At 38.0% G+C, this 144,179-nt stretch overlaps 1 protein-coding gene across 3 annotated transcripts; it reads left to right on the top strand.

Moving 5' to 3' along the window:
* The first annotated feature begins 43,381 nt into the window (after positions 1 to 43,381).
* On the top strand, positions 43,382 to 88,466 carry Vgll3 (vestigial like family member 3). Of its 3 annotated transcripts, none has more exons than XM_048422690.3 (4): positions 43,382 to 43,905; positions 55,588 to 55,870; positions 64,554 to 65,081; positions 82,828 to 88,466. In XM_048422690.3, exons 1-4 carry the CDS (start codon positions 43,780 to 43,782, stop codon positions 82,869 to 82,871), a joined length of 981 nt encoding a protein of 326 aa, XP_048278647.3. In that variant the 5' UTR covers positions 43,382 to 43,779; the 3' UTR covers positions 82,872 to 88,466. The 3 variants fall into 3 exon arrangements, with proteins under 3 accessions (XP_048278647.3, XP_048278646.3, XP_048278648.3); XM_048422689.3 differs by having other exon boundaries at positions 55,585 to 55,870; XM_048422691.3 differs by having other exon boundaries at positions 43,384 to 43,905; positions 55,753 to 55,870.
* The last annotated feature ends 55,713 nt before the right edge of the window (positions 88,467 to 144,179 follow it).

The following is a 144,179-nucleotide window of genomic DNA, read 5'->3' as shown; positions in this document are numbered from 1 at the left end:
AGCTCATTACTTTTTTGGCTTCTATCAGAACTTCATAGGGGATAGCAAAATCCTGAGCCAAGAAATTTAGCTACGGACGAGGTCAACTACAGAAGGGTGTGGTAGTCAGTGTTTAAGTCATTATATTTCACACGTGAAATGGCTAACACTCCAAGGTGAAGAAAAAGTGTGCCTGTATGCTGATGGTTTTCCCATAACATGGGCTTGTCGTTTTCCCATGGGTTCAAAGAAAGAAAGGGTGGGGAAGGAGAGAGAGAGAGAGAGAGAGAGAGAGAGAGAGAGAGAGAGAGAGAAGAAAAATGTTCACATAATAAAAAAATGAAATCTGGATGTGTCTAAAACATACAGAATCAATCATAAATCATATCAGGAAATCAAAAAATAGTGAAATGAACATACCTTTCGTAGCATGAGTGAAATCTTTCAAGTGACATAGAATATTGAAAAAGAAGGACTGGCTTTCACAACAGCCATGAAAGCAGTCCCTTCATATTATTGTAAGATCTTGGTCCAAAGCATTTTGATCTTATTAAAATTATGAAATTTGACAGAAATATTTTCCTAAAATAGTCAAATAATAAAATGTTGGCAGAGCCTAAAGGTGATTTTAGCTATCGTTTCTAGAATGTGTCCAATATTCCATGCATCACGCCAAGTGCTTTCACACGATTACTGTTGTATCACTGGCCCATTGTGTTTGCAAAGTGTTTATTAAACCATGGACTCAACAAGCGTTGCACAGTATTTCATCTGCATAAGTTACAGTTAAGCTCCGGGACAACATAAGAGACAAAGCAAAGTACCTTTGTGCAATTTGCCTTTCTAGAAAATGCTGCAACCTTCTTATTACTCATTAAACAATGGAGAAAGCAAAAAGCTATTAGTGCTGTTTCACATTGTAACACCTGAGATTTCTAGGTCTGTAGACACAAGGAAACCAACAGATGTTGGACATTGAGATTTTGGGCTACTCTTACCAGGTCATTGTTTAGTTTGAGGAGAAAGGTGGATTTGTGAGTGGTGAGTTAGGCAAATGTGGACAATCAAAAGTTATCGCTAATTTCATTCCTGATTATTCAAAGTCTAGGAGAGAAAGAAGAAAAGGAAGAAAATGAAGATTAAGGAGGAGAAGGCGGAGAAGAACCAGTGATTGATGATATCTACTTGTAATCTCAATACAGGGGAAAGCAAGGCAGGATAATTGCTGTGAGTTTGAGACTAGCCTGATTTAGAGTAAGACCCTGTCTTAAAACAAAACAAAAAATGCAAATTAATAGCAAACATTGATTTGATATAGGTAAGCCAATGATATTTTCCATTAAAATATATTTATTTTCATAATTTGAAAATAAATTTTTGTATACATTTCTAATAAAAAATTAAAAGTATAATCAGTCTTTAAAATTTTTCAGTTCATTTAGTGATTGATCTCACAAAAATGAATGTATGATTCTTTCTTAATTTTGATTGGTCTTTATGACCTTGGTCTTTTGCATGATATTTGCAATGTTGAAAAATACATTTTCAAAAAGTTTTCAATATTAAAAAACATTACCATAAACTCATTAAATTGTAAAAATGTATTGCAGTCAAATGGAAAAAAATTAGCCATATTTCATGGAAAGAAGAATTACTTGGAAAAGAATATACACAAACACTGCATTTTTAGTAAAATTGAGTCCATGTGCAATACCATTTTCCAAAATATAGAAACTGAACCATCTTTTCTGGACACAAATTAAACACAGAAGAGGAAAATAGTTCCTACTCTACCCTATTTCTCTTTATGGTTTATATAAAACTAATTTTAAAGTCTTTTTATTTTATTGTAATTGCTTACTGACATTAAATAGAAGCATATTTCTGCCTCAAGTGTTGTTGATAGTTTTAAAATAACACTTATATAAAACATATTAATGTAATCGATTTTTGGAAACCATTTTTTATGGTTTGGCATTGGACTTGTAATTGAAGTATGCATTTATTCTTAACTAAAATAAAAATGATGACGTGTAAGCACTGAACTTAGAAAGAGCTTTGTTATATGTGGTAACTGTCTTGAAATCTGATCAAAGATTCACCCGTACTTTGTCCATCACAGGCCTTCACTGAGCACTGCACCTTCTCAATCTTTCTTTTCCATCACCATGAAGAAAAGAGGGAGTAAAAAATGAAAGTGTGCCTGCACGGTTCTACATTTTTTTTCTATTTAAGACACATAGCTATGTAAATTCAAACTTACAAAACCTGTAGAGAAAACAAAACAAACACTTGTGAGTAGACTTAATGACTTCCACAAGAAAGACCTTTGAGCTCACTGAATTTATACTCACAGGTATAGAAAATAATTCCCTCCAAAAGAAAGACGAGTGAGGAATTAAAAGAATATTAATTAAAATAAAATTTTAGTCATAGTCAATAGTTTATTTGATTCATTCTTAAGATTTTTATGAGGAATCTCCATGTTTTAATCCCAGACTAGGATCCCAGAAACGGAAGCGATGGAGAGCCAGAAGGGAAGCTACAGGTATGAGACTGTAGCAGGAATGATAAAAACCCAGAGACAGATACTGATTCAAGCTGAAGCCCAGAAAAGCTAAACTGCCAGGCCAGTAGAAAAGTCTTCCTCTTTCAAGACTGGACTCCTGCAGACTGAGGCCTGATTCTGATTCTCTGTCTCCTCCCATTTTATATTCCCGCTTAGTGCTAGGATTAAAGGCATGTGACTCCCTAGTACTGGAATTAAAGGTGTGAGTCACCACCACCTGGATCCATTTCTGCTTCGACCTTGCGCAGCCCAGTGTGGCCTTGAACTCACAGAGGTCTGTCTGACTCTGCCTCCCAAATCCTGGGATCAAAGGTGTGTAACACCACTGCCTGGCCTCTAGTGGCTTAGTTTTACACTCTGATCTTCAGGCATTAAATCATAAATAAAATATCACTATATGAGACGCAGCCATTGGCAGTTTTCCTTCTGCATTACAGGGCAATTGGCACAGAAAATAAGACTTTAGAGTTTCTACTTGGAGGAAAACTGAAGATTTAGAAGAAAAAAGAAGATAGATAAAGAGATTTTAGAAGCAGAGGAGAATCTGAAAAGAGAATGAGATAGCACTATTTTCTTGAAACAAAGTTTAGCATGGACAGGATCTCTGCTGTATACAGGAAGTTCTACTGTACTTGAGGAAGATGGGAAGCCATTATGAAGGAAGAGCTGAGGACTTAAATTTTATTTAGACCTTTTCTGATAGGGGGAGGGTCTTGTGACTACTAGTGAAACATTATATCAAAACTGCTTGATGTTAATTGACGGCTTGGTTCTCCCGGGGCAATTCTAGAGACTGTGTGCTGAGACTATTTGCCTGTATTGGTTTCAGGAAAAGTTCACCTATGTGTGTCACCTGTGATTAGATTTTGTGGCATTTCACAGCCTAGAAGAATGACAAGGTGACTCAGAGAATCAATAAGGTTAGATCCTAATTAGCAGTCTCCAAACAGGATTCACCAGAGAGGGAATGAACAGCCTGAGGAAGTATTACTGGTTTCTCAGGTTCTGCCACATTTCAAAGTCAGAGGAAAGACAGGTAGGGCTCAGGATCTATCAAGGAAGCTTTTCTCTCCCAAATGAAGTCTTGCTTGTTGACTTAGGAAAGCCCAGCTTGATTTTCCTCAGCAAGACCTGAATTCTTTCACTACTAAGACAGGGAAAGATGGCTGCCTCTATTTCACTTTCTACCTCACCAAACCTCCCCATCAGGAAGGACTAACGGGTGTTCTTGGCCAAGAGAGAGATAAGACAATACAACTATTAAAGCTGTAGAAGAAAACAGATCTAAGGAATCTTGTAGAACTGATTTTCAACAGAGACTAGCATGAAAGTAATATTTACATCATTTGTTTTTTTACACATCTAAATCCCCATGGTAGACAATTGTTTTAGGCTTCTATGGCTGTGATAAAACACATGACCAAAAGCAATTTGGGAAGGAAAGGCGTTTCATCTTACAACTCTCAGGTCACACTCCACTACTGAGGGAAGTCAGAGCACGAACTCAAGAAAGGAATCTGAAGGCAGGAATTGATGCAGGTGACATGGTGGAATGCTGCTTACTGACTTGATTTCCAAAGCTTGCTCAGTATGATTTCTTATACAATCCTGGACCACCTGCCCACAACTGATACCACCCACACTGGCCTAGAGTCTTGCTCATCAATTACTAATTAAGAAAATACATCGGGCATTGTTCACAAGCCAATTCAGTGGGAACATTTTCTCAGTTTAGGTTCCCTCTTATCAAATGACAGTAGCTTGTATCATATTGGCATAAACTAGCCAGTGCAACAATTTTATTAGATGATAAGCTAACAAAAGAATTAAAGTTAAGAAATTAAATGGAGAAACATTCTACAACATCTCAAACACCCTGGACTACAACAAACTTTAGCTTCGACCGTAGGCAAACCATGTTGCTTGGAAACCCAAGCAAAGAGGTTGCTGAGCAACCTAAGATCCACCAGCTGCCCTTGTGAAGAAGCTGAGATTGGTGACCACAGCATGAGCAAAACAGACCACTGGCAATGGGTCTGAGAGAATTAAAAAAAAAAAACAACATACATGGGACTAAGTAACTGGGATTTTGTTTCTTTAAGACAGCTGCATATAATCTGAAGCCCTGACATTTTTTAATTTAGTATCAAAATCCTTAGTCTTTTTTGGCGCTGCACACATGTACCTTATAGTTTCTTGCCTCTCGTCAGAAACTTCTGATTATATGAACCTTTAAAAATCAAGTTTGTGTTGTGCCTAAATCTGTTTTATTCAGCTTATAATTAACTTACAAGCTTATGGTGTTGTTAGTATACACGAAAGCTTCCTAGCAATGTTACATTAAAAATGAATAATCCCAGATGTATCATGTCAGATTATTTATCACATATGGTAGTGTTGCCACTTAGCCTGTAACATCCCTCATTTACAGTAGCTTACCTGGTCCTCAGGACCACAGCTTTCATTAACATTTAGTCTCTGATATTTGGGAAGTGCAGTTGGATCCCTAATAACTATGAGAAAGCCTTAGTTTTTCAGAAGAACAATAAAACACAACTCTTGTATCCCCACAATCTGTGCTATTTCATTGTCCTCTGAACACGCAGGCTTCCCATGTTCAAGCTGTACTGTGTTACTGAAACTTCATTCCCATTTTCTTGATCTAATGAGTGCCCAGACACACTTGAAACCCATAGTAAGCTATTCTTTCAGGAAAGATTGCCTGAGTTCCTTCAGAGAAACACAAGTCAACATTATTAGGAGCACAAAGGTCTTGCTCTCATTCTAAGAAGAAATTCAGCAAATTTCCAAAGACTATTTTGCAGTTCAAGCACCGATGCAGTATTTTGTTATACAGATACATGGAACTCCTTGTGATTTTATGAAAAATGGTCAAGAATATTAGGGAAAGAGGGGGGAGGATCTTAAATATATTATCACATATTAATCATACATAATAATGGGTTTTATTGTGATATTTTAATACATTAATTTAATATTAAATACATTAATATTAATGTATTTAAACATATTTATCCTCATTACCCTCTCTTTTCCCTCTCCTATTCTGACTAATAATCTCCCTCTTTCTAGTTAGCTCTCTTTTGATTTCATATTGTGCATGCACACTTGTGTATCCCAATATCCCAATGTACTGTAGTGGATTTCATTAGGGTAGTTGCAGGAGTACAAGTAAGGATTTGTTTACAGGAGCATGGGCATTTTAACAGTGGCTACAACACTGAGGCTTGTTTTACATCCATCGACATTAAATACTCAAGAAGAGGTTGGGGCTCATGATTTCCCTCAGTCCTTCCAAGAAAGCCAGTGCAACAGCCATGTCAAGCCCAAGTTAATGTTTTACTATGCTCCACCATTTCTTTTTCCTCTTCTCCCACTCTTTCCACCCCTTCTTCCTGCTTAGCCTTTAGTGGGGTTAGGAAGGAATGATAGAGATGTTCCGTTTAAGGCTATGCAGTTGCCATTTATACTTAGTACATTGACTAATTATGACAATGCAAGTTCCATAGGCCACTGCAAAATGAAGCCTCTCTAACGAAAGCTAACACCAGTGCTAATACATGGATGTAAATGTAATTTTTTAGAAGGCAATTTTATATATACATCACTTCTATTTAGCAAAAAACCAAAATAGTAGCTTCCCCTCTAGTGCCTAGGACCTCTACAGCCATTGGTTTTGGGTGGGAATTTTAGTACCCACCATTAATTAATTCCTCCTGGATAAAGCATCAGATCACATCGGCAGGCAGTTACCATCACACCAGATTTATCACTATTGGGTTCTTTTCTATTAATGGTTGGTATTGTTGGACACGGCGCCCCTCAATACAATACCTTCTAATATTACAGAGGCCTAGCCAGAAGTCTGAAAGCCTTCTTCCAGATGGATTTCTCATGTTTTACAGACCAATGTGTGCTTTCTTCAGGAATAGGGTCTTAGCACCTATTTGTGGTGGGCAAACACAGTAAGGGCAATTGCCATATTGTTTGGAAGGATCTTCTGAGACTCCTAATCTGTTCCTGGCACTGAGATTTTAATTTACTAACCTATGACTTCTGAAAGCAGATTTATCCACTTACACAGATTATCTCTGTTCAATCACCTTTACCCAGGTCCCCTTATTAGCTTGACACTTCCTTTTGCTTTCAAATAGATCATTAATTTTAGTTAACCTTCCTACTTCCTCTACTCCTCTATGCCTTCTGTCCATACCAACTTTCCCCTGAATTTGGGTTTCCTCACTTAGCATAATATTTTCCCATCCTATCCATTTTCTACAAATATCATACTTTCATTTTGCACTCCATCAGAATAAAACTCTATGTGTATACACAGTACATTTACATAACAAACATTTGGGCTGATTCTATGTCCTTGGTGTTATGAATAGAGCAGCAATAAATATGAACAATCAAGTGCATCTATGCTCAAATGGAGAATTCTTTGGTCATATGACTTACGGTCTTATAGTTGGGTCATATAGAATTTCTATTTTTAGTTTGCTAGAAACCACTGAATTTACTTCTATAGTAGGTATACCAATTTACCATCCACCAAAGAATGAAAAGTATTACCCTTTTTCCAACTCCTCTCCAAAATTTATTGTCATTTACATTCTTTTATTCATTTATTATTTTATTTATTATAGGGCACTTTATTTTCTTTAAAATATTTTAATTGAAATAGAATTAGACTGCACTTTTCACTACCTTTCTTCATTCTAGCTGCCCCTACCCCCCAGTACCTTGACTCCAAACCCTCCTAATTTTTCCAAAGTTGGTATCCTCATTTTTTGGTTATTTTTGTTTTATATACTATATTATTGCATTCATAAATAAATACAACTTTCAGAGTTTCTCTGCCTTTGTTGTTTGTGTGCATGCGGTTTTAGGGCTGATCACTCTGGACAACCAGCAAGGGGGCCTAGTAGAGGCCTATTCTCTTTCTAACAATCTAGTTGTCTGTAGTTCTCTACCTAGGGGTTAGAGCTCACAAAATTTTCCACCTTCCCTGTTAATATTTCCAGTGTTATTGCCATTGTTCCAGTCTCTTGATGCATCCCCTTCTAGGTGAGACTGGTTCACTGTAGACTTCTGGTATTCTTGCTATGATAATTGTTCTGTCCCCTATTCCATGATACCTCCTGGGGAATAGATGCAGGACCTATGATTATACTCGTATTCAATGGGGCTCAGCTTCCTATGTTTCTCTAATCTCTGCCTCATCTTTCTTTGCTGAACAAGAAATTTTTCAATTTCATGAAGTTCCCTTTGATGATTATTGGCCTTAAATCCTGAGCAATTCTGACACTGTTCAGACATCCTCACCTATGCTCATATAATAATTTTTTTCCTATTTTTGCCTCCAGCAATTTTAGAGTTTCAAGTTTAACATTAAGGACTTTAATCCATTTGGAGCTGATATTCATACAGAATGAGAGGTAAGAGTCTGTTTGAATCTTCTATGTGTAGATGCCCACATTTTCAAACTCTGTAGTACAATTTGAAGTCAAGAATGGTGATATTTCCAGCATTGTTCATTATACTCAGTATTGATTTGGATAACTGAAGTATTTTATGGTTTCCCATACAATTTAAGATTTTTTTTTCCTATTTCATGAAGAATGACTTTGGAGTCTTGGTTGGTGTTGAAATGTATCTTCACATTGCTTTTGTTATGGCAATCATGCTCACAACATTAATTCTTCCACTCTCCCAAAGGAGCAGGTCCTAGCAATTAATCAGATAGACTGATCTTTTCTCTTTTGGTTAGTTTTGGTTTAAAGTTTATTTGTCCAATTATTAGAATATCAACATCTGTCTGTTTCACAGTTCCATGTACTTGAAATACATTTTCCTAGCCTTTCATTCTTATTTAATGACTGCCTTTCATGGTTAGGTACACTTCTCTAAGGTAGCAGAAAGGTGTAACTCACTTTTAAATCCAGTCTTCTGTCTGTCCTTGCTTGGAAATCAAGACTACTAATATTCAGTCTTGATTCTGTAAGTGCTCAGTGAATAAAGTCTCTTACTGCTAAGCCTGATGGTGACCTGTGTGTAATCACTTGAATCCACACAATAAAAGGAAAAACTGACTACTGCAAATTATTTTTGACATACTCTGTGGTCACATGCACATGCATACAAAACATGCACACACATACACACACGCACAGTTACACCAAATAATTGTTTATTAATATTGAGAATTACTGTTGAAAGGTGTGTACAAATCCTGTCAGTTTGTAGAGTTTATACTGTTTGTGTTTTCCTAACTGCCATTTGTTTAACTACTGGTCTAGTATCTTTTATCTCCCCACATCTTCTAATGCCTCTTTGATGTGTTTAGCATTCTTTTCAGTACAAAGAATTTCTCTGCTTTTTTTTATAGGACTTCCTTAGTGGTAATAAATTCTCTTAGCCTGCTTTTATCCTGAAGTGTTTTTATTTCTTCATTAATTATGACATATAGTTTTGCTGGGTATAATAGTCTGGGATGGCACCTTTGTTCTTTTACAACTTGAAGTACAGCATTCCATTTTTTTTCGACTTTTCAAAGTTCTGTTGGGAAATCACCTGTTGTTTTGAAAGGCCTGCTTTCACATGGGCCTTGATCTTTCTAAAATTCCTTTCCAGGGGGAGGATGTAAACAAATTCCACCCCTCCTCCTAAAGCCCCAGTAAAAAAAAAATAACCAAGGCATGATTTTAATAAACTTCACTCTGGGGGTTCCCCAACAAACTTCTTGTTTAAGAAGTTTATTGATATTTCTTACATAGCATAGGTGAGGGAATACTTACAGATTTGGTACTATACCTTCTCACAAAAGACTACACCTGGAAAGTCTTTACCCAGTAGAGCAGGGATAATGGATTCAGATGCCTCTCTCCCCTAGTCTTCCCTGACCTACATACACTGGACTTTTCCCCAGGCCACATACAATTAACATAGAGTTGTATGCAACAGATGGGAGGGATCTTGTAAATACTCAGGTGAGAATCTTATGACCATTTTCACCTGTCCATGAGGCATCAAAAATAGGCAAAAAGCCCAACTGGGATAGTCCTTTTGCAAGGGAGGTCAGCTGAATTCCCCAGATTGGAGATTGTTTGGCTCAGATGACAGTCCCTCACAATGCTTGCTGTTTGTATTTTACAGTTTTCTCTCTCTGCGTGGTGTTTTTGTTGTTGTTGTTGTATATTTTTAGTTTTGAATGTAACACGTCATTGGTTATTTCTTTTCTATTCCTTTCTATTTGGTGTTCTAGACAACTTTTATATGTAGACAAGTCTCTCTTTCATTATATTTGGAAATACTTCTGTTTGTACTGAAAATATGTTCCAGGCTTTTCCATACAGTACTTCTATGTCAACATCCCTAGACTTAGTCTTTGTATCCTGTCCCAAAGACTTTGTGTGTACCATTCACACATTTAAGTTTATTATTGTCTTTAGTTGAATATTCCAATCCCTCTTCTTTGTCTTCAAACACTGACAGTCTGCCCTCCGTGGGATCTATTCTATTTGTGTGGATTTGGGCTGAACTTTTTATTTGGCCTGTTGAATTGGTCATTTCTAGTATCATTTCAGTTGTTTTCTTCAATATTTATCTTTTAAATTCCATTTTCATTAATTTTCTTGGTTAATTTAGCTGCTTATGTTCTCTCACAATTCATTTCAGTTTATTCACATGCTCATTTGTTTTATTGAACACATTTATAATTATTCTTTTAAATCTTTTGTCTGGAATTCATTACTATGGACCACTGCTCTAGGAATGTTATCTTGGTTTTCTTGTAATTTGTGTTTTCATTGTTGTTATTGGGACTTATATATCAGATCATAGGTTGATTTTTTTTTTGTTTGTGTTTTGGGAGATTTTTCTGTTGCTATTTATTCTGCCTTCATTTTTTTAGTAGAAGTGTTAGCCATGTTTGAAGATGTGGTAGGGATTAAGTTGTGTAGTGTTAAGGTTGAGGTTTCATTTTTGTCTATTAGGTTAGTGATCATAGCACCAGGGTCTATCCCAGAAGCCCCATGAGAATAAGCCATACAACTTATAACCATAGTCCCTATCAAGTGAAAATACAGTGAAAATAGATAAATAATCAACAAGAAACAATGACCCCTTTTGAGCTGGGATGATGACTCAGCAGTTAAGATCACTGGATATTTTTCCAGAGGAGTGGTGGTATGGGAGGTCCTTTTGTCTATGTGTTATTTTCATTGGTTAATGAATAAAAAAACTGCTTTGGCCTATAGTTAAGCAGAACTTAGCTAGGTGGGGAAAGCTAAACTGAATGCTGGGGAAAAGAAGGCAGAGTCAGTGACAAGTCATGTAGCCCTGCTGGAGACAGATACTGGAACTTTACTTGGTAAGCCACAGCCCCATGGTAATACACATATTAATAGAGATGGGTTAAATTAAGATATAAGAGTTAGCCAGAAATACACTTAAGCTATTTGGAGTAACTTCCAAAACTCTAGAAATGGTAGAGAGATCTCGCTTCCTGTACAGTCACCCAAAGTTCTTCCATTCCTTTGGGGCATCCATCTTCAGCCCATAGGCCCATAGTATCCAGCAGACTTTTCCATGAAGCAGGAAATTTTAAAGACAGTTTAGTCACTTTCTTCTTTGTCCTGTAGAATGTCTCTCAGACTCTTTCATGAAGCAGGAACCCTGAAGAACCATCTCACCTTTAGGCAAGTTTAGCAGTCATCTCTCTGAGTACTGAATGTTCAGTTTATGCATCAGTTCAGACAAGAGCAGTTTCTTGACCAAATAGTATCAAACTCCATAAGGAGCCTCTTCGATGCCTGTCTTCTTCTTGAAGTAGCTGGTGCTCTCAGGAACAGACGTTTCTCTTTGTCATGAAAAGTGCTAAGTTATTAAAACATCTTAAATGTCATATTCTGTAGTCTTTGAAAGATATGAAGAATGCCTATCCATCTGAAATATATCTATGCACATCTAGAAAATCTAACTAATATTATTACAAACTTGACTATTATAGATGATTATCTATTAACCTATATTTCTTAATTATATTACATTTGTAAATGAACTACACAAACACAACACCTTACTCAAGATTAGAAATGCGTATTTCTACATATATTTTTATATATTATATATATATAACAAAATCGACCTTAAATTTGTATCAATAAATCAAGATTTATACCAATGTAAACTATTCATATCTATATCTTATCACCCTTTAAATGTAAAAGAACATTTATAAACATTTATATTTGGGAATATGGGCACATTATTTCTCTCCAAACTGCTCCGTGCTGAATGAGGGCACTATTAATCAGGTCTTTTATGGTGTATCCTATGTGCTAGGTTCATCTCAGTCACCAGTTGAGTAAAGTAATTTTCTGAAGGTGTTCATGGTGACCTGTAAGGAGGCTGTGGTCTAGCATACCATATTTGTCTAGAAGCAATCCACAGGGTTTCGACTTCTGTGAAAGCAAAAAAAGAACCTCTTTTCCAAAGCATCATATCCTTAGACCCAAATTCTGAAGTCAAGATACCTTTTTATGATATCCATGCTGGATTAGCTTAGCCCATACAATGAAATGTCTCTCTGTACTTAGTTATTTTACAGTCAAAAACTCAAAGAAAACAGAACAATACACATAATCTAGACTCTCTGTGAATTTTCCACTTTTATGTGGCTTATTTTTTTTAAGTCTATGACTATCTGTACTCTGTCTTTTTAAAGGCTTTACCCACATTTTAAAAGCATTAACTTTATTTTTTGAGTCTCTATACTCTTTGTCTTTTCTCTTTCTAGCCTATGTACATTTATTCAACAGTGTGACCCATTTAGAGGTCTTTTATGTTAGAATCTGTCCTATTGTAAATCTGTATTCTTTACTGTCCAAGAACACTTTTGCTTTGCGCTTTTAAAATGCTAAGCTCTTAAGAATCTAAGCTGCAACAATCCCAGGTCAAATACAGATACTGCCTGCTTGCCCTGCCCAGTCCAGAATGGCAGAGCCACTTGTGCCTCTGAGCCATGCTCACTGCACCGCTAGCATGGCAGAGTTGTTTGTGTCTCTGAGTCACTTGTGCCTCTTAGCTGTGGTGTGCAATGCCCCCCTTTTAGGCACACCATAGCACTTTACTCACAAACCCCATCTAAATGCTCTGTCTCCCGCAAGAGACAGAGGTTGTGCTAGGAGCATAACCCAGGAAGCCAGCATTTTAAATCTATGTGGCTTATTTTTTATGGCTGCGGAGTCAGGAAATTCTCTCTGTGGCATGCCACCAGCAAACAGCAAAAAGCTGTGTTAAACTCTCTCTCTCTCTCTCTCTCTCTCTTTCTCTCTCTCTCCTTTTTAAGCCCTCTCAGGTTTTTAAGTGGATTTAGTCCATCATGTTGGGCGCCAATCTGTAATAGGGTGCGGGGCCCCTTGTTCTGTCCTGTCCGACTAGCTTACACCCAAAATAATCACACAGAAATTATATTAATTTAATTACTTCTTGACCCATAAACTCTAGCATCTTACTGGCTAACTCTCACATCTTGATTCAACCCATTTCTAATAATCTGTATGTCACCATGAAGTTGTGGCTTACCGGGAAAGATTCAGCATGTCTGACCTGGCATCTCCATGGTGGCTCTCCCTCTCTGCTTTCTTCCTCCCAGGATTCAGTTCTGTCTCCACGCCTACATAAGTTCTGCCCTATCACCAGGCCCAAAGTAGTTTCTTTATTAACCAATGAAAGCAACACAAATACAGAAGGACCTCCTACACCAGAGGTAAATATATGCGATCAGATAATACAGAGCACTCACATCTCTCAAGAGTCAAAGCAACAGGAATTCTAAAAACCAGGACATGCTGTGTTGTTTTAATAGAGAGGAAGAGTTAGTAATGAATAAAAGTAAATACTGATCAGTATAGGATAAGAGAAAATTGGAGCTAAATTTTGATGCTAAGGTTGCGTATTATTTACGAAAATGATCTAGAAAGAGAAGAGTTGGGAGCAGACTAGATGGAAAAATGGACTGGCCTGATTGTGACTTTCATCTGGACTCTCTTACATTCCTTCTTGGATCTTAAAAGTGCTTTTGCCACTTGGCAGTCTTTAGTGGTGGGTAGTTACATTCTTCCCTCTTGGTCTTTTGGATCAGAAATTCTCAGCCTGTAGGTCAGGACTTCTCTGAGGTCAAACAACCTTTTCACAGGGGTTGGCTAAGACCACCAAGAAATATCAGAAATTTATATTATGATTCATAACAATAGTAAAATTAAAGTTATAAAGTAGCAAGGAAAATAATTTTTTTTCTTTTTTTCTTTTTGTATTTGGTTTTTCAAGACAGGTTTCTCTGTGTAACAGCCCTAGCTGTACTGGAACTAGCTCCTGTAGACCAGACTGGCCTCAAATTCACAGAGATCCACTTACCTCTGCCTACTGAGTGCTGGGATTAAAGGTGTGCACCACTACTGCCTAGTAAGAAAAATAATTTTATGGTAGGGAGTCACCACAACATGAGAAATTGTATTAAAGGCTCATAGCATTAGGAAGATTGAAAATCATTGTTTTGGATGATGGGATTAAGCAATGTTTCACTGGTGGAGTCTCTGATCTGAGATCGGGTCATATAGCTGTGAATTCCTTATTGGGTTCCTATGCTAATGCTAGTTCCACAATGCTACAGTTCTTGCCAGTGTCTGTAACTGTCTCCATGCATGTTTTGGTTCATACTATATTGTCAGCCCCCTGAACACTACCTGAACATCTTGTTTAAAATTTCTTTTCTGCAATCCTCTAGTATTCTGTTTTGTCATAGTTCTACAGATAAACCAATAACATTTGCTCTGAGTTTCCTGAGAATGATTCACAGAGACCTAGGTCTACCAAGCCACCACTGCAGCAGCAATCTTTTTCAGATTGTGTCTTGCTTCTTTGTCCATTACCAAAGTCAAGAACCCAGCACCAAGGGTCAATGCTTTTCTCCAGCCTTCTCCTGTTATTGCTGCTGCTGCCCTGCATATGCTCCCCTTTCCAAACCCTTTACAGTGTTCATTGCCTTTTTGGTAGCTTTTTCCTCCCTGATGTTCCCAGATTACTTTCTGGAGAAAATACTGGCTGATAGTGCCTGAGTGCCATCCACAACCTTAGGTTCCTGAGCAGGTTTTGGTCTAAGTGATTCTATCCCAAAGGAGATAGAATTGTTTTTCAAGTGTGAATGGATGAGAAATAGTTTGTAAAGTTGAGTAAAATTATAATCTTGGAAAGAAAAATAAAAAAGTAGAAAAATAAAAGACTGATAGTGATGATGGGCAGCATTACACATGGAAGAAAGATTGTATTTTTTAGATGGTGAACACTGGGGTGCTGCCAACATTGACGTATAAAGAATAACCTTTGTAGCCTAGCCATATGCTGGTTTTTCTTCCAAATCAGGTAGCATTTTAGACTAGAAGAGTATATTTTTAATAGTCCAGTTTACTTGATAGTAATTAGTAAGTTGTGAGAAATGGATAAATGGGAACAGAGTCTGAATTAAGTGCTAGTCTGTTTTTCACTGATATTATCAGTTTAGTAGCTTTCTTATGGTATACTTTGAAAGTTTGCACAAAAAAAAATACTGTAGAGATAGCTGATTGCTACGAGAAGTTGAAAGGGGGAATTGAGTGTAACTGGAAGAAAGTAAAAAAGGGGGTTTCATTTTTCTCTACATCTTTACAAAAGCATATTTTAATAAAAATCACAATAATAGAAATGTTTAATGTTTTGATTGTTTATTAACTATGTTGCCCATAGTTGTGCGTTTAGTAGTCATAAAACCCTAAAAAGTTAGCTATTAACGAGTTAATTCATCGAAGTGGGGAGAAAACTGTTAAGTTCTGAGCCCTGAGCCGCTCAGCTAATGAACAGGCTTTGAACTTCACTATATCTGATTCAAACACTGCTGAGGACCACATCGGAGCACGGTCCCACCAGCTTGGACCATGTGCTTACTGTCAGGACGCTGGGGACGTGATCCAAGGTGGATGAGGAAGAACACTGGTGCTAAGTCAAACAAAGCTGGTGTGTGGGGAGCAGAAACCCCTCAGGGAGGGATGTGGAGGATTTTAATCCTCTCTAAGACTCACTTAAGACTCAATGCTGGGTAGAGAGATAAGGGAAGCCGGGAGCAATCGGTTACTCTTCCTGAAACTGGGACAGTCACGTTTTCCCGGAGTAATCACAGTGAAAGGATGACTGAGTGCATCACACCTGAAGGAAACATATTTGACATATGGTCCACCTTCAAATAGCTTCCTTGGAGTCTCTGAAGTTCTTATTCAAACTCTCTATAGGATTCATTGAGTCTGTTTCTGTGCCTAAGCTGCCTTTTCCATGAAACTTGAGAATTATTTAAAGTCACTTCGCAATTCCATTAAAAGAAATGGAAGTTTGAATTAATAGGTACAAAAGAAATCCTAGGACTAGCATTCCATACATTAGACTTACTCACATGGTAGTTAAAAAAGAAATCCCTGTTAGCATTCCATACATTAGACTTATTCACCTGGTGCTGACAGGGTTATCTAGAGATCTCTAGATGGGAGAAAGTTTTCACTGAAGCAAAATAGCAAATACAGTGCAAATCTTTAATAATGCCCTAAAGCAAATTCCACCTTGGGCATGCTTCTTTCACTGTGTGTGTGTGAGCGGGTGGGGGAGTATCTATCTTATTGACCAGAGGTAGTAAAATCTATATTTAGAAATTATTTGCACATCGTAGAAGGATCAAAACAGGTAACTAATAGACAATTATTTGCAGTAACACTGGAACTTAAACAGTCAATGTCACTAAATCATATTCATGTCAATTCAGAGCCCACACAGTGCCTAAAAAGACACAGCCATTGAGAAGTTCAGAAATATTTTTGCGGTTGCACACATCCAGTGCTGACCTTTCTAGATCAGACTCCTGGAATGCTACTGATATATTCAAACTACATTATTATGGGACTTGGTATTGTTCACAACCTACTTTAAGAAGCTTGGATCTAGGATATCCAAGCCTTTGATATTTATCTCATCTAGTGAGAAAATGGGCTTGTGATAGGGAAAAATATGGTGAATATATTTATTTTATTGAAAATATTTTTTTCATACAATATACTTAAATCATCTGTTCTCTCCCCCTACACCTCCTAGTTCCTTGCTACCTCCCCTCTTATTTTGATCTACACCATTTTTGTCTTTCTTTAGGGGGAGAAAAGAGCCATCGGGAATAATTACAAATTAAAATAAGATAAATCAACACTAAGTAAATCAGATTTTGACAAAACAACCAAACTAGAAAAAGGGCTAAAAAAAAAAAAAAAACACAAGAAGAGCATATAGAGGCCAAGGCATGCACATTTGAACACTCTACAATTGCTGCTTGGGTAGCCAAGAGCCTGAGACAAGATAGACCAGGGATATAAGGGCAAAGCCAAATACTACCGTTCTACTAGCAGAATGCAGTAACAAAATGACACCTTAAGACGTGTTGTTATAATCAAAGGCCCCTGCCTTGCTCAGTCATCATCAGAGAAGCTTTTCCCTGCAGTAGATGGGAACAAATACAGAGACCCTCAGACAATGGACAAAAAGTGAAACATTGGAACATTCAAGCATAAAAGGGATATCTCCATCAAATCCTTCTCCTCAGGGCTCCAGGAACTCTTCAGAAGACAAGGCATAAAGAGTGTAAGAAGATGGGGGATACCAAGAAAACAAGGCCTTCAAGGGACTGGTGAACAGAAGACCTGGCAGATACGGAGGCAGCATGTACAGTGCGTGCATGGGTTTCCACCAACTGGAGCCGTAAAGCTGAAAAAAGTACGCTCATACACCCATTCTGAAGTCAAGAACTGTATTCAACTCATAGCCAACTGCAAATTAAGAATTTTTTTTTTTTGAGGGTGTCCCTTGGTGAAACAGACCACACTCGAGGGTAGTCTCATGGCCAGTAGTACATGGTCAGCAAACATCCAAACTCAACAGCATCTTTGGATGTTTTCTTATTTATAGTGTTAGGTTAGGGCATTTTGTTTTGTTTTTCTTTTTTACATATCCTTTGCTTATATGTTTAGGCTTAAAGTTTTAGGTTTTTATGAATATGGGCTTAAAGTGTTCATTCTGGTAGAGACTTAGAAGAGGCAAAGGAACTATGAACAGAATCAGTGTTGATAATTTTTTGGAAAGAATAAAAGTTATCATGGGTCTCTGAGAATTTAAGATGATAGAACTAGAGTATAAAATATAGATGCGAGTCAGGCAAATGATGAAGCAAGGGATGTATCCAGATGATTGGAATAAAGTGCTCATTCAGTGGGAATAATGGAAAGTGTAATGATGCATCATTCAGGAACCAACTGAAATCACCTTGCTCATGAGGGTTTGAATAGAAATGTGATGTAAGTGGAGGGTTCCTTTTGCATCTCAAATATCTTAGTGTAGGCTGAAGAATTGTATATAGAAACCTATGAGACTACGTATCTATCCCTGTACAGTGAGTCTGTGGGGTCAAGTTGTACGACTTACAGACTTTGTTTTGGAGCAGATGGCCTCCAAAGAAAGCTCGGGGAAGATAATAGCAAAGAAAACAGGCAAGATCTTAGAAAAGGAGACAAAACCAAGAAACAAACAGGCAAGTAAAAGATAGGTCAAGGGACTAAAGAAATTCAAGACTGTCTGCTTCAAATGCTGCATAACATTGACTAGGAAGAGTTTTCAGGGTTTATTAGTCAGCTTTTTCTAGGTTACAGACTTGAGCCCATGTTCTATAAAGGAGTATGAGTTCATTTCTGCCTCCAGTTAAACCAAGAATGATTGGACTGTGGCTTGGTTCAGCATGTCATGTATTTAAGGCTGGACATTTTTTTTTATTGATTTTTATTGAGCTCTACATTTTTCTCTGCTTTCCTGTCTGCCTCCCCCTTCCCCTTTCAACCCTCTCCCAAGATCTGGATCTTTCATTTCATTTCTTTTTGCTTTGGGTTTCTTCCCAACATAGTATTTTTATTAATTATTTGGGAATTTCATAAAATGTACCCTTCTTATTTCTCTCATCCTTGTGCTTTCCCCAAATAAAAATAAGCAGCTACGGCAAAACACCAACTCTAATTTATGTTTTCCATATACTCACTGAAGAATGGTTAAATACCCCATGGTCAGCCTCTTAAAGAAAAATGAGTCCTTCCCAATTCCCATCCTGACCAGAAGCCATCAGCTGTGAAGACCCTTCAGCATCTCTACCACATTTTTTAAGGATTCTCATGAATAGCTTCCTGTCTGGACTCTTTCTCTGTTTCTTTTTCCTTTTATTTTTTTCTTATTTTGGGGGGGTTTGTGGAAGAGGTTGTCACAGAAGAATGTCTTTCATTCTCAATTATGAGTCTGCAGTCATCAATACCACAGCAAAAGAAGTTTCCTTGCCCATAGCAGCCAGCAGCAGCAGGGATCATGAATTTCTACATGGACAGCACCAATGATGGACATCAACAGGATGTCAGACATTAACATGGCTTCTGGCAGCAGCACAGATGCTGGACGATTTCCGAGGAGGCTTAATTCAGAAAATGAACCATTCTTCATCTCAGATATCTTGTTTTTGCAGAGGAGTCAGTGTAGTCATGCTTGTGGTTGGAGAACATGTCCAGGGCTAGACCTGCCCAAGCTTCATGCTGCCCTTGGGACCAGCTTCCCTGAAAGTACCTAGGGCATGACCATAATGTTAGCAACCCCATGCTCTCCTTCTCCTCCCAACCAGACAAGTAGTGTAAGTGGCATGCTGCTTCATGACCTCTGTGGGCTGAGTAGAGGCACTTCTAGTGGCCGTGACACTAGGGTAAGGTGAGTCTGGTGGTGACCAGAGCCTACCAACATCCCAGAGATGGCAGCTACTTGAGAATGCATGCTCCTTTTTCCTATGCACCCATATCATGCTCCTATTCAGGCCACCACTGCATTTCTACTTCTTCTTCTTTCCTCTGTGGGTACCTCTCTGTTCTTTCATCTTTTCCAGTTCCATTAAAACACTTTTTTAGAAGCATTTTCCCATAAGAGCTGCCTTTTAAAGAAGTTGTTCTGAAGGTAATATGAGCTCTGTAGGCTCATCCTCTACCTTCGAGTCTCCTCAGGCTTCTTGGAGAGGCCCTATGGCTGGTGCTGGTGGTAGCCACCATCTTGAATCTCTGTTCCTGAATCTTTCGTTTCTGACTTCTAGGGGGATGCTCTATATCATGGCCAAAGGAAAAGTATGAAGAAGAATCATTTTCTTGTTATTGCTTTAAAATTGATGTGTTAATTTTATAAAATAATGTTTTAATTATATCCATATTAGAATATTACGTGTATGCACTTTTATCACCGTCAACCCTCCCATCGCTCTCTTTTTCCTCCCCTCTCCTCATTGGTTCGCTCCTTTTCCCCAAATATTCCACTTTTTATTTCATAGCTTCTTTCTTTTCAATGTAGTTTCTGTATGTAGTAAAAATTCTTGTTAGCCATTCGACTCTGGTTTATTTAACTTAACATGAGGATCTCTTGTCTATATACTTAATTTAAAAAAAAATTGTAATTACTAGCCCCAGTTCCTTCTCCGTCCATTTCTCCCACTTCCCCCATCCTACCCCTCATCCACTCCACAGAGAAGGTAAGGCCTCCCTTGGGGAGTCAACAAAGTCTAGCATACCAAGATGAGGCATGACCCAGTCAGTTCATGCACCCAGGATAAATCCTGGTCCCACTGCCAGACAGACCCCTACCCCCACCCCACAACAGATCATGCTACATAACTGTCACCCACATTCATAGGGTTCAGTCACTTGCAAGTTCCCCAGCTGTCAGTCCAGAGTCTGTGAACTCCCACTAGCTCGGGTCAGCAGTGATGTCTGAGTTTTCTGTCTCATCAGGTCCCACAGCCGTTTATCCTCAAAGCAATCTCACAGAGGTCCACATTTGTTAAAAACTGATTAGCCTAGTAGCTCAGATTACTTATTAACTCTCATAACTTATATTAGCCCATTATTCTTGTCTATGTTAGCCACATGGCTCAGTACCTTATTTGGTGAGGCAGTCACATCTTGCTTCTTCTTTGGCTGGGTCACGACTGCTGAAAAGAACTTTCCTTTTCCTAGAATTCTCATTGCCCTGCCTCTACTTCCTGCCTGGTCACCCTGCCTATACTTCCTGCCTGGTCACTGGTCAATCAGCATTTATTTAAAATATAACTGGCAGGGTACAGGCTGTTGTCCCATTGCACAGCAGTCTCTGTAGTATTCCTAATAATGATTTTGACCCTTGCTGCTCATATTGTCCCTCCTCACTCTCTTCAGCTAAGCTTCAGGAGCTCAACCCAGTACTTTACTGTATATCACTTCATCTGTGTTCGTTAACATAATGATCTCTAATCCCATCCAATTTCCTAAAAATGACCTATTTTTTAGTCTTTGCAGATGAATAATTGCATTGTATATCGGTGCTAATCTTAAAAACATAGCCATCCATTGTGTAATGTGTACCATTTTTTATTATCCAACCATCAGTAGATGAACATCTAGACTGTTTCCAGCTCCCATCGATTGTTAAGAGAGCAACACTGAAGATGGATGTGCAGATGTCATCTGTAGTAGCTTGCAGAATGCTTTGGGTATATGCTCAAGAGAGACATAATCAGGCCATATTCTAGACCTATATTTCGCTTTTCAGGAAGCTCTACACTGATTTCCATAGTGGCTATGTCTGTTTGCACTCTCACTAGCAGGGAATGTTCCTCTTTCCCCATCTCTACGCAAGCACTTGTTACTATGTGCTTTTTTTTTTTATCTTAACGACTCCAGTAAGGGTACAAAGAAATCTCAAGATAGTTTTGATTTGCGTTTCCCTGATTATGCAAGGAAATTTAACATTTTAAAAATGGTTCTGAGCCATTATTATTCAGCTTTTAGGAAAAGTAAAAATTTGAAAATTCCAGGTAAAACAATGGAGCAGTTGGAAACAATTATTTTGAGTGAGGTAACCATCGGCTTACCCAATGTTTCTCTTTCTGCTGCCTGCTGATCCAGATGTAGAACTTTCAGCTACCTTTCTATCACCATGTCTGCAGTGTGACACCATGCTTCCTGCTATGATGATAGGGGACTAAACCACTGAACTGTAAGCCAACCCCAATTAGATGTTTTCCTTTATTGATGCAGGACAATTGCCTGTATTCTGTCAATCATATTTTAATAAAACGCTGATTGGCCAGGCAGGCAGTATAGGCGGGAAAACCAGACAGGAAGTAGAGGTGATGCAATGAGAACAGGAGAATTCTGGGAAGCAGGAAAGCTCCCTCGCCACTCCTGCACAGACCACTGAAGAGGCAACATGTAAGCTGTCACACTGAGAAAGGTACTGAGCCCATGTGGCTAACATAGATAAGGATAATGGAGTAATATATGTAATAAGAGTTAACAAGAAGCCTGACCTAACGGGCCAATCAGTTTATAACCTTATGGAGTCCTGTGTGTAATTTTTCCTTGGGACTTGCCGGCTGTGCGGTACCGGGCGGGAATAGATACCCCAACAAGCCGGCCGTCAGGCTGCACTTTATAAGAGATATCATGGTCCCAGAAGTACAATAGCAACTAAGGCAGCTAAACATTCAAGAGTTTATGGACAGCATAAACTGTAATTGATGCTTTTTTTTCTTTTTTTTTTTTAATGATACAAAGTTAGGTATGTGGAGAAGAGGGATAGATCTGTGAGGAGTAAAGAGAATAGCAAAGAAGATAAAATGTACTGCAAGAAATTCTCAAAGAACTAAAAAAAAGGGAGGGGGAATTCTATTCATCCATTGCTGGGTTCCTAGAGCCACAATGAGCATGGCTTTGCCCATAGGTTACTCTATAGTAGGCTGCCTTGCTTTTGCTTGGTTTGTATCCAGTAGAGGTATAACTAGGTCATAAAGGAGGGAAGATCTACTAGTGCCCAATGTATGGCTGACTGGTGAACCCAAAAACACACAGAACTGAGGCCAGGTATACAAGGGAACACGTGAGGGACCCCGCAAAAAAATTGTACCACAGGTGGAGAGGTAAGTAATGAGCACTCAGAAATAAATAGCAGATATAAAAAAGGAAAGAGAAGGCAGGGGGGAAAAAAGGAGCAAAACTGTAAATATTTGTAAATATGGGACAAGGAAATAAGATTCAAGTACCTGTACAGTCACTTAAGTGTATTTTGATAGCTAGAGGAGCTAAAATGAAGCAGAAACAAGGGCAGAGATTTCTAGAATTTGTGAATATTATATTCCCGCCCCCACCTTGGCGGTTTATCTGCATCTTCGGGGATCTCCAGGGCTTGGGGAGGCCAAAGTAAGGCCTCACCTTTGTCCCTGCAGGCAGAGGTGCTGGGGCCACCAAGCCATAGACTCTATTGCTCCTGAACTGGGTGAAAAGAATGAAGGGAGTATGGCGTATGACCTAGTAATGACCTTGGTCACTGCTGAGATTGTGGCAGTCCACCCAAGCACACACTCTGGCCAGGTGAGTCTGACCCACTCTGTGCAGTGGAATCAGGAAAGGCAGGAGACAACGAAATTTAAAGGGCTATACCTACCACAGTCCGTGCCCAAAGTCGGTCAATGGAAATGCCTAGAGGCTAATTGACCCATGAGCCAAGGAACCTATACTGGATAAATCTATAACTTTGGACCAGAGGAGAGGAGTTAGGAATTCCTCTAAATTTGTGATTGCAAGATTTAAAATATAAAAGCAAGGAAAGTAACAATTGTCATGACTATACCCGCTTAAGCTTGTGGTCTCACTAATCGGTTACAGAGCCGCTACAATGGCAAGCATCTGGGAACCTGAGCTAAATTTGTCAGCCACCTCTAACGCTGGCCTGTAGTAGGACCACTGATTGTGACCTGTGACCTGCCCAGGCAGAGCAGGCAATGAGGTACTGACTGCCTTGTCCCAACTCCCCAGGCAGAATGGTCAAGCACCTGTTGGAGGGAGCATGGCTTACACCCCACAGCATGACCAAATTTCAAGTCCAGATCCCTGTTTCCAAGCCTGACAGCCAAGTTGCAAAAAAGTAGCCTCAGGGAACTTGAGCTTCAGGTGAGACAAGTGTCATGAAAATATCAATGAGTAAGCTAAGTCTGTTAAGTATATTTCTTAAGACGAGCCTCTCCGTCGATGCAACTAATAACAATCAGACCAAATTAGACTGATTAAAGGATGCCCGTGTTTAATGCAGCACTCCCGCGTGGCCCAGGAAAGCATGGAAAGGAAAAGAGAACAGGGGAGACCACGTGAAATCTGGAGACCACAGTGTTCCTTTTCTGTGCCGCAGCCTAAATAGACTGTGGGGGTGGGGTGCTTGAAATTCCTGTTCCATTGGCGCTCCAAGGATGGGTGTCAGATGCTAGGGTGACGTTTTCACCCAAAAAAAGTCTGAGAGCTAGGCAGACTTGCATTAAACTCTTATTTTGAAACAGTAGCTTGCTTAGCACAGAAGAGCTGTATGGAATCTAGGAGATATTTTGGCAGAGAACTGACTATTGATCAATGTTTCTTATACTAAGGAACAGATTAATCGATAATTTTAAAATAGTAATTTTTGGGTGATTGCATTTGCTCAATTTAAAGGCCAGATTAATAATCTTTTCTCAGCTGGTCATTGCTGCAATTCGCACAACAATATATTTTCTTTATGTTATTGCAAATGATCCCTTAAAGGATGTTATGCTAAATTTTACAGATGGCTCTTCCAATGCATGAGCTGCATATATTATTGTTAATGGTAAAAAGTAATTGTGGAGCATGCACATGGCTCCTTGAAATCAACTTCAAAAATCAAAAACAGGAGGATTATATCCTCAAGAACCACACAGTGCCTTAAGTCACACACCTTTTAGAAATCTGCCGTGGACAAAATGTCATGATGGCACTACGACAAACTTTGCCAAGGCGAAGTGGAAAAGGCCTTGAGCTGGATTATAAAAAAAAAAAAAAACAAAAAATAAAAGCGACTCTGTATTAATTTGGGTTCAAGGATGTGTTTGTGATTTTTTTGCACATGAAGAAAGTAAAGCTGGATGAGATGACTGCAGATAGAGTAAAGGAGTGGCAGTCCCGATGACATCATCGCTGCTAATGTCCCCACGGAGGAGTGGTCCCACTTTCTTCCTGCCGCTGATGTTCTGTACTGTAGGACAATGGGCTGCTTCCAGACACTTGGGACCCACACAGCCACGGAGGCCCGGCCCGGCTGCGATGGCCTCGATAATTACAACTTGCTGCCGCCTGAATCCTGTTTACCTTGGAGCTAGAGTAGAAACACAGATTGAACATTTGACTGTTTTTGGAGACAGAACTCAGATTGACAACAAGGTATTCAGTCTGCTGTTGAAATGTTAAGAGGAACCGGGAACTGAGATCTCAATTTTTCCCTCAGGGGCAAAAAGATTCATTTCAAGGAGTGACTAAAGCCCCTCTTCAGATATGAGGAGGGTAGCCCGAGGGTTTTTTGCTGCTGGGACAACTGCTTAAAAACGGCATTGCGTTTGAACTCTTACCCGGTACAAAAATCTTTTCTTGTATTTTAGTTAGAATGAATTTAAGAGAATTGTGAATTGCTAAGTTGTGGTATTGACTTGTTAAATTTTGTTATGGTATTGACCTGTTAATGCTTTAGTTCACTATAAGATGTTAATGATTAGAGAATGATTAGAACCTGTCTAAGAAAAGTTTGACACTAGTAATAAATTCTTTATTTTTACTTGTTTGATAAGAGAAATTTAAAGTTTGATACAGCTGAATATTCTAGACCGTTCAAAAGTGGGCATCCCCAACCCTGGTGATCTTACACATCTTTAATAAGAAGATATATTAGCCATTGAAGTATGCACAGCACAAGGTATTATCTGCTTGCTTACCATTAGCTAATTACTGATAAACTTTCTTGACAGAAACATGGCTCAAAGACACAGAGTCCAGTACTTTCTCCCTTAACATTTTGTTTATAGAGGTCGGCAGTTAGACATGGGTTTTGATCCCTTTTCCCCCACATGCCTAAAGCATGGACTTGCATGGTTAGAATGCATGTTTCGAAGACTGGTAAGTCTGGGAACTGGAATGCTGTAGGAAGTCTTACAGTCAGGAGTTACCTGCCCACTGGGGCGTTGCCTCTTATACTATCTATGCCGATGTAGAGCATGTGTTCAGCCTCTTTTCCGGCTGTGGGATTTGGTTACTGATCTCCATTTCAGCAGGTGATTCTGATTTGTGAGTCTACCCCTAAATAAATAACCATCTATTTCTCACTTCTGAGCTACTGTAGGATTTCTTTTAAGTACTCATTGAAGAAGGACTCTTCTTCCCAAGGCAGATGTGACCATCTGTTCAACCCAAGGCAGACATGATCATCTGTCCTGTTGCAGAAGCACAGGCTTTATTAGGATTAATAAAAAAAAAGAGAGGAATTGTGGAGGCCCCAAAAGACCTATTTCCACATTGACCAAAAGTCAGAGAGTTGGGATTTGTTTCTAGTTCTTTCAAGGCTATTGTGCTTCTACCTTAGACAAAGGTCCCACCTAGTTGTATATCAGAGAGTTCTGTTCTCTTAAGGTTATTTTCAACAGGTGTGGCTAATTGCCAGACCTTGTGCTCCTGGGAGAGAAAAGTAGTTTGTTCCTAACTCAAACAAAAGTCTAAGGATCCTAAGTTGTATACACATACATACATACATACATACATACATATATATATATATATATACCAAAAGTCAGAGAGTTGGGATTTCTTTATAGTTCTTTCTGAATTTAACAGAGAAATATGGCAAAATGGGAAGGGTTGTAAGAAGGAGAAGGAAGTAGGAAATGGTGTAATTTTAGCCAAGGTTCGATATTAAAAGAAAAAAATACTAAGAATCATCTACATATATCTCTTCCTTCCTAAATATGAGAAAGCTTAAACTTTGTCTGAAGCTACTATAAAATATCTAATTGCATACAAGCAGTAAGCTATAGATGAAAGAAAATTTTTGTCTGTTTCTTTAGTCTTCAGGTTTTTCATTCGAAAATCAAGAATGTTTACTATTAGAGCATTCTGTGCTCACAGTTTATGAACTAACACCTTCCTCAGAGTTTTGTTAGTCTCAATTATTCTAACATTCTGACAACATGAAAAATACACTTTTTAAAATTGCCTCCAGACAGCTACAGTTCTGCAACAATGAGATTTATATAGACTCCTTTACCCAGACAAATAGAGCATGTTTATACATCGAGAGAATTCTTTAATATCAGATAATGACTTGCTAACTATTACATGAAAGGCTGAATAAAGATATTCAGCTCATATATACATATATGTATCATATTTAGTGAGATCAATCTACATCTATCTATCTATTTATCTATCTATCTATCATCTATCTATCATCAATATCTGTCTATCTAGCATTCAACTATCAAATAATGTCTCTCTGTGAAATGTTTTTGCTACACTTTATGACACAGAGTACATGAAATATACTGATTCCTTCTTATATTCTAATCATGTCAATAGTCTTTCTAATTCTTATAAAGGTACAGGTGACATAACCATGCAAGATTCTATCACTGTAATGGTATGTAAATGTCAAAAGAGAATCAAGATTGAATTCTAACTTTCAAATTTGTAACCTAATCTAAAGATGCAGATTTTGGGAAAATCACTCTAAGGCACTTCCGTAATTATTCAAAGAAGATTGCACTGGCAGAAAATTCAGCATTAACATTCAGATTCCATAATGTGACTCTTCCCAATGTTAGAGCAAAAATGTGTCCCAAGGCTATCTGCACAATTCCAGAAAAACTATGAGTTGAAAACACACTTTCATAGAACATGAAGAAAGTCTTAGTCTCTCAAGATTAAATATGAGTGCTTTAGGGACGAGATAAAAGAAAGAAGGAAGAAAGGGATGGGGTGGAAGGGGATGAAACAAGAAAGAAAAGATAATTGGTAACAAATATAGTAACCATGCAAAACTCTCTTAAATCCCTCGCAACTCAGTTAAGAGAATTCACTACTTAAACACAATGATTATAAAGCCAAGAGTAACCTAGGAAATGACTACAAATATGAAGTTTGAGAATGTGATATGCATTGTCTTAAAAGGCATGTCTAAGATGTACCTGAGTGTCTATCTCAGCCTGTGCATTGCCATATACTGAGCCCTTACACACTGTGCAAACACATACCATATCTATCTATCTATCTATCTATCTATCTATCTATCTATCTATCTATCTATCTATCATCTATCTATCTATCTATCTATCTATCTATCTATCTATATTCATATATATATTCATGTATATATATATGAATGAGATAGTGATTGATCACACAAAAAAAACATTAAATGAGAGTGTGGTTCCATGCCTTCATGTAGAACTGTGAGTAGAGGCATTTTTTTTTTTTAGTTTTTGAAATTTTCTTTCCTGCCCCACCTCTTTCTATATATATTTTCTATTAATATACAGAACAGCATTCATTTTTCAGTTTTATTCTACCTAAGTGTATGCCAGCTTATTTTTGGAAACTTGGCAAAATAGATTATTTGATGAATATGGAGATTATACAATACGAGAAACCAGACTGCAGTTATTGAAAACAAAATTTAAGACATAAGGCAGCATGTATTTTGTGGAGCTATGGTCTTGTCTCTGCCCAGGGACAGCAACATTGCCCAGGAATGACTTCTTGGTTTAGTCATGAGCTAGTTTTTCCATTGTACATTTATTCCATAGCTAATAAAACAGGGCAGCTTCACTTTTTTTTTAATGTTCTGCCAATGAACATACTGCTAAGAACAATAAGTATGAAATGCTTTTTTTTTTTCCAGAAGGAATTAGTTCTTACAATGAAGTTTAGCCAAGTTAGGCCAATTAAGCTTACACTGAAAGCTTCAGTTGAGTACAGTGTAACATAGATGCTCTTGATGAGTTCCTGAGAAGACAGCTATTTCAGAAATTCATGCCTAGTCTGGGGAGATGGCTCAGTAGATAAATTACCTCTTATATGAGCATGAGGATCTGAGTTTGGGTCTCCAGAATTCATGTGAATGCTGATTGGGTGCTGTGACCTGATGGTAACCCTAGAGTGAAGAAGGCAGAGACAGGAGATTACTAGCCATCCAGCTAGTTCAACAAGGCACTGGTTTTCACTCAAAGACCCCACCTGAATACATAAGATTGAGAGAGAAATTAAAGAAGACATCTGACATCAACCTCAGACCTCAACATGCAAGTGCAAACACATGCAGCAACATACATAAAAATATGCATGCATACAAGTTACACACACACACACACACACACACACACACACACACACACACACACACACTAGATACTACAACATATACATTGACCTCAGACCTCAGACCTCAGTCTGCTTTTAGAATCCGGAGAAGTCTATAGATGGAATGCAATCCAGTCAAACTTTTTAAAATTTTACTTTTAGAGTTATTTATTTTATTGTTTTATGTGGGTGACTGCTTTATCTGCATGTGCACATATGTACTATGTATGTTCCTGGTACCCATGGAGGTCTTTGTGGAGTTACAGACCATTGTGAGCTACCATGTGGGTGCTGGAAATCAAATCTGGGTCATCTGCAAGAGTAACAAATGTTCTTAACCACAGGGCCAATACCCCAGCCCCTGTCAAACTCTTAATTTCAGCCTTATGCATTTAAACTTACAGATGTGTCTTTCTGTTTATAATTATCCATGAACCAATTCACTCAATTATGTGTTCAAGAAATACATATTTGGGTTCCATCATTTATGAATGCTATAGTCTTGGATAAGTTTCTAAATTCTTTTTTTTTTACTTCAATGTTCTCACACATAAAATGCAAGTGATGCCTCTGCCTATCTCATAAGAGTTGCTAGAATTGAGCAAATTAACATATGCAGTGTTTTAAAGTCTGGGAATAAGGTACAACCTCAGTAAGTAATACCCTTCTTTTAACTGACTGGGCTGTGGACCAAGAATTGAATGTGTGGTGATGAAAAAGGTAGGACTTACTTCATGGTATCTTGAAACATAGTGGTAGCATTATTTCAAGACAGTTCCATGTGGGTCACCCATATTCCTGCATGCCTGATAAACACTGCACTGATAATGGTAGTCCAACTTTTTCAGGCAACAGTAAGGTTCACGTAGAAAGTAATCTTCAAAGATAGTGCCATCTTTTACTACAATGAATGGGTATGCTTACTATCACATGTATCACACTTGTATACATTTGTAGCACAATTAATAAAAACCCAGAGACAGATATTGAGGTTCAAGTTGAAGATCAGAAAACCAAAGGAGGATCCAAGTCACTAGAGAGTTCTTACTTCTACTAAGGCTCAGACAAACAAAGGGATGATTCTATGCACAGTGTGACTGAAGACTGTAAGGCTCTCTAGCAAACCTCAGGCTGCAATGAGCGCTTGTCTCCTCCTACCTTATATGCCTCTCTCTGTCCAGCCATATCACTTCTGTCTCCACTTCCCTAGTGCTAGGATTAAAGGTGTGTGACTCTCCAAGTGCTGGGAGCGCCTTTGTGTGAGTTCTATTTCTCTTTTTAGACAGATTCAATCTTGCATAGAGCATGGTGGCCTTGCATCCTGAGATTAAAGGTATGTACCCTGGCCTGTAGTTGCTTAGCTCTGCACTCTGATCTTCAGGCAAATTTTATTTGTTAAAAAACAAGTAAAATATCACTATATCTACTTTTTCACACACATATTTAAAAGTACATATGACAGTAGTGTCTTCCCCAGGAAGAGTGTGTATGCAGGCTTGCTTGCAACTTCTATCAATGCACTGTGGTTTCCTGAATTTGGGATTCCTCTTTTGCAATGTATCCTATTGTCTGAGCAGATGTTACATTTTGGTATCTTAGGAGTCTCATCTCTTGTGTCTTTCCTTCAAGAGATGACTATGAAATCTGTGTCCTTTTCAAATGCTGCACTGTAGAGAAGTAAAATGAATATGGCAACATCATCTCCACCCTACTTAATGAGCTAAATTTTTATTACTTAATATTAAGCCTTTCATTCCCATCCTTCTATTGGGACAAATGACAACATTACAACTAGCTTTTCTACATGTTTGATAAGTGTTTATAATAGAATAATATTAGCTCTTTGAGTATTATGTACAATGTATCTTGAAAATAATTACCCCTCTTTCCCAACCCTATCTAGATCTATTCCGGCTTAACTACCCACCAACTTTGTTTCTTCTTTTTGTTTTGTAAACCTAGTAAGTTCAATTTGTGCTATCCATATGTTCTTAGATGAAGGGCCTGCCATTGCAGCAGGAGTGACCTACCAGGGGCCATACTCTTAAAGAAAACTGACACTCCCTTTCCAAATGCTTGTGTGTTTATCTCTCTTATTTTCTGAGCTGAGTAACTACACATCGAGTACAAAGACCTCATTAAGCTATCACAATGGCCATGCCATTTTGATCCTTTCCTTCTGAGCATCCTGTCAGTTTTTAATGGCATGTAAAGTATAGCAATATGCATGGAATTTGGTACTTCACATCTTGTCAAATAAAGGAACTAAAATAACCTTAATTTCTCATGATTTAAGCTCTAGAGAGGACAATTCCTCTGGGCCTTCATATTACCTAGTGAGAATTATAAGTCACCAGGAAGGGGCTTGTTGTATTCGCCTGTGCTGTCCTCTCTTCATTCCATCTCACCTTGTTGCTTCTCCTCCACTGAGGCCTTCCAGGCTTCAAACAGGCCTTCCCCCCCCAACCCCTCAGGGCAAAGTGGCAGCTGGAAGCTGGAGAATAAAACACCAAATTCCCAGTTTCCAAGCTTAAAAGAACAATAAAGAAGGCTACTTGAAGAGCAGGTTTTCTTTGCCATTTCTTTTTTTTTCCACCCTAAAGAGATAAGAATTCTCTGGGGCCTGAAGATCTGTATCTCCTATGAGAGAGTTGGACCAGAAGTAGAACCTTGGTGCTAAAGAGAGTCTCCTCCTGGGCTTCCTCTTGAGAGAGTAAGATTCTCCGAGGTGAACAGAAGCATTAGAAGCTCTGTCTCTGTCTCTGTCTCTGTCTCTCTCTCTCTGTCTCTCTTTCTGTCTCTCTCTCTGTCTGTCTGTCTCTCTCTGTCTCTCTGTCTCTCTCTCTGTCTCTGTCTCTCTCTCTCTTTCTCTCTGAACCAGGGTTTCTCTGCTTAGCAGCCCTAGCTGTCCTGGAACTAGCTCTTAGTAGACCAGGCTGACCTGGAATTTACCCAGATCTACCTACATCTGCCTCCCGAGTGCTGGGATTAATGACTTGTGCCACCACCGCCCAGCAGAAGCTCTTTCTAAAACTGATAGGAGTTCTATACCCTGGATCCTGAGTGAGAGCAACCTACGAAGAAGACCTATGAGCAAGGAAAACCTACAATGTCTTGGTTAACGCTATATCTTTAAGTTTAGTCAAGTAAATTGAGAAAATTTTGAGTTGACTGAGTTAATTAGTACTTTGCTAAAATTACTTTTCATGTCTTCAGGAAGTATAGACTTTAAAATAGAGAATATATAAATGTGAATATCTTCTTTTAAGGACACAGATTAACATTATTCTGACAACTGATCATTTGCCAATTCTATAGAAGACATTAATTTAAATATCTATATTTAAGTTACCATCTTATTTGGCCTCATGATAGTTTATCAAGTGGCATGAGCAAAAACTTTAGAATAAATGATTTGATCCTGCATTATGATTCTAAATGTAAGTAAAGGACATTACAGTCCAGTGATTCTCAAAATTCTCAAAATTCTCAAATTTTGAGTGATTCTCAAAAATAGTGCGCATGATGAACACGTGGAAAACTTTCTCAAATGCAGATGCATATTAGTCAAATTTGGTCTGAGATTATCTACTTTTTTAATGATTAATTTATTTTTACCTTTTTGCGAATTGGTGTTTTTCATGCATGTATGTCATGTATGTCTGTGTGAGGGTGTCACAGCCCTTAGAGCTTGAGTTACAGACAATTGTGAGCTGCCATTTGGGTGTTGGGAAATGATTCCAGGTCCTCTGGATGAATAGTCAGTGTTCTTAACCGCTGAGTCATCAGTCCTAAGATCATCTATTTCTTACATACAGGATCACAATCCTGGAGTACCACAGACCAAACTTTGAGTAGGATTGCTTTATTTAATGATTTCTGCATATTTGTGGACCTTCAAGTAACAATTAATATTTAATAGCACATCTCACATTGCCAAAGAATAGCTTCCCCATTTCTTTTCTCCCATCTGTTCCCACTAAGTTTCTCATATTCTCAGCCTATCTGCAGCGTTATGATCTGATTATCAATATCTGAAATTACTCTTCGGTTTTTGAAAATACATTGGTTATTATCCACACAGAACATGGTGTGCATCCAGGAAAAAATATAAACAAACAGTTCAGTCTTTAGGAATTTATAAAATTTAAATTCCGTGGAGCTGGCATCAACATGCCATTATTTCAGTTATCCATTTTTAAGAAAAAATGAAATTTGTATTTGAATACTCTAAGTGAAAGTACTAGGCAAATGTTGAAGAAGGAGAAGTACTGTACTTTACTACTTATCCGAAGCAAAATGAGTTATTACTGTGTGTCTCTTTGGAATTTCAAGAGGTTATATTATAGGGTATTGCCTTGTCCCACTGGTAAAGTCCCTTGTCATCTAGAGTATTCAACACCACTGCAGACTTTAGAGTTGACTTTGTCTGTTGAGAAGAAAAGACAAAGTTATAGATAAGAACTTGTGGGTTCTTGTACCGCAGACAAAATGACTTGGATCAGCCTCAGTTACACACCAGTTTTTCTTTCCTTCCTTAGAAGAAATATTTGTATAGGATAGGAGATGTGCTGTGAAAACAGATTTCCTGTGTGGATAATGGTGAACAAATCATTTTCTGAGTGGATAATGATGAAAAATTATATAGTGCCTCTATTTTGTAATCTGTATAATGGCGATAATTATTGCTTTCATTTAATGAGACACTGTGTAGAGGAAATGAGTTAACAAAGCACTTACCTGGATTATTGTAGGTATGTTAAGGGTTAATTATGATTCATTTTAAGCTTCATTATTAATGCTTTCACTTTGTTCCCTATTCCTGCTCATATTGATGTGACAGTCAGATAAGCAAATGCATTTGCCCTTTATTGTGACCAGCATGAACTTGAGTTTGCAATCAACAAGATGTTACTATCTGAATGATGAACTACTATCATTCACATATACTTTCTACAATTCTAGTAAATGTGCTTTCTTTATGTTGTGCTCTGAACTGCTTTTTATTAAAGAGGTTACTGTCATAGCTGCCTAGGGAATAGCAAAATTCAGAATAATTACTCCAAATATCCTAATGCTAACATTGTTCTAGAGAAAAAAATGTATCTATCTAATGTCCTATAAAATTTCCTTACCAAAGACTAAAATTATTCTGAATCTAATTCATGTAAAGTTAACATAGAAACTGCTTGGCATCCATGCTATTATTTGGCTAAAAGATTGAGGCAAGAGCATCATACAACCATTTATGGATTAACAATTCCACAGATTAGACATCATAGTAAATTCAAATGAAACTTGGCAGGTTTACAGTCTTTACCTACGTGTAGTGCTGTGTGAGTCACCAACAAAGTATCTAACTCTACTTTTTCCCTCATGGAATTTTCCTTTTCATAAGGGAGGCAGTTATCATACTTGAAATGATCAGAGCAACATAAAGAAAAAAACCATTAATTTCATACAATTAATCATCTAAATATAAGGTGCAGGCAATAGAGCCTACAATGATAAAGAGGAAGTCTATTTTCCAAGGTTAAAACTCACTGCTACAGAACGTGCAACTTCTAATGGGCTCCTGGAAGTAGGCAGGGTTCTGAACTTCTACCAAGTACCCAAAGGCAGCACCAGAATGGTGCTAAAGTTTCCTTTTTGTGTCCTATCTTTAACTGAGGATGAAAAGAGTGGCTGGGGTGAAATTAGAATCTGAAGATGCATACACACTTCCTCTTATAAAACAAACACAACACAAGAAAATCTGGAAATTGCTAGGAATGTTATTTGATTTCCATAAAAACTATTGAATTGCAGAGTAAATGTAGGAAGTCTTCTCTAAATACAAAGTTTGTTTTGTGCTTATTTAACATTTTTTAAAAGAGTGTGATTTTTCTCTCTGTTCTATCCCGACATCTTCTGTGCAAAGGCAGAGTGCAGCTCCCATGTCAGCTTGTCCAATGGCCTACTAAGAATCTTTTTGGGTAGTTTTTCTCTCTGTTTTCTCTTCTGAATGACAGCAGCATAGACCATTGGCTTCATTTATTCTAAAATATTTAAATCAAATTATAAAACTAATGTATTCAAAATGAGAAATAAATTCAAACCAGATCCCCCTGGCTGTTGCGATTTATTAGTTCAATTGGTTTTTGTCTGTGGTTAGTTAGCCTGGTGGCTTAGAACATAGTGTTAATGATGCCAAGATCAAGGGTTTAATCCTCCCTGGCCTACTTAGCCTTGTTCCATTCCACAGGCAGAACCAGGCTCATTCCCCGCTCAGGCTTCATGTGAATACATCTACTTATTAGAGACAGCATAAAGAATGTCACTGAATTATTCAAGATTTGTTATTACTACCAAAGGGACAAGCAACAATCTCAAGGTGGGCATGGAACTAAATATTTGTTACATAGTGAAGAAGTGATTGTTTGAACTAATCTTTGTTCACATGTAAGTTTTGACAGCATATGGAAAAAGGAAGATATCTAAATATTCATTAGATGGATTTGTAATTTTAAATGTTTTTAATTGTGAAACTGTTTAATCAGGTTAATCCACAAGGCCAATCTCTTATTCTTTGCTTGCCTTCTCATACACAGGCTTAGTTGTGTCCGATATTCATTTATCTCAGATACTATTCTCCATCTTGAACTCTTCTAAATATCTGCAAAGCTTATCAGACAAAAAGGGCTGTGAAATCATTCAACTCTAATAAAATTTCCATATATATATATATATATATATATATATATATATATTTACACTTAACAGAGATGATAAATTGTGTTTTATGAAGCTGCTTCAGTAATAAACAGAGGTACAACAGAAGGATGGGCATAAACTTTGGCTGAATACTCAAACATGTCAGTGGCAGTGTGCTATATGCTTCTGTTGGGCCAACCAGAAATATTTAAAGATTAACTTCTCAGTTAACAAGTAAAACAATAAAAATGAAAATCACCTTTATTAATTAATAAGGATTAATTAATGAGGAAATTCAACTTTAGCATGGGACTTCAAGTAAGAACTGCTACCTGTGTTGTACTTTTTCAGAATTTCAGGAGGCCTCAAGAAGAAAAAGGAATTTCAGTGTGTTAAAGTCATCAGGCAAAACACACTAGCCCAACTTAGAATACAAATGGAATCTTTTCAGGAAGGCTTGTCTCAGAAACGCTAGCATAAATGTTCTAAAATGTTACAGGCTGAAATATTAAATTTTACTAGGAGGCAGAGACCAGAATAATGCCGAGCACAGCAGGTGGACCATACTGATTTTTACATCTTCTAAACACTGGAATGTCATTCAGATCATTGGTCTGTGTGGTTGACTTATGAATTTTCAACATTCCAGAACATTTTAAAAACCTTGAAAATTACCTTTAAAATAGGTTTTAGGTGTTCTAGTATAGATCTTAGTTTAGACTTTTGCATATTCCAGAAATTTCTAAGATAGACTTGTGACAGGAAAATACCATGATATTTTGATGTTCAGTCTCAATTAGATTTTACTCTATTAGTTTTGGTAACATTGCACATTAATCCACACTGAGGCTTTCATAATATTACTACGACCACTAAGTTCTAAGAGGGTATTGGAAATGACAAGAAATACTGTATTTAATAGCATTAAAATTTATAGATTTATAACCATCAAAGATTGAAATAAAGGACCTGAATTCCCCTTTAGTTCTCTTACATCGTCCTTTGATCTTACAAATCTGTGTGATTTTGTAATTTGCATATTTAAATAGCAAATGGTTTCTTAACAAGAATAAATACTTCAACTAGTCATCAACTCAACAGGACATTTCTTTTCAATACTAGCTGTTATATGGTGTGCTGTACTTGTGGGAATATAGTAAATGCATATTCAGTTTGCAGAATGTAAGGAAAGTTTCAATGTTAATTTAAAACAAATGTGGAATAAAAATCCAAAATAAAATAGTAATATGCAAAAGAAATTAAAATAGTAATTTAGAATATGCCTTCATTTGTTTTAACTATTAATTTGTGAAACCATCTGAAATACATCCTCACAAGTCATCAACCAGGAGAAACATCCTAGACATGAAGAGCATTTTTAAATGATGTGAGTGGAAAAGTGATTGTAAGATGACTGAAATCTCGTGAGAAAGAATGAAACACTAAGGAAGCCATTGTGTGAAGTTTAAAAGCACTGAATAACAGAAAACTGACGAAGACTAGCTAACGTGAGAAAACAGAGTAAGATAGCACACTGTCATGGAGGTACATGAGGGGAAGAGAAACAGAAGGATAGATTACTTTTCGATACCAATATTCATGAATGTAGATGGGGTTCAAACAGTGAACTCTGTGTTTTTCAATGTGTGTCAGTTACATATTTGGTAGTGAGATGTTATAGAAGAGTAAATGGAAATAGAGAAAAAGAAAACTGAACTTGACGGATACGAGCACAGTGAAGACAGATCCAAACCTTGAAAAAGAGCAGAAATAATGGAGAATTGTCTTAGCTGCGGAACATTACTGAGAACACTTGAAGCATGTGCTATGAAAGACAATGGACTAAATAGTCTTATTGCTTTACATACAAATTTTTATTTTTCTGCTATTACGATTTCACCACTCTTAGACTTCCCCTTACTAAACCTTTTCATATTGTGCCTATCCATGGCCATCCCTTCAAGCATCTCCTGCCCCATGAAATTTTTATATTATTCTCCCATTGCTGCTATAACCAATTACTATGTACAAAGTAACATCAAATAATGCATGCTTTTATTTTTTATTTCAGTGGTTAGAAGTCCAGAGTTTCTGTTTCCCATTGGTGTCAGAATGTCTTCATTCTTTCTGGAGCTTCTGGAGGAGTCCATTTCTTTGCCTTTTCAGATTCTGCAGAATGCTTATAATCTTTGGTTCTTGCCTTCAAAGTCAGTAACTGTGTGTAGAGTGTTTTTTTTTCCCTAGTTTTCATGAATATAATGTTAACTCCTATGTCCTGCCTTCTTCTTTTGAGACCCCTGGTAATTATATGGGTTCTACACAGATGGTCAGGGTTATCTTATTTTAGAATCTACTCATAAGCAAGATAATTTTTCTACAATCTTGGTTTCCCTTTGCTGTATAAAATAACATACTCTAGTTTGGCATGGCATTGGGAACCCTGGAGACCAAGGCAAGAGGAGCTCATGTTTCAAACCAGTGTGAAGTATCAAGTAAGGCAGGGCTGGTTGTCATTACTAAGACAAAATGTCCCCCTATCCTTTATGCTAATTTATCCCAAAAGATATTGGGGAAATCCATGATAACTTGCCTCTCCTCCTCACATTTGTTTGGGGATATGTCTTAATACGATTCAGCTAAAAAAATTCCTAGAAATTTAATAAAGCTTAAAAGTGTATAAACCTCAAATAAGAAAATTTGGAGACATTCATAGTCATTTATCTTTATGAGAACTGCAGTGGTTGGGATATGGAAAGGCTGGGAAGATTCAGATAGCTGGGATGGGATGCTACATTAGAACTCAAGGAGAAGCATGCGTAGTAATGCCCACAGAAGGTGAGAAAACAGAAAAGTAAACTATGCAGAACATGATTAGCTAGGAGTCTATATGATCACACTCTATCCTGTGTTTTTCATCTAATTATGACAGCTGCAAATAATAGAGATGAAAATCTGTGCCCCAGAGATCATGCTGAATTCTCATTTCTGAATAACTCGGTATACTACATGCCTTTGGCCTGAGCTTGTCAAAAGCCTAATTTAGGTGTATTTATCCCTTCATGTGTTTGCATGAATTAACATGTCTGAATATGTGTGGTTACCTGTTGTGTATACAGCCACATAAACTGTGTGTGTTTTATTTATTCAGGTGCTTCACTGTACAATGGTGGAAAGCAGTTGACCCAAGCACTCAGAGTTCTCGGCCTCTTTCAGTGTCAGTTCTTCTCCCAGACCCTAGAAGATTTGCATCAGACCACAGGCTTGTCAATCTATGAAAGAAATCGCTATTAACCAACAACACTTTGAATTTCTTAACAGGAGTCACCCTATTCATTTATTTTTTATTTATTTTACTAACAAGCCAGTGAAGACTACCAGTTTTGCTTAACTTATTTCTCTTTCTTACTTCCTGATCCATTTTTCATCTAGATTCTAATTCTGGACATAATTGACTTTTATACTAATTTTCTCTGCTATCACTAGAAAATAGAAATAAAATATCACTAAAGAGTTATTTCCTTGTACGAATATTTGGCAAACACATCCAGCAATGGCCTTTTTTAGTACCAAAAAAGTATCCTTTCCCGTGGTGAATATTTATAGCACAGTCTTGAGTCCGTGTTCTATTGCTGTGAAGAGACACAATGACCATGGCAACTCTTAAAAAAGAAAGTATTTAATTGGGAGCTTACAGTTTCTGAGGTTTAGTCCATTATCATCAAGGTGGGGAGCACGAAACCATGAAGGCAGGCATGGTGCTGGAGCGGTAGCTGAGATCTACATTCGGATGTGCAGGCAAATAGAGCTACCGGACCCAGCATGGACTTTATATCTCAAAGCCCAATCCCAGTGACATACTTTCTCCCAAAAAGCAACTTCTCTTAATCCTTCTAATTCTTTCAAAGAATTCCCCTCCCTGCTAACTTAACATTCAAGCCACCACACATACTAAAGCACACAGAAGGCATAGCAGTTTGAAATATATTCTGGTTTTATATTATTAGTAAACACACAAGCTTAACACCTTTAAATTTTCATTTTGGGGTAAATGAGTCAATCGGTTTCAGTAGTTGCCCTGTAGAAGAAACAGATATTTAGCATATCACTTTGCAAAAACTAATTAACTAAGGTACACCATGGCATTGAAGTAGAAGCCGGAGCTGTTCAGATTGCTGGGCAGGATGTCTGACCTTGAGGGAAAGATTGCTCTTGAAGGCAAGCTTCTTGCTTTACTTCAGTCACTTGGTCCTCTTGGTCTCAAAATTTCTCACAATATAAGGACTTTCTCATTTTTCACATGAGAGAAAACTTGAATAATCTGAAACAATTCTCCACATTATAATCTTCACTGATCCCATGTGCCCTCTGATCTCTCTCTAATGTATAAATTATTCTGAAGTTTCTTTTTCTGTCTTAAATACCTTATATAATAGATGCTTATTAAGCCAACCATTGCATTTTTGGGATCCATGTGTTCTTGCACTGAAGCAGCTGTGGCTGTGATGGGGAGACATTAAAACTGTTCAGCTTTGACTATTTTAAGATATGAATCCTTTGAGAACTAAGAAGAGTTAGCAAGTGTGGAAGAAGGGGGTGGATGGTTGTTGATTGCTGAAGAGAAATGGTAGCAGGAGACACCAAGCTCTTTCTTCACCCCTCCCCCACTTTAAGGTTATAACACAATTGCATTTTCCTTCCCCTCCCCTCCCTCCAATATCTCCCAATATGCCCTTCCCAGTCTCTTTCAAATTCATGGCCTCTTCTTGCCACTAATTGCTATCTCATGAACACACACACACACACACACACACACACACACACACCCCTATCTATTTATCTATCTATCTATCTATCTATCTATCTAGTCCTAAATAATCTGCTGCTCAGTCCATAGAACTTCAGTTGTTTGTATGTTTTCAAGACTAACCGTTTAGTACTGGACAACCAATCTGTATACCTTTCTCTGAGGAAGACCATCTCTCCTGCCTTCCACTTTCTTCTGTTTCGTATGATTCTTTGTGTAAGGTTGAAGCCTCATAGCCTCCTGGAGTTTTCTTGTCCATTTTGGCATATCCACTAGTCACCCATGCCCACTCCTGCCCAGGCAGTCATATTGGTGAGACTTTATGGGTGCAAACTCTCTGATCTTTGCACTCTTACAGTCTTTCCGCTCCATCTTTTGAAATGTTCCCTGAACTATAGTTGTAGGAGTGTTTTGTACCCTTTGTTCTTGGAGAAGAATCTACAACCCTTACTATACTAAACCAGTGTAATCCCTATCAGCAATCTAAAAATCTTTGTCCTTATATACACAGTTAAGTACAGTCTTTATCCCTCATCTAGGAAATTTTGCCACACAAGGAAACGTGTAGTAAGAGGCCACAGTTCATTTCCCGGCTCCCCTGGCCAGAAATAATCAGACAAAGACTATATTATTTTCAATACTCTTTGGCCAATAGCTTAAGCATATTGCTAACTAGCTCTTACATCTAGAATTAACCCATTTCCATTATTTCATATTTTATGATAAATCTCATGGCCTATCTGCAAAATTCCAGCTGGTAGCTCGCATCTTTCCCCTTTGGTGGCTCCATGGCAGCTCCGTTACTCCACCTACTCTCTCTCTCTCTCTCTCTCTCTCTCTCTCTCTCTGTCTCTCTCTCTCTGTCTCTCTCTGTCTCTCTCTCTCTCTCTCTCTCTATATATATATATATATATATATAGATAGATAGATAGATAGATAGATAGATAAAGATATAGATATCTTCCAACCTGGCTGTATTCTGTTAAGCCATTGGCCAAAAGCAGCTTCTTTATTTATTAACCAATAAAACAACACATAGACAGAAGGACTTCCCACACCATAAACCACTAGAGAAAATCACAACCAATCCAAATGAAGAGTTTTAGAGCCATGTTTTTTCTTAAAATAAGAGTTTCACCCATTCAGAGATCTGTATGAGTGCAGAGAGGTTGGCAAAAGTAGGAATCAGAGGTGGAGGTTATAGAATTGGAACTATGGAATGTGAAACACTACTTTCAAAAATGTCAGAAAGTTTCAGGTCTCCATTGGATTCCTGAGACTTGAAGACTAGGTCTGAAGATGTTTTACTATGGGTCTGGGAAAACAGTAATGAACTTCATCTGAGAGTCTGAATGAGAGGGTCTAAATGAACTAAGGATTACAGCAACAGAGTTAAACAGGAGACCAAGAACATTAGAAGAAATTTAAAATTTAGGATGTACTAAGGTTAGAGCCCATGGGGAAGCACTTTGAGAAGACGAATGTTGGGGGCGGCCCTGGTACTCCCAGTACAACTGCGAGGGAGGATTTTCGCTCTCTATGGTAGATATGAAAAAGACGTTCATATTGGGATGTGAGTAGGTGGATGCTCTTATGGCTCTGTACTATATGGAGGTTCTTGGATGGAAGCAATGAGTGTGGATCACAGGAAAAGGGGCTAACCAAGTCATACCAACTGGGGACAAAAGAGTTATGAACATATAAAGCAAGTTCTTCTGTATCTCCTTGATAGGCATAGTCTCCCACCAGAAAGGACACAGTGTGAAGTCTAAACTACATAACCTCTTAATAATTGTATTTTAAGATTCAGTTAATAAAATAATGAATGGATGAAGAAAACCTGTTATGGGATAGTAAAAGTACCAAACACAATCATAGTGTGTGTGAGTGCATGTGTGGTACAGCTATGTGTACATAAATCATTGCATACATCACCTCTTTAAGTAACTGTCCCAGATCCAGAGGTGGTGGCGGGGTATAATGGCTTCAGAGTCTAAGTTTGGTGTGTGTGTGTGTGTGTGTGTGTGTGTGTGTGTGTGTGTGTGTTTTACTTGATGACAACATCAATGCATTTGACACCCAAAGCGGCATTTCCTTTGAAAAAGCCTGTGTCTTTTGGTCTCTCTTACAAAATTTTCCGTTTGCCAGAGAGGGAAAGGTTGAGTTAGATTTTATGATTATACTGGAGTATAATAATATTCTTAAAAATGGAGTTTTATTTCATTTTTGCAAGTTTTAATTCATTTACACATAAACACCTTTAAATCGCAGTCAAGTAAGTCACCAATTATTCTCTTGCTGCATGCAAGCCAGTTGGTAAATGCCAGAAAAGGACACATCTTGTCAGGATAACAAGCCACCAAGATATGCCTTTCAAGTGAAGATGTGGCAAGGGAATTACGCTTTGTTGGCCTGTGGGCACTCAAGACAATGCTAACTTTCACTTCTGTTTATTATTATTATTTTTTTGACATAGGAACCAATTCTGTATTTTAACCCTGGCCTGCTTTATAACTCTCTTTACCCATGACCTTTCTTTGATCTTGTTCAATCAGCATCGGACTTGATGCTCCGTGAAAAAGTTCCTAGGACTTGGGCAACCCTGGCCCAGCAGCCAGGTGACCGAGACTGGGTGGGGACCCGCAGAGTTTTGTGGGCGCGGAGCCTCTCGCATACCAATCTCCTCCCACCATCATCGCTCGCCGGGAGGCGGAGAGGGCAGCAAACTTCGCTCCAATCCGCAGCCGTCCTCCCTAGGGTCCCCCTGCTGGGCGACTCGCCCGCTGTGGACTGTAGTTGGTGGAACTTTGCAGATAAACTGCTCCTGAGAGCTGGGGAGGGAAGCTCCCCGCCTCCCCACATTCCGGCTCTCCTTCCCCCGCCTCCCGGTCCTCGCCCAGCCGCCCGCGCTGGTGATAGGACGAGCCCCGGGCGTGCTTTGTGTGTATGCAAAGCATCGCCTTGCTCCTGGGGCAGCTCGAGCGGTGGCTCGGCTGCTGCTGCGGCTGTGGCTGGCGCTGCGGTACTCGCTGCTGCCACTGGTGCCGCCGCCAGAGACTGAGCCCAACGCTGTCATGCTCCTGCCGCGGGGCGGGCGGCAGCGTCGTCCCGTCGCTATATAAGCGCAAGCAGAGGGGGCACCCGGAGGGGCTGAAAATGAAGGTGCCCGCGCATGGGCCGCCGCTGATTGCCAACCCCTCCCGAGCTTGCTCCAGGCGTGGAGCCCGAGGCCGCCGAGGACCCGCCTTCACCGCAGTAGCAGCAGGAGCAGCGACGCGGACAGCAACTGCGGCGGCGGTGGCGGTGGCGCCCCTCGCGCCAGCGCGTAGAACCGCGGCGACTCCGGGGCCGCCGCTGGCCCCGCTGCCATGAGTTGTGCGGAGGTGATGTATCACCCCCAGTCGTATGGAGCGCCCCAGTATCTGCCCAACCCCGTGGCAGCTGCAACCTGCCCCACAGCCTGCTATCATCCGGCGCCCCAACCTGGCCAGCAGGTGAGTCACCGGCCGGGCAGCCTTCCGGGGGCGGGGACGAGGGGCACCCGGTATCGGTGTGGGGCTCCGGCCCTGTCCCGTCGGGACCCGAGGCACGGAGGATGCTCTGGGACCTACGGGGAGCCACAGAAGGAAAAAGATAGTAGGGCAGAACTGCGGGTGGCAGGGCCAGGATGCCTGGAGAGGCATTACCTGACCGGGGGCTTCTTTGAGCTGTGTCACCTGGACTCAGAGACTCCTAGCTGCGCTGGTCCTTAGGACTCAGTTCTTTGAAGCTCACCAGAGGCGTCTGTTTTAGGACTGCGTGAGTAAACTTTTAACCCAACCACTTTGATTCCTGGATTGAAAAGGGGAAGTGTACCACTAAGGTAGCAGAAGTTACCCGAACAGTGAGCTTGTGAAATATTCGTTCTGAGACTTTTAGGGTGGAACTCTGGTCTGGTAGCAGACACACTGAGTATTTCTAGAATTTATCCGTTGCGTTTCTCAACGGGTCTGTGATTTAGATGACGTGGTTGCCCAAAAGGCTCTTCATTCATTCCCCAACAAAGCACGGGGCTTGTCGGTGTCCATCAGCGGACCTGTGTTTCTCGGTCCAGAGGTAGCTTTGAGTATCCGCATTCCCGGGCTCCACCCAGAGAAGACATTTAAATTGTCAGTAAAAAGGACCTGGCATCCAGGAGATGGTAAGAAAGAGTAGACACTGGAAAACGTGACACCAGGGATCCTTCGGCCACATAGCAAGCGCACCAAAATTTAGTTAGCACTACCCTAAGAACAGTAAACCGTGTGTGTGTGTGGCCAGGTGCTGTACTGAAACAGAGGCCTTCCTGGGGATTAGAGTAGGCTAATTTCATTCTGACTTAAAAATAAGCTAGATATAGTTAGAAAAATAATGATTTACAGAATTTATTGACTTGTTTTCATTTCTTAGGAACTGTTTGTTTTATTCTGGCCGTCAGGGTTTGGCCCTTGGAGGAATCTGACCTTTGAATTCCTATTTTTCCTTTGTGTCTGTCCTTTTTCTACATGTACAGAGTTACTTGTTGAGAAAGGGACTATTACTCTATGTTTAAAATGTAGTGGCTGTCAAATTCAGCTAACTCTGAAAGGCCACAAATTCAGGACTCACAGCTAAACAGTCCATCTTAATGAAGACCAACAGGAGACATGTGAGAAGAGCCCACTTTCTTGCTCACATCAATTAATTTATTTACTTGAACATTTGACAACTTTACCATTTCAAAGCGAAATGATCTTTGAAGGGAGAGATGGACAAGCATTTTTTTTTTAATTTTGTGGTCAAGGGTGACAAATGAAAACATTGGGGCTGCTCACGTTTTCTTTGAAATATACAAAATAATGCTACTGTAGATTCAAGGGAGGCAAAGAGACTTTGGGTATTACTAACACCCATTGCTCCATCGCTGATGCAGTAGAGACCTTCAATTATCAGTTGGAATGTGGATGAACAACAGACCGAGATGTTTTTAAATATTCAGGAAGATAACTTTCTCTTCTGAAAAAATCAGGAATAGTAGAAGTTGTGAGTAAGGTTGTCTCTTATGAAATTATGTCATAAATTCCACTGAAATCAGAGTCTATAGTTGAGGTCAGCATGTAATACTCTTTCTGGGGAAAAAAAGTCAAAGGCTGTTTTAGACACATTGAAAGTCAGTAATCATGAGAGCTAGTTTTCACTGAGAACCAGCTCCAAGCACGTTATCTTATTTTGTGATAGATAGACTTAAGTTTCAACCCCAAATTCCATTCTTTTGCTAAAACTATCAACAAGTTGACAAATGAATTAAAAATAAAACACCAGAAGAGTCTAAACTGTCTGTGTTAAGTTCCACAATGTCCAGCTTCTGCTATAGTCTGAACTTCTATAGACGTCTTTTAAGTAGACGTTTGCTGAGTTTACTGGAAGGGTGTAGTTGAGAGGTGTATATGGAAACTTTCAGAATTCTCTGGTTATTTGGCTTACTTGATATTTACAATTTTCTCCAACAAACAAACTACTTGACTCTTATTGGCGAATGGACCAGAGAGAGCCGACAGTGTCGCTACTGTTCTTTCACTGTCGGAGTTTATTTTGATGACCTATATTTTCTATTGGAAGAAAGAATAAGTCAGGAAATTCTTATCAGCCTGACAACATTTTTAGACTACGCAGTGCGTGGGTGAAGTGGGACTAATATTGACTTGGCCCTAATGCAGTCATCTGAGAATACATATTTTGGTTGTTTTTGCATTCCATAAGGTTTTATCATTATTATCCATGAAGGTTGTTTTCTCCGTGCTTGGGATTTGACCCCCTAATAGCAGCTTGCTTGGGAGACAAAAATGAGGACTACAACTCTTACGGCATTAAAAAAGAAACAAACAAAAACAAAACCAAAAAAAAAAAATACTTGATTCATGAGGAGGAAAAAAGAAACAGGAAAAAATGACAGTGTAATCTATAAAACATAATGGTCATTCATGAAGCAAATGCTGGGAATGAGGACGTTGATATTTTATGCTACTTGTGCACTGAATTGCCATAATGTATCCCTTTGTTGCTCTCTCTCTTCAAAACTGGGTATCTAAAGTTCTTGTCTGTTGGTTTTTACTCTTTTCTAGAAGGAAAGGGAATCAAATACAGAGTCTCACCTGTGCTGTGCAAGCAGTGTGACACTAAACTACACACACCCTACCTCATTAGTTTATCAAAATAGTTCATTATGATTGATCTTGAGCTCGGTAGATTTCCCCTTTCTGAACACTCCTTTTAGAAGTGAAAGGAATTTATTTTTCATCCATATGAATTACCATTTCCCTCTAAATCAGAAAGCTTTAAGTTTAGGTCTTTTGATTGAACACCTTGTAGGTGTAGGTAGGTCGGAGTTGAGGGTTTTAAAAGCCTAAGAATCTGCATACAGCTGCCGCCCTGCATTGTCTTACTTCAGTTAAGCCAGTCCAACCCATCTGCAAATGTCTGAAAATTAAATTTATGATCCTTGGAGTTAATTCCTAGAAACTGTGTGCTGGACTTGAGTCTTCCAGTGAACTTCACAGAGCCGGAACTCTGTGAGCGATTCTGAGCAGCCTAGTCCCAGCCTAACCATCTCCCCATAGCCTCCAGACAGTCCTCCTCCATATCTCCCTGGGAGCAGCCTTGACTCAGTCTCAGCACATGCTCTCAGGCTGATGACACTGCAAAACGTGAGCAGAAAGGAATGTGCTTGTATTCCACCAGTGACAGTAGGAAACAGCACAAAGTTTCGAAATACGTGTCAGGAAAAATTGAGGGCAACGATCTGAAATCATAGATTCCCTTCATACTCAGTGGACTTCTCATCTTAAAGGCAGACAGTCTGTTGTCTAAATCCTCTTCCCATATTAAGAATGCTAAATCAGGATACCTTTAAAGTCTGGCTTTCAGAAGAAATGACAAACACAGAGAGCAGTAGATGAATTTCCACCTTTATATAGTTTTTTTTTTAATGGTCATTTTCAACTTCCTGTAAGTTAGAACATGTTTACTCTCTTTTCTTCAGGGATAGCAGCTAGGTAAAAATGCTCACAGGACATCTCTGAAAAAAGAAAAAGTTTCTTTTGGAGGCAAAACTCCAGTAATGTTTTTAAGGAGATTTTCAAACTCATTGTCTGTCTTCTGCAACCTTGGTAAAGTTACGAAATGACTCTGAGATTCTGTTTCTCACGTGGAAAAATCCTAGAGGGTGGGGAGCATATTGTAAATGGAAAATTCAGGCCCTTAGGGTTGGAATTCCAGGCTAAAGTCTTCATGCTCGTTGGTAACAGAATCAGGACCAGTAGATCTCTTTTCCTAGAGTAACATCCTCCTACCATGTCCTGCAGTTTCCCATGTGTTTCTCCTCTTATTGCACAACAGGTTAATTTTTTGTCTTTAGTACCCTAACCAACTTTTTTGATAAAGAAGATTGCTATGCAGTGGATTCTTTGGCCTTGGAGCTTGATATTCTTTCCAAGTCCTTGGTAGTGTACTTTTTAAAGTTTAGAAATGGCAAAGCCTTTTTGCAATCCGTTGTATTTTGCTAATGAGTTTTTCTCTCCATGTTACATACTTTTAAAGAAATTGTGGACCCACTTAACAAAGGAACTTTAGTTTATTTAAAATAAAATGCAACCAGTGGCAGTAACTATCATGTTAATGTCCCTCAGTTTTATTGGCAATCAAACATAGCAATAGATTCATTCAGAGGTAAGAATTCAATTTTAACCTAAATAGCTTCATTACACAGTCAAATTATTTAAGGCTTTTGAATTATTTTTTTTATAACTGTAAGCAAGGACTTAAGTATATTTGTTAGGATTTATACATGACTTCTTTGAAAAAGAGCAGCTTCTATAATTCCATGATACACAAATTAACTTGACAGCAAAGTCTTAAAAGCTTAAGCTGTCCGGAGTTGCATGTTCCTAGTAACTTCCCAGCAAAAAGAAGTCAGAGGGAGAAATAATTAAGCTCTAAAGTAACCAAAGTATTGACAGAGCAAAATGATTCAGAATGGAGAGTACAGTGACACCAGAGAGGGTAGGATGGAAAACCACAAAGTTGTACACACTGAGAATGTATTCACCTAGAAGTCAACCACTAGGAAGTGGTACTGCTAGAAATCTAACAAAAACGTATTTGCCCAATACGCAAGAAGCACCACTTCACCCAGAGTTTGGTAGATTCTCCACAAAGCTTGAAGTGGTGCGGAAAGGACTCACATCAAGGGAAGTGGTGTTCAGAGAGGGAGCCCTGCTCCTTTGCATCGCTTCTCTTGCCTGTGCTGCAGGTGAGACACTAAACTAACCCTGTTGGACCATCTGTGCAAAGAGAATTTTCCAAGAGACAAAAGCAATTATGCACGTGATGCCCAGGGCAAGTCCTGAAGTAAAATTGTCAGGTAGAGGACTGTCACTCCAAAATGTGTTGCTGAGCTCAATCTCATCCCCACAGGGTCTGTTTCTAGTGAGTTTCTTTATTTTTAAATCCCAGAATGCATACAACCAGAAATAGAGTTAATAAAAAAAAAGAATATTGTCTCTAGAAGATGATTCTTAATATTGTCATTTCAAAAACTAGTACTCTGTAGTAGATGATATCCAGCGAAGGCAGTCATTTGGGACAAGACTGTGTTCTGAATTTTTTTAAATCACACCTCTTTAAACAGCTGGTTTTGTGCTTTGACGACTCATTCAGGCAGACCCAAAAAGTGCCTTGAACTACTAGACCCACACAGCTGTTGTAAGATAAACTCATAAATGCCATATTTGTGGATAGTAGTGGATTCTAGATTTATGCCAGTAATTTACAAGTGTAGTCTGAACAGGGGAAACTCAACTATTTTCCACCCATTTCCCCAAATTAACCGAAAGAGAAGATGACCCAAACTCAACAGGTGTCTTTCTTCTTCCATCTATATCACTTTTTTTTTCTTTTGTGAATTCCGGATCACTTTTCCTTGAGAGTGGGAGAAGGGCTACAAAGATGTATTCTTTTCTTGTTTATGTGGCTATAGATAAAAGAAGCACCATAGCTAATTCCTGGGAGCTGAGCTAGGTGACAGCTGGAAATAAATGAGGTTTCCATGGTTTGTAGATTTTGTGTTTTGGCTAGTATCCTGTAAAATCAGAAGAGGTAGCCAATATAGAAAAAAAGAAAACCAAGTGTGAATATCGTCTAAAGATTCAACATGCTGCTGATTAGAATACACATTCTAATTATATGCACATGTTTTTATTATAAGATCTGTAGACTAATCAAGTCAGAATTTTCCATCTTCATAGTGACAGCTAAGGTTCCCCAGGTTCGGTTACTTGTTCAGACTTCTGGTATTACTGTTGGTCAACTCATCTTCGTCTTTTGGGTTTCTAGCGTTGTTTTGTTAAGTGAACCTCCATAGAAAGCTGAAAACAATTCATAGCTAGCCTAATGTTGTTACCTTGCTTGCCTTATTTTCAAATTTTGGAATACTAGATACTTGCAAAAATAATACAGTTTACCACAGGGATAAACCACAGTGACAGTTTCTATTGCTTTGCTAGTAAGGCCTTTCCAACTACGTGATCAGATTCAGCTCTGGCCCCAGATGAGCCTTTTATTCTACATATCGAAGTATTTGCAAAGTTACTGACACAATGTAAGAATGAACGAACGAACGAATGAATGACAATAATTGTAATAGAGATTATATCCTAAGCCTAGTTTGTACAAATATAGCAGAAACTTTATATCGGAAACTTCTTTCATTCAAAGTAGTTGCTTTGAGAAAGAACACATTCCCTAATGATGTGATCACAGTTTAAAATATTTTGGGAATGCAAATTTTGAAATTGCTTCTAAGCCTGTGGCACATTTTTTAGACATCATAAAAACTAGAAAATTTTCATTCTTAGAGTGGGTAGGTTAGATTTTTCATAATGGCTAGATTTATTTGGGGGCTTTGGAGTCCAACTCCTATCAGATTGAATAATAATGTTTTTGGATTGTTCTTTCCTGCTATTAAGAAAATAATTGAAAAAGAAAATAAGCAAATACAACAAACACAGAATCCTGAAGTATGACTGACAGTTCCCTATTGGCTGACTCTGTTCATATTTCCAAAATAGGATTTCCAGAAAAATTGGAAACAAGTGTAGCATAAATCTATCCTAAGATATGGTCTATATAAAAATAGACATTAATTGTCATCTAGAAGAATATATATATTAAGGTCATTGTATTATTTAGCAACTATATCTCTAATATGTTTTCATTTTTAAGTTAAAATTATTTTTCCTTTCTGGTATCAGAAATCAAACATAGGGTATCGTGAATTCTAGGCAGATGCTCTAGTTACATCTCCAGCTAACTGATGTTTTTAATTCTCGTTTTCTAATGTCGCAAAAAAAAATAACTGTAGGCTATCTTCGTCAACATGTGATGCCATATTGTTGGCTTCTATTTGTTTCTTCAGTCAACAAGTTATAGTTTCTATAACTATCTTATAAAAACACTGGCATGGTTCCTCAGAACATGCTGTGTAGACAGACAGAAATTGATTCTGACCCCAAGATCTTTACTAGTCAGGCGATTCTAGTTGTGGAAAGAAGTTTTTGCATTTATAAATTGTGAGTAATCTGGGAAATATTTGCACATTGAGAAACTAAGTAAAACAAAAGATAGATGGGGCATGAGATAGCTTAGCATATAAAGGTCCTTACATTGTTACATTATGGTACACATTCATGAGAAGACATACACATACAAACAAACACATACATGCACACACTTAGACACACAAATGAATAAGTCTTGCTTGAAAATTTTGATAAAGATAGAGAAGTTCTGTGGCATATTTTCTTTAAACCAATCAAGCCACATATTTTCTGATGTTTCAGCAAATCTCTGAGATATATTTAAAGATCTGTCTTAGAAGTAAATTTCTAAAAAAGATAAAAGATCAGTGGGTTGGTCTTCTGAAGTTAATGCTTTGGAAATAGACTAGTGTTTCTATAGATTCTAATCTTTCTCTTTTCTTTTTTTTAAAAACACAAAACACTTCACTTAAAGGAGATAGTCAATAGAATTTTATTTTCAAACCTGTTTTCCAAACATCCAGTGATTTCAGTGATTCATTAAAATAGTTTTGTTTCCTTAGGAAGAAACTTTCCACACATGCACAATAAGCGCTTGGCATTTTGTGGCTTAAGCCTTGGGGACTTAGTGGTATTTGGCTCCTGACCTGGAAGTCTTTCTCCTGTCAGACAAAATCCTTCCCCTGCACATTCCTGTTGAAGTTTGTTTCTGTGTGCCTGATGGCAGGCTCTGAGGTGATCATTAGGGTTTGCACTGCCTAAGCCAACTTTCCTTCCCTTTTCTACCCTTCTTTGTAGGCAGACATCAACTCTGACTTCTAACTCCTTCGTTGTTTCACCAACCTGAAATCTTATTACCTGGAGAAAATGGCGTCTACTGTGTAGTGGCACTGAAACACTTGTGTATTACCTATACCCACCTGTAGTGTGCGCGTGTGTGTGTGTTATACAAATGTGCATGTGTATGTGTGTTAGCATGATTGTTGATATACATGTGTGTAAGTGGGTGTTGGCATATATGCGCAAGTGCATGTGGAGGCCAGATGTTGAATTTGCACTTCCTCCATTTTCCTCCACCTAAATGGTGAGGTAGGAGCTATTGCATGAACCAGGGCTCATTCATTTGGTGTCTGGTAGCTCTAGGCCAGCCAGCTTGCTCCAGAATTTTCTGTTGCTGCCTCTCAGGTGGTGGGATTATAAGCTGGTTACTAAGCCTATCCAGCTTTTACATGGGTACTGGGAATCTGAACTCAGCTCTTCAGACTTGCTTGGCAAATGTTTACTCACCAAACCATCTCCCTAGCCACAACTCGTTGTAAAAATTCTTCACAATCCTGAAAGAAGAGTACAGATACTTATTAGATATATTCTAGGAAGTGACTGCATTTTGAAAAATATACAAACTGAGTGACATTTTGATCTTGATTCTGCATATCTATGTTCTGACACTTTGAGATTTCATCTCAACCTTAAGATTTATTTATATTTTCCCAACAAAAACATGTATCACTAGGAAAAATGGCATGCAAGAATAAAGACTAAGTGCAAATAGAATATAGCTAATGTGCACGTGAGGGACATGGTTTGAGAAAAGGAATAAGGAATTGGTGTCAGAAAGTGGTTGGTGTTCAGGTCTGAGAGGCTGGATGGTGTGATGGTAGTCTATAAGCTTCATGATGTTTTAATGATGTGTTTTTGTTCCCTTTCTGCTGTCGCTTCTATTAAAGCTCTTATGCACATTCAAGCTTGATAGTTTTGTTAATTATCAGACCATTTGGACATTTTGAAACTCTTACTTTAACCAGGGATATCTTGAGGCTAAATATATGTTGAAAATGTGAATATCCGAATAGTTTCTCTACAGAGTATGAAAACTTGAGCAAAATATGGAGGGGGACGTCTAAGTAGAATAATAAACATCTGTGTGTCCTGTTGGTGGTAGACCATAGACTCACTTTTGATTGAGCTACATAAGTATCCACAGTGTCTAAAGGGGATATTTTGTCATGCATAGTTATACAAGTAGAGACATGTTGTTTATGTATGAAATATAAAAATGAAGAGAATCGATTAATGAATGTACCAATGAAAGATTGTTTTTTACAAATTAGATTAATGATGGTTCTTTTGACATAAGACTTAGTTTATTTTTTACTGCATGGCCTATGGATAAGTACTGAATTTTAAATATTAATTTATTTGTAGTTTGTTATTTCATAGCTGATAGAAAAAGCTCTCATGAATTATGTAGCATTTACAGAGTTCTGCAACGTTAGATTGAAAAGCTATGGTTTAAATCCAGCTGCCAGCAGTTGATCTGGACATGGTTCCTGATTGCTATCACTTACCACAAAGCATTATTTTGTTTATGTCATTTCATAGTTTTGCAATATTTTGCTTTAATTTAATTTAATTCATTTAAGAGGTAATTGCTGGTAAACTAGCAGTGAAGCAATTCCTTTCCTTTCTTTGGGTAGTTAACATAATTTTTAAAATAAAGACACGGGAGAGGTGTGTGCAAAGCACACACCCCAAACTGAGACTGTGAAGGACACTGACAGGAGAAGCTGGTCAGTTCCGTGGAGGACAGTGAACTCTCTGAGCAGAGAAACTGCTCTGTGCATCAGTTTTCATTTCCTTTAAAAGTGGTATTCCAAATAAGTCAGCCTAGCCAGGACAGATTATGCATAGCTATCGCCATGTAGGTTTTCAGTAAACGTGCATGCCTCCAGGAAAATAGCACTGTGATTTGATCAATAAATCATAGCATTTGTTTAATTTTATAATGAAATTTGAAACTAGAAGTCATTTAACTAGATTTCTGCGCTTGCATAACATATCATAATGTTTTACTTTTGAAGTCATATTTGAACAAACTAGATCATAAGGAATATAACCAGACAGCATTACAACTACCTATTCATCAATCAGACACATGTATTCACATGGAATAAATTATCTACTCAAAGGAAAATACAAACCATATTGATGTGAATTTTAAATAAAAATGCTACATATATTTGTAATTAATATTTCCCAAATAATGATTAGCCTCTCATTACATACCCATTTCAGAAACCACCTGGAATAAGAACAATATATTTGTTGCTAGAAGAAAATGATTGAGTAATTGAAGATGCACTTACAATTGGTGGTTAATTGGTTTCCAAACTAGTGATTACATGAGAAACATAAAATCTGTTCTATGTTGCCAACACATGCAAAACTACTGAGGGTTTTGGAATTATCTGCCTTTGCTATTCATGCTCATTTTACCAGCATGCATAATTTCCCCAGAAATAAGGAGAATGATAGGATAAGGTATTGACTTTTACCATAGGCTGTGCATTTGGAATGCTTATGTGGCCACCAGGAGTGTATACTTAGGCATCGTTTATAGTGAAGTTGTTGGTAATCATTAGATCATCCATGTGCAGTGAAAATGTTTGGAAAGGATGACAAGCAGGTGTGAGAAGAATAACAACTAGCTACCAAATTTCCATTTAGAAGAACAATATTGACCATAACTACTTGGGAACCTTTTTGCTATAGTAGATCTTATTCCCTTCCCTACCAATATGGTTGTCATGTACATCTACATCTGCTTACTTTCTTCTGCATTGTCTTTGTCAGTTATATAATTTGTGACTGATGGCAGCTTGCTTAACTTCTCTGGTCCTTACTTTCTTTAAGATGCACACAGCAACACTAACCATGTAATAGGAATGTAAAAATCGACTCAGATCATATATGTGACATTTTAGAAAAGGTTCTTGGATAATATATATTAATGATTATACTGTAGGCATGACCATATGTTGAAATATTCAAAGATATCAAACTCTGCTCATTTTTATTTGAAGAGTTAATTCTTGCAAGTATATTGTTTTATTTCAGTAAGCCACAATAAACTCTTTCTCTCCCTATGATAATAGTGGTGAGTGGAACATATGAAAAACATGGTCCGTGTAAAATGGATCTTCACACAGACTTACTCCGTCATTTCAGTTTGATTTCTGAGAAATGAGTTCAGTCCATCTGCCAAATCCTTTTATAAGATGGTGCATTCCTGTTTTGATTTTAGTTTATTTCATTTAGGAAAAGATTTTTTTTTCTTCTCCACCCTATCCTGGACAGTTCGTTCTCACGTTTTCTCCACTGCCCTAAAGTAGAATGTTACCATACATTAAATCTTTAAATGTAAATAAAAATTGAGCATTAAGACGTCTGGAAGGAATCTGTCACTGTTTTTTTTTTAAGTCATTCATTTATTATAGCTGGGTTTAAAACAAAAGCAAAAGTAAAAAATAAAAATAAAAAAGGAAAAAACTGCCTGACATGCTGAAATTATACAATTTGATAATAATCCCCTTTCTTTGCCAAATTTGGAATAACAGTCTTTTTCTTAGTGTGGGAGGGAGGCAACTGGTTTGGGGAGGGAAAAGATGGAATACAGCAGATGACAGAGAATCAGTTTGCAAACATATGTTAATATTTAGATTCTTATTTAAAAGTGAAAAGTTAACTAGTTAACGCTTTTCCACAGACTGTCTTTGATACTATGTTTTGTTTATTCTGTCCCAGAAGAAGTTAGCGGTATACAGCAAGATGCAGGACTCTCTGGAAGTCACGCTTCCCAGCAAACAAGAGGAGGAGGAGGAGGAGGAGGATGAGGAGGAGGAGGAGGAGAAAGACCAGCCTGCCGAGATGGAGTACCTTAACTCTCGCTGTGTCCTTTTCACTTATTTCCAGGGAGACATTGGGTCAGTAGTGGATGAACACTTCTCAAGAGCTTTGGGCCAAGCCAGCAACTTGCATCCAGAATCTGCCATTTCAAAAAGCAAGATGGGGCTAACCCCCTTATGGCGAGGTAAGAATTCAAGAGCAGATGCCCTTCGGAGCAAGCTGTTTCGCAACTGCCTCTACCAGGCTCCAGCTGGAGGCTTGCCCCTGGAGAACGGATATCCACTTGCTTTTTAATTTTTAAGGACAGCAAGGAATTTCTTTCAGACAAACAGCTGGATCAGTTTTGTCACATGTGGAATGCAGGGTTGGAAAGGATGCACTCACACCCCTTAAATTCCTCATGGAAAAAGCAGTGATACAAGTGGCCCCAGTTTATAGTGGCCAGACAGAGCTCGAAGCTCCTTTCCGAAAGCCCCTGTGGCCCAGTGTGGCTCTCTAAATAATAGGCGTGCCCGAAACAGCTCTAAAAAAAGTATTATTGCTTACTCTACTAGGTGTTGTGTGGTGGCATAACTGAATTCTGATTCGGACCCAGGAACACAGGTTTTGAAAGCTGCCTGTGTTCTCTGTGTGGCTTTCTTTTTACCGACTTGTGAACCATTTACAGGGTATGATCCTCTCTCGGCTAGTATATCTTGATGACTTAAGCCATTGTTTTGCCTCATAAACAAAAAGCTTCAGACTGACTGGACTCTTCTTTAAAGAATTTTCTTCTTTGAGGCAAGCACAGTGATCTCCTTACTTCCATGTTTTAGTTTTAAAGTCAGTGGGCGAGTGACGTGTTAGAACCGTGATTGACAAGGCTGAGAGGAAAAGTATACTCTGAAGGCAGTTTCAGAGAAATGTGCTAGATACAAATATTTTCTTCCAGACTCACCTGGCTCCAAGAAGTGTCTAGGAAAATGGTTGTAAACTGTGGGCCTGGCGAGAGAACCTTTTAGAAAGCAATTTTCTGGCTCCCCTCCCAAGCCCCGAGGAATGGGAAACTGGTGTAGGTTAATTGGTGTTTACTCAGCCCTGGCAGGTGATTAGAAGCAGGCTCAAGTTTAGGAAGCAGTGACCTGGTGTCCTGGTTTGTGAGGACTTTAGAGTTCCAATGTCTGCAGGAAGGTAGAGGGAAACACAGCAGCAACTGTCCTGAGTAGTACTGGTGATGGAAGACCTTCCCCGTCATTGTCCCAGGAATGGCACTGCCGCTGCAGGAGAGGACCTCACCTGGCAGCATGGCCCCTTATCTACAGACACACGGTTCCTCTTCCTCCCCATGCTTCATTCTGTCATTCTCTCCCTTCGGCCTTCCTTCCTCCTGCCCCTCATTCTTCTATTTTCTCTTTCTCTTCCTGTCCCTCCTTTCCTATTTCTTCCTTATTTCTCTTCCTTTTTAGCAAATGTGTTCAATATGAAGCAGGCATTGTAAGGGGCAATAGAATATGAACTCAAATCACAGAGGCTTGCTAGAGGTCACCCCCCACAAGATGTCTGTTTAATTGACAAGTATGTGCTGTGAATTTTGTGTATGAACAGAGAGACCTTCAGAGTTCACAATGCTCACAGGAGGAGCCAATATCCTGTTTGATAGCTCAGGAGAAATTATGGGAATTCTTTGAAGAAAATTTTTGTGACTCAGATGTTTTTAGGTAAATAATTTGATGTACCAATAATTAATCACACCAGTATAATTAGTTCTGGGAGAGTAATGATACAGTGGGTCCTTCTTTCAGCTTCTGACATTTGTAATCCTGGGATAATCTTGTCTGGAAAGGAGAAAGGATGCCAAATTACCTGAAGCATAGGTTATCTATAGTGACTAAGCCAGAAGACTTTAGTGTGTGTATAACGACTCTAAAACAATTCAACTATTCTGTGTAGAAATTAGAAAAATCAGAGGAAAACTTGGATTCACTCTCTGAGTTTTTTTTAATTGAGACAAGGTTTCTCTGTAGCTTTTGAGCCTTTCCTGGAACTAGCTCTTGTAGACCAGGATAACCTCGAACTCATAGAGATCCACCTACCTCTGTCTCCCGAGTGCTGGGATTAAAGGCATGCACCACCATCACCTGACTAGCTGTCTGAATTTTAAACAGAATGCAAGAATTGTAGCCATGTTTTAATAGTTATTGGTAACTTTGTCTTGATATCAACTTAGATTTACCTTCCTGTGTGTATGCTGACTTACTAGCTGATTTTGCCACAGATGTTTATTAAGCTTCTCCTATGTATTATGTAATTTTCAAGGTACTGGTCTTTATGTTCATGGAGTGACTGTTTTAATAGCAGAGACAAGTAAAAAAAGGGATATAAAGAGTGACATTCAAGGCGTTTCTTTACTGAAAGTGATAATGAACACCTTCACAAACTCAATTACATTTGAACATAGACCTGAAGGAAATAAAGGCATTCCTCATGTGAATATTTCTGGGAAAAAATGACCTACACAAAAGGAATATCCAGCACAATGTCCATAAGGATGAGTGGAGCTTAGAATGCTTGATGAGAAGGTAGCATGCTTATGTATGTGGAATAGTATGCCCACCCAACTTCTCATGTCTTTTTGTCTCTCCTCCCATCAAGTCTACAAATAGTGTGTCTCACATCAATTCGCTCAAAACTCAAGGTGACACTTTTCTATATGAATACTCTAAGATAAACATAATTCAGTGATTAAAGGGTGGCATTATATGAATGAAGTTCATACTGCATATCAAATATTTAAAAAATCTTCACAGAATCATCTTTTATTAATCAGTCATATGAAGTTTTTGGTACAGTTTCTTTCATTCCCTTTTTCATCCTTGCCTCTCTCCCTCTCTCCTTTCCTCCCTCCCTCCTTTCCTTTCTTCCCTTCTTTCTACCTTCCTTTCTCCATCTGTATGTTATATGTTTCCCTGACAAGCGTGCACATGTGTCTGCTAGTTCACGAGCCTGTGTACCTGCATGTGGAGGTCAGAGGTAGATGATTTGGGTTCCCAGATTTGATAGATGAAATCAAGTTCTGCCTTATTCCTTTGTGACAAGACTTCTTACTGTCTGAAACTGGAGCTGGGCTGGCTGGCAGCAAGCCCAGCAGTCTTTCTGTCTGCACTACAATGCTGGGGTTATAGGTGTCCATATTAATTGCAGTTTTATTATTTAAAATTAAAGTGCAGGATCAAGTAATTGTTGATATAATGTCAGACAAAATGCATTGTTTACCTTCCATTTGTGAACTGAGTAGTTCCATTGTTGCTTCTAGTTGCAAACTTGTTTTTTCAAATCAACCCACAATACTTTATTAGGATTTATGGGAAAGACATAAAATGTTATTAAAGAAGAGACCATCTTAAAGAGGAAGTATAATGAATGATATTCACATATTTTATGAAGAGAAATGTCATAATATTAATATTATTGATAAAGCTACACAGGATTAGACAATTCAATCTTTGAATTGTACTCAGTTTGGATTCTGGTCATTGTCTTATTCCTTGATGTTTGCAAAGTGGTGTTGGAGCAACAATTTAAAATCTTTGTGTGGCCATTTTCTCCAACAATAGCATATTCTCATTACTACTCCTATTTTAGGGTTATTAGAAAAATGTGTTGAAGAATATATAAATGATTTCATGCAGAGCTTGAACCAACAGAATCACCAAGGCAGATGCTTCTCTTTTTCTTAACTATTTCCACTTACTTGTAGATGGAAAACTGATGTTGAGTCTTTACCTAGAAACTTGGTTTTCTGGAAGCTCATATTATTAGCATGAAGCAATGTCTTCAAGATAGTAGGGACTCGAGACTATTGATAATGTTAATGGAGTCGCTAGGGAGTTTTGAAAGAAACTGCTGGCCATTCCACCTTCATTAAACACTCTGACTTGTAAAATAGTTATTCCAGTCCTATTGACATGCTACATAAGAACTTACAACTGAGTTATGTTTGAAAAGTATATTTCCATAGTAAATTGTTAGACATAGAGGGTGTATTTGCTATAAGAGAAGAATAAGCATAATGAGATTCATATCTTCTTGATAGGGCTAGAAAATGGTTTTGGACATGTGCATCTGTTAGACAAAACAGTTAGAGAATGCTTTGCACCTTGTTTTGGTTCAATATACTGTGAATTATATCACACCTCACTTTGCATTTCAGTTAAGAACAAAACAAATCTGATTATCTACTTATTCCTATCTAGCATCTAGACTGAGACATCAGTTTCAGATACACGCATGCTTCATTGACGGGAAATGTGTGGGTCAGTGTGCGTATGACTGTGTGTGACTTGTTCTCTGTGTGTTTGTGTGTGTAAGGAAGGGCAATGGTCAGGTAAGATGGAACATAGTAGGCTTCTGAATTAAAAGCGTGGCTCTATGGCACTTATTGGCACTTATTTTTCTTGCACCTTCAAAATAAATGTATCTGTCAGCTTGGGTCTGCTTGGGAACTCAGCCACGTGGGAGCGACCTCTCAGAATGAATAGTTCAGGCTATCAGACCCAAGAAGAAAGGCAAGGAAGGGCTAAGTCCTGAGGGAATAAAGGTTCTGAGCAGACTCTCTAGGAGGCCCTCCAGGCTGCTGCTTCCAGGAAATTAGAAAAGCCAGTGAAGGAAGATGAGGCGTGACTCACCTTATGATAGTGCCCCCAAGGGTTAGATCTCATTGCAGTCATGAGGTGATTTTGAGCAATACTGCAACCAAGTAACTGGAGGACAAACTTTGAATGCCATGGCAATGCTTAATTCCTGAATGACAGAGAAGTTTGAAGCACATTTCATTCCTTTTCGGACTTGACAACTGGAATTGGAAGAACCAGGGAATGGACCTTCAAAAGTATCAAGAATCCTTTATGTTAAGTATTGAGTTTAAATAGTATTCTTCCTTTTTTTTTTCTTTTTCTTCCTCTTCCTCCTCCTCTTCCTTTCTGAGGCAGGGGTTTGCTCCTCTGTCTGCCTTATCTGGTAGAGATTCTTAGTCCAGATTGTCAGTGAACTTGCTTGCTCCTTCAGCCTCGTTCAGACTCTACTTGAGGGCTAAATTACAGGCATGTGCCCTAATGCTCTAGTTTTTTCTTTATTGTGAATTTTAAAAGAAAATGTTATGTTGGACTCTAATGCTTTTCATCTGTATTTATTCTCAGAATGAGTCAGCAGAAGATTATTAAAGATGACTTATGATAGCATTTCTTTGTCTTATTTTTGTTAGTATTGTCATTATAATCTAAAAAAATTAAAATTTGAACCTTTCCTAAACTGTTTCACAGTTTTTGTTCTTGCTTTTCTTCCTCCCTTCCTCCCTTCCTCCCTCCCTCCCTCTTTCTTTCTTTCTTTCTTTCTTTCTTTCTTTCTTTCTTTCTTTCTTTTTTCTTCTCTCTCTTTATCTCTTTGTCCCTCTCTCTCTCTTTGTGTGTGAAGAGTTGCTGTAAAAAGTACTATATACAATTTTAAAAGGAATGCTTGGCCTCTATTATCTATGTTCAACTTCTCTGTTTCTCTTTGAAACATTTTTTCCCTAAAAGTCAGATGGTGAGATTACTGTTATGTTTTGAAAGACGGTATTGGACAACATATCAATTTTGCCTTGTCTTTCGTTTTTAGAAACAAATGTGTATGTGTTCCTAAAAGTAAATTCAATAAAAAATGCATTTAGGTGGGGTTTTTTTGTTGTTATTTTTATGTATGAGACGACCAGTGCAGGCACCACCTGAATGCCAATATTGCATGAATGTTGAATAATGCTACTCCAGAATCCCAATTGCGTCTTAATATTATGCAGTTTTCAATCTTCACGAACCTTAAAGGTAACATTGCATGGAAACAGCTCCTGCAGCTTTTCATCTGCTTTCTTATACACCAAATGTGGCTGTGATTAAGTACTCGCAAAGAGTCACATAATGAAAAAAATTTACATACATATGAAATAAGCATGCTGGTTTTCCAGCACAGAGCACAGTGTAGCATCTGTTTCTTTGTGTCACATTTTTTTTTAAAGAAGCAAGATACCAAATAGTGATCCCGAAGCATAGATTTCTTCATGAACATATTTTCCATTCAATATTGTTTCACTTACTTGTAAAGTGCTGCAGTGTTTGTTGAAAAGGACTGCATAGATCTCTACAAACTTTATATTAATCTCAGGAGACCCTGTGTAGACTGGGAAAATATTAAATTGCTTTTAATTATATTTTTTGTTGAGGAATTTTAAAGAGTGGTTTAACTTTTATGGAGTGCCTTTAAAAAAAGATATTTCTTGTTTCAATAATACTATGTTCACTCATCACACTATAGTGCTTCATAAATAGAACAATAATACGTTGGTAAGCGATATGTTCATTATGAGAATTTGTGTGTGCATATATACAATGTTTAATCAACTACAAAATTAAGAATGGTTCCATCTTGGTAAGCATCAAGAGGAAGATAAATATTCAGAAAAGTGTAATACTATTTCTGTACTTTGGACAGTTTCCTCAAGAGGTTCAATAAGAGGAATTTTATGAATCAGAGATTGTCAGTTTTCATATCCAGGTTCTGGTTGTATAAATTATGAGCAGATTCAAACTATGAGATACAAATTATGAGAGAATAGTACCATGGGAGGTGTGTCAGTAAAGAGGAAGATTTGGGGTTGGCAAGCTGCCCTACAATGCCCATAAGGCCGATTTGTAAGTGCTGTCTTTTAATCAGTGGTGATTGTCACGAGACAGTCATGTATTGAAGAGCTTACTGGGAGTGACTGAAGGCTTCAGCAACAATTTCTATCCTTCCTGCCTGAAGAGCATCATTTCACAGGTTTCTTCAAGGGTTCTGATTTCCATAGCAAAGCTAAGAAAGAGATAACTATGAAAGTATGGGTTGCTTGCCACAGGATGAGGGGTGACTCATGGCAACACTGGTGCAGATCTGAAGGCAAGATAATGAATGTTCTTGTCTTAATAATTCCAAACCTTTAGGGAACTTAGAGAAGATGCCAAATATGACAGAGATGCACTGATTTGCTTAACCTCATGATACATGTTATAGTTTATTCAAAATTTTTATACTGATGCAATAAAAATATGCTCATGTCCCAGAGGTATAAGAAATGGTAAGCATGTTAGATTAAATATTTCTAACAATGAGCACCTCTTAGGATATCCTTTGTTCAATGGGGAAGTCTAGATTTTCTTTATGTTGAAGCTGGTATAAAAATATCAATAATGCATATGCATAAGTAATGCCGGTTGCAACCATATGTCCAACTTTAGCAGAAATAATCAATAGAACAGTCAGAATGAAAAAATATTGAACAAGATAATTGAAACAGTATGAATTAAAATGCTTTATTATTTTTAATGGAAAAAAAGTGACAAAGAGATCAAGAAGTCCACTTATGGTTATGAGAAAAGAAATGTATGTAATGAAAGTGAAGATTCACAGGGCAGAGCTCCCAGGCTCACTGGGAAGCCTCTTATAACAAAGTTTCTTTCAATCCTTTGATCAAGAAGCCCACCCACTTCTAAGTCCTTTGTATCTCCATTTACTCTCCTTCTCTCTCCCATCTCTCTCTTTCACCAAATTTTGCTTATTGAATTTTATCCACTAAATGCCACTGACGCTGGTAGTATTGTTTTGTTTGGTGCACCTGTGTAGACTCTGTGCTATGTTGATATTTTGCCTGTTAGACCATCAGTCTAGAACCCTATCTCACCCCTTCATAAACCTAATTCCTACTCAGCCATTCTAATTTGACATGGTTCTCACTTTTCCGGCTCATTTTGTGGGCTTACTGTTGGAAACATTTGCAGGTCTTCCTCCCTTGTGCACCCAGTGATGTGATTAACAGTGACAGGAGTCTATAGGTTTCTGACTTTCTCTAGTCTGGTCCATGTACATTACCTGTAAACAGTAAGATGAGAGAGGCAGTGAATTGAGGGAATTGATGGAGGAGGATGCTTCTTCCTTCCTTGCCTGCAAATGTGAACTTTAGTTTCCCCGAAGTTTCTAATATGGCCTGAAAAGTATAGTTCAACCTGAGCCATGATGGTTATCAGTTCTAGAGAATCTCCAAATCCAGGTAACCAGGTTGCAGTCATAATAGTTCCTGCTAGTGGTCATTATGAAGTCTACCATTTTTTGACCATTGAGGAAGGGTATCTGGTTTTTAAGGGTAGGCTTGTGCTTGCCAACATCTTAGACTTTTACCCTGTCTCCATTTTCTTACTGTAGCGGAGTGAGAATTCCATGAGCTCACCAGCAGCCTTTGGTCTGATGTTGGACATCTGGCTATCCTCGTTAAATGTTAACCATTGTTATTGCCAAGACTACAGCATTCCTAGGTTTCCCCAGAAGTTAAAATGAATTTAAATAATCAGTGATTTGGTGGGAACAGTTACATGTTATCTTGTTGCAATTTCTTAATTTGGTCATTGAAATATTATGACTAAATAAAAAATTGTGTTGGTGCTTAAAAGATATTAGTGAAACTATTTCCAGTCTACACAAACACAGACAACAATGGCACGAATATTCTTCACCAGAGAAATATATAGTATGACTGCTGTTTAGAACGAAGAGCCACATGGTTCCAACAGGAAATGAAGCCTTTCAGTCTTTACATTGAAGCAAAGACCTCTGCTCAAACTGAGATAGAGAAAGCCCAGCAAAAGCAAACGCAGAGGGTCGCATTTTGCCGGGACTTGGTACCCCAGAGGCTAAGCCCGTATCAACTCATCCTTTGTAGACAGAAAACAAGCAATGTAATCTTCTTGCTTATAAAACATTACTGAACAAGCAAAAACAAATAAACAGCAGAACTGTATCTTATGTAAATAACGTGTTTTCTGTCTTCTCAGACAGCTCAGCTCTCTCAAGCCAGCGGAGTAATTTCCCAACTTCCTTTTGGACCAGCTCTTACCAGTCCCCACCTGCACCCTGTTTGGGGGGAGTTCATCCTGACTTCCAAGTCACTGCACCCCATGGCACCTTTACAACAGCAGACCCCAACTCTTGGCCAGGACATGGTCTGCATCAGACTGGCCCTGCCCCACCCCCTACTGCGTCCGAGTCCTGGCACTATCCTCTGGCATCTCAGGTGAGCCCGTCCTACAGCCACATGCATGACATGTACATGCGGCATCACCATCCTCACGCCCACATGCACCACCGCCACCACCATCACCACCACCACCCAGCTGCTGGTTCTGCCCTGGATCCCGCGTATGGGCCCCTGCTAATGCCATCAGTGCGTACTGCCAGGATTCCTGCTCCCCAGTGTGACATCACAAAGACAGATCCGACTACAGTCACCACTGCTACCTCAGCATGGGCCGGAGCCTTTCATGGGACAGTGGACATCATGCCAAGTGTGAGCTTTGATGCAGGTGAGCGAACGGATTTTCTCCTTTCTAGAAAAAGAAGGAAAAGTTAAGACAAAGGTTTTGGAAAATAGTTTTTGCAAAGTTTTCTCTTGAAGCTAACATGCTTGGAGAACAGAGGCATTTTGCAATAATTCCTGCATTCCTGTGGAAAATAGAATGACTAGCTCATGAAAGCTCTTCTAAGAAAGGTCTCAGCATGTTTCTCGCATTTCCTATGTGGAGAGTCTGTTACTTTGAACGAGATTTCTCCTACCTTATGTTTACAAATAGCTCAACCCTTCTTTAAATCTCCCATGACTCTGCACTCTGTACCATGTGTTCTGCCCGCCAGATTTCAGAGGTAGTGGTATGCTTCAGTTATGCACTGTGAAACAGATTGTATTTTGGAATGTGGTCTACAGTTCAGACTTAAATAAATAGGGACCATATTTTAGAGTAGACTTTTTTCTTTCCTCTCTTCCTTCCTTGCTCTTTGTTTTCTTTCTCCTTTCTTCCTGTTGTTATTCTCTCTGATTTAAGTAACACATGACTTCAGTGAGTACTATAAATTTATATTCAAAATGCTTAGAAATAGTAATGAAAATATTTCTTTATAGAACACTTGTCTCTGGAGTTCACTAGTCTTGAAGATCATGGGTTTTAGCTTTCTCTTTGTCATTGTCCTGTCCTCCTCAACTCTTTTTCATTTCCTGCTGAGTCTATGGTGAGGATTGCGTTTTCTTTCCTGGTCAAGAGTGTTCTATGGTGCTAAGCATTGCAGGCCACCCCTTGTCACAGAAGAAAGACATTTGTGCTTTTCAGTGTCTAGAGAAAGATATTGTTGGATATTCAACATAGTTGTGGCCACATTGAGCTGTGTGTCAGTTGGAAGCTTGCTCTGTTTCATGTCTTTGGCCTCTGTGGGGTCACACTAACAGTGCTCCTAACAGGCGGGGGTGACTCTTCCTTCTGTATATTTTGTCAATAAAGAGAAAATGGGCATGATTTCTTGTTGGTTTCTGTTTCTAATTCTCTGTTTACTTTTGTTTATTTTTGTACTTGTGAAGTTGGAATTAGTCTGGCGCACACATTTTTCCCCCTCAGAATTGTAGATTGAAAAAGTCTCATCAAGATGAAAAGCCATGCTTTGGGCTTTTAGAAGCAGACAAGAGAAAGGTTTTGTTCACTAGGATATCTTGAGAGGATCACTTTTGGTTTATTAACCCATGATTTAATTTCATTTATTAATCATTTACTGTATGCTATTAGTATGTTTTCTTTATATATGTATGCCGATATATTAGCACATTTATATATTAGAGATTGTATTTATATCCTTATGTAATATATATATCACATATATCACATATATCATATATATGATAGCTTTCTCATGCCGCTATGTAGTGTTTTAAAATTCCCAAACTGATCTTTGTATTTGATCCAAGAGAATTTTGAGCTAAAAGCTCTGTGGTTCCCTATACAATCAGAGTAACAGTGCTGTAAGCAAGCAGAGTGATAAATGATGTTGCAATTATGAGTAGTTTGGAAGGGAGTTGTCCTTATTGGATGTACAAAAGGATTCTCATGGTCAGTGTGAGCTTAGTAATTTGATAGTAAAGACGATCCATCCCTAGTCTATGTTTTCACATAACTGACAAAACAAAGCAACTCAACAAAGTAAGATAAAAAATTGGCATATTCATTTGAGGTGTCTCATTAGAACACCTTCCACAAATGGACTTTTCATTTTCTCAAGCTGTATCAACACCAGGAGAAATCTGGATTTCAGAGAATCTTCCCATAGTCATCTCTATCACATTTCAGAGTGCCATGACAGTAAAAAGAATTGATTTTTGCTTGTAGTTTCCTCTGAAAAGAATGACTTAAGGTACAACATGGCCTTTTTTACCCTGAAATGAGCAGCAGAAGGAGGAGCCAGCACCTCTGGCCTAAGCCAAGGATGATAGATGCTAAGTCATCTATAACCATTTTCTATTACAAAATTCAGACATAATATCAAATGCCACATTCAGATTCAATCTGGAAAAGCATGATAGGGATCAATTTTTACAGGAAACAGCCTTTGAGTCCGTTTTTGGGCTAATGTTCTAGGGGATCATATCTTTGGTGTGAGAAAAATCCTTGAGTCCAAGGGATTGGCTTTTATATTTATACATTTTACATTACAATTCTTGGCTGTGGCTTGCCTCTGGGAAAATGGACATGACACTGGATAATGTGTCTTTGTTTAGTTGAAGCTAGTTCTCAAAGAAAATTGTTCCTGAGAGAGTCTTGAGGCAACAAGAAGAAAATGGAGGCAACAATCATGAAGGGAAAGGATCTGGGTGGTATGCCCATTTATGATGTGGGACCAATAAGAGGGTAGTAACCACCCTTCTTCTGTTCAGATTGATTCAGATAACAGATGCTTTCATGTAAAATTCAAAAGCACGAACGAATTGTGTAGCTGGGTAAGGTAGGGGAATATCCCTTTCTGAAATTCATGGCACAGTGACCTGACTGTGTAGGCAGCACCCTACAGTGGCTCTTCTTAGGTCAGTGTTGAGAGACCAATGAACAGCCAAGCTAAGAATGATATCACTCAGGTGAGGCAGTCAGAACTGTCTTCCAAATACAGGTATCTGAGCCAACAAAACAGAGACAGTTTTCATGTTTCATTTCAGGGCAAATAAACTAATTCAATTATTTCAAAGAGAATGTTTTGGTAAAGGCCATAGAAGTTTCTTCCACAAGGGCAGGGACTTGGTGTTGCCATCACAAAAGCCCATAGGCAGAATGACTTCTGAACATCAGAGAATTGATCATCATACTTTTGAGACTGCTGAAACCAAGGCCAAGGTATTGGCCATATCCAAGTCACAGGAAAGCTGCTTTCTTGACCATCTTTTGGTATACTGTCACTTCATGGTAGGATCAAGTTAGCCTTGTAGCAATTTCTATATGGCATCAATCCCATTCACAAGGGAGCTTCTCTCTTGATGTAATGAATATGTCTCCTAATCCTATTATTTTGGAGATTTGGATTTCAGTACATTAATCTGAAGAGAACATAAACATCCATCTATTTTTAGTGAAATGATAATTATAGCTGCAATTTTATTTTGCAGAATGCAGAGAAATTAAGGGACTCTAAGGAGGAGAATTGAATTTGGTATAATATTTAGTAACAAAGAAATTTTAAAGCATTATATATGGCATAATTGAAGGTTGATACCACTTCTACTTTTAGGCACCAATAGTAACATTTTTGCTTTTCTGGGTCTTCTGCCCTTTTTACTATTTGGCTCTACTTTAGTGGCACTCAGTCAACCATAGAGAAAATCTAAGGGAGGATGTCATCACTCAGAATTTTCTGGAAATTTGGGTATCTCCAATTTGTTAAAGGGTATTTTCTCTGTAAGTTAGTTGGATAGCCTGAATTTGGAGACAGATTGCCAACTTTTCTAACTCATTTTGTTCTACAAAATAAAACAAGATGGGCATTGAGCAAGGTTCCTGAGCTTTCTCATCTATAAAACACATAGCATTCTTTTGGGGGTGAAACAGGTCAAAGCAATTACAAAGCAATCACAAGGGTGCTAGCACTCATAATTTCTATTTATGGAAAACCAAACTTGCTTTATTTAACTTTAAAAGTTATTACTTCATTATAATTTGGGATAACAAATGATCCATTTTAATGTATATGATTCAGAGGTTATCATTTATTCACCGTCTTGTGTAATAATCCTTAATATCTAATTCTAGAACATTCTGTCACCTCAGTAAGAAACTAATTGTTTGTTAGAGTTTACTGTCTTATGTCCTACTACTTTCCATTCTTGTTCATTTACTTGATGCCTCTACAGATTTACCCTTTCTGTTCACTGAAGAGAACAGAATTCTACCATATGTATAAATAGAGGTTTCTCTGTCCCACCCTGTCTTGCAGCCACTTCTAAACAATTACTCAGAGGCTTAATATTAATTACTAACTAGCTCTTATAACTTAAATTGGACCATTTTTATTAATTCACATTTTACCATAAGGCTCTTGGATTTGCCTGTGGTCTAGCCTGTTGTTTCCCCATTGGCTGACTGCATCTCTTCTGACTCTGCCCTTTTTTCTCCCTGTATTCAGTTTGGCTTTCCTGCCTAGCTTTATTCTGCCTTGTTATAGACCAAAGCAGCTTCTTTATTAACCAATGAGGAATATATATAATCACAGTGTACAGAAGGATCATTCCACAGCAAATGGGTGTCTTCTCTCACTTAACCTGATGGTTTTCAAGTGCCATCAATGTTATATGAGCAATAGAACTCCATTCTTTTCAGAAGTTGATCTTATTTTGTTGCATGACAATGTCATGTTTTTAATTTGCCCACTCATTAGTTAGTGGATATTGATGTGCTCTTATATTTGATTTAATATGATTCATACTGCTGTGAGATACCAGGTACAAATTTGTATAAATATGTTTTTAAATATCTTGAGTATACTTGTGATATTGAGAGAACCTTGCTTAAAATTTTTATGTGCTTCCGTATTTGTGGAGCTTAAAAATAATTTACTATATTTGAAATAATTTTTGTTTCAAACTATTTTTTAGCTTTTAAACTGACCATAACAGACTATAATAGAGGCTGAGGTTGGTAGGTGAAAATTTTCCATAAGAATGAAATGAGATGGCCCATATTTCCTGAAAGGATACACAATTTAAAGTTCTCAGTACTAGAGTTGTTCATATCCTTAATGTTTGTGCTGCTGTTACACTTGGCTTACCCTCGGCCCACTGTTCTCTCTGTTGAACAGGTTTTACATAGCGCATGCTGATATAATCACAAGTCACCTGTATCTGCCCTCCTTAGAAAACTCACCACAGTTACTCACAGACTGTTATTGTGAATCTTACATCAGTCTTTTCCCTTTTTATTGGCAATATAAAAACTGTGTTCCTCAAATCATGGGGAACAGTACTTCCATGGTGTAGGAGTGTCTTCTTTCTATGTGTTACTTTCATTGATTAAATAAAGAGATTGCCTTGGCCTTTTGATAGGACAGCAGTTTAGATAGGCAGAGTAGACAGAACAGAATGCTGGAAGAAAGGAGGCAGAGTCAGAGGGCCGCCCACAATGAAACTGCCAGGTCAGACATGCTGAATCTTTCCCGGTAAGCCACAACCTCGTCCATGACATACAGATGATTAGAAATGGGTTAAAATCAAGATGTGAAAGCTATCCAAAAAGAGGCTAGAACTATTGGGCTAGGCAGTGTTTAAATGAAACAGTTTCCATGTAATTATTTCAGGTAAAGCTAGCCGGGTGGCGGGAAGCGGCCCATCGCTCCTTTTACAACACTTCCAAATTGTAGGTTTGTCTGAAAGGAAGAACTATGGTCAAATGAACTTTTTGACATAGACTATTTTGTAATTCTCTTAGCGATCACTATTAATGTCAACATTAGTAAAGCTTTTATTTATTCTTCATTAAGTGTTAAGTTTTTTTTGGAGGCAGATAGTTTCGTTTCACACCTTGTTTTCCCCCTCCCTTTTTTTGAGGACCACACAGTGTTTTAAGCATACTTTTCTGAGAATGTACTTTGAAAATTTCACTTAATTTAACTTTTTTTCTCATATGAAACGTCACCCTTTTCAATTTGCATGAATAATGATCAATTTACATTAAGATGTTAAGATAGGCTAGGAATAGTAGGGAGGCTGAAGATAATATGAAGAAAGATAATATGAAGAGAGGATAAGAGGATGAACTTCAAGCAAACTCAGAGTATTGCACTGGGTTTCTCTATGTAAAGGGGAGTTAAACATAGGAGTGTACAGCTGTTTGCATTGTATTTATTATCAGACGTACATGGAATGACTCTGGGAAATACTAATCTGCTCACCTTCCAGTGGTCACAATGATTTTCACCATCCAGTGATATACTGACATTCTAATGTCCAATTTTCATAATTATGGTAAGATGTATGATCTTGAAATCCCTAGTCGTTCTATGTTAACTTTTTATGTAAAGCTTTGCTAATGAGGCATCTTTACTGAAATCCAAAGCCAACTCCATTTGTAGCTTTCATGTCTTTCTCTACATTTGAACTTACCACAGCTAAAAGGAGTTTTGCTTTGGGATTTAGCTTCTCTCTAAACACAAGCTGTTCCTGGCTTCAGTTTGTCTTCATCTGTAGAACCACAGATTTATTTTTCTTACAAGACCTCATGTTATTTCCGCTACAAGTTTGTTATGATTTTGTTTTTTCTGTGATGAATGTCATAATACCTTGTGTGTGTGTGTGTGTATGTGTGTGTTGTGAAGGTGATCTAAAATTAAAATTCCAAGTAAAATAAGACAACATTCTGTCCTACATCATATGTTCTTAGAATCTGTTATGTATGAAAAGTAATGTAAACATTATTATGACTTCTTAAAAATACATCTAAAGACCATTAGATATAAATTGATCTTAATTAATGCTAAGTATTTGGATTTAGTGAATCTTTAGATGAACCTTCCCCAAACTATAATGAGCTAAAATTTGGTTCATCTCTCAGTAACCAAGATATGTTCAGATTTTAAATCAATATTATGTGTTTTAAGGCAGAAGGTATTTTTTTCAGATAAGCAAATTATTCTAGATATTAGAGCCACAGATTACTTGTGAAATAAAGGCTGGAAAGTTTCCAACAAACACAAAAAACTACATTTGTATGATGCCATCAGGATCTTAACATAAACTGGATTATTTCCAAAGGAGGCTTTCTTGAAGCCAGTAGGATGGGGTCATTTTGGTAAAAGCCACTTGCCTGAGTCTGATGATCTGAGACTGACCCCACAACCAACATGGTGGAATACCAGACCAACTCCTCCAAGGCTGTTTACCTCTTTTGGTCTCCGGGGGCACTGCATCCACATATACAAACTCATAGGCAATTATGCATGTATACACATAAAAATACATCCGTCAGATGCATGTCTTTAATCCCAACATGGATGTCTGTGAGTTTGAAACTAGCTTCATCTATTCAGGTCATTCAGGGCACAAAAGAAGCCCATCTCAAAGATACATTAGTTAAAAAAGAAAAAGCAAAAGAAAGAAAAAGACCTGGAAATAGTTTATTTGAGAACATAAATTTTCACATGGATAGGTATTGAGTACCACTGGAAAATAGTAGGCAAATATCTTCATCTATCTATTTATTTCTCTTTATAGGCACTAAAGATGATAAAACATACAAACACGGTCACATTAGTTTTCTGAAATGCTTATGAAATTTGTTGACAAAATTCCGATTTAAGATAAATTTTGTAATCCGTACATCTTATGAAAGTGGATCTTATCCACAAATGACAAAATGTCTTTTAATGTGATTCAGGTTGAAATTATTGTTGCTCTAAATTGTAATATTCTGGAACTAGGAGAAGAGCTCAATAAGAGATTATGTGTTGAGTGTGTGTGTAAAACCCTAAGTTTAATACTAAGGTCATACTGATCCTCCAATGTTTCTCTAAATTGCTACTTAGTGTATAGTTTTCCCTTTAAATAGACTAAACTGTGTCCCTGACTAGGATTATTGTAGTTGGTACTACAAGGTTGCATTGTAGTGAAATGGATCCTAGCATATCACTGTTTTTATAAAAGACAGCGAACAGATACCAAGGATGGAAATAGTTTATAAAAACAAATGAGGAAACTTCTGTCTATTGAAAAAATTGGGAAATCGGGTTGCATTTTTTCCCCATCCATTCTGTACATTTGGCATCTGTAGACATATCCTGAAACCTACACTTGCTTGTTGGCAACTAGTAGTCATGTGCTAGCTGACCTAAGCTACAAAGACTGGATAACTCTTTCCCAAGTGATTTGCTAGTTAATCCGAGCCACAGCAAAATAGTAACTGTAATGCAGTTATAAATTGGCTAATTATATCTAGTAACTTCTCATGGACTGAGCAACTGCTGGGATCTCAATTGCTCAAGTGTGTGAGAGACATTCCTGGAATACACCAACCACCTCATAAAACCCAACTTAATAAACTCTCATATATATATGTGTGTGTGTGTACATATATATGTGTATACAGATGTACATATTATATACACACACATATAAACAGTGTTCTTTGAAAATGTTAACTTCATGTTCATTGATCCATTTTCCTTCTTAACATTAATTTTGTTATTGAGTTTCAAAACTCATTCACCTTAAGGGTTGCTATATAAATTACATAGCATCTCTTGCTTCTGAAACAAAGCTTCTCAAAACTACAAGCAAGGTCATATTTTGACCTTTTTATTATAAAAATTTGCTTGCTTAAATAATTGTACACATCTATAGAGTACATTGTGATATTTTTGACAGGCAAGCAACAGGCACTAATCAATAATGAAATTAGCATATCTAATTCTGTATATTTAGAAACTCTTTTTTTGTAAGTAGTTGTTTTACCTAGCTATGGCTTGCAGTTTGGGAAAATTTCCAAATCATTATGGTTTCTATGGAGAAATTATTCCTTCATCAAAAGGAAGCTGTGTAGGTAAAAAAAACGAAGCTAAAACCCAAACCAAACCAACCAAGCAAGCAAACAACCAAATTACCAAAAAACAAAACAAACAAACAAGCAAAAATCAAAACAAAAAAACAAAAACAAAACCAGATAATTCTTGCATGAGTTTCAGTGGAAAATAAGCATGTCCTGAAATGTGTTTCATGGGTCAGGGATTTTGGGCATCAGCAAATAATCCTTTCACTATTGGTCTGCTCTTTGAAAAGCTCACATTGGAAAACATCTAAAGGAATAGCTCAGATGAAGAAATGTGTTTCAGAATTCATTCTTTGGCAATTTTCATCAGCTTTCAAGTAGGCTACAAAGATTTTGGAAAAGAATTCTCTGTGGCCTGAGGAATTTACAGCTATCTTTACTCCCTTTCAGGCTGCCGTACTTTCCTCTTCTTGTTCTATTTATCAACAATATAAAGTTTCACAAACAGTTGTCTGTGGCCAATATGTTCTGAATTCCTTGGTGAAAAGATGACATGCTGAAAAAAAGTCTTGCGAAGGACTGATGAGAGGCAAAATGTGCCATTCTTTTTCCTTGTGGAAAACAACCTGATATGTGGGAGATTCGAGCTCATTTTTTTGAAACCACAGGCATGCGTTCTAAAGCTTATTTCATGCTGACTTTGCTTGCGCTGTATCAAGTGGCACCTACCATCTTCGGTATTACTGAAGCCCTATTTACATTCACTAGGATTGAATAGATTCTTCTGGAACATGCCAGAGAGCAAGTTTGCATCCAGGTCACAAAGCAACAGAAAACTCCACTAATGGCCCAATAGGAACTGATGCATTCAGTGCATTCCATTGCTGAGTCTCTAGTAATACATTTTTTGTCAGTGGAGAGATTGATGACTTAAACCAAATTCATATTAAAATATACTTGTATTTAAACAGTTTTAAAGTCATTTTTAAATTTTTGACTCTTAAAAACAATTCATATTCCTAGATAGAAGTGTTCTCTTTTGGAGGAGTGGGACTTCAAGCAATGGCCTCAGATTAGCCCTTTTTCTGGTTGGATGATCTATTTTTTGAATCGTAAAGCTGTCATGGCATAGCCTAGAAATCCCTTTAAAGATGCATATTTGGCTGCATGTGCATGTGTTATCCAACAGATGTCTGGATAGTTAGAATCTCTTGAGAGCATTATAATGTGTGGTTTTTGTTACAATAAGTGATCCAAATGTTTCCCCCCTTTGGTCTTGTTTTTCTCAGTTCTGGGAGAAAGTCTGTAGTTTGGAGAGAATTTACAGAAGAATATATTTCACTCATTCTTTCTTCTTTTGTTAATTTTCACCCCTATGTTTAAGACGTCCTCATATCTGCTTTTGAAATGTGTTTCCTGAGTTGATAAACAATGTCTATATTCCATATCATGCTTCAAATCCCAAGATCTTATCACGCAGGCAGTGCTCAGTCACACTGATAGTCAAGCTTAGAATGAGTATATGCCCATTATTAGAAAAAGGAAACTACCAAGCATGGTATAATTTACATTTGTCACAAGTTCAGTTTTTCAGAGATTCTCTCGCATTTGCAAGGGTTTCTGCCAGATTTCCATCCCGGTGGACACTGGAACAGATGCCAAAGGCAAAGACTGGAGGCCCCTCTACAGCAGAGCTTGTGGTTTGGGAGAAAGGAAGGCTCTATGAGGGTAGACTGACTACTTTGGTTTGTTGTCTGGGCCTGGGAAAACAAGAGCAATGGGAAACACCTGGCAGTAAATGGCTTGTCATCCCCAGCGTTTGCCTCAGGTGTGCAGGTGTTGCCCTTCCTACCATAACATAGTAAATTATTGTCTGAGAACAACTTCGAGTTTGGTGGGTTTTACACTTCCACTCTTCTTTTGAATCTGAACTTAAAGACATTTTGACAAGTTTGGGCAGTTTTCACCTCATTGTTCCCGACAACACTGTATCTGTGGAGAGTTTAAGCAGTTTTTAGGTGTGCTTCCAGAAAAATGTCTCTATAAGGAGAAAAGTCTCCTTTTGCTAGGGAGTCTTTTATGTACATACTGGGGTATCATTCATTGTACATGTGCAATTGTTGTAATTGTGAGTTGATAAATGTTATTGAAATGTCATAAGGAATAAATGTAACATATCGGGTTCAAAAATGAGTCTTACTTTTTTACAGGTTAAACATTGTCAATGATTTATGTATTTAAGTATGAAGTTAAATCATCAAATAGATAAAAAAGACATAACACTTGAGAAAAAGTACTATAGCTAATGCACAAAAAGTACGTAGAAATCAAGGAGAACCTTAATCTTTGAAAAGCACCAAATTTGATGAAGAAAAAGGGTGAGAAATTCATAATCACATGGTGTCCATATTCATTAATAGTGAAATAAGGCAAATACAATTAGTCTTGTTGGATCTATAATAATTACTGTAATAATAGATTAAATATTTTAAAAATGTGTGTTATAATCATCTTGAGCACATTTAGGCACCACAATTAAATATGCAGCTATCACTGTCTATATATGTGGCTTCAGCAATAAAACAAATAGAATTTTCCAGAAGTTTGCCACCCCTAAAGAATTCATGCAGATAGCAAACATAGTCACGCTTATGTATATGTTTATGCACATATATGTGAATTTGTATGTATATCTCAATGTGTATGCAAGTGATGTACGTCTACAGAGGATTGTGACACTGAAGAATAATTACTGAGGCCTCCCGAGGGAATAGAGTAAAGGTATGTATGCAGCTTCCCAAGATAATGCTGCTGCTGCTGTAATAATCTGCACCACAATGTCAAGACTGGTGATTGGTAAAGACATCTCACAGATCTTAAATATACCTTCAGGGTATGAGCATGATGGTGAAAGAAACTATTACTTAGACTTTTTACTCTTTAAATCCTATCGATCATGATTTTAAAATCAGAAGTCTGAGATGGTTGAATATTAACATGGTTTGTTTTAGAAGCTGTAAAAGAAATACGATGATTAGACTTGCTCTGTTTTGCTATGCACCTGAAATCACATTACAGTTCCCCAGATGGGTAGCTCTTGCTTATATTCTCCATCTCTCCTCAAGGTTAATAGTAAGGTGCTATGTTCACATAGATCTTATTTAGAAAGTCTTAGTTTATATTAAACCTGATTACGCCAGCCTCAGGCAAACAGATGCAGTTGTATTATCATTTTCAGTGTTAATTTTATAAAGTCATAGAAATGCATAGGACTGTCTCTGGAATGTCTCTGTGGTCATTTGTCATTCTGTCAACTGGGTGAAAGTTGGGTATTTGGCACAGCATCCAACATAATGTTGTACGTATTCAAGCTTGTAATAAGTACTATTTACTTTTAGCATAGCAGAGCTGGCTGTTTATTTTATTTTTAAATGCAGGAATAAGTTGCCAGTTTGTTAATCTAATAGCAAGCATTGTTATGTAAATGACTTGTATGTAAACTCTTAATGTCTGTGAAATGAACAGTTTATACTTAAATGCTTTCTTTCTTTTTAAGGTCATAATATGTTTTACCCCCATTCTTAAGTTTTATATCTAATTTCTCTCCTCTTTTCAATAGTATGCTTTCCATTGTATAGTTATTTCTTTGATTTCTAGCAAAAACGATGACAAAAACATAGAAGCATTTTATTTAAAGAGGTGTGGTTGATGGCATTTTCAAATGTCCATGCCTCCTTAGAAGTGGGCTATGTCCATCTAGCGGTGTATGACAGGCAGTCAGAGAGATCCCAAAACCCGATCTGCAGCAGTGTAAACTTTTCACTTCGGTTTATTATAACCTCTTCCTAACAGTAGGAAAATGAGACCCTATTTAGTCCACACATTCTTTTAAGTATTTTGTTAACTCTTTGTTATTTTCATGCATTGTATTTTGACCATATTTATTTTCCTCTTCCATCGTCTTCAAGATTCATACCTCATTTAGTACCCACCCAACTTTGTGTTGTCATTTTTAAAAATCGTCCCAGCTCCTATATTCATTCCATCTTCACACTCTGAGCTGTATGGTCATCCTCTGAAGGATGACCAGAACCACCAGAGGACACACATTAAAGGAAGCTGACCATCTTCGGGCAGCTATCAGTTGCCTGTAGTTCCTCTGCTAGGGCTGGAAATCTGTGCCTACCTCCACATTCCATGCTGGATAGCCTAGCTATTCTTCAGTTATCTAGGGGTCTTGCCATTTCTCCAACTTAAAGTTTGTTTACATTTGAAAATTTTCAAGTTATTCCTTCATCCTCTACATGGGTCTTAGCTCTTAGTTCTAGGAAGTTATGCACACATCTACTTAGTCATTTGCAATCTGCCTTTGTTGTTGCCACATCGTTTCTCTTCCGCCCGATTTCAAACCTTCTCCTCCTCCCCCTTTCCTTTATGCATTCTCTATTGTTTATCAAACTTGGCAGCAAGCTCATCTTTGCATTTGTGATCCCTACAAGATGTTCATCCATGTCTTCCACTGGAGGGTGCAGAAGTTCCAATAGATTTAATAGAATCCCCTCTGAGCTAACTCCTGTGTCCTTCAAGGGAGTTTTTGGAAGCTTCAGTATATTGTCACAAAGTACCTTGGAGTTGAAAAGAAGTTGGGTCGGGGAAGACTTTAGACTTCTAATGATTGCATATATATATTCATACAGACACACACACACACAGAGACACACCCACACACGGAGTTGCTGTTCTGATTCCTATATCCGTAGTCTTTGCCAGACACCAACCTGTAAAACTGTGACCTCTTGAAGCTTAGAGTAGGATTTATTTTTCCCAGGTGTGGGGATGTTGGTCCCAGTAATCTCCTTCTAAGAGTCAGTTAGTGGTGGTACTTGGATGTTGGTGTCCTGTCCAAAGTTTGTGTTGAAATCATAATTCTTATGGCACTGGTATCAGGTGGGGCCTTTGTAAGAATAAGTGACAGAGGCTGAGTCCGTAGGAATGGGATCCATTTTCTCCTGAAGGACTTGAGAACACACACACACACACACACACACACACACACACACATATGTACACATGTGCACATACGCCCACATTAGAATACAGTGAGATGGAACTTGTAGGAACCAGAAATTAAGCTTTTATCCGACACATACTCTTCTCGTGCCTTGGTCTTAGATCTGATTCTCTAGAATGCTGTTGGTGTAACCTCTGCTGTCAGTCAGCTGCCCAGTTTGCAGCATTTGTTTTAAGATCCTGAACAGACAGACTGCCAGACTCACAGACGTTGAAATAAAAGCAAACTGCGATGCTCTACCATGACCATTTTTCTCTTGAGTTCTTAATTGCTCCATTTGTTTGCTTGGGTATGGATATTTTCTTCTTTTCTGTGGTGATCAGGTGGTGTTGGTGTTGGAACTGAAGTGAGAAAATGTGTTTCTGGGCTTTTAGTTTCTTCCAGGCTCTTTTCCTAAGTACATCTCACAATCAAACTCAGATGTCAGTAAGGCAATATTTTTGTTTCCAGGTTTACTTCTGATTTGTAATAAACAAGCAGAAAGCCATAAGTCACAAGTTTTCTATTTTTGAAAAGTTCCCACCAGGGAAGTGGATGAGTCTGGAACAATTACAGCACAAATAAGCACAGAAGGGTCCATTAGTTGATGTCACATAGCCTATTACACCAAAATGGTCTGAAGCATGACGGACTACAATGTAATTATTATGTGTTAGAGGCAAATGTCAGTTAATATAGTTGTTTAAAAGAGCCTCATCTTAGTCTTGATATCAGTTCAGAAGAATTTGGGGCATATGTGGATTTAAAGAGTTCAAAGGGGTATGTAAGAAGCTGTTTAGCCTTTTTGTGTTCTGATTTTGTGAGATGCTGTTTACTTAAGGGTTAGGTAGACTATGGCTAGTGTCCTACTGCCATTGCTTGTAACCAATACTGTTCACATGAGATGCACATATATCCTGTCATTAAGAGTAATACAATCTCTGATACATGAGAAAACCTCCTTACAGACGTGCTGCAGCCATCACTTCCCCTAGTTTCTGCATTGTTGTGTGACATTTTACTCTTTACTTTTTTAGTCTTTTGACTTTTGGATGGGGCACCACCCAGCTCCCAAATAAATCACACATAGAGGCTTATTTTTAGTTATGAATGCCTGGCCTTAGCTTGACTTGTTTCTTGCCAACTTTTCTTAACGTAAATCATCCCATTTATTTTAGGTCTTGGGTTTTTTTTCCCCTCCATTCCTATACACCTTTCCTTTCCTCTTTACTCCATGTCTGGCTATATAGCTGGGTAGCTGGGTAGTTGGCCTCTGAAGTCTTCCTCCTTTCTTTCTTGTTCCCAGATCTTTCTCCAAGCTTTCTCCTCATATTTATCCTCTCTGCTGGCTAGCACCACCTATTCCCCTCTCCTCACTATTGACTGTTAACCATAATGTGTTTTAGACAGGCACAGTAACATGGTTTTACAGAGTTAAACAAATGCAACATCAACAACATTAAAATTATATTCCCCAACACTGCATTCTAATTGAGTAAAATACATATCGTTAAAGCATGACTGAGAAGATTGAGTTGTTTCATGCAAAACACCTAGCCTAAAGCTTGGCCTACCCAAATCCTAAGAATGTTAGCTAGCCTTGTTCTCATGCTTTTTATTTTCCCTTCTACTAAAATAGTATATGGACTGAAGAATAAAGCCAAAATGGCATTGCTAACACAAAGAAAGAAAATTCTGGTGATTTCTGAAAGCCAGTGAATGTCTCAGAATGTATCGGGACCTAATTCCATATAGACTTGATTGGCATTGGAAGACCAAAGGAGTCCAAATGGAGAAAATTTGTAGCAGAGGAGAGCCTCTTCTCACAAGCTTTTGGAGAATTGTGATTTGTGTGTAGACCACACAAGGATCAAAACTAACAATTTTCTCTCTATTTTGTTGGACAAAATCTAAGTGGCTGGTTCTTAAGTGTCCTGAATCACTGCCTGTAACTGTCTTTACTAGGAAAATGGTCCTGCATTTATGGTGCAGCATGTGAGTAGGGCGTTTGTCACTCTTCTTTGCAAAATTATGCTTATTTTGAAATTTACAGAAAATGATGCCTGAAAATTAAAGCAAAGATTTGATTTATGTCTTCCCACTAAGAAGAATCTAAGCCACGAGGATCCAATAGTTGTTTAATACCTGGGAGGTTATAGATGAATTGGCAGATGGATTTAAAAAAAAAAACAAAACAAAACTATACTCTGGAGTGGCATAGAGACGTGGAATCAAACATGGAAGAGATGCATTTATAATGAGAGAATGATTCCTGCTATTCTGGTTGAAAATTTGAAGTCCATTTTAAGTAATTCCATACTTGGCTATGATAAAATGCTTGCATGATCTGAAGGAATCATATATTTTTGCACATCAAACTAGGGATTGCTTTTATTTTAAAAGGAAAAAAAGTTAGACCACTCAATGAATACAACAGTATTCATGACTTGCAGTGTTGACATTCTATAGATTGATGCAGTCTTCAGCTCTGGAAATACTGTGTAGTGTAGAAGATGAGAAGAAGTATTAATAATGAAAAAAATATTTCTGTAGTCAGCAAATTGTCAGTAAAGGTGGCTTAGATTATACAAGTCACCCCACAGAGACTATGTCAGCTTGCAAATTTTTCTACCCACAACGTTATTTGAAAATGAGTAAATCAAATGAGGGTTGTGATACATTCCTGATCTTTTTATTTTTTTTCTTCCTTCCTCTCTCTTTCTCTTTTATCCTCTCCCTCGTCTTTGTAATGGGAGTAAAAATTGTGCATTAAGTGAAATGCCAGTCATCTTAGAAAATGATAAACCATTCTTTTGAAACCCATATTGCCTTCAGTCAATACTCTAGTGCTTTCTCCTGTGTAGACTGTTCCTTGTAATTCTGATGTGCTTCTTGTGTTCCTTTTATTTATTCTGTCACGTTGTGTTAAGAATGATGTCTTAGTATCTGCATCCAGTGACAGTGTTTATAATATCTTTATATGATAAAATTCTTTGATAGTTTGAGGGACAAGAAGTATCGTTATAGCAGCAATCAAAATGTAAAACTATCCTGGATCATTGTTTTTTTTTCAGTTTCTAATATTCAATCCCAATTGATATCACCTTTAAACAAAGGGCCAGGAAAATAGCTAGAGATCCTGGCACTAATGTAACAATCGTCATTTCTTTCTATCCACATTTTGGAGGCCTCACTTCACATTTTGGTGTTATGTTCTGAATGACTAAAGAAGGTTTTGACAGTATTCACTCATCCAAATTATTTGCCTCAGATATAAAAATATAGGAAGCTGAAAGAGGTGATAGACTTGATAACTGAGTATAGTAACTGTTTCAACATGTATGTACATCAAAATATTTTAATGCATACAATATATTTGGATGTGTTTATCAATTATATTTTAAAAAGCCATACAAAATGAAACTTGATGTCCGGTTTGTTTGGCGGGGAAGGCCTCTGCTAATTGACTGTATCAGAAACTAAATGGCTATAGTAGTAAACAGAGATTTACATTTTTCTAAATGTCCTCTTTCATCAACTTCCTATTTTACCTATCAGGTGGAATTCTGACATGTTCACATATCTGTTTTATACTTAATGTAATCTCATTTTCTTGCAATGCCCCTGAGATTTTCCTGAGCCACTCTGAATTCGTGATGGGAAAGATGTTGAAAGAAGTAAATTAGCAAATAGGTTATAGGCTGTATTAGTCACACTAGGGCCTACTTAGCTTAGCAATGCTACTAAACTCCATGCTTTAGTCATATTTAAGCACTTGCTATAGGTGACTTTAATGATGTCCCTCTGAATGAAATACATTTTAAAACTACCGCAAATATTAGTCCACAAGTCTAATGGCACTGGTTGCTGGGAGTCTTAACTGAATTATTGTTCAAATGTTCCTCAGGTTGTTTATGTCTGTTTTCTCTTCCATTATCATTTCCTCTTGAAGTTAAGGTACAATTTTTAATTATAATGCACTCCTAATCCAAGGAAATAAAAAAAGCAAAGAATTTGTATTGTATTAACAGCACTGTTCTAGTACAGCATTCTTTTCACATATTGTTCTCCTAGGCCTTTTTAGAGAAGAACAGGTTGTCCTTAAGTCATTTCTCATGATTGCCAGGGTTTCACTTTCTGCACTCAGTTTATTGCAGGTCAGGAACATTTATGAATGCTTCATGTGTATGTTTGTTCTTCATTATTTTCCACTCTCATCATTTTTAGGTCTTCAACATCAGGACAAGAGCAAAGAATCAGCTTGGTACTGAATCATGGTATTAGCAAGTCATATTGCAACCTGAATCCAAGGGCCACTGGGAAAAGATGCCATTGGGATTTCCTATCCAGCAATGGGACACAGGAAAAATGGATGGAGAAGAGAACGTAGAAGGCCATTGTCTTTAGATTTGAACTGTTTCTGGAGAAAACAGAGTGGGTCCTAGTCATTGAAGAGAAGCATTTTGTCTGTTTTCCCTCATCTGAGCCTTTGTCAGCTGTGCAACGTCTCATTTTACACGCCTTTACCAGAACCTGCATCAGTTTTTGTTTTCTCTTTTTTCTGTTTGAACTAGTCAACTTGTCAGAAGATGAGCCAACAGATGAAATGCTCATTCCTTCAGGAAAACCATTTTGTATCTTTCTCTTCTATTTTTGTAGAAATACAGAAACTTTGGTTTAGCATGAAGGGGATATTTTTGAGGGATGTATTTTTTTTTAATATTGTAACAATTGGTGAGTTCTGTTTAAAGAACTTGCTCTCAGAAAAGCACTGGTCAAAACATGTTGAAGTGCAGCTCTTTAAAATGTCGGGAATACTCTGTGTCTGTGCTTCCAAGGGTACCTCAAGGGTTTCAGCTTTTCTCAGCAGTGGCGCTATCATAGACAAACTAGTGAAGCATTGGGTTTATATTGAATCTCAGTGAAGGTTTAATTCCATTATAGTTCCCTTAGTTTGCAGTTATATACGTGCAGTTTGAAAGGGCACTTTCTTTTAAAGGGTCACAGATTATAGCATATTTTATTACTTTTATTTTCCCAGAGAAATGAACAAAAAGTCATTCTCTCTATAGTCCATCCAATCTTAATAATTAGGAAAAGAGCTTATGCACACTTTCATTCAATACAGGAAAAACAATGCATTTAGCAATAATTCCTGTGGATACCAGTGACTAACTTTCCTGACTTCTAACCATTCATTCATGGCAATTTTGAACGTCCTACTTTGAATGAGTTTATTTCCCGTAGTGAATTCAAATGAGTAGCTTCAGGAAAGGAGGAAGACACGTGACACAGCACTGACTTTTCCTCTCCATTGTAAACTGACAAGTAATGTATTTGATATGTAATGATTTAATTCAAGCATGTTGCAAGATTTTAATTTTCTTTTAAGTGCAATTAGCTTTGAAAAGTTGCAGAAAAATTAGAGTAGCAATGAATTTAACTTAATACTTCAATTGCAGAAACTGAGTTAAAAATTGAAAGTTTGAGAAATGAAACTCACATGGGCCACACATAAAAAAAAAAAAAGCGAAGTTGGGATTATTAACCTTAAGAGAAGATCAAGCCAAGATTACGATTATGAAGGAAACGGTAACTGGCAAATCTAAGAGACAGTCTCTTGTTCCTTTCAGTTGCTCCCAGCCGTTGGTTATATAGGAACTGAGTGTGGTACAGATGTTTGTATTTGATAATTTTCTCATCTCTCTCAACACACACAAAACTGAATGTTGAGAAACGTGCTACTTTCTGTTTTTAATTGTGTACATCGTGGGTGTGAATACTTTACACATTAACGACACAACAAGTGGTTCAGCAGAATCCTCACAACTCCTTTCCTAACATTTTCCTTGGCTGTATCATATGCATTAGTTTCTCCTCCTGCTGGATTTGCATTATAATCCCATATCATTGCTGTATCCACATTCTACACCATTTCTTCATCTTGGTTTTCTTTAACACAGTCTTTGCATCCCCCCCCTCACCATGGAGTCTAGACTTACGGTAGCTTCCACTTGATGATATATAATTTAAATATCCAGACAGTGGCCTCATTAAATTCTGTTCCTTTTTGTCTGGACTTTGATTAAAGAAAAAACTGATTTTATTTGTTATCTGCACAAATATGTGGATCACAGAGTTGAATGCATCTGTCAAATTCATTTTGGCTTGAGTCGTCCTGAGTTAAGAGAGATTCACTGGCTGTTGTCTCATCTGGTCTTGGAACATACTGACTTACATTGCAGCCCCTTAGAACGGTGCCACACTTGAACTCAGTGAGCTTCTTTCATTGAATTTTCCTAGTTAAGGTGAGGTTAAGAGGGCCAACTCTTTGCTTCTTTCTTTCTTTATCATCAAATTGGATGGAAAGAGAAAGCAGATAATTTAGTGATTTTGCTCTTATCCTCTCTGAACTGTGGGCAAAAGATTATTTGTCTCGAGGCTTAAGGAAAGTGGAAAAATCTGAATCTTCTGCATGCAACAAAGACGTGTGCTCGCCCTCCATTAGAGAGCAGCAGGGGTATGAGCGGCACACTGTCACCGAAGAAATGCATCAAATCTAGTGAAAGGAGAGGGAACGTGTCTAGTTGTCCAGCATCACTCAATGTTTTGACATTACTCTAACAACCAGCTCTATTAAAGGGAGTTATAACATAGCAAAATAAATAATCTGAATTCATTCGCATGTAAAATGCTATTATATTATACTCTGAGTATGGATTTTTTCACTTCAAAGTATGGCTGCTTTGTTGAAAGGTGAGTACCACCTGCCCCTCTGACTTCATTAAACCCACTCTACCTTTGACTGTTTTACAACTTAATTTTCTTTCAGTCTATCTGAAAACCTGTAAACATGACACTGGAAAATTTTATTATTCTATATAGAATCTATTATTTCACTAATGGACTATCTAATCTAAGAAACATCATAATGTTGACTATATGGGTCCACACAGGATATGTGATCTTTTTTTGTGAATTTGTAAAGGGACTCTAAAGTTTAGAGTCTAAAATTTTTATGAACAAAGACAGATTTTTTTAACTTTTCCAACTTTTCTCATATCTATTTCTTTTTAAGATTTGCATTATATTACCTCCACAAAGTAGTAATATTGCCCAAAAATTAGTGAATTGCAAAAATATTGAAGAATACATTTCCTGAATTTATACCATTAAAAATGTTTTATAGGATGCCTATATGAGTCCCTTGTTTTTGTCCATTTCCAAGCTTACCGAAAATGGAAAAGGAAGTATCTTTAAGCTCACTGCGTGACTAAAGGTTGTAACTGTAATTTCAAGTGACAGAGACTATCGTTAGAAATTGCAGTCTGTCCCTTATGAAAAGCATCCTGTGTGAAATAATATTTGCTGAATTAGCTGGTGGGAGTGGCAGTAAGTGATGGACAAGAGAAGGACACATGTTACTGTTTCGGCTGAGAAGAGAGTAGGCGAGCAGGAGGAGTTAGTGTAAACTTGTTCTTCACCGAAGTCTGACTTAGCCATGGCTTATTGTGTGATTTGGAACGTCATTTATTTACCTCCTGATGAAACTGGGACAATGCTACCTAATAAAGAAGGCTGGGAAAGTTTGAAAACATACAGATGTGCCTGACTTATAGTTCAAATAACTGACAGCCTCCACAAATGAGCATCGGTTCAACAAGTTGGTTTTTAAGTTGAACCCTTAAATATCCTTTTTTTCCCTTCATGTTGCATATTCATTCTTCAGAAGTCAAGTAAACCAGTGGCTGCTTTTCTCTAAGGAGTCATGCATGGCAAAGAGAACCTTTTACTCTTCTTACAGGAGAAAAAAAATTGCTGACTTCTTAATTAACTCTGAATTTTTAATACGGTGTTTTAAAAGGAAAGTTAATTAAACATTTAGTGGTTGTGGGCTGAGTCTAAGTCATATTCATTCACAACTCTATACATTGCTGTCTCTGAAATGAGGAGGACAGTGCCTTTTGCCTTCAAGCTGCCTAACTTGTATTTGTCAGGTATGCATCGTGTTTCCTTGGAACCCGATTACGAATGTTCCCTTTCAATTTTCCTCCCCCCCACCCCTTGTTTTTACTTGCCTTGGAGGGAAAGTTGCACAATATGGTGGAAAAAAATTGCTCGCATGGAAAGGGAGGGGGAAGCACCCCTTTTACGATCTCAGTCAGCCGATTTACTCTATTCGAGGGAAAAAAATGAACTAACGTTATTGGAAGCAGATGTTGACACTGTGTCGGTTATTGAGGATGGGAAGAGTTGACTCAGTCGTTGCAGTTACAAAGGGGTATTGACGGCAGTCAGGGACTCTGTGATGGATCACCTTCCCATCTGTGGGAGGAGAGCAGAAGCTGCATGGAACCAAAAATGAAGTCACTCTGTGATTCTTACGTGCAAGAGACACCAAAGATTAAGCTTGTTTGGTGTCTTTTTTTTTTAACCCTTCCCTGCAGAATGCATAATGAACATCTTTCAGACAATATTAAGACTAGCGAGACAAAACAAAATCTCCTTAAAAATCTGCAGTTTGAGGCATCTTTTCAATCCACCATTACAAGGTGAAAACTTTGATTAAAATGATTTCAGAAGGAATAGGCTAACGTGTGTCAGCAACTAGCTGAACACGCATATACAAGCCATGAAAGGATGACTTTTGTAATTGGGGAATGAAGGGAGTCAGCAACAGAACCTTGGTTTCAATAGCTTCCCAATGCTAATCACCATGGTCACATGGTCCTAGAACTAGGTCACAGATCCAACTTGTAGAATATCGCATAGTAGTTTTCCTCTTCGTGCTTCTTAACTATAAGAATTCTTAAACTATAAAATTAGTGCTAGTTAGATGTCTTAACTTTTAAATTTTTGCTATGAGCTTTTATTTGCTTGAAACATTTTGTGATGTGAAGTGATTAATCAAGGGAATATTCTTGAAGTTTTGACCAGTTTATATTGATCCAGTGATATTTTCTAAATCTGCCTTTTAAACCGCAGGGAATTCTAATAGACTTAAATGTAATTTACCAATTCAGTTACGTTGCGAAAGGCAACAGGGACATCTCCTCTTCTGGAAAGGGGCACACCATCACCAAGAAGTTTCTTTTAGAATTATTTCTGACTACTAAATTGTAGACTACGACTAGTTCCTTTTGAATATAAAATTCTTAATGAGGTTTTCTTCTCTTTGGCCTAAGATGTGAACTTTTCTCTCTATACTGATAGAAGTAGATTTATTTTATTGTTCTATGCTGTGGCGAGAGCCAAGGTACTAATTTTTACACACTTGGTTTAATGTGTAGGAGATGTATACTTGTGGACATTCTATTTGATTTATGAACACTATTCCATATAGGTACTTTTCAAAATGTACAACATAGGGAAATCTTCATGTGAGTTCTTTGTATCATTTAAAATGCATATATTTAAAGGGAAACATGGATTCCTTTTGTTTTCATCATGTATACCTAGGTAAGGTGAAATACTTTTGTAAAGAAAAAGATACACAATATGATAAACTTTATATTTATCACTTGATAACGTAGACTGAAAACTGATAATAGAACTTCATATCTTACAGCATTGGCATACAGTGAGATTCCAGGTTTGTTCTGAGAGAAATCACGCCACCTTGATTTCTTATTTCCAGAAAAGGAAGCCAAACAATCTTGGCAATGCTGTCATTGTTAACTAATGAATAATGTATAATTCTTAAAACTTTTGACTTTATTATTGTAAAATCATATGATTTTTCGCTGTTATTCTTCAAATGCAGGACTCCTATCTGTGTCACTGATATAAAATCATGGAAGTCTTTGTAAGAAAAACGGATGACATTTTCTTGAATTTGCTTAATAAATAATTTAATGTGACTTTAATGATTGAGCCTGCACTTCTGGTAAATAAACCTGTTGCCTCTGTGTTTTCAAAACATGTAGATATCGTTCAAAAAATGCATCTTAGATTTTGTAAACTATGAGGTTACTTTCCAGTGCCATGACATTTATTTGTTACAGTTTGGAGTGGATTATGAAACACATGTTTATAATGGAAGAGCAAGTGAAATGAATTAATGACATAACAGCAGGAGTCTTGAGAAGTTTTTCAGTATGATGCTTCTAAGGTATTTGTTTGACCCTTTGGGAAACATGTTTCCACATTTGTCAGCATAGAACTTTCTGTAAGCAATATCAAATCAACAACAACCGCAAAACTCTTCAACAGTTGACTGACATGGAAGAAGTGGCCCTGGAGAAGAAGTTTCCAAGGGTTTGTATTGTGAAGGAAGTTATTCATGCTCAGTGCATAGTCCCTCTTTTTTTCTTATTAATTGTTCTTTAATATGAAAATACACATTTGGAAAGCAATCTTAAATAAGAATATCCTCCAGCAACGCAGGTCAAATCATTTGGCATAGTTAGACTAGGGTAGTATAAAAGGGATTTACGGCTGCTCAAAAACATAACTAAAAATAATAATGACTTAAGACAACACAAACAGACTGTTTTACAGTTCTGCACCTGCTGGGCTTCTAATCTAGTGCAGGTTTTGTCTTGGGCTACAAAGCACAGACTACAGCCTGTTCCCATACTCCGAGAGGACATCTGTACATCTGCTTTCTGTATCTGTAGTCCTTCCGCCCCGGGCCCTTCTTCCTTACTCAAAACCAGTCCCCCTCACCTGGTGCTACTCGCGCATTCTCTTCTACCTCCTCCCTGCAAGGTAAGGTCCCGTTGTGGTTGCAAATTAGTTCTCCTGGCAGAATTCAGACGAGTGTTTATTATTTCGTAGCCCCTATGTCTGCATGAGATAAATGTTCTCAAATTTGGGAGAAAGAATGTCAATATATCTTAGTCTACCACTATTATTATTGTTTTCAGTGCGTTTCTTAAAATCAGTTTGCAACCAGGGAGGACTTACTACTTCATGAGAAATTAGCAGAGCATAATCTTGGCTTCAGTGTTTGTGAGCGATGTTGTCTTCCCTTTAGATAATAGGATAATGCCAAGGACATTTCTGCTGTTTCTTCAAATGTTTCATGTCGTTTTGGGGACATACTGTGGAGCTGGAGAATCCAAGACGTCACAACTAGAGCTCAAAGGAGTGGAAAACAGTCCTAGAGTGTGTGCAGTTTCTTACTGAAGTGTTTTCTCTGAGAACAACCAATAACAATTTAGTTATTTTGCTTCGGGGCGGGTCTTAGGCCCATCCTGTGAAGTGCCAATTCCCCAAGCCTATCACTTGACTAAACAGTGACGGATAATCATTTTGACATGGCGAAGTCTTACCACTTCTGTCTAGAGAGAATGATTCCATCTGCTATCAGTTAAGCAGTGGAAAACTATTTTAGAAAAGCATGCGTGGTTTGATAGTTTTAATGAGCAAAGTAGAAATCCACACTTTGGAATGCGGCTGATCAATAAATGAGCTGCAAGTCTGTTGGAAACAACAGTCAAACACGAGTGCTCTACTTTCATACCAAGTTTGGCTGTGGCTGAATGAAGGACACCAGCATTGATCCTTGCCTTGCCCTTGTACGAGCCGCTATTTACAGAGAGCCAAATATAGCAACAGAGGATTTAATATGCTGCCAAAAAATACAAAATCTGTTCCCCTTTAAGCACGATACTTTATCCTTTTCTTGTGTATCTTACGAAAAGCAAAATACAGCTTTAAACTGCTCCATTTCTTCTGTTGAAAGTTCCCTAGCCTTTTCTGAATGAGTTATGTGATTATGTGTGGTTTTGTGGTGTTTTACATTTCCAAAAGAAATCAGTTACATGAGAAGTCCATGTAGTACTGGGTTTTCTTACAAAAACCAAAACACTTTTAATGATGGATGTGTTAATGAATTTGACCGTAGTAATTATTATTTGATGTATGTATCAAACTATCCTGTATACATTGAATATATACAATTTTTACTTTGTCAATTAGTAAAGTTGGATAAAAGAACTTACACATCACAGATAAAGATAATAGCAATTAAGAAACTTCAATTTTGACAGTTTAGGAAAGCCAAGAATTACTCAATAATGTTAATATATATTTTGCTTTGTACAGAATTTTAATCTGAAAAAAGAATGTTTCAACTAATTATTTTCTCCATTTCTTTGGTCTTAGGTTCTATGTCATTTCATTTCTAAGTATGAGGTGATAAGTAGATTAATCCAGATCTCTCTACGATGTGGCTGATGACAGTGAGTCTCTAGCTTACATGCTCACACATGCACAGACACACACACAGAAGTGCATACAGTGTGTGTGTGCGTGTGCCTGTGTGTGTGTGTGTGAGTGTGCCTCTGTGTGTGTGTGTGTGCATGTATGATTTTGAACACAGCTTTGCAAACTTCACTAAACAAATAGCTTTCTACAATGACAGATTTACCAGACATCTCAGTGGGGGATTTTAAACAAACACAAGCCTGTTTGGAAATACTTGGTGTGTGTAAATATGCAAAATATGTTGAGCAGTGCAGCCTATGTTCAACAGCTGCAGGGTGTACTCCCTCATCCTTAAGAAGAATATTGTGGTGGTAATGGCATTCATTTTCCCATCTTGGCTTTGCCCCTCCCCCATGAATCTTCTGACAGCACAAACCTAACACCCTCTTCTGCTTACATGTTAGATCCCTGGATTCCCACTGGGAAAGGTGGGTGGTGCCTTGAAGGAATGTTTTTGAGTTTAGCGATGTTGTAAGGGCTGCACTTTGGAGAACTTGCTTGGACTTGCTTTGACACCAACCTCACACAGAACCCAGACACTCCTCAGGCCAGATTCCATTAAGGCTTGTCATAGCACAGGGTGGGTGAGAAAGTCCTGTTGTGAGTGGCCTTCCGGCAGTGATGGTCCAAACTTTCGATCACAGAAGAGCCATTTTATGTGTGTCATCACTTTGTGTAACATCAGACACTAAACTGATTGTGAAAGTAAACATGTGCCTGCCTCTGAGAACCCAAAGAGCAGGGGGCAGGGTGGGGGGGAACCTCAGAGGAGCTGTAAAATGTGAGTCTGTTATTAAAGTATTTTGTTGAAAGATAGTGGAGGAAAGGGCTAAGACTATGAAGAGGGACAAGTTAGACCCTAGAAGCAGAGTCCACGGCAACATGCTGCTATCACAATACTGTATTTCCTCAGTTTAGACGTCATCGAAAATCGATGGAAAGAAAACTAAGTAGTTTTGGGGAAAAAAATTGCTGAGAAATACAAAGAGAAGAGAACTAAAAAAATAAAATAAGATAACCCCAAGCTTGTCTATAATAATGAGAGACCTACTTGAAACTAAGGAATCTTCACAAATAGCCCTATGAAGATTGATATTGAATTTTAACGAAATAAAATGGAGATTTGAATTTAGACAATGTTACATATTTAGAAGTTGTGTATTCTTCATTAATTTTCTTAGCTGCTAATGCAGTCACCTGGAAAATGAATATATTAAGGGTCATTATTTGGAGAATTATAAAGTTTAAAAAAGAAAAAAAAGTCCGTGGTTCAGTGTGCTGCTTTTCTCTCTTTCCTGAACGGGGCTTAAGCCTTATGGAAATCTTCAGTTAAGTCATTGCCAGGGCATTCAAGGGCAAGTGACAAAGTCACGGCTCAACCTAGATGGGATCCAATGCGAACCTCCAGAGCATCATACTGCTTCCCCTGGTTTCTTCCAACATCACATCTGAACGTCTTTGCTCTCAGAGACATTAAAAAAAACGGAATGGCAAGTTAGGATGTATTAATAGAAGGCTCTAAAACACAACCCAGGAACAAGATGCTTTGGGAGAAAGGGCAATCTGACTTTTGTGAGCCACTTAGATTTCTAATAGACTTCGGGATTGCAGAACATTCTTTACAATATGGGGATGCAGAACCAATTCTTTCAACATCCTGGTTTGAAAGTTTAGGGTTGTTTTTCTTACAGGATCAACCTCAAATAGTATTAAAAAACAATGGGTTAGAAAAAAATACAACTTATTTTTGTTGAAGTTTTATTTTTTTATTTGAAATTGTCAATCTCTAATCTCTTTAATTGATGAATAAAATCACATCAATTAAAAATAACAAAATTAGGGACTAGAGAGACAGCCTAGCAGTTAGAAGCATTTGCTGCTATGCGGAGGAGGGATTTCCTCCTTGACATTGGTATGGTAGCTCACAACTGTTACTCTAGTTCCAGGGATTCAACACCGACTTCCAGCTTCCCCTGGCACCAAACAAGCACACATTTACACAGACAAATCACTCATACACAAAGTTAAATCTTTTAAAAACTCATTTTTATTCTGATTTCTATACTAAAAAATACTTTTAAAGAACTCTCTTTTCACACTCTGAATACACACTACAGTAAGATGATGTACTAAAAGAATTAAGAAGTATACAGTAATCTGATTCCAGTTTGTCAAAAAGCATAGAGGGTGTGAAATAACTTGGTTTCAATAGGGTCTTTTACATGCTAATTGTTCGCTGTGGGAAAAGGTGCACTTTCTCATCATTTAGAATGAAAAGGCAACACCTACATTACAGACTGAATATGTGAATTTAATAGGACAATGCATAAAGTTGGCCCAACAGTGGACTTATTATGAAGCATAAGCTTTGTTAGGCATACCCAAATGGGGACTTTACAAAGCCCCATTGAGTCTTCAAGAGCACTTCCCAAAGCCTGTTCCCCAGTTCCCATTTTAAGCAATGAAACTGAAGAGTAGAGATTTTAAATAACTTGTGTAATGCAGAGTTAGCACTGAGTAATTCCGCAGGCTAAATCATTTCTATGGTTCTTGCTTCTCCATTATATCATGCTGTCTCGCCACTTGCCAAGCTAAATCTGGATGCTTTCCATTTGTCCTCAAGTGTCCTCAGAAGCTGTTCATATACTAGGATGTAGGTTATTGTATTAGACGTGGATATGGTTGGACAATGGCCACTGTTGCCTCAATTCTAAGCTACACATAGCTACAAAAGTGACGTTTCTTTAGCACCATCCTTCCTATGCCATAAGGTTGATGGAGTCCTCTACTTTTTCAAAATATGTGATAAAACATGTCAGAGAAGAGAGAATGAAAACATTCTAAAATGTACATAGGATAAGGTAAATACAATATTCTTAAATGGAGATAGGCTAAATGTATGCAGATTAATTTTTTTAAAAGTGTGCAATACATATAACATGAATATTCATTCATCCCAAGGCCTGGAAGGTACTTGGAGAAACAAAGAGCCTTGAAGCCTTGCCCTTGATAGCTCACAGTGAATATGCCCTTAGCCAAGCCACTTATACACATTCCTCCTATGAAAAAGCAATTTGTGACCTCATTTTAGAAGCACAAATACTGCAATATGAATGAAACAAGAGTGATTAGCATGACCCCAGGGCAAAAATAACACACCAGTACCTGAAGTATTGAATGTTTGTAGAAATAAGGCAGAGAGTGACACAACAGGAACCCAAAATTCTCTTTAGGACTTGGTGAACTTGAGCAGAGTTGGGCTTCCCTCCCCGACCCAATATACACACACAGGAATTCCCATTTCAGAAGCATCGGTTTGTAGCTTTGCATCTTTATGTTTCCTATCTGATGTGGTATATTCAGCTGAAAATTTGCATAAGACAACCCAATTGCATTGTGAATAAATTTTTTAGGGGTTCACTTGGAAGGAAGGAGACAGAAGAAAAAGCTGTAATGTTTTAAAAGGAATTTACATAGACAAGGAGAAAACTTGTAGATGTGACACTGGATAAAGAATATGAGGGCAAATATCTTAAAGCTAAGCAGAGGGAGGCATGGGTTTTCTTCTGGGTGAAATGTCCTGCCTTTGTTTTGGATGTAAAACATGATATAAGGTGTTTGCGACTAGGTGTGACTATGAGCAAGGACAGTTATAGCCTGCTTCAAGTAATAATGTCTTTTGATACTGAAGTAGAGCAGAGAGAATGAGCTCTGGGTTATCTGAAGAAAAGTTTCTGACCTAGTTGTTTTGCTAATGACGTGTGTACTTCTGGAAAAAGTTACCAAACGTCCTTGCTGTATTTCCTCATGCTCATCAAACTGGGAGAGTCAAAGTAGACCATCTAAGGTTCTTCCCTTTGGAGAGTTCAATGATCACATGTCTATTGCCTTTGATATACAATCAAAGTCTAGATAGACCCCAGAGTTTTTCCTGGAACAAGAATAACTTGGAAAGAATAGTCTAACTGGAATAAAAAAAATTGATAACTTCTTTACATGCTAATAGGAGTCCAGGCTACAACAGTTCAATAATGACATTGTACAGAGTGGAACAAAGAAAAATTCCAAACAATCTCTGCAACAAATGCCATTGGTATTTATGTAATCTGAAAAGGGAAAAAATGAGAAGTAAGAGAGACATGATTCCCTTAGGGATTTGACATCCTGGAATTTGTATTTTTAACACAACTTATCCTGCAAGGAGCCAATATGCAAACCTGTGTGTAATTTAGAAGTTTTTCTCATCCCATGTGTCCCACATGCTGGTTTGAATTACTGAGGATGGAAAATAGAAATGGGGAGAATAAAAAACATTTACAGCATTCCTATTACTAATTATGTACAGCACAGTAGACAGCTACGGTTATGTCACTAAAGACACATCAGTGCATCCAGCCTCATCTCCCACTTCAAATCTCATGGTCTCCTGCTCATCAGGACTATAAAATTATTGCAATGATCCAAAAGTATTTGTCACGTCCTTAAGATGCCATATAATGTCCTAAAAAAAAGTTAATAGCTATGACCACTGTACCCTAAAGGAATCATTAATCAACTTGGTCTGGCTGTTCCATGTATTTGAATCTCCATCACATTCTCATTTATCAATAAATTTTACCAATTATCCACATTTGACTTCCTCCACTTTTTATAAGTTGATGGCCATGTCCCCTTAAGTTCTTGTCCGCCATCCTATTATATACTTAATCTGGTTTAATGTGTTTGTCGTGTACATATAACCCATTCAGTTTGATGTTCTCTTTGCTGAGCGAGGGAGGTGACCCAGTGTGGTCAAAGAATTCTGATCTGAAGTAGAGAAAAGAATGTTGGATCAGTTACTTGGCTATGCAAAACACAGCCACATCACCTGTTCTTTGCATACTTAGGGGCTATTTGCTCAGAGTGAATCCTTTTCAAATGCTGAAAAGATATATGCAGTATCGAAGGTACCTGCACTCTTAGCACTGATAGGAAACTAGAGGCTAGTTCCAGGAGATGCGGACAAATGATGATACTTTTTCTCCTGCTTTGCTTTGAATCCCATATATGGTAGGAGCTGAGGCTGGGTTCCACAGTTCAAAGGCCTCTGTTCTAATCTTCTCTCAGACAGCAATACTCCCAATTTCTACCTGACACCCAGGATTTAGGCTCCCAGGAAACTGCTTCTTGGTTTTGCTCCTCACATAGCAGGATTGTTCTCAGATCATTCCTCTCTGGTTGGCTTTACTGACATCTTAGATTTTCTGTCAATATTTCTTTGATTCGCATCACTGTTAGAAACAAAAGTAAAGCTGACTGTGCTGTGGTGGTGCACTCCTTTAATCTCACACTTGGGAAGCAGAGGCAGGCAGATCTCTGAGTTTGAGACCACCCTGTCTACAGAGCAAGTTCCAGGGTAACCAGGATGACACAAAGAAACCCTGCCTTGAAAAATCAAAATCAAAACAAAACAAAACAAAAAAACAAACGAAAAAAGAAAGAAAAGAGAAACTCAGAGTGTATTTGTTTATAAGGTTCTAGTGTACAGACATAATTTTTGTTCCTAAGACATTGTCCCAGGGTAGAAAATTTCAAGAAAGGATTTGTAACCTAAAGTTGTCTCCATGTCACACCATGAGAGAATGTATGCTTACAAGAAGAAAGAGGGAATGTTAGTAATCCATGGCATACGGTAGCATACAGCTACCTTAGCTATCCAGGGTCAAGAAAGCTCAGTATTCTGCTCTACTCTGTTGATACAACAGTGACAATGGTTATAAATTGCTAGAGTTTGGAAAAGCTTTCGCTGTGGCAAGAAAAGACTTCAGAGATGAAAAGAAATCAAATCAAGGCTTCTAACTCTCAGTTCCAATCACAGATAAAATATTGGTGAACTTCATGACAATGATAAGTGGTTTTTAAGATGTACTGTAGTTATTATGGGTATGTGCAATCAAAGGACACCTCAAACCTAAAATCTTTTGGTAAAGTTTAGAAAATTTTTAAGAAAAATATTTAGATATCTGTTACATTTATTCTGTTAATGTTAGAAGACTAGTAATATAACACTGACTCATTTAGATGTAGAAACACCTGAGGGCAGGCAATGATTCATTGCAATGAATACTTGCAAGTAAAGATGTATGGACTAAAGGGTAGACTGTGACTCACTGTGTCACACTACACTACAGCTTCCACGATGAGATTTTCTTTTTTCTTTTAAACTTTATCTTGTTTTATCTTTGTTGGGGGAGACTGCAAGGGCAGAAGGAGGATACGAAGGAACAAGGAAATGAGGAGGACTGAGATGCATGATGTGAAATCCACAAAGAATCAATAAAAAAAGTTAAATTAGGGGAAAACACTTGAGCAATACTTAATTCTTATAAGGAACTGAATCTTAAAACTAATTCTTAAAATTCATCTTCCAATATAAAACCCCTTCCTTTTGGAGTGTCTGTTCCTTCTATGTCTACTTCTAAATCACATTTCCTTACCTCTATAGACCTAAAACTCAAGTAACATTCCAGCAGCATCATAGGAGGTAACCAGCTACCTTGAGAGAAGACAGCATATATCCCCCAAGGATTGTAGGAGCTCACATATATATGGTTGAACTTAGAGATCCCCTATACAGATGGTTCTTAAATATCTTAGACTAATAAGTTTTTAGACTTTCAAGACTATATTTAGTCTAAAAAATTTTAAATATAAACGGATATAAAGTCAGACTGATTTTGTTTCTGTTGACAGTAGTAGTACATTTTCTAAGTGGATCAGCTGGAAATGGCCTTAACAGCTTGCTTCATTGACTGACCAAAGCACTGGTTCCAAGAGCTGTGTGGTTAATGAGGTTAAGATGCTAGAGTTTCCCTCTAATTATTTAGAAGAAAAAATACAACAGGCTTAGAAATTTGGCAGTGTAAGGAAAGCAATGTTATATACAACTTGCTTGCTTTCCCTCTCAATCTGTGGCAGAGTCATTCCCATTCATGGTGCATTGATAAATGCTTTACGTGAAAACTACCAGCCTTCTAAAAAAATTGTTGTTTACTAGAAGTCTGGTGATGCTGATGAGAATTGCCATCTTCAAGATACCTTATGCAGTTTTGTTTTTTTGTTTGTTGTTTTTGTTTTTCCAGGTATGGTTTCTTTGTGTAGCTCTGGCCTTCCTGGAACACACTATGTAGACCAGGCTAGCATCAAACTCACAGCAGTCCAGTTGCCTCTGCCTACTGCCTGGCTCCTTTATGCAGTTTTAACATGAATTTTGGGGTCAAGAGTGATAGAGGTCAGTTAAAAGATAAGAATGACTCAATTCCTGTAACTGGAAGTAAACAATGTTGTCATGCAGTATATTTTAACCTAGAGAGATCTAGGCCATCGATAGTGAATTATTGAGTCTTAACATAACTTAATCTGTGGATTTGAAACTTCATATCATGGTCTCCTGCCCAATTTATCTAGCCAAGTAAGAGCATCCTTTAGATTTTTTTTTTGACTGAAGTGGACATTAGGTGCTATTGAAGAATTTCTGCAACATTGCCATGTGTCCTGATTGTAACTGTCTCTCCAAGCATACCCGGAGGGAACTATGACCATTTGGCTTCTGATTATACACCAGAGAAATGAGGGTGGCGGCTTACTGTAACATTATTCTGGGGACTTGAAGCACTGTTATAAGTTACTAAGACTTTTGGAAAATGACTGATGAATACAATTCTGTGCAAAGCCTCCCTCAAATTGTGTCCATGGGTTCCACGGAGGCAAGCTTTGGTAATTTTTTCTGTGTCAGAAACCTCACCTTCATCATCATATTAAGGCCATGTGTTAGATCTTGGGTATGCCATTCTTGGTTAAACAATGAATCAAAATCAGAATATCTCAGCTTATCTGAAACTATGAATGGATATTTTTCTCTCTAAGCATTAAGTGATATAGAGATAGAAATTCATTTATTCTCCATAAATGCCCCACAAGAAGGCAGTAAGAGGACATAGGAAATGATTATGGCTTACTTTTGACTTTTACAGTTATTCCAACTTTAAGTCCAAATCCAGATATGTCTCCTGAATAAAACAAAACAAGGCATCTTTGAGCTAAGTACACAGCTGTTTATTAGGAAAAATAATTCACTCTTCACTGCAATCATTTGAAAGGATAAATAAACAGTTCATTTTCCATCTTTGTATACATTAGAATACTGTGGATTGAAGCACATTCTAAAAGGTATGGGTATGCATATGTCTTAGAGTTCTTTCATCTTTCCTGTGCTGCATTAGGCCAGAGGTTTTAGAGTCTTCATCTGGGCATTCTGTAGCACTTTCCCCATTCATGAGTGTTCATGATGATTGAATTTGGTAAATTGGGTGTAACAAGAACAGGTAACATTGCTTAATTTCTTTTTGTTGAGTTTTTTTAAAAGTTATTTTATTAAATTATAAAAGTTTCCATTTACGCCCCTCTTCCCAACACCCTCCCACACCCCCCACTCCCTCTCCTCCTCCCTCTTCATCCCTAAGGGCAGTCAGGGTTTCCTGCCCTGTGGGAAGTTCAAGTTCCTCCCCCCTCCCTCCAGGTCCAGGAAGGTGAGTATCCAGACAGACTGGATCCCAAAAATCCAGTATATGCAGAGGAAACAAGTCCCAGTGTCATTGTCAATGGCTTTTCAGAAAGACTCCAGGCCAGCCACATTCAGAGAATCCGGCCACATTCAGAGAATCTGGTTGGATCGCTTCCTCGTTCAGTTGCAGTCCAACTGGCCTTGGTAAACTCTCATTAGATCCGTCCCCTTGTATCAGTGGGTGATAGCATCCCTCGCAGTCCTTATTTCCTTTTTCATTTTCTTCGTCCTTCTGCTCCTCATTTGGACCTTGGGGGGCTCAGTCCGGTGCTCCAATGTGGGTCTCCGTCTGTATCGCCATCCATCGCCAGATGAAGGATCTATGGTGATAAGCAAAATATTCATCAGTATGGTTATGGGCCAAGGCCAGTTAAGGCACCCTCTCCTCTGTCCAGAGAACAATCTGGGGATCTCTCTTTGGACCTGGGATCCCATATATAATCAAGTCTCCTGTAAACCCTAAAATGACTCCCTTAGTTGAAATATATTCTTCCCTGATCCCATATTCATCCTTCCTCCATCCCCCCACCCCATCCCGGTCAACCGAGCTTTCCCCATTCCTCCCCTACTCCCTTCTCTCTAACCCTCTCCCCTTCCAACAACCCTCCCAACCCACCCCCCATGCACCCAAGGTTACCTGGGACTCTTGACTATTTCCTACCTCCTGGCATATAGCTAAATAATCTTCATCAGGTTCATCTTCTTATTTAGCTTCTCTAGGATCACGAATAATAGGCTCAAAGTCCTTTAATTATGGTTAGAATCCACTTATGAGTGAATACATACCGTGTTCCTCTTTTTGGGTCTGGCTTACCTCACTCAGTAAAGCGTTTTCTATTTCCATCCATTTTCATGCAAAATTCAAGATGTCATTGTTTTTTACCGCTGAGTAAAACTCTAATGTGTATATGTTCCACACCTTTTTTAACCATTCTTCTATTGAGGGGCACCTAGGCTGTTTCCAGGTTCTGGCTATTACAAATAGTGCTGCTATGAACATAGGTGAACAAATGCTTTTGTAGTATGTTAGGGAATCTCTAGGGTATATTCCCAAGAGTGGAATTGCTGGGTCCTGAGGAAGGTTGACTCCCAGTTTCCTGAGAAACCGCCACACTGATTTCCACTGTGGCTGCACAAGTTTGCATTCCCACCAACAATGGATGAGAGTTCCCCTCTCTCCACATCCTCTCCAGCATAGGCTATCGTTGGTGTTTTTGACATTAGCTATTCTGACAGGTGAAAGATGATATCTCAAAGTGGTTTTGATTTGCATTTCCCTGATCGCTAAGGAGGTTGAGCACGACCTTAAGTGTCTTCTGGCCATTCGAAGTTCATCTGTTGTGAATTCTCTGTTCAGTTCAGTACCCCATTTTTTAATTGGGTTAATTAGAGTTTTAGTGTCTAGTTTCTTGAGTTCTTTGTATATTTTGGAGATCAGACCTTTGTCTGATGAGGGGTTGGTGAAGATCTTCTCCCAGTCAGAAGGCAGCCTTTTTGTCTTACTGACAGTGTCCTTTGCTTTACAGAAGCTTCTAAGTTTCAGTAGATCCCATTTATTCATTGTTTATCTTATTGTCTGTGCTACTGGGGTCCTACTTAGGAAGAGGCCTCCTGTACCTATATCTTGTAGATTACTTCCCACTTTCTCTTCTATCAGGTTCAAGGTGGATGGATTAATGTTGATGTCTTTAATCCATTTGGACCTGAGTTTTGTGCATGGTAATAGATATGGATCTACTTTCATCCTTCTACAGGTTGACATCCAGTTATGCCAGCACCATTTGTTAAAGATGCTTTCCTTCTTTCATTGTATACCTTTAGCTCCCTTGTCAAAAATTAGGTGCTCATAGGTTTGTGGGTTAATATCCGGGTCTTCTATTCGATTCCAAAGGTCGATTTCTCTGTTCTTATGCCAATACCAAGCTGTTTTCAATACTGTAGCTCTGTAATAGAGTTTGAAGTCAGGGATGGTAATGCCTCCAGAAGTTCCTTTATTGTATAAGATTGTTTTGGCTATCCTGGGTTTTTTGTTTTGCCATATAAACTTGATTATTGTTTTCTCAAGGTCTGTGAAGAAGTTTGATGGGATTTTGATGGGGATTGCATTGAATCTATAGATTGCTTTTGGTAGAATTGCCATTTTTACTATGTTGATTCTCCCAATCCAAGAGCAGGAGACGTCTTTCCATTTTTTAGTATCCTCCTCAGTTTCTTTCTTCAAAGACTTAAAGTTCTTGTCAAATAGGTCTTTCACTTCCTTGGTTAGAGTTACCCCAAGATATTTTATGCTATTTGTGGCTATCGTGAAAGGTGATGTTTCTCTGATTTCCCTCTCTGCTTCTTTATCCTTTGTGTATAGGAGGGCCACTGATTTTTTGGAGTTGATCTTGTATGCTGCCACGTTACTAAAGGTGTTTATCAGCTGTAGGAGTTCTTTGGTAGAGTTTTTGGGGTCACTTATGTACACTATCATATTGTCAGCAAATAACGAAAGTTTAACTTCATCCTTTCCAATACGAATCCCCTTGATCTCCTTATGTTGTCTTATTGCTATTGCTAGAACTTCAAACACTATATTGAAGAGGTGTGGAGAGAGTGGACAGCCTTGTCGTGTTCCTGATTTTAGTGGAAAGGCTTTGAGTTTCTCTCCATTCAATTTGATGTTTGCTGTCGGCTTGCTGTATATTGCTTTTATTATATTTAGGTATGATCCTTGTATCCCCAGTCTCTCCAACACCTTTATCATAAATGGGTGTTGAATTTTGTCAAATGCTTTTTCAGCATCCAATGAAATGATCATATGTTTTTTTTCTATCAGTTTATTTATATGATGGATGACATTGATAGATTTGCATATGTTGAACCAGCCCTGCATCTCTGGGATGAAGCCTACTTGATCATAATGGATAATTTTTCTAATGTGTTCCTGGATTCGGTTTTCCAGGATTTTATTGAGAATTTTCGCATCGATGTTCATGAGTGAGATTGGCCTGTAATTCTCTTTCTTCGTTGTGTCTTTGTGTGGTTTTGGTATTAGGGTAACTGTAGCTTCATAAAAGGAGTTTGGCAATGACTCTTCTGTTTCTATATTGTGGAATAAATTAAGGAGTATAGGTATTAGCTCTTCCTGAAAGTTCTGGTAGAATTCTGCATTGAAACCGTCTGGTCCTGGGCTTATTTTGGTAGGGAGATTTCTGATAACAGCTTCTAATTCTTCATGACTAACAGGTCTATTTAGATTGTTCACCTGGTCTTGGTTCAACTTTGGTATATGGTACTTATCTAAAAAAATGTCCATTTCTTTTACATTTTCCAACTTTGTGGCATATAAACTTTCGTAGTAAGATCTAATGATTCTCTGAATTTCCTCTATGTCTGTGGTTATGTCCCCCTTTTCATTTCTGATCCTGTTAATTTGCATGTTCTCTCTCTGCCGTTTGATGAGTTTGGATAGGGGTTTGTCAATCTTGTTGATTTTCTCCAAGAACCAGCTTTTTGACTCATTGATTCTTTGGATTGTTTTCTCTGTTTCTATTTTGTTGATTTCAGCCCTCAGTTTGATTATTTTCAGTCTTCTACTCCTCCTGGGTGAATCAGCTTCTTTTTTTTCTTGAGTTTTCAAGTGTGCTGTTAAGTCTCCCATGTGTGCTTTCTCGGTTTTCTTTATTTGGGCACCTATTGCTATGAACTTTCCTCTTAGCACTACTTTCATAGTGTCCCATAGGTTTGAGTATGTTGTGTCTTTGTTTTCACTAAATTCAAGGAAGACTTTAATTTCTTTCTTAATTTCTTCCTTGACCCAGGGGTGATTTAGTAGTTGACTGTTCAACTTCCATGAGTTTGTTGACTTCCTGGGGGTAGCATTGTTGTTGAATTCTAATTTTAATTCATGGTGATCTGACAAGACACAGGTGGTAACTAATATTTTTTTTGTATCTGTGGAAGTTTGCTTTGTTACCGAGCATGTGGTCAGTCTTCGAGAAGGTTCCATGAACTGCAGAGAAGAAGGTATATTCTTTCCTATTTGGGTGGAGTCTTCTATAGATGTCTGTTAAGTCCATTTGATTCAATACCTCCAATAAATCTCTTAATTCTCTGTTTGGTTTCTGTCTGATTGACCTGTCCATTGGTGAGAGTGGAGTGTTGAAGTCTCCTACTATTAGCATGTGTGGTTTGATGACTGCCTTGAGTTCTAGAAGAGTTTCTTTTAAATATGTGGGTGCCTTTATATTAGGGGCATAGATATTCAGGATTGAGACTTCTTCCTGATGAGTTGTTCCTGTTATGAGTATGAAATGTCCATCTCCATCTCTTCTGATTGATTTTAGTTTGAAGTCGATTTTGTTAGATATTAGAATGGCCACACCCGCTTGTTTCTTAGGTCCATTTGCTTGGAAAACCTTTTCCCTACCATTTACTCTGAGTAGGTGTCTGTCTTTGTGGTTGAGGTGTGTTTCTTGTAAACAACAGAATGTTGGATCCTGTTTTCGTATCCAATCTCTAAGTCTGTGCCTCTTTATAGGTGAATTGAGTCCATTGATATTAAGAGATATTAATGACCAGTGGTTGTTGACTCCGGTCATTTTTTTTTGGGGGGGGGTAGTAGAGTGTATGTGTTTTCCTTCTTTGGGTTGTGCTAGTGAAGGGTCTCTAGATGTCTGAGTTATTGTAGGCAGTGTTGGCAATGTTGGGTTCCTTGGGATATAATTTTCCTTCTAATATTCTCTGTAAGGCTGGATTAGTAGTTACGTATTGTTTAAATTTGTTTTTATCCTGGAATATTTTGTTTTCTCCGTTGATAGTGAATGAAAGCTTGGCTGGGTATAGTAGTCTGGGCTTGCATCCATGGTCTCTTAGTTTCTGCAGTACCTCTATCCAGGACCTTCTGGCTTTCATGGTTTCCATAGAGAAGTCTGGTGTAAGTCTGAAAGGTTTACCTTTATAGGTTACTTGACCTTTTTCCTTTGCAGCTCTTAATATCCTTTCTTTAATCTGAATGCTTTGTGTTTTGATTATTATATGGCGAGGGGATTTTTTTCTGATCCAGTCTATTCGGTGTTCTGTATGCTTCTTGCACCTTCATAGGAATATCACTCTTCAGGATGGGAAAGTTTTCTTCTATAATTTTGTTGAATATATTTTCTGTACCTTTGATCTGCAATTCTTCTCCTTCTTCTACCCCTATTATTCTTAGATTTGGTTTTTTTATTATGTCCCATAATTCCTGAATGTTTTGTGATGAGAATTTGTTGGATTTGCTGTTTCCTTTGGTCAGAGCGTTTATTTTCTCTATGGTGTCTTCATAATCTGAGATTCGTTCTTCTATCTCTTGTATTCTATTGGTTATGCTTGTTCCTGAAGTCTCTGTTTGTTTACCTAGATTTTCCATATCCAGCCGGGCCTCGGTTTGTGTTTTCTTCACTGCCTCCATTTCAGTTTTCAATTCTTGAACTGATTCCATTACCTGTTTGATTGTTTTTTCTTGGTTTCCCAGGGTATCATTTACGAATTTACTCATTTCTTCAAACTTTTTGTTATATTTGTCTTCCATTTCTTTACTCATTTCTTCCATCTTTTTGTTATATTTCTCTTCTATTTCTTTAAGTGAGTTATTCATACCCTGTTTAAGAGACTCTATTGCTTTCATAATGACACTGTTTTTCACTTCTTCCAGAATAGGGTGTTCAAGTCCTTCTGTCATAAGATCCTGGGATCTGGTGTTTTCATGTTGTTTTTCAGATTGTTGGAGGAATTCTTGCCTTGGCGCCTGCCCATCTCTTCCTTGAGATGCTCTCCAATGACTCTTCCCTCCGCTGGGTCTTCTTCTACTGGATTAGTGCCCCTTGCTATCCAGGATTCACTTTGCCAGCAGCCTTAGTTTGCTGCAGGCAGCCTATTAGAACAAAGGGACTTCCGTTCCTTTGCACTCACCGCCTGTCCGGCCCATGGTGCCCACCCTGGCTGAGATGGAGGAATTTAAGCCCCGAAAAAGGGAGAGGGGAAGGGTAGAGGTTCCAGCCAGAAAGCTGGGATGGCGTAGCAGGAGAGAGGGTTTAGCTGGGGGAAGCTGCCCCTTTGGAGTAGCCAGGGAGATAAGGATGGCGGGAATATTGTGTGTTCCCTAACCGGACTTGTATGGTGGTCAGGAACAACACACTTACCCCTCCACAGGATCAGAGCCACTCGCTGGTCAGAAGTCTCCCTGCCTGCAGTCTTAGCTTGCTGCAGGCCGGCTATCAGAAAAAAGGGACTCCCGTCGCTTTGCACTCACCCGCCTGTCCGGCCCATGGTGCCCACCCTGGCTGAGATGGAGGAATTTAAGCCCCGAAAAAGGGAGAGGGGAAGGGTAGAGGTTCCAGGCAGAAAGCTGGGATGGCGTAGCAGGAGAGAGGGTTTAGCTGGGGAAGCTGCCCCTTTGGAGTAGCCAGGGAGATAAGGATGGCGGGAATATTGTGTGTTCCCTAACCCGACTTGTGTGGCAGTCAGGAACAACACACTTACCCCTCCATTGTATCTTCTGGTACAGGATCAGAGCCCCTCGCTGGTCAGAAGTCTCCCTACCTGCCACATTGCTTAATTTCTAAGTGTGTACAAAGTAGCAAATAAACCTATCAAAGTTCATGTTCCTACCATGTAAGTGGACTTTCTAAAGATATGAAGGAATAAGACAAAAAAATAAAAAAAAAAAAAAACAGTTGTTGTGACTTGCATTTGTAGCTTCGGCACGATGAAATAAGCAATAGCATCTTATGCTTGTGCCATTCTGCTCCACATTGTCCTAACTGAGAACCCTAGAAATGCGATGTGTCCATATCAATATTCCAAGTGATTAGGTAGAATAGTAGAATTTTGTTTTGCGACCATTTAGGAGACCAGGTCTTCCCAGTCTGGAGTTACCACCAACAGTATGCCAAAGTTGCTTTAAAACAGGTGTCGGGTGGTAGTGGTGCACGCGCAGAGGCAGCCGGATCTTTGTGAGTTCGAGGCCAGCCTGGTCTACAAGAGCTATTTCCAGGACAGGCTCCAAAGCTACAGAGAAACCCTGTCTTGAAACAAACAAACAAACAAACAAACAAACACCAAAAACAAAATGACAAGAACAACAAAAAACTGACTAGTATGTACTTCCATTATTCTTTTCTTTCTTTTAAAAAAGTCTTTTGTGTGTGAGAGTGACATGGGTGTGTACCTCTGTGTGTATCTCTGTAGTGTGTCACAGTACACATATGCACATCAGAAGACAACCTTAGGTCGGAGTCTTCCTGTCCTTCCATATCTGAGGCAGGGTCTCTCTTGCTTTTTGTCACTGGTACATTAGTTTCTGGGGGATTTTCCTTACTGCTTCCCATCTCTCCAGGAATGCTGGGATTACAAATATGTACCTATGTCTAGCTTGCCATGGGCTTAGGTATCTGAACTTAGGTTCTAAAGCTTTCATGGCAAGCACTTTTACCCAGGGAGCCTTTTTTTCTTTATTACCTTTATTTTTCCCTAGTCAGAATACTATGATTCCAAAATCAAAACAGAAAAGTAGAAGTGATATGTGTGGACTGCTCTAAATTTCTTGTTGAAACCTGACTATTGTTTTCTTGTTTCTAGGTACTAAATAATTCATTCTTCTTCTTCCTCTTCTTCTTCTTCTTCTTCTTCTTCTTCTTCTTCTTCTTCTTCTTCTTCTTCTTCTTCTTCTTCATCTTCTTCTTCTTCATCTTCTTCTTCTTCTCCTCCTCCTCCTTCTCCTCCTCCTCCTCTTCTTCTTCATCTTCTTCTTCTTCTTCTCCTCCTCCTCCTCCTCCTCCTCCTCCTCCTCTTCTTCTTCTTCTTCTTCTTCTTCTTCTTCTTCTTCTTCTTCTTCTTCTTCTTCTTCTTCTTCATCCTCCTCCTCCTCCTTCACCTCCTTCCCTCCTCCTCCTTCTTTTTTTGGTGCCAGTCACTTTTGTTAATTTCTTTTTTAATACTGATTTTATTGAGCTATACATATATCTCTGGTCTCCTCCTTTCCTCTTCCCTGCCCTCTCTTTCAATCCTATCCCGTGGTCCCTATGTTCCTAATTAACTCATGAGAACTTGTCTTTTATTTTTTTTACTTCACATATAGATTAGATCCATATATGTCTCTCTTAGGGTCCGTATTGCTGTCTAGATTCTCAGGGATTGTGATTTATAGGCTGGTTTTCTTTGTTTGATGTCTAAAAACCACTTATGAGTGAGTACATATGATATTTGTCTTTCTGGGCCTGAGTTACCTCACTCAATATTATTTTTTTCTAGATCCAACCACTTGCCTGAAAATTCCAGGATGTCATTTTTTTTCTCCTGGGTAGTACTCTATTGTGTAAATTGTCCTTATCCATTCTTTGGTCCAGGGGCATTTATGTTGTTTCCAGGTTCTGGCTATGACAAACAATGCTGCTACGAATGTAGTTGAGCACATGTCCTTGCGGTACAATTGAGCATTCTTTATGTATATGTCCAAAGTGGTATTGCTGGGTCTGAGGAAGGTTGTTTCCTAATTTTCTGAGAATTCGCAATACTGATATCCAAAGGAGCTGTACCATCTTGCATTCCCATCAGCAATACAGAGTGTTCCCTTTACCCAACAACCTTTCCAGCATAAGTTGTCATCAGTGTTTTTGATCTTGGTCATTCTTATAGGTATAAGATGGAATCTCAAAGTTGTTTTGATTTGAATTTTTCTGGCTAAGGATGTTGAGCATTCCTTAAGTGTCTTTTAGCCATTTTATATTCCTCTGTTGAGAGTTCTCTGTTTAGGTCTGTACTCCATTTTTTTATTCGATTATTTGTTTTTTTTGATGACCAATTTCTTGAGTTCTTTGTATATTTTGGAGATCAGACCTCTGTCTGATGTGGGGTTGATGAAGATCTTTTCTTATTCTGTATGTTGCTGTTTTGTCTTGTTGTTCTTTGCTTTACAGAAGCTTTTCAGTTTCAGGAGGTCCCATTTATTAGCTGTTTTTCTCACTGTCTCTGCTACAGCGGTTATATTTAGAAAGTGGTCTCCTGTGCCAATGTGTTCAAGTGTACTTCCCACTTTCTCTTCTATGAGGTTTAGTGTGGCTGACTTTATGTTGAGGTCTTTGATTCATTTGAACTTGAATTTGGTGCATGGTGATAGACATGGATCTATTTTCATTCTTCTACATGTCAATATCCAGTTATGCCAGCACCATTTGATAAATATGGTTTCTTTTTCTGTTTTATATTTTTGCTTCTTTGTCAAAAATCAAGTGTTTGAAGGTGTATAGATTAATATCCGTGTTCTCAGTTTGGTTCCATTGGTTCTCCTGTCTGTGTTTATGCCAATACCAGGCTGTTTTTACAACTGTAACTCTCTAGGTCTCTAGCAGAGTTTGAAGTCAGGGATTGTGCTGTCTCCAGAAGTTCCTTTATTGTACAGGATTGTTTTGGCTATCTTGGGTATTTTACTTTTCCATATGTAGTTGAGTACTGTTCTTTCGAGGTCTGTGAAGAATTTTGCTGGGGTTTTTATGGGCATTGCTTTTGGTAAGATTGCCATTTTTACTATGTTCCTTCTACGTACTCAAGAGCATGGGAGATTTTTCCACTTTCTGGTGTCTTCTTCAATTTCTTTCTTCAAAGATTCAAAGTTCTTGTCATACAAGTTTTCCACTTGCTTGGTTAGAGTTACTCTGAGATAATTTGTGCAATTTGGAGATAATCAGATATTTCTCTGATTTCTTTCTCAGCCCATTTATCATCTGTGTACAGGAGGGCTATTTTTTTGAGTTAATCATGTATCCTACTACATTACTGAAAGTGTTTATGAGTTGTACAAATTCCTTGGTGGAATTTTTGGGATCACTTATGTAAACTATCATATTATCACCAAAAAGTAAGAGTTTGACTACTTCTTTTCTGATTTGTATCCCCTTGATCTCTTTTTAGTGTTTACTGCTCTAGTTAGGACCTCAGGAACCATATTGAATAGATAGGGAGAGAGTGGACAACATTGTCTTGTTCCTGATTTCAGTGGGATTGCTGTGAGTTTCTCTCCATTTAGTCTGATGCTGACTGTTGGCTTGCTGTATATTGCCTTTACTATGTTTAGGCATGTTCCTTGTATCCCTGCTATCTCCAAGACCTTTTTCTCGAGGGGATGTTGTATTTTGTTGAAACATTTTTCAGCATCTAATGAGATGATTATGTGGTTTTATTTTTCAGTTTGTTTATATGATGGATTACATTGACAGATTTTTGCATGTTGAACCATCCCTGCATCTCTGGTATGAAGGCGACTTGATCATGGTGGATGATGTTTCTGATGTGTTCTTGGACTTGATATACCAATATTTTATTGAGTATTTTTGCATCAATGTTCATGAATAAAATTGATTTATAGTTCTCTTTCGTAGTAATGTCTTTATGTGGACTGGGCATCAGGATAATTGCAGCCTCATGAAAAGAGTTTGGTAATGTTCCTTGATGTTGGATTCCCTTCTGTATGCTGTGAATACCATTGGTTAATAAAGGACTGCTTTGATGTATAGCAAGGCAGAACTTGTCTAGGTAGGGAAAACTAAACTGAATGCTGGGAAAAAAGGAGGCAGAGGAGAGAATCCATTTAGTCCCACCAGAGACAGATACCAGAACTTTAGCCAGTAGGCCACAACCACATGGTGATACACAGATTGATAGAAATGGGTTAAATTAAGATGTGTTAGTCAATAAGAATATAGAGCTAATGGGACAAACAGATTTAAATAATATAGTTTCTGTGTGATTATTTTGGGGCTGAGCAGTCGGGAACAAGCAATTGGTCCCTAACAACAGTTCCTTCTCTTTCCATTGTGTGGAACAACTTGAGGAATATTGGTATTAGCTTTTTTCTGAAAATCTTGTAGAATTCTGAGCTGAAACCATCTGATTCTGGGCTTTTTTTTTTTTTTTTTTTTGGTTGGGGGACTTCTGATGACTCTTTCTATTTCTTTAGAAGTTATAGGTCTATTTAATTTGCTTATCTGGTCTTGATTTAATTTTGGTAAGTGATATTTATCCTCGAAATTGTCCATTTCATTTAAATTTTCCATTTTGTGGAGTACAGGTTTTCGAAATATGACCTAATGATACTCTGGATTTTCTCCATGTCTGTTGTTATGTCCCCATTTTCATTTCTGGTTTTGTTAATTTGTATATTATCTCTCTGCCTTCTGGTTAGTTTGAATAATGGTTTATCTCTTTTGTTGATTTTCTTGAAGAACCAACTTTTTGTCTCATTGTTTTATTTTTTGATATTGTTTGCTTTGCTTCTATTTTGTTGATTTCAGCTCTCAATATGATTATTTCCTGCTGTCTAGTTCTCCTTGGTGAGTTTGCTTCTCTTTGCTCGAAAGTATTTAAATGATCTGTTTGTTCACTAGTGTGGGATTTTTCCAGCTTCTTTATGTAGGCATTTAGTGCTAGGTACCCTACTCTTAACACTGCTTTCATTGTGTCCCATAAATTTCAGTATGTTGTGGTCATTTTAATTGAATTTTAGAAAGTCTTTAATTTCTTCCTTTATTTCTTCCTTGACCCATTGACAATTCATGTGAGCATTGTTTAATTTCCATGTGTTTGTGGGCTTTCTGTAATTAGTCTTGCTGTTGAATTCTAATTTTAAGCCATGGTGATCTAGTAAAATACATGGGGTTATTCCATTTTTTTATGTCTGTCGAGGTTTGTTTTGTTTCCTAATATGTGGTCAATTTTTGAGAATGTTCCATGAGGTGCTGAGAAGAAGTCATATTATTTTATGTTTGGATGGAAGGTTCTATAGATGTCTGTTAAGACCATTTGAGTCATAACACCTGTTAGTTACCTTATTTCTGTGTTAATTTTTTTTGTCTGACAGACTGTCCAGTGGTTAGAGTGGAGTGCTGAACTCTTCCACTATTAGTGTGTGGGGTTTAATGTGTGATTTATGCTTTAGAAGGGTGCCCTTGTATTCAGGGCATAGATGTTCAGTTTTAAGGTTTCCTCTTGATGGATTTTTTTCCTGTGACTAATATGAAATATCCTTCTTTGTTTTTTTTTTTATTGATTTTGGTTTGAAATCTATTTTGATAGCTATTAGGATAGTTATACCAGCTTGTTTCTTGGTGCATTGGATTGAAAAATTTTTTCCCAGTCCTTTGTTCTGAGTCGATGTCTGTCTTTGAGGTTGAGGTTTGTTTCTTGTACGTAGCAGGAGGATGGATTCTGTTTTTGTATCCAATTTATTAGTCTGTGTCTTTTTATAGGTGAGTTGAATCCCTTTATATTAAGGGATATTAATGACCAGTGATTGCTATCTCCTGTTAATTATTTTTCATTGTTGGTGATATTATTTTGTGTTTTTTCCCCTTCTTTGGGATTTGCTGCTGTGAGGTCTTCAATTGTCTGTGTTTTTTTTTTTTTTTTGAAGTAACCAACTTTCTTTGGTTCAAATTTTCCTTCTTGTACTCTGTGTAGGGTTGGGTTTGTGAGTAAGTAACTGGTTTTGTTATGGAATATCTTGTCCTTCCACTGTGAAAGTTTTTCTGGGTATATTAGTCTGGGCTGGCATCCATGGTCTCTTAATGTCTGCATAACGCTTGACCAGGATCTTCTGGCTTTCATTGTTTCCATTGAGAAGTCAGGCGTAATTCTGATAGGTCTGCCTTTATATGTTACTTGGTCTTTTTTTGTAGCTCTTAATATTCTTTATTATTTATGTTTAGTGTCTTGATTATTATGTGGCAAGGGGACTTTTTTTGATCTAGTCTATTTGGTATTTTGTAAGCTTCTTTTATCTTCATAGGCATATCTTTCTTTAGGTTGGGAAAGTTTTCTCCTATGATTTTGTTAAATATATTTTCTGTGCTTTTGAGTTAAACTTCCTCTTTTATATTTATTGCTCTTAGGTTTGGCATTTTTATGGTACCCCATATTTTCTGGATATTTTGTGTTAAACTTTTGTTAGATTTAATGTTTTCTTTGACTGATGAGTTATTTCCTCTATTGCATCTTCAGCATTCGAAATTTTCTCTTCCATCTCTTGTATTCTGATGTTTATGCTTGCATTTGTGGTTCCTAATCATTTTCTCATGATTTCAGTTTTTATAATTCTCTTGACTTGTTTTTTTTTATTGCCTCTCTTTTAGTTCTCAAGTCATGAATAATTTCTTTCATATGTTTGATTGTTTTTTCTTCATTTTCTTTAAGGGATTTGTTGATGTCTTGCAATTTTTTATTTGTCTTTTCCTCCATTTCTTTGAGAAAATATTTATTTCCTTTTTAAGGTCCTCAAACATTCTTTTAAAGTTACTTTTTAGGTAATTTTCTTCTGCTTCATCTATATTTGCTTGTTCAAGTCTTGCTGTTGTAGGGTCACTAGTTTTTACTGGTATCATGTTGCTCTTTGTGGTGTTATGTGTGTTTTTACCTTGTCTACCCATCTTTTCCTCTGATTGGTGTAGATGGCGCTATCTTTGACTCTGATAATCAATCTTCCAGGTGCCAGCTTATCCAAAGTTCAGATGATTGCTTCTGGTGGTCTATTCAGGTCCATAGTTCCAGTCACCCCATTGGTAATTCCATATTCCTGGAGGTCATTTAATGCCCCCAAGCTTTGCTCTGCAATATCAGGGATTGTTCAGGCCTACACCCATAGAGATTGCTTGCTTGGGGCTCTTTCTGATGAGGTTGCTGCCTTGCCTGCTCTGGCAGAGATCCTGGCTCAGGCCTACTCCCTTGGTGGTTCAGGATTCATGTCCCATACCTGCAAGATGTCTCTAGTTTAGGCCTTTTCCCTTGGAGGATCCAGAGTCCTGTCTGGACCCACAGAGGTTTCTGGTTCCTGCCTATTGCTTTGGAGTTCCCAGATTCATGGATGGACCTGCAGAGGTCCTAGCTCAGGTCTACTCCTTCGGTGATACCAGACTTAAACCTGGACCAGCAGAAGTCTCTCGTTCCTGCCAACTTCAATGGAGGTTCCAGACTCACGCCCAGACCTGCAGAGGTCTCTGGTTACAGCCTACTCCTTCAGTGGTTGCTTCCTTGTACCTGCTCCTGTGGAGTTCACTGTCTCGGGCCTACTTTGGCCTAGGTCGCTGGCTCAGTTCTGTATCCATAAATGTCTCTGCTCTGGGTCCACTCCTGTGGAGGCTCTGGCTTGGCCTTACAAAGGTCTCTGGCTCTGTTCTTCTCCCTCAGGGGTCCCAGACTCATGCCACTGGTCTCTTAATCATCACTAATATCTTATCTCTAGCCAACCAGCATCAAGTTCCCCAGCAAATCAAACTTTTGTTTAAATACTTCCAATATTTTGCTCATCACAGCTAATTCTTCAGCCCCAGGTAACTAGAATTAGAGGACCTAAAAGCCTTTCTTCCACCCTTAGCTCTATAGCCAGAACCATGTGAAGAAAGCTGTCAAGTTCTACTGCTTACTGAGCTGTGACATGACCACTTGTTTAATTACATCTTAGCCAACTTTCTCTCTTTCACTCAAATATTGGATTCTTCTAACTTGGGAGTTAGCAAATTGGGTAGGTGCAAACATGAGTACCTGAGTTTTGGTGTAGGGAACTGATCAAAAGTCATACGTGTATAATTGCAGTGCTGAGAGATCAGGGAAGCCAGGTAGATCCTAAGGAAATACTGTAAGACAGTCTAACTTGTAAGGTGGGCTTGAGTTTTAGTGATAGACCTGATCTCAGAAAAGTAGAATAGACCAAGTTTGCCTTGCAATCTTGACTACTTCCTCTATCCAGGAGGATAACTATATGATTTTCTTCAGGTTCACCTTCTTATTTAGCTTCTCTAGGATCACGAATTATAGGCTCAAAGACCTTTAACTATGGCTAGAATCCACTTATGAGTGAGTAAATACCATATTCCTCTTTTTGGGTCTGGGTTACCTCACTCAGTAAAGCATTTTCTACTTCCATCCATTTGCATGCGAAATTTAAGATGTCATTGTTTTCTACCGCTGAGTAAAACTCTAATGTGTATATGTTCTACACTTTCTTTAACCATTCTTCTATTGAGGGGCACCTAGGTTGTTTCCATGTTCTGGCTATTACAAATAGCGCAACTATGAACATAGTTGAACAAATGCTTTTGTAGTGTGATAGGGCATCTCTTGGTTGCACGGGGGAGGTTGTGGGGGGTGGAAGTAAGGGGAGATTGTTAGAGAGAAGGGAGAGGGGGAGGATTGGGGATGGCGTGGGGGAATGAGATGGGGGGGAGAAAGGATGGATATGGGAGCAGGCAAGTATATATCTCAACTAAGGGAGACATTTTAGGGTTGGAAAGAGACTTGTTTCTGGAGGGGTTCTCAGGCCTAAGGAGAGATCCCCAGATTCTTCCCTGGGCAGCAGCGGAGAGGGTGCCTGAACTGGCCTTGGCCCATAACCATACTGATGAATATTTTGCATATCACCATAGAACCTTCATCTGGCGATGAATGGAGATACAGACAGTGACACATATTGGAACACTGGACTTAACTCCCTAGATCCAAATGAGAAGCAGAAGGAGGGAAAACGTGAGCAAGATAGGCAGGACCAGAGGGAACCTTCATCCGATGATGGATGGCAATACAGACGGAGACCCACATTGGAGCACCGTACTGAGCCACCCAAGGTCCAGATGAGGAGCAGAAGGAGGAAGAACATGAAAAAGAAAATCAGGACTGCGAGGGGTGCGTTCACCCACTGATACAAGGGGACTGATCGAATGAGAGCTCACCAAGGCCAGCTGGACTGGGACCGAATGAGCATGTGATCAAACCGGATTCTCTGAATGTGGCTGACATGGGGGCTGACTGAGAAGCCATTGACAATGGCATTGGGTCTTGTTTCGTCTGCATGTACTGGCTGTTTGGGATCCTAGTCTGTTTGGATGCTCACCTTCCCAGACCTGGAGGGAGGCGGGAGGAACTTGAACTTCCCACAGGGCAGGAAACCCTGACTGCTCTTTGGACTGGAGAGGGAGGAGGAGAGAGAGTGGGGGCGGAGGGAGGAGAGGGAGTGGGGGAAATGGGAGGGTATGGGAAGGAGGGGAGGAAGTGGAAATTGTTATAAACAAACAAATAAAAAAATAACCAAAAGAAAAAAAAAGTCTACTAGAGGAAAACGTGCTTGAAGATACAGATATGTTTGACATGAATTACATGTTATTACAATGTGTTGATGTATCAAAACATAATACTACCTCAATATATTAAATTGAACTTGTGTTGATAACAAAAAAAACTTAAAAAAACAACAAAAAAGAAAAGTAGAATAGACAGAAATACAGTAAAATACTTGAAATCAACCACTGGCCTCTAACCTCAACAAGAATGCTCACAGGCAAGTATAACCGTCTACACACATGCATATAGTTTTATACAATACTTGAATGCACGTGTGTACACACACACACACACACACACACACACACAAACACACTCATGATGGAGAAGAGACAGAGATGAGAGACAGAGAAAGACAGACAGACAGGAATGACGGGAACAGAAACAGTAAAGGAGAGATTTACAAATACATGTTAGATTCCTAAATCCTTTATGAGTTTACTGAGTTATTCTGAGAACTTTTCCTTTATGTACAGCTCAAATCCCAACACTTGAGGGGCAGAGGCTACTTCAAGTCCAGCCACAGAGACACTCTATTTCAGAGTGCAGGGAGAGGGAGGGAGAAAAAATTAGCTCTTTCATATATGAATGGCCTAAAAGATATTGGAAGTGTATTTTGTTGCAAAAAAGAAACTCTTCATGAATTGCAAGGCAATACTTTTGGAATATAAGAACATCTGTACCAGTTGCTGAGCAAATCTTAACGTAGTCCTTTTACATGTCCTAGACTTGTGAACCATAAAATAGTTATTGCTTTTAACAAATTATTCTTTCTGTGCTTTCTAATTAATTATATGAATGAAAAAATATACCCAAGTTTCCCCTCTGGTACATCCTTGAGCCCTATGGCAAAGTTAATTTCTCCTCTCTGTTGGAAAGTTCTGAGAGAGATCGCACAGCTGAACCGAGTGCTTTTATACACAGAAGTCATTTGGCTCATGTTTGCATTCTACAAACTTCTCAGTCCTGGATGGTTGATGCTCATTTGATATAGTGTGTACCTGGGTCCAATAGAGTTATCTTGCCAAGCTTATCATTTCTTAAGAAAAATCGGTATCTCCGAGTCCCTCATAAGCTAAAATTATGGTCTTAAAACCCCTTTTGCTGTCTTGACACATTCTCAGACTTTCTTTCAGTCTTCTGGTCCTGGTAGCCCCATGACCAGGGTCTATTAAGAACACGTATACCCTACATTGGTGATAATATCATGAACTTATGAGAGGGGTACATGCTCTATTACTTTTACTTTTCTTGACTGACAGTTCTCCAGAAACTTACATGTGCATATTTCTCTAAGAAACTCTCTTCTGTATTTACTATACCACGTGTGCTCATGATCGGCTTGAGACTTTTTTCCATTAAGCCAATTTGTGAGTTTTCCCTTCACCTCCCCATAAAATCAAATGCTGCTTTGTTAATGGTCTTCATTTCTTAAAAAGGTTATGGGTTCACCCGCAGATATGGAAATTGTGGCACTAAAGATTAGGAGTACAGGATGCCATCTGTTTATTTTGAGTTTGTGTCACTGTGACTGCAGGGATGGAGGAGGTTGAAAATCTAAGGGGGAAATATACTACTACTGTTTAGAACAAGAAGAAATATGTACAGAATTCAAGGGATTTCTGGGAATGCATTTTATGACATCCATATTTCATACAGTGAAGATCAAAAGAAAAATGCATAAATCTAATCACAGCTGAGAAAAACAGACCACTCAGAAATGTTGGTTAGTTTATCTCAGAAGACAATGTACCTGGCCATATGAGATCATAATTATAAAGATAAAGTAAAAATAACTTGAGCTTCAAGGACTTAATCTCACTCACTTGTGCATAGTGCGTGGGGAGTGTGTTGTATGGCAGTTACTCTTGCTGTGTTTTGATCCTTGAGTCCAGTTTTCAGAAGTGAGAAATGATTTGTACTTAAGTTCATCTCACAAGCACAGAATACTTAAAAGATAGGAAACCATATTTTATTTGCCTGCTCTGTTTATTCAGGCTTGTAGCTGGGGTCAATGTGGTCATTTCAGCACAGGTTCTGAAACAGCTGCTTTCACTTTTAATTGTAGATGAGAACATCTAGAGGTCTTAGTTCCTCCAGAGGAGCCTAAATGAACGGATCCTTCACAATAAAACTCATTTTGCTCATGATTGTTTTAAACACCAAAAGAACTATAAAGATTTCTAATTTGACTCAGTGATTGTTTTGACTTGTTCCATGAAAATTTCTCTAATCATAACATTTTCTTACTATTTTATTTAACCCTTTCTGAGCTAGATTGGTCTCTCAACTTTGTCTTGCCTTTGTGCATTGTAGGCAGAACTTCAACACAACATTTCTCTTTTTAAAAACCATGGCCAACTTAACTGAGGCCACAATAACCTAGTCCTTAAGTTTGGAAGTACACAGTTTGAAGTATATGCATACTTATTTTTATATTTCATGTTAACATCTTATTGTTAGTTGGTATGAATCCCATGATCATATTAATTCGTTAACTAGTTAACTCTATATTTGCAAGAAAATTTATATTAAAGTGAGATTTTAGCTTTGAATGTTAAGTTCTTGTTTGTATGTGATTATAACCTCAATTAAAATGTTATTAATAAACACAGCTAATCTTAGCTGTGGTGGCTACTTGGATTCCTGCAAACCAGTGTTAATAAATTACCTTGAATGCATTATTTTATGAAAAGGAAGAATACCTTTTATGAGAAACACAAACTCATATGCATATGAACATTGGAATTTTAAAAAGTATAAAGAATCTATTTCTTGAGTTAATCTGTTGATGTAACTGTTGTGCAGCAATTTCTTCTAAACTGAAACATGTCTCAAAAGAGGATAGATTCTTGGGATGCAGGAAATAAACTACTAAAAATATTTAGAGGTCATCCAGACTAACTAGACATACAGGGGTCCTCTCTAAGGTTCTAGCAACAGAAATTGACAGCAAGAGAGAGGAAATTCTCCAACCACAAACTCCCCTGACACATGGAGCTTCTTGAAAGCCATACAGAGAGCTCTGGGGCTTCAGCCTGAATGGATGACTCAGGCTAGTGCAAGCTTTTCAGCTGTCTAGGTGACCACACTTCTATAAGGTTACTGTTGCAAGTAACCTGAATAAACTCATTGGTTCCTCCCTTTGAGAAGGGTAAAGACTATAGACACTTTGGAAGGTTGAGCCTACTTAGCAGATGGCCAGATGCTTCTGTCATTGGCATCTACCATTAAGTGATTCAACCAAGGAAAGCCTGCTAGAAAATGCTCACTGCTATGAAATAGGTATCTCTTAATTCTGTGCTTGAAATCAATCTCATTTCTTTATAAACTTACTCTGACTCATCAGTTCATTATAGCAATGAAAATGAACTAATATAATTCCTTTTGTATTACACTAAGATTTTTTGGGTTTGTGTGTGTATAATGATGTTTATATGTTTATGCATGGTGTGTATACATGTGTGTGTGCACATTCTGTATGTGGGCAAATTCTAAGCACTCTCACATCTACAAGGCCTGAGATTTTTTTACTATAAACTGTCTTTCTGTATTTGTAGTCTTTCATGTGCACAAATCCTCAATATTAAGACAAGACACTGCCTGCTTTCTTTGTAAGGTCTTTAAGACTGTGAATAAACAAAGTGCTTTAAATATTGATGAAAAATAAAATTTCTGTTCTATGAGAGAATGATTTTGCTTTTTAAATAATTAGAAGTGATATCATTAGAATACACACAAAAACACTCTAAAACACCAATTATTTAATAAAGACTAATGACTTACATGTAAGTTTTATCTCAAAAGTACATTTTTTTTCTGCAGTACTTTTGGCTCAGCAACTATAATGCTCCATGATTATCATTAACTAGACAAAATCTTGAATCATCTTAGAAGGGTATTTTACCGAAAGATTGTTTAGATTAGCTGAGTCGGTAAAGGTGTTTGCTAGATTGTCTTGATAACAATCATAGAAGTGAGACACCCTGCATGTGCATGGCAATATCCCTTTTCAAGATATCCTAGGTTATGGAGAACAGGCAAACTGAGTCCTAAAACTAGCATTAATTCATTGTTCTCTGTTTTTGACTAAAGATGACTGAATACCTACTTCAAGTTCCTACAACCTTGATTTTCCTTCAATGATGAACTCTAAAGTGGAATTGTTAACCAAATAACCCTTTTGTCCCTTAAGACATTTTTATCTGGTGTTTAAATACAGACACAAGAAACAAAATTAACACAATGACACAGTAAAAGTTTCAATGTGTATCACTTCTCCTTGAATCTAACAAATGAGATATGGACCCGTCAATGTTAGGTTTGGAAAGGTTCAACAATTGTTCTTCAATGAAATGTTTTAGGACATAGCAACATTTTATTTCTCCGAAATTAGCTTGATTCTGTTTTATATACTGAGAGGACTTCTTTGAAGTATAATGATTAATGAAGTGATATCTTTCAACTGCTCTACAAATCTCAGATGAAAGATCTTGTTTGGAGATTATTTAATTAAGAAAGCCCAGATGCACATAATAAACAGAAACATGTTGTTTCTGTATCATCCTACTTAGTTGAAAGATATTTTTAAAAAGAAAAATAAAAGATTCTAATGGTTTTGCAAGGACTGACTTCCTTCAGCAATTATGGCTGGCATTTATGACTATTATCTGTGGTATTATGATTGACAGGTTGAATAAATCTAAATATAATATTAGCAATCAACCCTCAAATAGTGTCAAAGCCCCCACATCCAGACTTAATGTCAAATTCTCAACATGATTCACAATTACCAGTTCTCTTGTTAATCACAATCTTGTCATTTTTTTAAATGAGAAATTTACAAGCACAGTAATTGTCTTTTGGTAAGATTTTTTTGTTGTTGTTTTGTTTCTTAAGGGGTCAAATTTGAGCCATCTGTAGACAGATGGAAGAGAAAGCAGAATGAGAACTGTTACCCAAAACTCTGCAGCTGTCGTTTTGTTTGAGACAGTCCTAATGGTTCATTAGCAACAACCAATGCTATATCCTGAGAGAAAGAAGCAGAGTCAATGTGGAGAGACTGTCAGAAGTGTGTCCTTCTCATGACCGGTTGTCCAAGCGAATGTGGGTAATGAGAACCAGATTCACAATTAAAAAAAACTGTGTCTTGTAGCCTCCCCTAGACCCTACTCATAATTGTAGCTTTTTGTCAGCTACTTTTTTTACAGGGTTCTCTCACATTGCAGGAGAACTAGCTGAAACTCTGGACACTGTGGTTCACACATCTTATTCTCACATTTGTCCCACTGTGATCCCCAACCAAGCCTTCTGTAAGTTTTAGGCTTTGGAATAGAGAAAGACAGGATCTAATGCACCCAATGGGAGAGACAGAGCATTTTGTGGAATTCAACAATGATAAGTAGAGCCGGAGGCTGTTTGGAGACATAAGCATCTACCTATTCTACGTTGCATGACGGGTACTCCACACATCTCATCTCAGTGTTTGAATTCTTGAGGTGACAATGTTTGGAGTGTTATTTATTTATTTTTCTTCCTTTCAATACATTAGATGTGATTTTAATAGGGATATCATGTAACTGGCTAATTGATTACAATGGCTAGGATTACATTCATTTTCTGCTCTTGAATGAATATAACTTAGACTTATTAGGTTGATGCTCAGAAAGAAAACAGACAAGGATGTTTTCAAACATATTTATGTAGTAGCCATCATTTCTATAGCTTGTTGGTGTTCTTTTTTCTAAAATATAAACCAATTGTAGATTTTAGTATTGTTGATAATGATCCAATTTTTTTTGCAAGGTTCATATTTTACCCAATACCATCTGCTTACTACCGCACTCTCTATTGAGGGTCCTATGATGGATGTTCTGACTTGTAACAATTTATTCATTTTTTAAAAAATTCCTTAGAGCTCTTTTAATCTTTGCAAGGACTATTTACCTCTTGTTTTACTTATAAATGTTGTGGAAGAAATTCCTGCCTAGGACAATAATATTTCTATGCTTGCACAATTTTCCTAAGTTTCATAACTCAGTGACCAAGATTCTTTGATATGTTTCAGTCCTTACGATATCTTTAAAGTATCCTACACAGAAAAGGAGTTCCTGGAATGGATATCAGGGTAATAATTTGAGGTTCCATTTAGAATATTACATTTGGAATGGAAAAAACAGCAGCTTAAGAATACTTGTGGAGATAATTGCCTCACAAAATATTTTCAAGATGTCAGAGTAAAAATATGTACAAAGATAAAAATCCTGTGGGCTTAAGTTACTCCATTTATCATGACTAAGTAGTATTCAGCATTGTCTTTTATGTAAGGGCAGATCCCTTTTCAAGTAAGAGGGTGAAATGCAATATAGCTCTCAGAAAAGAGAGAGAGATAGAGAGAGGTGGGGGCAGGAGAAAAGGAGAAGGTGCGGAGTGATTTAACTCTCATTTAAAGATGAAAAGAAAAGATCATTAATTGAAAAGCAGGCAGAAAGACAAAGAGAAACAACATAAAGTATTTATAAAGAGAATGTATAATGCTCCTAATATGCTATTTGAACACAGGGTACAAATATCATGCTACATCAGAGTCTAAGAGAAAGAGGGTAAATGCAGCTAACTTCATCCGTGGGGTTATTTGTGATTTGTGAGTGAGTTCTTGATGCTATGGACTGCCTAAGTACATAACAAAAGTCCACCCAGTGCCCATAAACTTTATGATTACTTAAAAGCAAGCATCATTGTCAATATGGCATATCAGCTCACTGATTCAATGATTGGTCAGAAATTTATTGATACCTGAAGATAACAACGTGTTCATCAACTGTTTTCCAGAATGACCAAATACCCAAGAAAGTGGAAGGGCATAGGATTTATCACAGTTCATAGTTTCAGCATATCGTGACAGAGCAAATATTGTTCTTTAGTCAGTAAGCAGAGAAGGAGATAATAACCTGGAGGGGTAGTCTTTTTTTTTTTAATTCCTTCTAGATGACCAGTCTATGGGATGGTACTGCTCACATACTGAGTAGGATTTCCTTTACTACTTAATCATCCCTAGACATACCCACAAAAATACATCAAGGGGGCAGCTTCCCTAATCAGCTGCCCAAACTATTCAAACCGACAATCTTTCAGAGAAGCCATTACAAATCTACCCCTTGTCAACTTGACACCCACTTGTACCTGCCTCAATTATAAAATTCCATCTCTGGTTCCCAAAAGGCTCTTGTGTACATCATAATTCAACATATTTTCATTATCAATGGAAGGAATGAAATTGGGTCAAAGCACATTCCACAGGACCTCATTCCAGCAGGAAAAACATTAGATCTCATGACTTCATGCCTTACAAAGTCCTGAATATGTATGTTATGATCTTAACATTTGTTTATGCCCCAAATTCATGTTTAGGTCATCACTTTCATCTTGATGGTATTAAAAGGGAAAGGCTTTTGAATGATAACTATGTTGTGAGATTAGTAAGAAGTGGGCCGTGTGAAAGAAATTAATTTCTTAAGAAGCAAAAGAACTTACCTGCACCTCACTCTTGGGAGGATGAAGCCATAAAGTATCATCCATAAACAAGAAATGAGATACTCTCCAGATACCATATTCACCAGTGTTATTGTAGACTTGAAGCCTATAAAATAGTGTAAAAAAATTTTGTGGTTTATAAACCATCCTTCCTAAGGTATTTTGTTATAACAGACCAAAAGAAGTGGGATCTCATTGCAGAAAATCTTTTATAAATTACAAGGTAAATGCAAATTAAAGTATGTTTATGAAATTTTCAATGAAAGATGCCTGTGGGGAAACCCATCTATTTCACTCCTTCCAGAAAATTCAGTGACATGGTCATATACATGTCAGGACAACAAAATGTTTTCTGAAGTGCAGAAAGAGAAACAATTGTCAGAAATAATGTTTAGTTTATTTCTGAATGATTTAATTTAGTGAAGCTATTTGACTATGAATTGTATGACTGATTTTCAATTTATATGCAACATAGTTAAAATTCTCCTAAAATTAAAAATACTAAAATGTATGAAGAGAGTAATATGCACAATTACCCACGTGAGGTGTTAAAATAGATCTAAAGCAAATGTCTACATGATTACTTGGGTGTGATAATGAAAGAAAACAGTGAGGTAGATACAGAGGGTATAGATGATTATTCTGAAATAACTACCATCTGGGAAAATGAAAACAGAAAAAGAGAATAGAAATTAGAAAGTATAGTAAACAGAATACATCGCAGAGATGTCTAAGTCACAGAACTTGTAAATATTCCATCTTCCACAATTATCACTGCCTAAATAAAATATAAAAAAGAATGACAGTCTTGTCTACTTCCAAAATCCAGGAGGATAACTATATGATTTTCTTCAGGTTCACTTTCTTATTTAGCTTTTCTAGGATCACAAATTATAGGCTCAAAGACCTTTAATTATGGCTAGAATCCACCTATGACTGAGTACGTACCATATTCCTCTTTTTGGGACTGGGTTACCTCACTCAGTAAAGCGTTTTCTATGTCCATTCATTTGCATGCAAAATTCAAGATGTCATTGTTTTTTAATGCTGAGTAAAACTCTAATGTGTATATGTTCTACACCTTCTTTAACCATTCTTCTATTGAGGGGCACCTAGGCTGTTTCCAGGTTCTGGCTATTACAAATAGTGCTTCTATGAACATAGTTGAACAAATGCTTTTGTAGTGTGATGCGGCATCTCTTAGGAATATTCCCAAGAGTGGAATTGCTGGGTCCTGAGGTAGGTTGACTCCCAGTTTCCTGAGAAACCGCCACACTGATTTCCACAGTGGCTGCACAAGTTTGCCTTCCCACCAACAATGGCTGAGCGTTCCCCTCACTCCACATCCTCTCCAGCATAGGCTATCATTGATGTTTTTGAGTTTAGCTATTCTGACAGGTGTAAGATGGAGTTTGTTTTTTTTTTAAGTAAATTTTATTAAATTATAAAAGTTTCCATTTCCGCCCCCCCTCCCAACACCTTCCCACTCCCCCCACTCCCCCTCCTCCTCCCTCTTCATTCCCCAGGGCAGTCAGGGTTTCCTGCCCTGTGGGAAGTTCCAGTTCCTTCCCCCTCCCTCCAGGTCCAGGAAGGTGAGTGTCCAAACAGACTGGATCCCCAAAATCCAGTATATGTAGAGGAAACAGGTCCCAGTGTCATAGTCAATGGCTTTTCAGAAAGACTTCGGGCCAGCCACAGTCAGAGAATCCGGCCAAATTCCGAGAATCTGGTTAGATCACGTCCTCGTTCAGTCCCAGTCCGACTGGCCTTGGTAAACTAGACAAGAGTCCCAGGTAACCTCGGGTGCATGGAGGGGTGGGAGGGTCGATGGAAGGGGAGAGGGTTAGAGAGAAGGGAGTAGGGGAGGAATGGGGAAAGCTTGGTGGCCGGGGATGGGGGGGGAGGGAGGAAGGATGAATATGGGATCAGGGAACAATATATTTCAACTAAGGGAGCCATTTTAGGGTTTACAGGAGACTTGATTATATATGGGATCCCAGGTCCAAGGAGAGATCCCCCAGATTGCTCTCTGGACAGAGGAGAGGGTGCCTGAATCGGCCGTGTCCCATGACCATACTGATGTATATTTTGCTTATCACCATAGATCCTTCATCTGGCGAAGGACGGCGATACAGTCGGAGACCCACATTGGAGCACCGGACTGAGCCCCCCGAGGTCCAAATGAGGAGCAGAAGGAGGAAGAACATGAAAAACGAAATCAGTACTGCGAGGGATGCTATCACCCACTGTTACAAGGGAACGGATCTGATAAGATGGAGTTTTTTGTGGATGTTTTGAATTTCTTTGAGTTTACTCCTGTCTTCTCTCAGTTCATTCAAACGATGCTAATTCCTACCCTTTTTAAATTATTTAAACACTTTCACCAAGTTTAGAATTGCTCTTCTTAGTTTCATGTCTTCAACTTCATCTAAGTCATTTTTCTTAGGCATGAAATTTTCTGACGGATGGGGACATATTCTTTTTTTTTTTTTTTGGTATTGCTTGTGTATTTGAAATGACACTTGTGCATCCAGGGTTAGTTTGCTTTTTGTATTTTTTGCTATGTGTGTTCAGTCTAAACATTTGGAACCTTAAGGTATGCATCCGATTGAGGGAAGCTGGAGGGAGCAGGGGTGAGGCAGAGAGGGTAGAGCAGCACTATCCTGTGCATGCCAGGCCTGGCCATGTGCCATGGGTCAGCAAAAGAAGGATGGCAGGATAAAGGAGTGGCCAGAAGATGGTCAGGAGGGACACCTACTTTGCTGGGTTCACATTGAGCTGTGTGTACTGTTGGTCAGCTATACAGGGTACCACAAGTAAAGGAAGATTTGGGAGTGTTTCAAGGTAGAGGGGCTGTCTGTTTCTGGACTAGGCTAGGGGCATGTCCTGGGCTGGCTCGAGTAGCCTTCCAGAATACATAGGGGTCAGGGGCAGTGGGAGTTGGATCATGCTGTGCTGTGCAGGCTGCCTGTGTAGGGTAGAATGGAGAGAGGTTGAAACAGTCCAAGGAGAGGCTGGCTGATTGATTGGCTCTGAGCTGGTCCACTGAGTACAACTACAAAGATTTCTTTTTTAAGAAGATGGCAGTCAGGATACAAAGATGTGATGGCAGAAGCAGAAATGGAAAGGCTGCAGGAAAAGGGCCTATACTCGAGAAAGCCAGAAAGTTTTGAGAAGCTGACAAAACAAGGAAATGGAGTCCTTCAAACCACCAGAGCAAATGTAGCTCTGCTGACACCCCAACTTTAGACTTTCTGATCCCTAGAATAGTGAGAGTAAATTTGTGTTGTTATTGTTCTCAAATTTGTTACAGCAAAAATGGAAAATTGCTACAAAGAAAATGAAATAATCAAGGGCAAAATAAATAGAATCTTTTTAATGGCAAACATAAAAATATTGAAAAACAGTGAATTTAAAGTGAAATTAATCCATGAAGTATTAAAATGTATTCAATAAAAAGCAGGAAACATATAATCAGATATACATCTTCACAAAAGTTGGTCTGAAAACTTTTTTTGGTTTTTCAAGACAGGGATTTTGTTGTTTATTTTTGCTTCTCATCAGCTTTCATTTTATTTTTTTATGTTATTTGTTTATTGTTTCAATTTCATTTTACATTCCAAGCACTGCTGTACCTCCCACCCCTTTTCCTGCCTGCACTCTACATCACCTAAACCCCAGTTCTCCCACAATCTACTCCTTCCAAAGTGTAAAGTCTCATATGGGGAGTTAACAAAGCCCAGCACATTTTAAAGCCAGGATCAAGCCCCTGTTCTCTGTATTAAGGCTGAGCAAGACATCCCACTTTAGGGAATGAACTCTGCTAAGCTAGCTCATGCACCAGGAATAGATCCTGGTCCCACAGCCAGGAGCCCCCCAGATAGGCCAAGCTACACAACTGTCTCCCACATGCAGTGGACCTAGTTCGGTCCCATGGAAGCTCCACAGTTGTCAGTCTAGAGTTCATAAGCTTCCACAAGCTTGGTTCAACTGTCTCTGTAGATTTCTCCATCATGATTCTGACTTTCTTTTCTCCTATATTCCACTATCCCTCTCTTCCGCTGGATTCCTGGAGCTTGGCCTTGTTGTGGTATGGTTCCATCAGTTACTGACTCTATGGTGGTAGTTGAGGAATTCACCAATTTGATTACAGGGAAAGGCCAGTTCAGACACCCTTTTCACAATTGCTAGGAGTCTTAAGTGGGCTAATTCGAACAGAACTTGGGCTGTCAGGTGCCGTATTAGGTGACGAGCAAATCTATACTGTAATCGTCACAGCCCAAGCATTCGTCATAATTTTCTTCATGGTGATACCAGTAATAATTGGTGGCTTCGGTAATTGATGAGTTCCACTCATAATTGGAGTCATGGATATAGCATTCCCACCAATAAATAATATAAGCTTCTGACTTTCATCCTTGTGAATTCCTAGGAATTTCTTTAGTACCAGGTTTCTCCCTAACCCCATAATGGCTCTTTCTATCAAGATATCTCTTTCCTTGTCCTCAGCCCTCCTGTCTGTCCCTCTACCAACTGGACCATCCTGTTCCCTCATGCTCTCATGCCCCATCCCCTCCCCTTTACTGACCCCCAACCCACCCACAGTTTACCGAGGAGATCTCATCTTATTTCCCTTCCCAGGGTGATCCATGTGTCCCTCTTAGGTTCCTCCTTGTTAGCTAGCTTCTCTGGAACTGTGGATTATAGTCTGCTTATTTTTTTTCTTTACATCTAGTATCCAGTTATGAGTAAGCATACCATGTTTATTTTTCTGGGGTCTGGGTTATCTCACTCAGGATAATGTTTTTTTGCTCAATGCACTTGTCTGCAAATTTTATGATGTTATTGTATTTTACAGTTAAACATTTCTCTATTGCTTAAATCTGCCTCATTTTCTTTATCCATTCGTTGACTGAGAGACATATAGGTTGTTTACAGGTTCTACCTATTATGAATAATGCTGCTATAAACATTGTTGAGCAAATGTCCTTGTGATATGACTGAGCAACCTTTGGGTATATGCCCAAGAGTGATATCACTGGGTATTGACATAGATTGATTAGCAATTGTCTGAGAGCTGTCATACTGATTTCCGAAGTGGCTGTACAAGTTTGCACTCCCACCAGTAGGGGAGTAGTGTTCCCGTTCCTCCATATCCTCTCCAACATAAGCTGTCCTCATTATTTTTTATCTAAGCCATTTTGACAGGGGTAAGATGGAATTTCAGAGTCAGTTTCATTTGTGTTTCCATGATGATTAAGGATGTTGAGCAATTTCTTAAATGTCTTTCAGCCATTTAGATTGTTCTGTTGAGAATTATCTGTTTAGTTCTGAATCCCATTTGTTTTAAATGGAATTATTTTGTATTTTGATGTCTAGTTTCTTCAGGTATTTATATATTCTGGAGGTCTGTCCTCTGACAGATGTGGGGTTGAAAAAGACCTTTTCTTACTCTGTGGGCTTTTGTTTTGTCTTATTTGCCATGTCCTTTGTCATACAGAACCATTTCAACTTCAGGAGGTCCTATTTATTGATTGTTGTTCTCAGTGTCTGGGCTACTGGTGTTATTTAGGAATTGGTCTCCTATGCCTATGCACTCAAGACTATTTTCCACTTTCTCTTCTGTCAGGTTCAATGTAACTGAATTTATGTTGAGGTCATTATCCACTTGGACTTGAGTTTTTTGCATGGCAGTAGATATGGACCTATTTGCAATCTTCTACATGTTGACATTCAGTTATGTCAGCACCATTTGTTGAAGAGGCTTTGTTTTTTTCCATTGTATCATTTTTTTTCTGGTCAAAAATCAGGTGTTCATTGGCGTGTGGATTAATGTCAGGGTCTTATATTTTATCCCTTTGATCCTACGTGTCTGTTTTTATGCCAATACCAATCTGTTTTTTTTTTTTTACTGCCACAACACTATTGTAGAATTTAAAGTCCGGTATGATGCCTCTAGAATTTTCTTTATTGCACAGGATTTGTTTTTACTTTGTTTTGGAGACAGGTTTTTGTTTGTGTGTGTGTGTGTGTGTGTGTGTGTGTGTGTGTGTGTGTGTGTGTTGCCCTGGCTGTCCTGGAAATCGTTCTGTAGACAAGGCTGGTCTCAAACTCACAGAAATCTGCCTGCCTCTGCCTTCCAAGTTTTAAGATAAAACACATTTGCCACCACTGCCTAGCAAGGGCTGAGAATTTTTTACATTGAGTTTTAGCTGACAAAAAAATGTATACATATATTTTTGGGATATGTCATGATGTTCTTGCATATGGCATGGGAATTGTTTGCTAACGTTAGAGTGGCTAAAGTAAGCTATTTAACATATGAGTTGTTTTAAATGTATATTATTTTTGTAGTGGAATTGTATATAAAATCCAGGGTCTTAGTTTTATCATGTGTACAATACATTAGCTAGACATCTTTCTGTAGTCTCCAGGACTTATCTGTCCTGCATAATCAGAATTCTGCATCCTTTTTATCATTTCTCAGTCATTTTCCTCAACCATGGACTAGCGTCAAGTGTTTTTTGATTCTGTCAGGCAGTGAATATGAAAAGATCTTCAAATCTGCTGGCAGAAGGAATCCAAAGAAAGATAAAGTTGAGAAGTAACCTATGCTTTGAAGGACCAAGTTTAATGTTGCCATACTGCTTCTCCTAAGCATCATAGGATGCTAAATGATGACAAATGAGTTTAAACTAATAAAATGAATGATTTTAGAAGTGGATATTTATATTGAGTCAAGACATTAAACAAAATGACATGAAAAAACTTTCTAAAAAATGTAAGAACTTAGTTAACAAGCTATAAATTCTTTTTTAAAGAAATTCATAAAATCACACTCTTGTAATATAAACTATGGATCATAGTAGAAGGAACGAGACAGTTCATGTCATAATTATGAAACTAAAGAAAATGAAATTCCCTGCATAATAAGTACTTTATAGTGGAGAAACCAAGATAATTATATTAAAATAAATAACTAATACATTTTGAGTAAGCCAAATCAAGAAACAGACAAACATTCTGGAATTAATGACATAAGGGAGAAATTAAGCGGTTTTGGAGACAAAATAAAAATATATCACTAAGTAAAATAGTAATAAAATATCACAGCCTTACTGTCCCAGAAGTCTTGTTTTGCTGTGTTTGTTTGCTGTTCAATTTCTCTTTTGTTGTGCATTTGTGTAATGATTTATAAAATGTCTAGCTATACATTAGCATGAAGCACAGATTAGTTGAAAATGCAGTTTTCTTTTTGATTTCTTTTGTATGACTAAATGGCTTCGTTTTGGTTTGAATTTGACTTTTCATTTATGATGAATCTGATATTGTTCTTGTGGAGTACTGTTTTATTATCTTTAATTTGTACTTTAAATTTTAACTCATATACAGATATTAATTACTTTAAATGAGAAAGATTTTAAGGGAGGAACCATTTTAAAAGCCAGATTTTATGAAGACAGTATAGGTTAGTTCATCTTGCACTCATGCATGTAGTGGCATTTCAACTGTATTTTAATAACTAGAGACTGCCTGAAGATCTGAGAGTAAAACAGTCCCACTGCTCAGCCTTACAGACCAGATTATGGTAACACACACCTTTAATCTCGGTAGCGTTAATGATACACACCTTAATTCCTAGATGTCACACTAGTTGCCATAGAAATTGGGTGGTTCATGCCTTTAATGCCCACCCTAGAGAGGAATATAAGATGGGGGAAGACACTCTCAGGGACAATCTCATTCTGAGATTTCTGGAGACAGAACTGCCATTTCAGACTGAGGTCGAGGCAAAGACCAGTGACTGGCTGTTTTTGCTTTTCAGATCTTCAGGTTGAATTCCAGTTTCTGACCCTGAGTTTTTATTGACAGTGCTTCACAGGTAAGCATAAATTTTGAATTTTTTTGTACATTTTCATCTCAAATTATGTCTTTGAGTTGCCTAGCTTCTATGTGCAAGAGCTTTTGAGTTTGTATATGCTTCCATTTGGAGTTGTTTCTCTTTTACTTCATTTATTTATAAATTAAAATGTAATTTCATTTATTCATTTTCCTTTGCTTCTTCCAAACCTCCCATGCTTCTCTCTCAAATTCATGGCCTCTTTTTCTTTAATTAACATGCATATATATCACAACTTGCTGAGTTGATTTAGTGTTGTGTGCATGCTTGCACACACACACACACACTCATGCTTTCAAAGCTGGTCATTTGGTAGCAGATAAGCAAATAGGGTGTTAGGGTGTCCATCATTAGGGAAGACTAATTCTTTTGGTTTCTCTGTCTGTCTATCTTTCTGTCTGCTCACCCTCCCCTATCTCTCAAGAGTCATTAGTTACCTATAGTTCTTCATCTCTGGTAGGCCCTTCGATATTTGCCCCTTCCATGTTGACAGCTCTATTGTTGGTATTCTTATTCAGGTAACCAAATTGTGGCCAATATCATTGGTTTAACTTATTTGTCATTTCCAGGGGACACAAGCTGACAGTAGACTTCCTAATCCTCTGGTCTTTACAGTCTGTCTCCTCTTCAGCAATATTTCCTGAGCCTTAGGTGCAGGAGTTTTGTTGTGCATGTATCCATCAGGGCTAGGTATTAAATTCCTGGAAGAGTCCTTTAGGAAGCATCTCTTGTTTTAAGAGGGTGCCTCCAGTTAACGCCGGAATCCTACCAGCTAGCAGTGCTGAGAGCATAATTCAGAGGAGAGAATAGGGTTCAGTTTCAGTTACGTGGGTTTTTCTTAGGGCAGTTAAGTGAATAGATATTTAGGGATGAAGAAGAAAAATATTACATTGTTCACAAACTTGCTAATACAACATATTGCTAAGAGATTGAAGGAAAATATCACTGGGCTTGTTAACACAGTTCTAACATCTGTAGGTATTAATGACACCTATCACTTTTGTAAAGTTTCATTCAGTGGAGGCCATTGGAAGTATTAGCACCATTTGCAATCCCAGGATTCATTTCATAGAATACAGTACAAACTTTGAGGATGCTTCTTTAGCCTGCAGCTTCTGAAATTGTGGGTGCCACCCACATATGGGGACTCAGAGCTGTGTGGGGGGTTGTGGAACATTTGGCAATAGCAAGACATTTTTGAATGTGCAAGAACCAACGTTAATTGGAATTAATTCAAAAGCAAATGTGTAATGCAAACAAGGTGGCTCTCAGTGCTCACCCACTTTGCAGAGTGATGTCACTGCAGTCTGGGTTCTGAACACACACCTTTTGCATTCTGCATTGCTCATACCCTTGTTGCATGCAATACCAGCACTGTCTGAAACATCACAGCTTAGATTTGAGATGCTTAAATGATATGAATTGCAATAATTTTACTGTATGTTTATAATTAAAGGAAAACAAAGACTATTAATATTTTCCTATATCATTTCTCAACTTGTAAGTAGCTCAGCAAAATTTTTCTGTGTTGTATTAATATGTCTTAATTGATTTTTTTCTGTTTGAGTTGCTGACTTGAGATTCATTAAAAATAATTAAATGCATTTTTTGTTTGGAATTAGAACACAGTTTCCATAATTTCTGAAATGTTCCTAAACACACTCCTTTCACTTTGTGCTATGAATTTACAAGGAGTGGCATTCACAGTATTATGGATTACATAATCAGAATCTCATTCATCTCTGAAAAATATAGAACATATTTTGCATCCTATAGTATCAAATATTCAGCTACTGTTTTTTAAGTCTTTATGTAAAAATAATTGAAGACACCTAGCTCAGTAATATGAACATTTGTCTTCTTTAGTAAATTGTAAATTATGTGAGCAAAAATTCTTTTGAAACAAATTTTGATGTGATTTATTACTAATTTCCATTTGGTTCTACACCTGCATTTTTTAATCTCTTTTTCTGGGGTTGGTTGAAAAAATGTTGGTGGCAGAAAGGAATTATGTGGAGAAATGTTTAAGAAACTCTGTTTTAAACTACATCTGGGCAAAAATGTGTAGCTTCCATTATTTAATACACTAAAACATTTATGAATTCTTTTGGTGTTCTTTTTACATCTTCAGTGCTTCCTCTGAATTTCTGCAATGTGGACTTATATTTAATAAAATGTCTTTCATCTGAGAAGGTGAAATGATAGAAGGTGCCTTCACTCATTACTCAATTAACATCAAGTAAAGACTTTTCTCTAAGGAAACTTAGGATGTTTTTCTTCCTTCTTAGTTCTTTGGTCTGGAGGATTCTGTGAGGGCAGAGTAGAGAATGGTGAGGTGAGTATCAACTTTGCTGTGGTCCTCTGGGGATGACGAAGGTGCTCTTGGGGGCCATTTCAGGTTCAGGATTCTTTTTCTTCATCCTTCAGGCTGAACAGAGGTGAATTGCAGCAGTATGTGTGTGTGTGTGTGTTGTGTGTGTGTTTGTGGTATGGAGTGTGTGTGTGTGGTTTTATGGTGTGTATGTAGTTGTATGGAGGGTTTGTGATTGTGTGGTGTGTGTTTAATTGTTAGGAGTGTATGTGTGATTATGTGTTGTATATGGTGAGTGTGTGTGTTTATGTTTGTCTGTTTGTATATGTTTATGTGTGTCTGTTTGTATGTGTGTTTGATGGCTTTGTTTGCTCTTTCCTTCCAGGTCAAAGTTTTGAATGCCTTCTTAAATGTTATGCAATACTTAGAGGTTCATTGGCTTCTAATTTTGAAGAGCATAAGTAACATTTTCAACATTGTTTTCACACTTAAGTTTGATATCATACACATACACCCAGGGAGAAAAAAAGTCTGTCATGTTATATTAAGACCTACCTACAGGGTTTCACTTTAACTTGCTTAACTCCTCAATGCCCTTGTAAACTCTTGCAGTTATATTCTTAGTTAAGAGTTAAAGCTGCACCATTATTTTCTAAAAGACCCAACTTAATCCTAGTATCTACTTGCTTATGCAGTGATTCTGGGATAGTAGTTAATTGGTATGGACCTAAGTTTTACAGTCTCTAATGTGGGAACGCTAATGATATTGTTTATCTACTACAAACTCTGTCTGCACCAGAGAAATAAGAAAAGACTAAAGTTAGACTTCTGTGTGAAACAAGAGCAGTGTTCTGTATCATTCTGCCTATTCTCAGGTCAGTCATCATGCTATCCGCAAGATCTGCCTGACGACAGCAGCATGGCCATTCTCAGTTTTCCCCTATGACTCTTGCAGAAGCTATCTTGCTCCAAAATTTTCTGCTTACCTATTCATCTGACTAACAGCTTCCAAGAGTTATGAATATTTTAGAAATATCACTGCCACTTTTCTTCCCATGGACGCCTTTAACTCATTTGGGTTTAGTAGCAAAACTCCTGTTTTGAAATGTTGCACCTACAAAGACCACACCTAATCTATTCAAACCTACATTGCAGAGAAAAGTGAACCTCAATTTCAGTCACAAGCTGTGAAAAATTTGAATTTAGGAAGTTTAAAAAAAAGAAATAGTTGAGATGAAAACAACCAAAAAAATAAGCAAAAAAAAAAAAGCCATCCTTCTACGCACTCTGCTTCTCACAGTTAAAATTTCTAATGCATACAAAATACTTTAAAGAGAATCATTCCTGGAATGGGTATTTCAGGGCTAAGTTGAGGACGTTACATTCAAGTGTTTATCTGGGCCTGTTATACAAGCATGCAACTAATAGCAGCACTTTGTGATCAAGGCAAGAGTCTGAGTTTGGGACCAGCCTAGGGTCTTAGGAATCTCTCTAAATAAATAAATATCCCTGAAAACCATGGTGAGAAGTACTGATTTTAGTTTCTTCTGATACATACAGCTTCATTTTAATAAGGGGCATTGTTGTCAGAGTGACAATTTGTTGGGGGAGGCTGCATGTTTGTTCCTGGCTGGTCAGACTCTAAATAGCCACACAGAAACTATATTATTTGAAATACTGTTTGACCAATAGTTTAAGTATATTTGTGGTTAACTATTATAGCTTAAATTAACTCATTCTATTAATCTGTGCATTACTATGTGTGTGGCTTACTGGAAGGTTCTGGTGTGTCTGTCTCCCGTGGGCAGCTACATGGCTTCTCCCTGACGCTGCCTATTTTCTCGATGTATCTCTTTCAGTCTAGATTTACTCTGTTAAGCCATTGGCCTAAAGCAGCTTCTTTATTAACCAATGGCAAAAAAACTTATTCACATCATATTTCACCTTCCACATCACCTCCCCTTTTCTGTCTAAATAAAAAGGAAGGTTTTAACTTTAACATAGCAAGATTACATATAACAAAACAGGTATCAAGCAAGATACCTCATCAAAGCACTCTCATCAAAGAGAGGCTTCCTAACTCAACTTTAGCTGCAAAACCTGCAGTTCTTTTAAGAGGTTCTGCCACAAAACACTTAAATGGTGTTGATGAAAACCTGAACGCATGCTTTTCGGTTTTCAGCCATAGTAGGAAAAAAGCTGCGCTGATTTAAAATGTCGGCTTTCTGGGCTGTCCTGACAGGGCAATCTCTGACTCTTTCAGGCAGGCAGTCCGACTGAGTGTGGTCTGTGAGCAGAATGCTGCAGCTTGCTGGCAAAGACCTTGAAATGCCATAGAGTTGGGGCAGTGAACACAGCTCTGGCTGGTACCTCAGCCATGATGCTGGAAAGCTAAATAATGGGCTGGATCTAGCCGTCAAAGCCACGGTTTTAGACTCATGTGGTCAGAAAAAGAGAGATATACAGTAAAAAGAGATTCAAAGAGGAAGAAAACCTCTAAATGGTTTACTATGAGTTAAAAATATATGTAGGCTAAAGGTTAAAGTTCTTAGGGTAAAAAAGGAAGAAAGAGAGTAGTTGGTTGTGTTGGTATACACCTTTAATCCCAACACAAGGGAGACAGAGGGAGATTGACCTCAGTGACCTCAAGGTGTGGTAGTACACACCTTTAATCCCAATGCCTGGGAGGCAGAGGCATATTGACCTCTGTGACTTCAAGGGACAGAGGTAGAGATTGACTTCTGTGACTTCAAAGTATGGTGGTACACGCCTTTAATCCCTATGCCTGGGAGGCAGAGACAGATCTCTGTGAGTTCAAGGTGTGGTAGCACACACCTTTAATCCCAGCACTTGGGAGGCAGAGACAAGGGGATCTCTGTGAGTTCAAGGACAGCCTGGTCTACAGAGTTATTCCAGGACAAAGATGTACAGAGAACCTGTCTCAAAAAGTAAAAGTAAAAATATAAGAAATAGAGGCTAAAGTAAAGCCACATAAAGACGGAAAATAAACAGAGAATCTTGATACTGTATGTTATTATACTCTCTTTGAATTGTTTGAATGCTGAGGAAGGAGCAACAGCTGCTACAAGACTTTTGTTTATAAATGCTGTTGAACTAATCCAAGATAGATATGTTGAAAATACCTTGACTTCTGAATTTGGATCTAAGGATATGATACTTTGTAAAGGAGGTTCTTCTTTTGTTTTCACAGAGAATGAGACCCTGTGGATTGCTTCTATCCCAATATGGTATGATAGACCTCGCCCTCCTGAAAGGTTTCTGTGAACACCCTCAAAAAATTACTTCACTCAACTGCCGACTGAGATGAACCTGACAGACAGGTTATACCTTGAAAGATCTGATTAACTACGCCCCTATTCAGCAGGAAGAAGTTTGGAGAGAAATAACTACGTCCATATTCCCAAATATTGCTTATAAATGTTCTTTTACCTTTAAAGGGGGATAGGATATAGATATGAATAATTTGCTTTGTTATGGATTTTAAGGTCAATTTTGTTATATGTATATATATTTCTGATCTTAATTGAGGTATTGTGATTATGTAGCTCATTTAAAAATGCAATGTATAATTAAAAATATAGGTTGTTAATGGATAATCATCGATAATAGTCAAGCTTATAATAATGTTAGTTTGATTTTCTAGATGTACATAGATATATTTCAGATAGACATTCGTCATACCTTTCAAAGACTACAGAACATGGCATTTAATATTTTAATAACTTAGGACAATGAGACACGTTTGCTCCTGGCAGCACCAATATACTTCAAGAGGAAGATGGGCATTGAAGAGGCTCCTTATGGAGTTGGTTAGCCATTTGGGCAAGAAACTGCTCTTGCCTGGACTGTTATATAAACTCGACACAGAGAACCCGCAGAGAGAGGACTGCTGAACTTGCCTAAAGGTGAGATGATCTTTCGGGGTTCCTGATTCATGAAAGAGTTTGTGAGACAATCTACAGGACACAGCAGATAGTGACTGAACTGCCTTTGAAATTTCCTGTTTCATGGAAATGTCTGCTGGATATTATGGGCCTGAAGGCCGAAAATGGATGCCCCAACGATACAGAGGAACTTTGGGTGACTGTCCAGGCAGCAAGATGTCTCTGTCATTTCTAGAGTTTTGGAAGTTGCTCACTTCTTGTTTACTTAGGTAATATTATATCCTTCTGGAGTCTTTGATGGAGTTGAAGAATGGATAGTCATAGTTATAGTTTTCCATTATTATGATAAAGATATAGTTATAAATATTGTGACTGTAATTCTTGCTTGATAACTGTTTTGTTACATGTAATTTTACTGTGTTAAAATGAAAGTCTTTCTTTTTTGTTTAAACAGAAAAAGGGGAAATGATGGAGGAGGGTTATCTGTCTATTGTGTTATTTTCATTGGTCAATAAAGAGACTGCCTTGGCCCCTTGATAGGACAGAAAATTAGGTAGGTGGAGAAAACAGAACAGAATGCTGGGAAGAGGGCTATGAGGCAGAAGCCATGGAGCCAGCCACCAGGTCAGACATGCTGAATCTTTTCTGGTAAGCCACCACCTCGTGGTGCTACACAGATTATTTATAATATTTATGTCTACTTTATCATAACTAAGGAAATCTATAACTATCTATTCTTCAACTCTGTTAAAGACTCCAGAAGGATATAATATTACCTAAGTAAACAGAAAGTGCATTGTAAGCAACTTCCAAAACTCTAGAATTGACAGAGACACCTTGCTACCTGGACAGTCACCCAAATTTCTTCTGTACTGTTGGGGCAAAAAAGTCTTCAGCATGTTTCTCTGTGTTCTTCTCCATTTTGATTGTCTGTTTGATTAGAATGAAAGACCCCCGAGGGATGTCTTCCTTTCGAGAGAGGCCCCCGAACCCACGAATCAGACGAAACCACACTTACGGATGCAAACAGCAAGAGGTTTATTCGAATACACAGGTACCTGGGGCGACAAGGTCTCTCGGAAGACTTGCGCACCCGTCAGGCTGGGGTGAGGGGTTTTTATAGGAGAGCAAAAGCGCGGGAACAGAAGCGAAAAGCGTGGTTACGGGGATTCATTCCATTGGTCAATTCAAATAAGGCCGAGAGTGCGAGCTGAGTGACAAATTCTTGACCTTTTACCTGAATACCAAGGAGGGGGTTGTCCAGGGGCTTCCTGTTTTCCTTATCTCTTCCTGCCATCCTAGCTGGAGACCCACCTGGATACCAAGGAGGGGAGGTTGTCCAGGGTGGTATTTTTCCTTTTCAGATAAAGTAGTAGATAAAGTCAAGCACATCTCTGGGTGTCTGTTCTGGAAAGAATTAATTAAGTAACCGGAAAGTGAAGAATGAAAAAGTCCATTCATATAACCATCTCTCAACTCTGACTCCATGAGGTGAAGAGCTCTGTTTCACCTGCCTGTTATCATGATACTCCGCCTCAGTTCACAGTGATGGGACTCACTGACCATGGACTAAAACCATTGAAACTATTAGTCAAATAATTCATTTTTATGTTGTTTTCATCCTACATTTTGTCACAGTGTTGAAAATCTAAAAATAAAAAATAAAAAATGATCCTCTCTTGATCACATTCTGACTGTTTTATTTTTTAGACCGTTGTTTAATATTTATGTTCCTAATAACTTCGGGGTTTTCCTAAAGTCCATGATTATAGATAGAACCCTAACAATGGCTTCCACCTCTTTGTTAAATGTGTTCCTTCACTTGAATTTGCTGAGGAAACAAAGTTCCTTTAATTTCCTTTACTGCACTTTTTGTGTCTTTTGGTGTATTATTTTGTCCACTGATTACTCTGTGAACTTATGCCTATTCATATTTCAGTGGAGTCTGAAGTAGTTATGCATTCTTCTCAGACTTTTTTACATCTTGAAACTGGAAAACATGACAGCTATTTTTACATTCCAGTGTCCAGCAGTGATTGTGTAGATTAGGTTCTGAAAGAACAGCTGCCATGTAAAAAACATTTCATTTCCAATATATGATAAATTCTTATAAGGTCACTCATGTATGTACCCATCTAGTTATATAATAGTATGGCCATTGTGTACTCCTGTTAGCATCTTCATTGCATTTACGAGGATGTGAAAAAGGGAGCCTAAAGTAGGACCAGAGATAAAGTTGCTATGCTTCAGTTGTTGATGTACAAGTTTAATGTCTTCTGCCTTTCTCTGGGCAAAAAGGAGAACAGAAGGACAAAAGTCTTGTAATGTGGAGCATCAGGCTGCGTCCTGCCGCCCAGCTAGCTTACACCTGAAATTATTACACAGAAACTGTATTTATTTAAAACATTGCGTGGCCCATTATCTCTAGCCTCTTTTTGGTTAAGTCTCACTTCTTAATTAACCCATTTCTATTAAATCTGTGTATCACCACGTGACTGTGGCTTACTGGCAAGGATCCTAACCTGTGTTCGTCTTGGGCCGGAAATGCATGGCGTCTGTCACACTGCCTTCTTCCTTCCAGAATTCTGTTCTGTTTACCACAGCCATCAAAGGGTTGCCCTATCAAAAGGCCAAGGAAGTTTTCTTTATTCAACCCTTGAAAGCAACACATAGAAAGAAGACCTTTCCACACCATTTCCCGTTTTTCTGTTTAAACAAAAAAGAAAGGCTTTCACTTTAACATAGTAAAATTACATATAACAAAACAGTTATCAAGTAAGAATTATAGTTACAATTTTTATATCCATTTTATTTTTTGTCATAACTAAGGAAAACTATAACTGTCCATTCTTCAACTCCATCAAAGACTCCAGAAGGATATAATATTACCTAAGTAAACAAGAAGTAAGCAACTTCCAAAACTCTAGAAATGACAGAGACATCTCACTGCCTGGACAGTCACTCAAAGTTTTTTTGTACTGTTGGGGCATCCATCTTCAGCCCATAAGCCCATAGTATCCATCAGACATTTCCATGATGCAGGAAATTTCAAAGACAGAGAAGACCCCCCTACACCACAAAAGATGGAGTTTGGTGTTCTTTGATGTCATTCCTCTTCTGATATTCTGTGATTATTAGACTTTTTCTTAGAGACTTTCAATATAATATATACATATGAAACATTTAAAAATGCCTATTATTTCTTCTGAAATGTTATAAAAGACTTTAACTATTCATATTTATTCACTGTGCATTCCTTGTCTGATAAAATGATTATGTTTTATATCAATTAACCATAGCATGTCTATTCATACTCTCACCTACTTACAATTTTATTCAAGTTCATTTCCCTGAGATAAGTGGTTCTGTTTTAAATGGAATCAATTAGATAAGAGTCACCTTGCATGTGGAATTTTTAGAGTTCACAAAGTTGAAGCTCTGCCTTTTTCTCAAATAAAAGTTTTATTGGAAGTATTAGATTTATACATGTTAAATCCAATAGAATCTAGGTAGATGCTCTGGGGAAGATCGTAGGATATATCAATGAAGAGATATTCCCTGCTGAGTTTTACACAGCTTCAATACTACTGAAATAAAAGGGCCCCCTAGGACACATTGTCTTTGTGAATACAGCCATTTCAAGGATAGGGATAAAAGACACACTGTGGTGGACCAAACTGAATACCTTGCTGTCATGTCATTTTATTTACATGAAAAGGCTATTATGAAAATGGTGTCCTCGATCCCACCTCAGATAATTCAAACCTAGAATAGTGTCTGACAACTGATCAAACCTAAACGAGGATGAAAGACATTTATCACTAGGAAAGGTATACTGAATGCTACTTAAGTCATTGCTCAACCCCCAAACCAAGTAGAATGAAAGTTCATTGATTGTCGTGTGAAAGAATCAGAGAAAGCGTTATGAAAAATTGTAATAAGCTTTCTTAGTGCTCACAAAAAGTGAAAGTCAAGGGGGAAATGTTATTTTGCCTCAAACAGTTGAGTTTCTGCAGTTCTCCAGTGTAACTGTGTATATCACTCCACTGTAGTGGAGAGGCGAGCAGGCCTGCACGGCTAGCTTTACACCCAAAATAACAACACACAAATTGTATTCATTTAAACACTGCTTGGTCCATTAGTTTCAGCCTCTTATTGGCTAAATCTCACATCTTGATTAACCCATTTCTAATAATCTGTGTAGCACCACGAGGTGGTTGCTTACCGGGAAGGATCGTAACCTGTGTTCATCTTGGAGAGGAGAGCTATAGCATCTGCCTCACTGCCTTCTTCCTCCCAGCATTCTGTTCTGTATTCCCTGCCTACCTATATTCTGACCTATCAGGCCAAGCAGTTTTCTTTATTAATTAACCAATGAGAGTAAAACATAGACCGATGACCCTCCCCCACCACCCCACCATATAAAAACCTTATTTGTAAATGTTTTTGCTATAAGAATTTTCTAAAACTTTTTTTTGCATAGTTTATTATGTGAAAGGTTTAGTTTGGATTTCCGGAGATTGCGGTAGAATACTTTTTACCAATTTGTCTACTGGTAACTAAACAAGCAAATATTTCACTGTGATAGTGTTGTAACATCAGAAAATGACCAGTGGCAAGCTTCAGATGGATAAATGAGTGTAAGTGAATACAATCTATCTACTCACTACTCAACAGGTCCTTAAACATTTTTAAACCCATGCTTCATCTTACATCTGGTTTTCACTAATACGTGCTTAGAGACTGAGCGTCTTACTTAAGACTTTAGGCAGCACTCATCATTGTTGGTTGTTTGGTGATTGACTTTCTTTCTTATTTATTGTTTTAATATTTATTCATTTATTTAGTTTTGAAATAGGATCACACTATTGTTTCCAGTCCTGCCTGGAACTCATCATACTAGTACCTCAGTCTTGCAAATCAGCAATTATAATTGTGCACCACCTGAGTGCAACACACTTTATCAAAGGAAGCTGATTGGAACAACTAAGAGAATGACTCAGTGGTTGATTATTTGCACAGCATGCTTAAAACACTGGATTCTATTCTCAGCATGGTAAAATAAAGCAAGACACCACTAGGACCAGGCCAAATCTTAAATAAGATGGATTATTTTCTTTGTGTAAATTTGGGGTGTACTAATAATAGGAAACTGTATTATATTCTGGATATTATTTATCTATAATACATTTTGAGATTTTTAGCTTTTACTTTTTGAGTTCAGAATATTAGCCTAAAATAATGAATTACCTTAACAGTAAATATATCACATTCCTAAATTGCCATACCTAGACTGTGCAAGCTTCGTGTGATACCCATATGAATAAGTGTGATAAAAAGGCAAGAATCAGCATTGAGGTGGGATGGTAAATACAGCCACAGAAGTTCTTCACAAATGCAGATGCAACTTCAGCCTGATCTAGAGGTTTTTCCACATTGCCACTGAATTTTGAACTACAGAATTCCTTTCTACCCCTCAGAAAAGTTTTCATCCCATGTTAAGCTTTAATGATTGTTCAAAGTAGGGGTATTAGTTACTTTTCTACTGTTGTGATAAAATTCCATGGCCAAGGATAGAAGGAAGGGGCTTGTAGATAAGGGGGATATGAGTTAATCACTATCACTGCTGGGAATGTGGCAGCAAGCACCAGACATAACACTGGGCATGGCACTTGAGGGCTCACTTCCAGAACCACAACCAGGAAGCAGGGAGAATTAACTCAAAATGACCAAAGGCTTTTGAGACCTCAAAGTCTACTCCCAATGCTATATTCTCCAGTAAGGCCACACCTATAAATAAAACAATCTTACTGCACGTGTATTGGATAATTATAGTTACATATACTAAGATCCACAAACAGAACCACCAATAAAGAATCCAGCCAATTCAACAACTGCTAAAACTAGAATTTTCTCAGTATAGGATTTATTTATTTATTTATTTATTTATTTATTTATTTATTTTTGCGCTGCCCTATTAGTCAAAGAAGGTCTGTGTTGAATACAGTTCTCAAAGAAGAACAGTAGTTTCTGACCTCTGTTACTGGCTCTGCTCTGAAATTTAATCCCCTGTATTTGTTGCTTTGATGGTTTTCTCAGAGTTTCAACTACTAAGGAGAAGAAAAGTATGGTTGGCATTTCATGTAAAATGTAGAATGCAATGTACTCTTGTCAAGAACCTCAGCAGGGATGAAGAGGGTTTTTTTTGTTTTGTTTTGTTTTGTTTTTTTAGCTCCACCCCCCATCTACTGAATCAGAATCTACATTGAAAGAAGACTTCCAGGTGGCATGCATGCAGATTTAGGTTCTGCAGGCACAGGGTTAAAACTGTTTCCTTAAAACTGTTCTTAAATAACAAAATTTTCTGATGATTATTAACAAGTGATTCAAAAGAGGTGCTGTTCTTTCCAGGCAAATCAAAGAGATTTCCATGAGTGTTTTCTTTTTCAAAACTTAAATAAGTTACTTTGCTGAGAACGACCTCTTGAAATTGGAAAGTTTTGCAAATCATGCATGTGAAATGGATGATGTGATGTCCTTGGTCAATTGCATGCTAATCCAAGGAGCAGGGAAATATACAGGACAAAGAGTTTGGGTCATTTTTGGCCTATTGCTGCTGCAACTGCAATATAGTGCAGCAAACTGATTTACCTCACAACTGGAAATTTCTCTGCTCTAGGTTTCAAAGTCTTTGCAAATGGCTAAAATAAAGATATCCAAGCATCTGAGAAGTCTACATCTCAAACTTCACTTCGAATTCTGATTTGTGTTGTGATATTGAGATACCTGCTAGCTTGTTCATCTGCTCAGAGTTGTCCTTAACTCCTGGTGGCCTCTGAAGTCTTTGCATGTAAGATGTTCTATCACAGTGCCAGTGACGCCATGGCGAACCTGCTTGAAATTACTCTGATTTTTCACTTTTGCAGTGTATATTGATTCATCTGCTAGCACTTCCATCCCCTCTCTTTTAATGTGTGTGACCACTGAGATTAAAGC

The sequence above is a fragment of the Myodes glareolus genome, chromosome 2 (genome assembly GCF_982192425.1).
Source record: "Myodes glareolus chromosome 2, mMyoGla1.1, whole genome shotgun sequence".
NCBI lineage: Eukaryota > Metazoa > Chordata > Mammalia > Rodentia > Cricetidae > Myodes > Myodes glareolus.
The sequence above is the reverse complement of the archived record's forward strand: the minus strand, read 5'-3'. Positions and strand labels throughout refer to the sequence as shown.

Excerpts from the sequence above, each read along its gene's own strand:
- Vgll3 (XM_048422689.3), top strand. The coding sequence starts at position 43,780 with ATGAGTTGTGCGGAGGTGATGTATCACCCCCAGTCGTATGGAGCGCCC. Across the intron at positions 43,906-55,584 it reads CGCCCCAACCTGGCCAGCAG|AAGAAGTTAGCGGTATACAG; the intron begins GTGAGTCACCGG and ends ATTCTGTCCCAG. Across the intron at positions 65,082-82,827 it reads AAGTGTGAGCTTTGATGCAG|GTCTTCAACATCAGGACAAG; the intron begins GTGAGCGAACGG and ends CATCATTTTTAG.